The sequence below is a fragment of the Pelecanus crispus genome, chromosome 4 (assembly GCF_030463565.1).
Source record: "Pelecanus crispus isolate bPelCri1 chromosome 4, bPelCri1.pri, whole genome shotgun sequence".
In the NCBI taxonomy this organism is placed as follows: domain Eukaryota; kingdom Metazoa; phylum Chordata; class Aves; order Pelecaniformes; family Pelecanidae; genus Pelecanus; species Pelecanus crispus.
In genome coordinates, this window is record NC_134646.1 from 6,832,046 (window position 1) to 6,976,224 (window position 144,179).

The following is a 144,179-nucleotide window of genomic DNA, read 5'->3' on the forward strand; positions in this document are numbered from 1 at the left end:
ACAGAAAAATGCAAGAAGAGAACTGAATGTCTGTGTGTGGTCCTCAGGAAAACCCATGGGAGAGCTTGCCTCAAGACATTAAGAAATTTGTGCAGATGAGCTTACTACCGAAGCTGTAAGGGCCAAGGAGGAATTGACGGGATACAGTTATTTAATCTTTCCTCTCATTTTTACAACACCAGCTGGAGGAACACAGGGAGTCAACTAAATCAGAGAGTCAGAGTGGAAAGAGCACCCCTGAACTAAGTGGCTGGAAATATTTTTGGGGTATTAGTATTCCAAATGGAATTGTTTGCTTAAAGATAATTATTTTTCTCAGCACCAGCTTTAAGGTTTTTCGTACAAGCCAGTGAAATATTTTCCAAACCCAGTTTCTTCTCCCACTCCTCCACAGAGAACTGGCATTTATTGTCTGTAAACACCACAACTTGCTGTGCTGGAAGGCTCTGAGGAATGTTACTAAGATCACTGCTTTAAAAACTCTTACACTGAATACAAGAAACATGCAGGCAAAAATTTCACAAGCCCCACATTTCTTATTGGAATCTACTTTCTCCTGGGGTCCACAAGTAGCTGCTCTTTTTTTCCTTCCTCTTTTGCTTATGTTTCTGGGGATAATCAGAATCCAAGCTTGGAAAAGGAGGTCCCTGTGGCAAACATGTAACCCCTGGGAGAGGAAAGCGCTCCATCGCACTGTATACAGAGTATTTGCACAGCACTAACCAGCTAACACAGGCAAAGAGGGCAAAGTCATGCAATGCCTTCGTGTACAACCAACAGTTGATGCTACCTGTTGTCCCAAGGATAAGTCCCAAAAAATAAGGACATCCCCTGCCTGGCAATATTCCCAGCATTGCTGAGAGAACAGGTCTTTCAAGGGCGCATGGTTACTTTCTAAGATTTGTGAGTGTTGGCTCAGCAAGGAGAAGGACTTTAAAACCAAGCAAAAGCCAAATAGAAAACCTACAGCTTAGAAGGCGCTCATTTTCCCCATCACCATCATATCTTTGAAAGTGGGATAAGATGCAGCACATTTGTTTTCAAATGATGTTTTACTCCTGTTAAGAAAGAAATGCGGTGATGGAGAACTAAAGAGGGAGACAGCATTAGCACCAGCTACAGCTTAGCCACAGCAATGCGATGCCGCTTCGGTAAAGGTCTGGCACTACGCAGAAAAGGCAGCATCCTCAGGTGCTGCTTATTACGTCCCACCTTTCCAGAGAAGACAGTGTGGTTTCTCTGTGAAACCATCAAGATGATGATGACCATGTCCGCAAGAATCCCATTGCCGAATCAAGGGAAGACCAGCATCAAAGCACTTCAGCTGCGCTAACTTCAGTCTGGCATCAATAATGACATTTCAATTTATTGTCTAGATTAGCTGCCAGCCCATCAACTCATTTATCATGCACTAATTTATAACGTTCTCCTGCTTTATTGATAACATTACAGATTTCCTCTGAATTGGCCTGGATGTGGATTACAAATGTTCTACATTTTACATACTCATTCCCTCTAGAATCAGTAAAGCTACTTCCCAGCATAAAGTCATATATGCATTTGTTCAAAGAATTTTATGATCTCCAAAGCAGAGATCATGAGTCTGTACGGCAGTAACTATATTTTGATACCCTTATTCAGATGAAGTTGCCACTGATGAAAATGGATAGGTTGGACTCCATCTTCTGAACCCGCAATGCATATGCAATTACATTTCCTGTCCTGATTTTTATGTATGCATACATGAATGTGCACATATATGGCTGACATTTTATGTTCTTAATTTACTGTTCTACTGACATATAATTTCACCAATGAATGACTACCAAAAATATAAAGTATAAAACCCTCAGTTCCCTAAATAGAGGGCTGCACCAGGCTTAATTTTATACACGAGACTACACTATTTTGGTATGCACTCTCCTTGTGATACATCTTCAGAACGCTGAATAAAGATGGAGCTTTCTTTCACTAAAACTCTAGTCAACTGAAAACACTGGAAAACCATGTATCATGTTACGTGAGTGTAACCCCACATAACCCTGTCTTGTGTTATATGACCATAATGGAAATAAAGATTGATCACTCTTACCCACCTATCTGCCTTTTATGGCTTTATCAGACAGCCTTCTGAAAGGCAGCTGTTCCTGTACAAAATGAAGAGTATGAAACAAAATACTCTTATGGAAACAATATGTATATCAGAAAAATGTGCGTATGGTCTGGAGTATAACCACTCAGGCAGAAATTGATCGTGTGCCTAACTCTACCAGAGTCAGATCGTGCAGACTGTAATATCAAGAAAAACATCACACTAACATCAGGATTATCTGAGTGTCCACAGTGCATAACATACACATCCCACATTTATTCGTTATGGCCTGCCTCTCTTCCTCAGAAAATCCTCACCAGCTCTGCAGCCTGCGGGACCAGGGATGGAGATCAAACAGGCAGCGTGGCCCTGGGTCGCTGAAGCTGGGTCTCCTAGGGACAGGTCTCACCTGGTTGAGGTCCTGCGTGGGTTCTCTGATGTCTAATAAGCCCAGAGTTCATGCTGAGATTTCCTTGAGCTAAGAGGTTCCCCTATCTTCTACCTGCCCACCTCTAGGTAGGTAACACCCTCAAGACCCTCTGGCTTTCTATCAAATTTGCCTGAAGCTGGCAAATACAACATTTCATAGATGTTACAAAGTCAGTGGGAAGGCCTGGCAGACACGTGCATGCACGCATGCAGCCAGCACAGCTTCATAAACACTGCTCTGTAGGAAACGAGGCAAAGAGCACGGGCCAGTCCTGCCTGGGCCCCTTCCCCTCCATGCAAGGGTAAGGCAGGGTTGTACCTGTGTTTGGGAACTCCTAAAAATAACCCGCTCCCTCTAATGAAGAGCTTGTGCCTTGCACAACGGAAACCAGCTCTGTGGGGTGAGGGAATGGACCGGGAAGCCTTTGGGGAAGTGTTTTTACACTGTACTTTCTCACTACAAAGGAAAGGCGTTTAAATTGCCAGGAGTGTTTTTTCAGGCTTTTCTAAAATTATGTAATTTCAGACAAATCCAGCCTTCCTCTTGGCTGCGAGCACAGCCCTGCTGTGGCACTGACCTTCTTCCTCCTGCTGAAACACCACACGCCGCTGGGCGAAGGAGGTCGAGGAGAGGAAAGGTGTCCGCTGCCCATCGCCACTCCAGCAACACTCGCAGAGGTGGACCACGAGCCTTTCCGCAGCCTGCGGGCAGAGAAGAGACAGGGGGTTAAGCTCTGGAGGTCCCTCATCCCGAAAGGAAAAACAGAAGTGGAACAACAGTAGACTTTTGTGAGCAGGACAGACCGCTTTGGAGCCCAATTAAACTGTTCTAGTAAACTCAAAGTACTCTTATAAAAAAATCAATGGAAATGCACTTTTCCCTCACCAGTGCATTAAACAGAAAGCCGGCGCTAAGAAAGCAAGCGTGGTGGCAGGGAGGGGACTCTGCCAGCCCTGAATACAATGCGTTGTTAACACAGGCAAAGCTTCTCAGCCTGGGAAGACTTAATTAGAGCCTGGTGAAGCTTGAACTCCAGGTTAAAAAGAAATCTTCATTTTCTCTTACTACAGCGCTCTCCCCTGGGGACACGGCATATTGACTCTTGTTATGTGGCCAGGTTAAAAGTTGTAGCAATCCTGCTAGGTTTCTTCCCTAGAGGAAAGAGCATGTATATTTATATATTTAGCTCTTACACTCAAACCTTCATAACTGAACACTTATTTTCTATGTGTATAATATAAATATGCAAGTGCATACATGAGCATAAACTGGGATGTGTTCACGTGCGCATGAACATCGCCACATGCACATACAGTCCTTAGACCACCTGGAAGAACCTGAGTTATGTACAAGCATTTTTCCTATAGAGCAAGGAAAACCCACACAGTTCAGCAAAGTCAGAATCAGCCTGGCTCTGCAGAGCCCCGCTGGGTTTCTGGGGACTTCAGAGGCAGAAAGTCTGCAGAATTTCAGGCACTAATCTGTAGAAGTTTAAAGTAGCCTGAAGAATTTAATGGAGATTTCAATACCTGCAGCTGAAATGTAGTATTTTTGAGAACGATTGACCAAGATGAATGACATCCGCTTAGTAGTCATGAAACGACATGTCAGTGTTACTCCCTACTAGCATACACAAATTCATGTGCAACGTCTGTATCATTTTCTTCTCAGATGAAGAAAGGCTTACAGTCTTCACAAGATTAAGCTGTTCTAAAACAAAATGAAACACTGCTCATAAACAGTAGTGGTATTTACATACAGAAACTAAATGAAACTGGGTGGAATAGACTGAATGAATCAGAACAAACAAGCAACTCCTAAGGGATATTCCTTCCTTATTAATATCCTCACCCTCCCTGGTACTGCTCAGAGGTTTTTTGTTTGCCTTTCCTACGTCTTTTGTCTGTGCTTTCAGATACAGAGCACCTCACAACATGCTATAGCTTGAATGTTTGGATTCATCAAAGTGAAAACTTCTATTAAGAAGAATTCAATTATTTGGAAAAGTTTCCTGGTGGTACAGCACCACCTTTCTAAGTTCACTTCCAATGGGAATTTTAGTTTCCATAAACCTCATTTGACTCATAAAATACAAATAGATGGTTTGCTGTGACTCCAAAGTAAAGGACTTCAGAGGAACGAGCATGAAAAGTGGAGCCTGTCACAAGCATCTGTGGAACAGTAGGAAGTTATGGTGAGCTTGTGAATAGTAGCACTGTCCAAGGCTCCCCATGGGAATACTATTAAATTAACAGCACATTCAGATTAATTGCCTTTTTTTTTTCCCCAGGGATTTTTTTTTCCAGTTGCCCAACAGGTATCTTGTAATGCAGAATTGTGGTTCACAGAGGTCACCCTGTAATGCAGTGGGTTTGATTTGGAGGTGAGGTTTTCTGCTTTTGCAGCTTTTTCTTAGCTGTGTTTCAAAGTCCTGGGTTATTAGTTTATCAGACAGAAATAGACAAGCAGCTACAGCACTCTGACCCAACCACACCCAAATCCTCAGGGAAGTCAGATGTCTCTTCAGAAGTCATGAACAGTGAGATAACAACATCACACACACGCTTTGAATTTTAATTGTCACTGTTAAGGATTAGGAACAATCCCTGTGAGCAACCAATTTTACTGGCATTACTGAGCCAGACTCAAGCCTGCTTTTGGCTAACTGTAATGCAATATTCATGCCTCAAACCTGATTTTAGCGAGTTCCGTTCCCTTCTAGAGCAAGTACATCACCAGAGGCTCCAAGTCCCCTGTTTGGTATCCCCACGCTCACTAACTCTTGACCACAGTGGAATTATGACGGGGATAAAGTAATCCCTCCCTTGCTACTGCCAGTGTAAGAGAGCATTGTTACACCAGTTCATAAGTGATCGGCTTTTCTCCTGTACGGCCATAATGTTTCTTCCTAAAAGAAAGCTGAAAATATGGGGAGATTGACTGCCCCGCCAAAGCTGTTTTGGTGTCTGAATAGGTCATTTATGCAGAAAGAATTTTATTTGAAATATCCTGCTCTTTGGTGTTGATGACTGTGCTTTTCTGGTATCATTGCTAGCCCTTCCATTCAGCACAACTAGGATTGTTTCTTCTGACACTTTACTTCTACAGATTCCATGCTGGGTCACAACTAGAAAGGACAGGCTGCAAATGTGGCATTGTGGAGAAAGAGGGAAAAAGAATAGGAATTACAAAAAGACCAGCTCTTATTTCAATCTTCAGAAAAATGCAGCTCTTTCCCAACTTTTAGCATAGGGAAATAATCTGGCTGGTGCTTTATGCCTAGCCTTAAGTAACAGATTTAAGTAACTGCTATATTTAGTCAGAGAGGTAGCTGGTTTTGTGAATAACTTGCAAAGGACCTATGCGTGTGCCAGCTCTACAGGGTAATGCCATTGCCTTAAATGGATTAACTTGGGATTTACACAACTAAGAGCCGAGATACAGGATGCCTGAACACAGGAAGGCACAAAATGTAAACCTCCTCCAAGAAAATTAAAACATCTCCTTCTCTCTTCTCAACTAAACCAAATAATTAAATGAAAGAAACCAACCTGATGATGAAAATGCCAACAAAGCTTTACCATTCGTCAAAGCTGTAACTTCTCTCTTAATCAGGTCATGCAATACAAACATTAGTGGCACACATCCTGCTTTCGCTCCACGAGATTTCCCTTCTCCAAATCCTTTCCCTTGGCCATAGGAAGAGCCCCAGACCCCCCTTGGTCTGATACCTCCCATTAGACCAACAAAGTTGCAACCTATGGTCTCAGCCTTGCAACATCTTAACTCCTACAGCGATGAACAGATTGGATCAGGAACCGTGCCCCACCACGTACCCTACCTGCCTGCCCTTGTTGCCCTCAGCCCCGCTCTCACCACCACCAGCCCATTTCATGGTCGGTGGCCAGCGTGGACCCTTTGCTCTCGCATACGCAGCCCTTGAACAGGAAGCACCTGGGTGTTCCGCATTTATAGGGCAGGTGGAAGCGAGGCTGTTGCTGCCGTAAGTGAAAACACAGCATTAGCCAGCATCCTGGCTCCTGGTGGGAAAGGGTTTTATTAATCAAAAAAATACTTTCCACCCTGTGGTGTCTTGCAGACCTTTAAACTTGCATCTGCAAAAATCAGAGAAATTCTTCTGTTATTCTCACAACAAAGTTAAAACACAGAAACCATTTTTAAAACTTGAGGGGGTTTTTTGTTTTTTGTTTTTTGTTTTTTTAAACAAGAGAGAGAACTTCAACCTGATTAGAAATACTCTCTAATCTCAGCATAGGGTGGTATGGGCAAGGCAGAATTTCCAGCTCATTAGGGTAAGGCTGCGTTCCCAGTCTATTATAGTGGGAACAATAGGGGGAGCTGGAGCAGCTGAGCTTTGCTTGACCAAAAGGTGTTGTCATAAAACACCAGCTTTTTCTCATTCTATTCTAGACTACAGAAAGGGAGAAGGGGATGAAGACTGGAAATTCTTGGCATCTCATAATCCTAATTCCCCAAAACATGCTGTCATGGAAAGTGAAATGCTGACAGAGCAATGACTAGTAGGATGCTGGGAGTATGACATGGAGCGAATGAAGTGCAAGTCTTTGGGCGTGGGGCACCAGCACCAAATGGTACAGTGCATTCTTTCATCCACAGCATTCACCATGCATTTCTAGTTCTACTATTTATATAATTTATTTCATCTCAGAAGAAAATATTTTCGTTGATGATGTGTTCTTACTATAATTCATGAGACCGTATATAACAAGGTAACACTTTGCACTGCAGTGGATAACACATTAATCCCTCTTACAGGATTGTAGAATGGCATTCCTTGCCAGAGGATCTAGAAAACAAAGCCCTGACCTTCTCCTAGATATTATTAAAAGACAATCAAGAATGGTATGCCAGCATTTGAGAGGCCATTGCAAGTAAAGAAGGTTTAGAAATCAATCATGCACAGAAGTTAGGAAGTGGGGTTACAGGAGAGATTTGAAGGAAGACAGAAGTGTTTCTGACAGGCAGAAGCTGAAGACTCTGCAATAGCAACCATCATCTTATACAGGACACAAAAGCCGTGCTCTGGAAGGCAAGCGGAAAGATAAGAAACTGGGAGAACCTGAGAGAGTGAAATGTTATGTGGGAGATGAACGAGAGAGGAAGGTTTATTATTTGGACAAGAAATCTAATACTGATGCAGTAAAAGATAAAAAACTAGTGAATGGATTCAAGGAAGAAAGTAACGTCATCCAGGATTTTGCCTGTAATCTGTCAAATCATCCTCAGTTGTGGTATCTAGCTTTCCTATTATAGGGTAGCGTAGGTGTGTATTTGGGGCACCCTCTGTGCTTTGCCTACAGCATTATCATGAGTCCACTTCCTCTTGTATCCAGAGTTTCTGAGGCAATTAAAACAGCTCCCTGCTTTTACCTGCAATTTCAAAGTAACAATTTTTCCTTCCTAAAACAAATGACAGCCTGAGACTAAGGAGGAATGCTATTTAGTGATTTATAAAGACAGACAACTTATCACCAATGAAATCTTCATATCATGCCACACATTATCTATGTATAAAAGAAAAAAGAAATATCTATAGAAATAGAATGGAATAAGCATTGGCATGACTGTCACCAATAGCATTTCAGGCCTTCGAAAGAAAAAGACAATTTTAAAAGAGCATACATTTTTGACAACGCACAAAGTTTAAAATGCCTGGGAAGTAAAATAGTGGTGAATCAAACAAAAACCATCAAGTCAGCAAATTCTGGTGTCACATCTGCTAGATCCACAAGGGGAAAAAAAAAAAAAAAAGAGAGAAAAAATAAAGGATGGGACAAAAATTCCCAAAAGAGCCCAAGCTTTTAAGTACCTTGTGTGTTAATGACTCCATGAGTTCCAACGTGCTCCTATTTTAATGTTGGATAATTACTGTTACGGTAATCAAAACATCATTTAGTGAATCCAGCATATCATGTTGAAAATAATGTAAAATAATATTGTAAGCAGATAATTTAAATTGACATATGAAGATTTGCTCTCATTCATAGAAATGAAAATTTCTCCACGTTTAGTATATAACACTGCAACCAAATGGAAAAAGTTCAGTTTAAAAGAAAAGTCTACAGAAACCCATGCCAAAACATATATAAAATATTCCCCCAGATCTGTTATTTAATAAAATTTCATGTGTCTATTAGTTGTCATAACTTGTCACTCAGAATCCATACAAACACACGTCAACATGCACGCTCCCACCAGAGATAACAAGGTTTTCCAAGGGCTGATCATGAGCAATGCCTGGACCTCCCCCATCATTTTAACACGCCAAGTAATCAGCCTCATTATGGGTCAATTCCTTATCATATACCTAAAAGTTCATCACCTTGGAAGCATTTTTAATATGGCAGTTGAGTCAGTTGCACAGGGATATGAGTCAAGCACTCCTGATACATCTCGCCTGGTGGGCAGACTGGCCAGCACCAACGCAGGACAAACGTGGCCAGGTTACATCGGTCTTTCTGCTGGACAAATGAAAACATCCCCTTCAACTGCTGAAAAGTTTTGACAGAAAATCACTTTATGCTTGTCTTGTTTCTCCAAGCCACCTTGAGAGAAGAAATTGGGGGGCACAAACCGTGGGTATAGCTCATTACTGCTGTTACAGCTTCAGGTATTCAAATAAGTCCAGTATGAAAAGAAAGCTACTCTTTGTATATGAATGTCTCCTCTTGCAATGTGCATACTAATTCCAATATTCCCAAACCCTGAGCAGTTCCTAGAAGAAAAGGAAGGAAAAAAGACAAGGCTTTCCACAAACACATTTACAGCCCTTACTGTGAAATGGGTCCACTCACCACTGATACATAAAAATATCGGAGAAAGCTAAATAGGAAAAATCAGATGGAAAAATTGGCAGGTGTTTAGAAAATAAAATACATAATGAAGATCGGGAAATGCCAAAAGGTTCTTTAAAAGGCCAGAGGAAGAACTGGGAGTGCTGATACCCAGTTTTGGCAAAGCTCGAGGAAGGAAAAATGCCTGTTATGAGCACTATGGTTGATTTTATCTAAAATAACTCACCCCCCTCAAGCTTGTCTGGGTCATTGCAGAAAGCGTATCCTTTGGGGGCGTTTGAGTCTGACAGTGTTAATTCAAATAGATGACAGCACCTGCATTTGGGAAACATACATCATTACAAGAAAATCAAGAGGAAAATAAACTGTACATGCATTTTATATGCATTTTAAAAGATACAAATACTTTATCATATAATACAAGGAGTACCCCACACTCAGCATGATTAGGATCTGTGTGAGTCAAGGTTTACAGTCTTGTGCCCAAGCCAGCCAAACATTAAAAGCCTGTGACTAAACAGAGAAAAAAAAAGATAGCCCTGCAAACTCTATTTTCTTACTGTGAATGGCTTGCGTTGAATCATCCGCTTGGGCCAGATAATGCTTGCACAAGTTGTCAGATAGTGAGTTAAGCGCCACAAATGGAAGGCGCAAACCTTCGTGGTTAGTTGAGGAAAACAGTGGAAATGAATGAAACGGGGGTTTGTTGCCTCCCACACCAACCACACAGAAGCTCGTCTGTTTTGAGGATTCACGACATCTTTGAGCATGGGGTGTTCTGCCCACAGCACTGGTCACCTGCTGAGAGCTCGCATTGAATTAGGTTACATTATAATTGGATTTTCCGAAGGCACCGCATTAGCATTTTCCATGATCTCACCCTTATTAGCCAAATCACTAATCAGGAGTAGTGCGGTTATATTGTTTGCTGGTTAAACTATCTGCTGCTATAGTGTCTGTAAGCCAGCTCCAAATTCATGCAGAGATAAAAACGCCTCTCTCTCTAACAGAGACGCGGGAGTTTCTAATGTTGCAGTCAAACCATAATTTTCAATAGTTCATGAAAAAGCAATTTCTCTCCAGAGGCCGGTTTGCTCGGTGCTTTGCCTGTGTTCTTCCTGAGTCTGTATTATAAGTTAGGAGTGTCATTTCTTTGATCAGTGTAGGCAAAAGCAGCATCGCTGTAAAATGTAACAGCAGAAAAATCCTTTCTTATGGACTGTTCCCCATTGTGTCCAAAATGAAATTCTGAATATGTTTAATCCTGTAAGGTTATTATTTTAATGCACAGGCCTTTGTATATTGATGGGAATGGAAATACCTGTTCTAAAAGCAGAAGTGACACACACAAGGTGATCTCTGATGACTGTCTTTGTACAGCTCAAAAAGCTGTTTGTGTGGGAACTTAAACTCAGATTAACTACTTTTGAGCTATAAGGAAAACACACAGGACATCTCATGCGGCCACCATAGTGCAAAAATCTCAGTTCCTTCTTTCAGGTAGGATCCCAGCAGGTTCGGGTACCTGCCTGAAGGGAAGCAACAACCTTCCAAGTAGATTATCAGGTAATGTTTGCTGAACATCCATTCACCACAATTTTCTGAAAAAATTTCACGGTCTAAATACAATTGCATTTAAAAAGCCAGGTTTTATTCTCAGGATAGAGGTTATACAACGATGTTCAGATTCATTACAAGAATCATTTGGAAATACAAAGCCATTTTCAATGAGAATTTAAACTCATTAAGTATTTCTACTAAAATTCTCCTGATACAAACAAGTACACACAGAAAAAAGCCTGTGATTACAGTTTTCATATCATTTTGGAGCCAAACCAAGGAGAGCTGGAGAAAGGATTCACAGGAGCTGGCCTTGACTCAAAAAGGGGAGTAGGCATCTTCTACCTGGCCTGGTATCAGCAGTACCCTGCTTACAATTACCCAAATGTGTTAAAACAGTGAAGCAGATTTCCTTTTTACCAAACAATCAAGAAAAAGAGTACAGAATTCAAGATGGTATATCAAGAAATCACTCCCTGGAATCAAATAAAAAAGACTATAATTCTCAAACAAAAAAATATCACAACATTATTGGGCTTATAAGCTCTTGAATTCAAACCAGATGTGACCGTCTCTGAATCCCCAGCAATAGCTGCATCTTTTCTCATAAGGCTTTTTAACAGATTCTCATAGGCAGCACAAACAGCATCTTCAGAACAAAGGGCAATAACATTTCCCAGCAGAATTTAAGTGGATCCTGAGGATCACTAGCCTGTATGATCTGCTTTTCTATTGTCCTCGCAGGGATTTCACCAGGCATAAATAACATGCACTGAAGAGATAAGGAGCTAGGGGCAAAAGAACCAGAACAAAACAGAATAATGAAGTTGCAAGACTAGCTTGCAGCCTTTGGTCTACACTTCTCCAGGTTATAGGCTGTCAGCGATGGGCTCCCTTCTCCGAGGATGAATCTGCAAAAGTATATCAATACAAATTATTTTGACATTGAGAAATACAACTCATTTATGATTAATTTCCCTCTATTTTGTAACACATACACACCCCTGGAGCCAATGCTGTACATCATTACAAGCCTGTAATCAATCCAACGCAAATGACAGTAAGTGTGAAGAAGCAAAAGAGGGTAGGGATATCATACAGTAGTCTCTCTCTCTTGACTTTCATCTAGTCCTGATTGTTGATACAGAGCAAACAGTAGGGTCTGGTAACCTAAAGCCCCCATGTAAAATCTTTCTAGACCCCTAAAAAGAACCGCTGACATTCAGCAGTGTTCATAAGCACTAGGTGCACCCAAGAGAGGAGGTAAGTACGACAGAGGGAAGAACTAGGTAGCAGTACCTACTGCTAAGTAGGTGGGTGTGGTTCAAAGATGTGTTTGATAATAACTCATTTGAGCCAGGAAAACAAAATAGAATCTAAGAAAGGAAATATACTATTGCCAGTGTAACACATACTTCCTTCCTGAAGTTTCAAAAGATTCTGGAAATGCTGTAACATACCGCTAGTAGCACACACACAAGTGTACACAGTATTTCGCTTACAAGAGAAACATTAGGAGTGAAATATTTCCAGCAGGGTTTTGAATTTGCCTAGGAGAATTGCTCTGCAGCTGCTACACACTAAACCCATCATTCACGTCCAAACCCACAGTGCTGATGATATCCAAATGTATATGAAAGAAAACTTGATCCAAAAGGTCCACATTTGTAGCAAGTGGCAGTACTGTGAATCATCAATTTTGGTGACATCTTTTCCTTGCAGGTAGTATCAGAGCTAAAATTCAGGTTATTTGTTCACAACAGCCAGAAAGAGCAACGATTAGCAGACTGGTTCTTTGTGCAAGGTAGATAAATATAGATATTTGTGTGTTCATTTCATTTCATTTAATGCAAATAGCCCCCTATAGCAACAAAGACGGTGAAACAAAACTTTTCTAACAAGAAATGTGTTTCCAAGCTTCACATCAAATGTTGGTATTCATATAACAATATAATTTGGAAAAAAAGGAGAGAGGACTTGGATATTCAAACATCTCAGGCAGCTATACAGTGGGGATGTCTTTCAATTATTTTTGTTCCTTCTCAGTCCTGAGTCCCACTGGGACACACTGAGGTCACCCTGCTTATGCCAGGATGCTTTTGGCTTCTAAAGTTCTTGCCCAGCTGGTGCAAACCAGCAGAAACCACAGCATTGCAGGCATGGTCTGCCAGAGAAAAAAGGCAAACTTGATATAACACGTAGTTCCCAAAAACGAAGAGTCTCTCTCACTTAGGATGGCATTAACAATTCAGAAAACCTTCTGGATATTTTGAAGTATGAGCAGGCTTCAGAGCCCAGCACAGAGTACTTTTACACTTAAAACACATGTAACAGGCAAAGGAAGGTGGACTCTGTGTAACAAAGGCAGGTAGCACTTGGCTGCTACTTTAACAAGTAAATGGCATGGAATGAATTTTTACATCGCTTCCTGAGATGATCAATGAGGAACTAAGGATATTTCCAGATAGCAGGTGGATGCTTCATCAAGTCACCAGGAAAGAGAATGATTTAATGAAAACAGCCACCATGTCACCTATCACCGGAAGACAACCGTTGACGTGCCTTTCAGGCAAGTTCCCATAAATGCCTTGATTCTTCCCTGTGTTCCATTCTCAAAGAAAAAAAAAAAAATGCCAGTGTGTGTGAAGCCATTTAAAATCTAACGGGTACTGAATGATAAATCCCAATTTGTTGTTTAATAGAAATAAAATTATCAAATCACACAGCTGTTTAAATTACATATCCTGTTCCTCTTCACATGAGACTTTTCTGCCTGGTACTCTGAAAAACTACAACACGTTCTGTGATCTTTAGCTCAAGCTGACTTAAAAGCAATACCTTTCTAAAAAAGGCAACTTCTCACATTCTGGAGTTCGAAATTAAAGGTGTGCTAATGGCCTTTTTGTCACATTGCAGTAGCAGAAATCAAGTAAAAATCCTGAAAATAATCACGTTTTCATTCCCAGTGGGGATGGCAAGCGGCTAATTAAATCTCACTAGTTGGGAGCACTGATAATTTCTAATGTAATGTATGCACTGAGGACAGGCTAAACACCAAAAATGTTTCGGGTTTGGGATTTTTTCCAGGAAAATTAAAATGTCAGTTAATTGACTTTTTTTCTGTCTGGTTTTCATTGAAGACCTCCACAAATCTATTTTTCAGTTTTTCGGTTCCCCTCCCCCCCGCAAGATGTCATTATTTTTAGTGGAAAACCCCACACTTCTCCCTCCTCTTCTTCCAATTAGCTGTAATTACAACAACATTAGTAGCAAAGTAGGTACCTCGAGGGCAAAAATCTGGAAAGCAGCAGAGTGTGGAAGGGAGTAAGAGATGATATTATAATGGAAGCAAGCGGACACATCATGCTTCTTCATGTGCTCATCTGGGCATCCTTAGGGCTTTGCAGGTTGATTTCTGCCTTCCCTAGGAGTGCCAAGACGAGGTGGTCACCAGCTGCTCACCCTCTCCCACAAGCCTCCGAGCTACCCCTTGAACTGAGAGGTAGGTGAAACGCTACATTTTGTCTTCTCCCTGTGCCTGGCATGACTGGATCCAAAATAAAAACGTACAATTTAGGTCAAAGAAATTCAGCAGTTATATCTGATGTTCTGAAGGGGTAACTGGGGTTCTTAAATACATGCACCGAGAATCCTTCTACCAAGAAAACAAATACAGTAAGATTAATTTTGGAAGTGAAAAAGGTAATACGTGCCAGCAGTTGTGGCATGCAAAAGGGTTCTTGCTCTGAGTACGCTTTGAGCAATAAACCTCTTTTCCAGAGAATTTTTCATTAAAAAACTGGGCTCAGGGAAAATCTCCAAAATCAATCTTTTTTTCAACTGTCTTTTCAATTTTGCACAGTTGGATACGGAAGGAAGTCAACACTGCTTGCCAAATAAAGTGACATTAAGTACACTTGCTGGAATCTTTCTGCCTTGCTCCTTAAAAAGAAGAAAAAAAAAAACCAAAAACCAAAAAACCAAAACCCACAAGAAAACCAAAAAAACCCCCATAACCAAGAACAAAAAGATCAGAAACTCATTCCAGGAACACTGAGTGACAGAACATGGAGAGACTTAGGAGCTAATGACCCTCCAAAGGCAGCATTGCTGGTCAAACAAAGCTAAGCTGGAAGAATTTAAGTACAGTTTAGGATCAGGCTTTCTGCACAGCAACGTACCTGGGCAGGGACCAGCCCAGAGGTGGGCAGGAAGAGTTACTCTCTTGGAAATACATTGCTGGTGCAGTGAGACAACGTCTCATCTCATCATCTTCTTTCTTAATCTCTACCTGTCTCCCATCGCTTACCTTTCCACACTGCCCTTCTCTGTTTTGACCTTCAAGGAAACACCTTTGCTTTTTTGGAAGCCTGATGATTTCTCCTAATCCTGCTTTGCAGACAGGTAGTTGGCCTGTGAGGACTACCTGAGCGGTCTTTCCCTGCCAGCCTGATCTCCGTTGCAGCCTACCTACGGAGCACGGCTGGACACAAAAGGTTCCTATCCATCTCTTTGCCTGGCCTGCTTTCAGCTGGAGGATTTAATGTTTGGGAGGATATGGAGAAGAAATACTTATGTTCACAGACAAGTGGAACTCTGGTATGAGTTATCTGAGTTTTTAAGCAGTTTAACAAGAGGTGCAACATGAAACTTTCTGGATACAAATGCAAAGAAAACGCTAGTAAAATAAGACCAATAAACCTGAATACAGCCCACACCCTCCTATTTGCAAATCGCCTGTTGAATATTTCTGGATTCAGTTCGGATCCCAGTGGTGGCGTGGAAAACTGAACTCTTGATGAGATTGCAGCATGAAAGAGCAGGAGGAGAGGAACCGGGTTAAACCCTCACCTTCCTGTGGCCATGCAGACATACAGATGGCAAGCAACTGCATCCTGCAGCGCAGTCTGGCATGAAAGCCACCCCAAACCATGGGCATGCCATATCAACTCACTAAACACATCATCAAGGACAGAATTTTTTTCCTACCTTTTTTGCAAAAACATATTTTACGTGGTTAGTAATTCTTCACTGTCCCATGCAACCCCTGGCAGGTCGAAGTTGTCTCCATGCTTACCAATGGAGAGGCTGTGTTTTTTAACCTATGAAGCCTACAAAAACCATTTCTAGGGTCCCAAAGCCAGAGGGACCTGAATGGTTCTTTGTTAACTTTTAAAGTAAACTCCCTAAAGCCAGAGACACACTTTTAAAAACAAGTTGAGTGGCTTTATGCAGCCAGGGGAATCATCAACTTCTGGTTAAAGAAGGCAGTTCAACAGTAACTATGGGCAACCATGGACAAATAAAAAAAAATTGATAAAATAATTTAAATCTTGATTAATGAATCAAAAATATAAAGAAAGGCCAAGTCTTATCCACGGAATCCCTTCCTGGATGCCAGAATGTCTACATACAGCCAGTAGTTTTTATTTTACTTATTTAGTCATACAGAGAAATAAAAATGTGAAGTAAATGTAATCAAACACACATACCAGGATTGCTAGCTGTGTTTGGTCACCTCCACATATTCATACACACACACTCCTACCATCACATTTCCATACCCTACATGAACAAAGGCAGGGATAAGATACTCGAGCACGCCCTTGCATCACACTCTCAACTCTGTGTTGAAGGGCATGCTGATGTGATTTCAAGTCTGAGGGCTGGTCTCTCAAGCTGCAGCAGCCAGCCTGTGGCAAGTCTGGGAATAACTATCTCTCTCGATAAAGCAGCTGCAGCCTTATGTACCGCAAGGGCTACAAGACCCTTCTCTTCATCCAGATTCTTAACTGCTCCATAGATACTTAGCTGTAAAACAGAGAGGTAGATCACTAAAACCAACTCCTTATGCTCTTTTCAGTAGGATTAAATCCTTAAACAGCTCCTAGATACTCTAGCTGCAAAATACAGACACATATTTATTTACACCAACAAGAAGTGTAGGGTGGCTCTGAGGTGTTCCAGTCAAAGAAGCATGGACTGCTCAGCACATCACTGAACCTCAATTAACTGACAAATTTCTTGGAAAAGAGGGAGCTGATATAGCCCTGATTAAGTAACAAGTGCTATTCACTACTCTAAACTCTGAACAGACATACAAGGTTTTTGCATAAAGCCGTACTTCATGGCTGTAATCTTAGCAGCTCCTTTTAGCTTCACTCTCTTCATAAAACTAAATTACAAGGATTTCATTTAGATAATTACCATTGTCTTGCTACCATGGAACATCTCTTGTTCATTCTCATTTTGGAAAGAAAAGCTTAATGGAAAAAAGAACAGAGTTTTCTGAGGTTCCTCCCCCCGCCATTCCCCCCTCCCCCCCTTTCCTCTCATCCTTCCTGTATTCCCATCAAGCTATTTCCAGGTTAATTAGAAAGGGCTCAAATCAAAAAGTGCTAGATCCAAACCATGAAAGTTCAGTGCTGGAGGCAACATTGCTCCTCAGACTTGTGCATAAGTAATCCTCTACCAACTACCAAAACATAGATCTGTGGGGAAAATAACAGACTGGAATGGAAACATTGGAAAATAGGATCAAATAGGATTGATCAAATTTCTGTAGCACTTTTTTTTTAAATTTTAAAATATTTCAGTGATTATCCTATTTCTGCAGATACAGGCAAAGAGGTATTTCTTACAGAAAATAGAAAGACAAACTAGGCTTCACAGAGCCAGCAGTCCTTTAAGATAGCCTTCTCTGAACACGGGAGCAGCTAAGAAAAGTGGTGCCAGTCAGAAGAAAAGTACAGATATAGTTACATGAGAGGCAGAAAACATGAGATCACAGCTGGTTACAGAATGACCTGGAGAACCTAAGTCAAATGCCAAAGCACCTGGGTGCAAATAACTTCCTCCCTCACAAAGGAGGAGAGACAGAGAGGCAAACACAATCTAGGTACTTCTATACAAAACTGTAGAAAAAATTAATAATTCATCCTTGGTGACAATATGCCTTTGCAGTCCAAATGACATTCTAGCAAACTAGTTAGAGTTGATGCAGAGACTCTCACAGATTTCAGATATCTTTAAAACAGGCTTTTCTTTGATGGCGTATCATAAAAAATATCAGTTTCCTGATTCATTTCACTTGTGTTCAGCTCTAAAGTAACAACCTGTGACTTGTATTTTGTAACTATTCCTTCAGAAAAAATACCCAGTGCCAAAGGAAAATTAGTTCAGTTAAGGGAAACTTAAGGGTTTTCCCTAGAAACATCAATCTACTGAAAGAGCATTCCTAAAGGAAACTGCCTCATGCCTAAAAGTTGCTGCACTGCTGTTTTGTTTTTCTGTAATGAAACCCTAACTCAGAAGAGATAAGATTTATTGGTCAGTTGATCACCTAATGAGGAAATGAAAGATGAGAAATGAGACTCGGGAATGCTGCCGCTGCACATACTAGCTCATTTAAACCCACCACTGTAATTAGCACTTGTACAAAATAGAACAAAGAAATTGGAACATCAAGAATACTTTCTTCACGTCTTCTTGGAGTTTCTATCTTTGAAACCTTTCTCAAAACACTTAAATGCAGATTTAATATAGGTGACTATATATAATACATAAACCCAGGCTAGTGCTTTTTAATTGATAGTAGAAGTTGGACTTCTCTGTGATCAATGGCTAATAAAATAATCTTTATCAGCAAAGATATGAAGAATAAGAGCCCTGAAGATGTTAAAGCAGACATCCTACAGAGTGCTATGATGAGACTCGTTGAGAATTCCTCTTTATGGGGACTGAAAAAAAAGGGAACGGAAAAGTCTCCAAGTGTCCTACTCACTGTCCCATTGAGAAGAGGTATTTGGATGCTCTGGACAAGGAACAGTAATAGAAAGACAGAACACAGATTTAAAAAAAAAGTTTTTTCAGGGAGCCAGAAGTCAAGTCATATAATAAGCAGTGTAAAAGAACTCTCTTCCTTCAGATCCCCTAACTGTACTGGACCACAGCTGCAGTTGGTGGCCGGACTTGTTTCATTCACTGTTATAAACATCCTCCCTGTATTCTCTGCTGCAGTAAATCACTTCGAGTTTAAGTGGGAGGAACTACAAAATTAATCTCCTGTCCTCTCTTGCAGTCACAGCACTACTTTCCCTACGACCACATCAGAACCCTCCAAACAGTTGCCATGTAATTATGGGAAGCTCATCCTCCATTTTAGCAAGCTACGTTCCCACCCCACCCTCTCTTCTGTGCAAATGTGGACAACAATAAATAACAGAATAGTGCCTCTGTAGCCATCTTCTTCTTCTAGATGTTACAAAACAGCTTTTGGTGATTAGTCCCTGCCACCCCATATGGTACTCGCACCGTGAAATGGCAGACACATGAAGCACGCATGCTCCTGCAGTGTACACCAGCAAACTTTGCTGGTCCCCCTGCAGCACAGGATGATGTAGCATTCATCTGATATGGTATCGCTACAAAAGGCGCCATGAGAACAGAGCAAAACACAAAACTTTCGGTGCCATAATTGTCTCAACCACTTCTGAGAGAAAAGAGCTGGTTTAGGGGAGTTTCTGAAGGAGAAGATCCGGAGGGGCGGATTCCCACCCAGAACAACGTCCCTTCTTCCTTCTGCTCGCTGGCACCCATCTTTTGAGTGGCCTGAAACAAATACTTCAAAACACCCAGGAACTTGGCATGATTTCAAATCCAGGTACAAATATTAAATACTCCTCCTGGTTTCCAAAAGACAGTTTGCACCACCACTTTGGCAACTAATTAACTTTGTCCAATTACATGGTTTTATTTTCAGACCTGGCACCTTGAACTATCAGAGCAGATCAAGAATAGCAATGGGCATTTTGCCTTTAAGGTGAAACAACATCCTAAAGCCTGTACTTTGTTACGAAGGACTTCTAAAATCTGCCCCTTCTTGGCCCCCAGGTTCAGCACTTCATTAAATCTAGTCCTAGCTGAAGCAACAGAAGCTCTAAGGATATCTTTGCTTTAGGACTATTACTAGGTGTTTAATGAGGCAAACGTGTGATCCTATAATGTGTAATAGAGACATTTTATGAATTGCAACGAAGCTGAAAGCCATAATGTAGATGGTATTACATTAGAAACCTCACCTGTGTTGCACATACACCAACCTCGTCTCTCTAAGGCAAAGCTGTCACGTAAGCACTCAACAGACGAATAGGAAAGTTTACTCTACATCCCTCAAAGGCCCCCATTTAAAAAAAGTACATTTAAAATATGCTCTGTACAGCTGTTGTCTTACCATTTGCCTTGTGCTGCACATCTGGCGGAAACTGGTCAGGAACATACCACTGATAGTCTGGCTGCACAGAACAATAAAACATTATTACAGCAATATGGAGTTCATAGACACTTCAAACAAAAGAATAGTGACATGATAAAAATATAATTGTGCTGTGAAGTTTTTTATTAGTCATACAAAAGTAGTTTACAGAAAATCTTATATTTAGCTTTATATTTCCACTGATCAAGTCTTTCAGCTTGCTTCCTTTTTTATGGCATGTGGTTTAGATGCTGCACTCATTAGAAATACTGGTGTAAACCTTTCTAGATCCCACAAATCAAAAGAAACATTAACAGAAACAAATCAGATTTTAAAAGGGCTAAGGAATAAAGTGCACCAGAAGGCACTAGCAGGCATCACATTCTCTGTAGTAAAGAACCCCAGAGAAACCTGGTACACATCGACCTGACAGGTGAAGCTGTTCCAGTCTGAATATGTGTAACATCTGTAACATGTTTCAGTGTGACAGGAATAATCCATTTAATAAAGTTCTCTCCCCTCCTCCCTTCCCCACAGGTCAGCATTAGTGTTACTATAACATTAGCTGTTATCAAATAACTTCTTGAAAACACTGTGGGATGGGAAAAATTCCCGTCTTTCTTATAAGAGGAAGTATTGGGAAGGTTATGTCCCTGCAAACATAGTTTTGTCCAGGGAAATCCTGGAAGAAAGAAATACTGCACTATAGTTTATACCACACACTGTGGTAAATGAGTAGCAAATTACCGCTAGAGAAAACAATTCTGGGACCAGACATCTCAGTTGAAGCTGTATTAAGATGTCTATCTGGTTTAAGTAGCACATGCAAGCTTGTCAAATTCCAGGTAATTACCGCTTCAAATTAGTTAAGCTGGGAAAATAATTCTTGTTTTGCAGAAATTACTCTGACAAAATCCTGAGTAGTCCCAAGGAGACTCTTACAGATTTCAGCTTGTAGGGAAGAAATTTCATAGACTTCTAAAGAAGTTTTGCCTAAATTAAGGTGGCAGGATGAAGCTGCAGATGCAGAAAACAGATTTAACTTTTATGCATACTGTCATTCGTAGTTACATAGCAGTAATCACTCTCATACACTGTCAGGAAAAAAGGAGCTATCCTATTTTCACTTAAATTACACCATCCACAGGAATTACTAACTAATTCTGTGCTTGTGGGCAAACAAAATAGGCTTTGATACAAAGCAAGACTCTGCTCTGCTTTAAGCACAGGTAGTTTTTCCACTGGTGGCTCAAAATACACTTATTTGCATTGCTTTTTTGAGTTTCTGTTGAATTTTCTGTTCTCTGATCTACTTTTTCATACATATTTACAGTATGCAAACTTGAATGAATTTCAGAAACAAGACATGTATTTCATGTCAGACTAAACAAAATGTTTCTACTAACAATGTAAAAAGGAACAAAAAGGTGCAAGATATAAAAAGAACGAAAAAGCAAAAGCACAGACTAAACACACAGGATTACGTACATTAACTCAGGACACTCGTTAAATTCTAACACCTTTCTTCATTGCTAAACAAATTGTTCAGGGAGATATCAAAAGCTCAGAGCAGCAATGCTGCACTCACACAGAAAAAGAATTTCAACGAAAACTCAGAATGAAACTGGGAGTTACAAAGCAACCAGTCAAACTGACCCCAGTGCTTCGGCAGGAATGGCAAAGTTGTAAACCCAGTGATCCCTCGTAGAATTAGAAACCCAGATGATGAAAGTTCAGGGAGAAGAGCCAAAATAATCTGGGACAGTGTCCAAATTGTAGTGAAAAACATTCTGCAATACTTCCAACTCTGATCAATAGGCAGATAAGCACACTCCTGAAGCATAGAAATTACTTGTTTGACCAAAGCTTTTCCGTTAGATTTCTGCAGTCTGAAAGCCTTATATGTGTTTTGCAAAAATTTGGCTATAATTTCTCAAGTAATGAGCATCTTTCCATATGCAACAGCTTTATAGCCAGAAACAGATACTGCATATTTAAAATGACATTCACCATGTTTAAATGCATTCTCACTAGATTTGAACAAGCACAGCCCACTTAGATAACCCAAAGCACTTAAAAAATATCACTCTTTAAAGCAGTAATTTCCTTGAAATAGGTAACTCCCCTTCACATAACCTACTACCCTAGTGCAAAGCTATTCTTCTTCGTGGTGAGGAAGACAGGACCCTGTTGTGTGCCAGAAAAAAAGGCAAATTTCCTATTATGTTAGGCACACTCAGATATAAATTCCACTTCTGCTGATACTTTTTTTTTTTTTTTCCAGTGTACAGACCTGCTTGGGAAAATTGCATTCCTAAAGCACTCACAGCCAGAGTGTCTTACCCTCAGTAGAACCTTATTCCTCATATAATCCCATTTCACAGCAGCATACCAGAGGGAAGATACTACTGGGTACAAGCCACAAAATCTGGGATTTCGCCCTTACAGTTTAATAGCAGCAATGTGAATCCTGCCAACAGCTTGTCTGCCTGCCCCAGAAGGCGTACAGGGAACCTGGGTTTGTGCAGTCTGCCTACAGCGGTATTGCCTGATGGCAGGACAGTTATATTACCTATGAATATAGGAGCCGTAAGAGAAGAAGGAGGAAAGTTATTTTCCAAAGACAGGGCCAGAGAAAGAAATACCCAGTGTAAGACATGGAAATAAGACATATTAGTCAACAAGCTTTCTTAGACTGAATAGAGGGGAAGAGATCAGAATAATGCTGACCACAGCTACATTCTCATTTTTGTTGTTATCATTTATACTGAAGGCCTAGAGCTGGGGTCCAGAGAGCAGATCCATATTTATGAATTTGGGTAACTATATAGCTAGGAAGGGCTCTGAATGTGTGTCGTGGAAGTAAATTAACCTAAGAAATCAGCAAGAGTCCAATCAAACAACCTTATTTTTTCAATTAAGGAATGACCACCAGTATCACTGAAAAAAAATGCATAATAATCCCCTTTTTCTTCTTAGTGGTATTGTAGATAAATAGTATTTGCCAAAGTATATTTAAAATAGATAAGAATATATACTTAAAGTACAACTCATCAACCATATATTTAAATTGCTGCAATTGTTCCTCTTTGTGCACAGATTTCTGTTGGTTATGCTTTGATTTGCACATAGCAGCAAGAAAAAAACACAACTATCAAGAGAAAAATCAGCATTTTGGGGCAGATAGTAAGGGAAGAGAGAATGTACAAAGATCAGGAAGGCTGTTCCAGACCTGGGGCTAATTCTAAAACCAGTACAAAATCTTGATCTGGAACCGACAACAAACTGGGAAAAACCAGATTTAGTTACTGGTGAGGATAGCGCTGTGATAGCACCATGTTATTCTCCTGTGGTCACCATGCTGTAAGAAAATCAGTGGCCTTGTGAAATGGAAGACAGCAGGAACCTTACTGAGTGCTGTTGCTGTTCATGTGCCCTGCAAGACGCTGAATGTACTCGAGGATCTTGATAGTGAAGAACCAACCCACAACTCCTATAATTAACACATGGTGAGAAGAAGACAGGAGGTGGATAGCTGGGCCTCTCAGACTGTACCGGGAGGTCTTTTGTCTGTTAAAAAAACAAGAAAAGCAAGAAGAAATGCATTAGTAGCAGGATATGATGACCAATAGAATATTCATGTACAAATTCATCATTAAAAAGCAACAGGGAAGAAACCCTCCTCTCTCAGCATGGGTGGCAATGCTGCTCGTTTAGACCCTTCAGACTGTTCCTGATTTAAAAAATTATTTAAGAAAGCTGTCTTGAGCTGTCTTGTGCCACACCAGACTCTTGACACTTTTTATGTGAGAAAATATTGGTTTCAAGACATGGCAAGCACATTTCTGGGTGTTTTCTATATTCAAGAAACATTTTCATTACATATAATAGCTTTCAATAGTTTGAAGCAGAGCTAGATGGACAGGCACTTGCATAACAAGAAAAATAAATAATTTTGGTAAAGGACCAAAGTCAATGGCCTCAAGATTTGGGTCTGCCTTTTCTTAGGCCCTCTGTGTCCCAGCAGAGTCAACGGGAATTTGCCTAAGGACAGAGTGAGGAGGAGTAAGAGATGAGTCACAACTAAGTAATTTGACTTAAGAAAACAAACTGATAAATATTCTATATGGTTCCTCTCATGTTTAAAATATTTCATGAGCTCTATTTAATCAAATCCCAAGGCAGGAAAAGACACACAAGAAGATCTCTAGTGTAAACTGTTGATACAACATAGGGACAGTCAAGTTGTACATACGCATTACACAGCACTTGTACTGCCCTTTGGGTAAGTTGTACCCGTGCAGTGCTGTTGACATTTCTCCTGGTCCAGAGCAGCTGGGGAGGAGTGGGAAAGGGCTTTTAGCCCCATTTGTAGTTCCCCTCTTCACTGACACTGCTGTGAGAGGTTCTCACAGTGTCCATTGACCAGCTGGGGTTGTACAAGAAATTTAGTCTTTTACAGTCTCTAGACAATATAAAAATATATAGGAAGAAGGTGTCTTTGAGTACTCTGTCTCCTACAAAAAGATTTCTTTACCTTATTGAACCACCCAGGAGTGGGCTGGTGGGTGGGGGAAATATATCTGAAAGTTATTGCATGCAATGATAACAGATTTGTCCAAGGAATGGACAATGCCTGGGATACCCTGAGTGGCAAATCACGGCATTCCCTCTGGCATTGCTATTTTTACACTTGCACAAAATGCTTCCAAGCACCCATAAAAGCACTGACAAGTCTGGGACCTTACTGCAGCAGCACCCAGCATCGGCCAGGATGCCCAACCTGCTCTCCACTCCCACTCAAGCTGATGGTGGTGTCAAATGCCCCTCACTCCCTTGACTCTGATACTATTGCAAGACCCTACTAGTATCGATGTATGGATTGGTGGAGAACAAGCCAATACTAAAGTTTCTGTTTCACAACAAAGTTGGGGAGGACAATAAATCATCACAGAACATTTTGGCCATTCTTTTAAAACATTGCACAATTTTGTCAAGACAGGAAACCTCAAAATTTCATCATTTTTAAAGGGGATTGAGAAAGCTCAGAGTTTTGCATGCCGTGATTTTACTATGGCTTCCTGAATGTGAACAGAATACTGACACTACTGTGAAGAGATAAAAAGGATGTTGCAACAAAAAATTATTGCAGTGGCTGCTCAGCTAATTTGGATGGAGACAATTTTTTTCCCTCAGTGATATTAACATTACTCTGTAATTCCACTGCAGAGGTCAGGATTCATTACAGAAGCTTTTATTTCAAAAGTTGGTTTGATGTTACCGCTCTTATATCCAGTGCCAGTGAAACAATCAACAGTCCTCTGGATTTGTTTTTGGTTACCCCCCCTCCATTTTAAGATACGTTTGAAGAGTTTGTGCAATAAATACTCCCTTCATCTATTTAATTTGGAAGTCATCTCTAATCATTTCTCGTCTTCTTACTGCATTACTTCAGAATGATTTCATCCCAGGTGGTGACCTAATATAAAGCCAATGTTAATTAATGGAAGCCAGAAAGCCTTGGGTTGTGTGGAAAGTAAGAAAATAAAAATATAATGTGTGTGTGCTGGCAATGGTAACTTTCTTTTGATTCATACCTGAGAGTTTAGTTTATTCAGTTGAGACTGTAATCTCTCATTAATTTTCTGCAATGCTTCTTTCTCCTCATTAAGTCTTTCTCTGTCAGATCTCTCCTTTCTGAAGTCTTCTTCATATATTTGTACCTGCAATCATTATGACCAAGTATGTGAATTTCAGCAGAGTCATGATGGAAATTTTCATCCACTTGGTTTGGTTGCTTTTTAAACATTAGCCAAGCAGCGGAATGCATTCCAAAAGAATCCCTCCTCTTTACAATCTTGCAACAAAAAGCTTCCCTCGTCTTTTTTATGACCAAAGTGACAAGCAATGGCTATTCTCCAATGGCACCCGTCAATCGAGACAGTCCACAGCTTCAGTATTCATAGATCCTTGTAATTTAAAAGGCTGACTGGTAGATATCAGTTTTAAATATTATAAATGAGATAGCAAATACTAAAGACATGGATCTTTTTAAGGGATAAACAGTAGTAGGACAAACATTTTACCAACATTTTTTCCAGTTTTCTCTTCAATTATCAGCCCTTTTAACTCCTCCCTGTACCTCCGAGGCAAGCAGTTAGCATCCTGGTGGAGACAGGAGGTGCTGGCACAGCACAAAAGACTGAATTCTAGCACATGGTCTGACAGAATGTTATCACCTTATCCAACCTAAGGATGAGCCACTGTCGTCAAATAACGTCCTGCCTTTTTATAGCCCACTGAATACCATTGGCCTTGAGCCTGCTTCATTTTATCCCCTTTCATAGCTGTCTGCAGCTTTACCTTACTCACTGTGCTAGCTGTCTAACGAAGGTGTGGCCCAAAGGACTAATCTGTGCAGAATAAGTGATAGTATTTAGAGCCATGGTCACATATTAATGACCAGAAGACTTGGACTAGTCAGCACTGTCAAGGAATTTAGACCTTGGCTGGAGCACTGTGGAAAAAAAAAAACCCAAAAACCCTGTAGGAGGTTATCATGCCCCAGATGTTAGAAACTCTATGTGGAAAAATAATTGGCGCATGTACCTTTTGTCTGCAGTATAGGACTTCTAATTCATCCTCTCAACTGCAGCCCAAAGAACCTACCCGTCCCAGTGTAGAAGCAGAAGGGAATTTTATGTACACAATTCAAAATGGAAATACAGTGGTTTGACCCTGTTCCTGGAAGGTAAGCTGCCTTTCAAATACTGAATGATGCAATGGCTTAGCTCTTCTTATGTCGTCAGGAATCATAGTGCTTCATCCCATTAAAAAGTATCTGACTACCGCAGGCACAGGCAGCAAGCACACAGATTCAGAAGCAAAACACAAATCTATAAATTAACTGGTGTTAAGCTGTATGGCTTAATTCTTCAGCTAACGGGCAGGCATCTACCTGGTAAGAAGCTGGAGGTTGGTGGCACCTGTACTGACAAATAACAACAAAAGCACGTTGGGGCGGGAACCACCACCAGAACTTTCAGAAGTCCTTTCATGTCCTCTTGGTTGGTCGCTAAAGCCTGCTAACAGTCTATTTCCAAAGAACTTGCTTGCTGTGGCTCATGCCCTGCCCGTCATACAGATCTAGTTTTCTTTTTGCTGGCAGCAGCACTATGACTTCACAGGAGGACTAAAGAAATGTTAATACCTCAGGGGAAGAAAAAAGTCAACACAGGGCTCTATAAATTATTTTCACAACTTGCCTGTTGCAGCTAATTTTGGCAAGGTTTTTTTCGGACCCAATGGTCCCCCACTAGACATAACCCCCTTCCTGAATAACACTGTGTGAAAGGAACAAAGGTTTTCTGTGTGGCCGCGTGGGGACTCAGCTCCACAGCCTGTGCCTGGAGGAGGCGTGCGCGCCCTTGACCCTCCAAAGCAGAGGCAAAGCTGTCACTTGCAGAAATCTAGGTCTCTTGTATCCCTGTCCATCTACATGCTTCTCTCCTCAGTATTTCCTCATTTCTTTTCTCCCAGTTCCCTCTCTGCTGTCCCACCTCCCTCCCGCTCCCCAGCTGTACAATCTGCTGAAGCTGCAAGGGAACCACTCTGTCACAGTTTTGCCATATATTCTGTTGCCCTGAGAAAGAGGGGGACATCTCCCAAGGAATGAATGCCTTCATCTATGATTCTATGATCTCTTCTGTCATGGCCAGGGATGGGCTGATGACAGCCAAGCTCTGGTGAGACTCTGTCACGTTGCTGTTTGTCCCAAGAGTCCCTCCTCCGTACAGTTAGAGCCTTCTGCTCCATTTCGTGCAGAAGGAATTCTGGACTCACTGTACTGATTCATACAACTAGAAAAAGACATTCATAAAATGGATACCCCATGAGAATTCTGAAAAAAAATTGGTTTACTCTATTTTATTGTGTAGAATGAAATAACTCATTACTGTACAATCAAGTGCAGAATTTTATTCTCCAGCATGTGGCAAGCATTACATTAGAGAGCAAAATCTGGCTCTGCTGTCAAACGTGACAGAAACAAGTATTTTATTCCCATTGAATAAAATTCCCATTCTGATCACATCCATTTGTGTGTCAATAACGTTAACCCTAACACTGTCCAGGATGACAGACCTAAAACATAAAATTATCTGAAAAGTATCATGTTTTTAAACAGATTCTTTCATATAGAAAAAAAAAAAAGAGTGCACAAAGCATTTGAATTCCTCAGAACAAAGATTAAAAAAAAATAAATACACTTCTCTATAGTGATTGGTATGCTGGTTACGGATGCAAATGTTTTGCCTCACACTTTGAAAAACTGCAATGCCAACACTCTAGTTTTCCAAGACTAGAATTCTTAGATAATTCACTAAACTTTCAATTTCTAAGAAAAAAGGAGCAGAAGACACAATCAGTAACTCACAAAGTTTAGCATTCCCTTTGGATGAAATTCAGCCCCTAGCAGAGAGCTGGCAGGACGTCTCCAAGAGTCAGGAGAGCCATTCTGCTGCTTGAAGTCCTACACAAGCCCTTGCTCCAGTCCTTTGTAAGGACTCAGTTTCACTTCGTGGACGCTGCTGTGATGACAGCATCTTAGGAAACACCATTTGAATGGGCTACGGCTAAACTGGTTCTTCCTGTCAAAAGCTCTACATAGCAAGTCTACCAGGCACAATTCTTGGGAGAAAGGGCAAGATCGTGCTGTACGAAATCCATCCAGGCTTACTTCCAGCTGTTCTCACCTGTTGTCTGAGAACTTCAAGTTGGGTTCTCATGTCCTCAAGGCTGTTCCTGTCACCCTTCTCTGAAGGAGTCCCAAGAACAGGTGACTGCTGCTTTTTCAACACATCCAGAAGGGCCTGCAACGTCAAACAGCAAAATTACTACACAGAGATTCACTACACACACACACACAAAAAAAATCCTTTTAAGTTATTAGAATGTCTGCCCTCCAAATAAACAGATTAGAGTGTGTCACAGACTTGTGGGGGTTTTCCCTTCATTTGCAGTTGCTTCAATTATATACACCAGATATAAACCCCATGAATAACATATATACATGATTAGGTGCAAATTTTCAAAGTGCCCACACTACATCCATGAATTTGAGACAGTGTCATTTAGGGGACTGTGCTTTTACTTATAACTATAACCAACATTTACCTATGGAAATCACAGATGCAAATCTCATTCATAAACACCATTTTCCTGTGCAAGTCAAAATTTGAAAAAAACAAAGACAGGTGTCTAAAGTCAGCTGAGGCCAAAACCAAGCAAACAAAAAAACCAAGAACATAAAAGCAATGTTCAAAGATGGCCTAAAAATGTGACTACACTAAAGTCTGACTGAAACTTTTTTTGCACTAAGAGTACACATTTCTTCAACTGGAACTGAAGTAAACCCTCTGGTTGAGAGGAAGTTATGTAGTCTCTATAGCTTGTCACTAGAGGGAGTTACGAATACACACACCACATGGATAATGCTCTTGCTCTATTTTTCAGTCAAATTCTGCCATAGTTCTTTGCAGATTCTATTTATTTTTAACAGTATTACACAGCTGTCCCTCGGACTGTGATAATTTTTAAATTGCTCTTACCCCCCTCTATCAACAACCACACACTACACTTACAGATTTCTTATTTCCCTAGCACAAATAATTCACCGTTCAGTACTTTTCAATGTCTCTCACATAAGATATGGACTCAGCTAACTCAATCCATCTTAGAAAGTTCAATTCCTGCTAATGATCCCCAGCTTCCCCTTGCTGGCCATACTCCATTCATGCCATAAGGGAAGGAGGGAAGATAATTTGGAGGGGGAAGAGGCAGAGGGGGAAGTGGCCAAGCAGGAGAACCAGTATCTAAAGTAACCCAAGGATTAGTATTATCAGAAGGCCAACAAAATTTTTTTTAAAAAATTAGTACCTTCCACAAAGAGCACAGAAGAGAATAGGGAGGCTTTTTATCTGATGAGCTACTGTCCCTAAGAATTGTGCAGAAGCGAAATTGGTATAATGGTGGCAAAGTTTGTTGTGCCATGTCAATATATAAATAAGGTTGAACATAAACATGGAAGGATGACGATTACTGATTAATCCCCCTTTTGCCCCTTTGAGCCACTGCTAACCTCTTTTAGGCTATGAAATTGCAGTGCTCTGCACAAACAGTAAAACAAATAATAAAAACAAGTTTCACATTGGCATTTAGACTGGGCATAGATTGCCAGCAGCAGCAAGCATCAGTGAAGTCTGACAATATTGCAGTACGTATGATGCGTTCCCTGGCTGACTGCAACCCAGATCCTTTCCCAGGCGTGTGGTTTGTTAAGCGTACTGCTGGGGACAAAGACAAGTGAAACGTGCTTTTCTTCTTCCCCCTGCCTACGTGGGATACATCTCAATCTTGCTGACAACCACAGAATCATGAGACTCATTTGGGTGGCAGGGGACGTCTGGAGGTCCAAGACCCTGCTCAGAGTTGGGCCAGGGAGGTCAAGTTGCTCAGGGCCTGTCAACTGAGTATTGAGCACCTCCAAGGAGGGTGATTTCACAGCCTCTCCAGGCAACCTCTTCTTCAAAAAATATTTGACCATCCTGAAAAGAAAGCACTTCAGATGCCCTAATTCAAAGATAACTGAGTGACCTTCCTTCACAACACACCATTTTCCCAGTCGTCTGCTGCACCTACTTTTTATATGGCTCTGTCTTCTGTAAAAACTGCTTCACTAAGACGTATCTTACTGATCATGGCCGTCCTGACATTGCCAAATGGTAACGTACCTTTACAACTGAAGTATGTATAGTCATGAGCTGTTGACGATTCTCCTAATTCTTGAACAAATGTCACTATATTGACTATTTTTCTTGCAGCTCACTTCCTAGAATCATATTATGATATAGACGTATTAGGTATTTGGGCAGTTCTTCAGGTTTTTTTGTTTATTTGGGTTTCTTTTGAGGAGGTTCTACATCTCAGGATAATGGTGAAAAAAAGCCAGAAAAATCCAGAAAATTCGATCTTCAAAAGGTTAACAGTAGAGAAAAATAGGGTGAGGATTTTTTTAAACCACATTTGGAAGTAATGCTGTGAGACACCATTTTCTCACTTCAAATATAATAACAAACTGTAGATGAATAAAGCTGAATTGGTTTAGGGTCATACTAACCCCAGATCAAAATCTTTGAGGAAAGATTGTAAAAGACATGCTGAGAAGTGCTAGGTATGGGGAGAAAAAAAAGTAAAATTTTGTAATGTTGCTATTAGATCAATAGCAAATTATTAAGAATTATGTCATTATAGGAGATTCGGGTTCCCAAGTATAAAATGGAGACAAAACACTAATAAAGCTAATACTCCAAGTTGTAACTGGAATATTTTCTTTCAAAATTCCCATCACTCTGAACTGACAAAAGGTGGGGCTGTTTTAGAGTCATTTACGGAATAAATTATGATATTATTGTTCCACTGGTTTTAAAAAACAACTGTGAATAAAATTATCATGAGACACTTCAAATTAAAAGTAAATAAGGTATTTTAAATATGTAACTAAGATTTGTAATTTCAAATTAGCAAACTTGAGAAATGACAGAGAACTTCTAGGCACCTTCTGTAATTGCTCCTGTATGCAATTTTTGCAGATCATTTGGTTATTCCTACTTCATTAGAAGTCAAAGTACAAAAAAACCCAACTTAACAAACCACTCCCCTACCCCCCAGAAAATCATATCTCAAGGAAGCTGAAAAAAATTGTATAGGAAAATGAAGGATTGAAGAAAGGATTTGATCCCAACAGAAGCTACCACTTTTGGTAGCTTTTAGATGAAACTGCAGGGTAAGAGAGACAGTCACACTGAGCTGTATGTTGCAAAATAAATTAAACTATAAATTATATACATATAATTGTAACGTATTTTGTTTCCACTATAAAAATGAGTACAAGGAGGAAGGCATTACACAGGAAAGCAAGACTAAAGACAGTATTTCCAATAAGGAGGATAACATAGAGCACTGTGGCAGTGGCAGGATGGCTAGCAGCAAGACATACCGATAAGAAACAACTCACAGCTCACTGCGTTAAACTGAGCTTAACTTAATGTGGTATTAAATAACATTCATTCAGAAGTACTGAGAACTGAAAACTGAAATTGCAAGACAAGCAGCACAGAGGTTTTCTGAATTTTTCCACGTCAAAAATCAAACTGTATGACTGAAAAATAACTACCTTGGTTTCCAAAGCTATGAAAAGGATAAGTGGTCCATGCACCTAGAAACCTCTTAATCTAACCTCAAGAAGTGTGCCAGGCTTGGGAGGAAATGTTGAAGAGTTGCCTTATAGACATGAGAAATGGGATGGAGTAAAGCACTCTTTAACCTGGTATCTTTCATAAAAAACAGATCTTCTTAACAGGAGAAATACATTAAAGCTTATTAGTCTATGTTTAAATAACAGTTGAGATGGTGCTGCGGAAAAGTTATGAAATAAGTTTTTTGAAATGAATTTATGAATTTTGAAATGAAATTATGAAATAAGAAATTCTGCTTGTACTTCAACTATTTGGTGAGCAAGGAAACAACCACAGGAAAGCCAACAATCTTGGGATATAGCATTGCAAACTATTATGGCATTGCAACACCACTGTCATGCCGCAGACATCAAAGTAGGATCAGAGTGGACTCTATACTTTGGGTACTCTGGATTATGGGATCAAAGTGAGATGAAGCCAAAAGAAAAAGATCAATGTACTTAAAGTAAAAAGGTTAATGTACTTAGAAACAAGTAGTAGTATCTTCCATAAACTGAGAACGAAGCAGTTTAAAATGACCAAGATGAAAAAACATGCATATTAACAGGCATAGTTGTATTTTAAAAGACCAGAAGAGCTGGGTCAGCTTAGCTAAACTGTCCTCTAGTGACAATACGATTGCTCTCTCTAGCTATAGGGAAGGAGCAAGTGCCCCTGAGAGCAATCATATTTTCAGTAGAGGACAGTTCTGCTTCATGGAGAGGACAGATCTGCTTCACGCAAGGAGTGAAGCAGATCCATTCGATACTGCTACCAGAAGAACAAATTAATATCATCTCGCTGAATTTCATTCAGCCCAATTGAAACAGATGAAAGCATCTAATGAAAGAAGGGTTGCAGTTCCAGAACAGCTTTCCAGCAGAAGCACAGCAGAAGGGGCTTAAGTAATTTCAAGAAAAAAGTTGTTTAATTTCAGAGAATTTGTAAGAACTTCAAGCCCCTGCAATAGCAGGGGACTAGGCTTAAAAGAGCACAGAGGTTCCCATCCAGTCTTGTGTGCATTCACAACATGAGATTTGAAGAATGCAAATACACAGAAAATCAGTAAAGTATTACTCATGGCAAAGTGTATTACATGAAATTGAAGTTTCATTTAAAAGTATGGTCTGTTTACCCATCTGTCTTAGTTCCAACCACATCATAAGAAAAGACAGCAAAATAAAACATTGAAATAAGCTGTTTTATAAAAAAGACCTTCAATGAAAGTTACAGTGAGGCTTTGAGCAAGTCTTCTTAATGCATTTCAAAAAGAGTTAGACATCATACATTCTGTCAGATTTTTGAATATGGCAACATTACTTTTTTGCCTTAATTTTTGCACATCATGGCCCTTTAGCTTGTGCATCACTTAAAGTTACACAGCAATGGTTAGTGCAGTGCATTTCCTCAGGAAGTGTTTGTGGTTCACCATGAAATACAAAATTGTTAGAAAACACCCACTGCTTTATGTGATCTTTTGATTAAACAAAGCTACATTTATTACTTTCCCTCAGTTAAATAAATCCCATTTAGGCATTTTATGGCAGTTTCCTCAATGAGACATATATACACATACATACTTGTATGTATGAATATATATGTATGTATATAAAAAGTAAGACAGGAGCATGTCTTGTGAAGAGAAGCCATTTTTCTCAAACACAGAAAATATGTAAACCAACAGTTTTTAAACTGTCTGAATGTTTTTTAATCACAGTGTTGCACTGGATACATATGAAAGCATCTTTGTGACATTTCCCTTTTGTTCTAAGGAGGGAGAATGTAGAAAGAGCTTAGATATGACACACAGGGAGGCTTCACAGCAGAAGCCAAAGATTATTTTAACTTTCCTCTTTACAATGCAATCCTACTACCTACCAAGAACAGCATGCACTGGTATAGCTAAAGTAAGTTCTTGCTTGTTTCCCTAGCTCCCTAACAATAATCATGAGGGTCTGGAGCACAAGTCTTATGAGGAGCGGCTGAGAGAACTGGGGTTGTTCAGCCTGGAGAAAAGGAGGCGCAGGGGAGACCTTATCACTCTCTACAACTACCTGAAAGGAGGTTGTAGTGAGGTGGGTGTCAGTCTTTTCTCCCAAGTAACAAGTGATAGGATGAGAGGAAATGGCCGCAAGTTGCACCAGGGGAGGTTTAGATTAGATATTAGAAAAAATTTCTTCACCTAAAGGGTTGTCAAGCACTGGAACAGGCTGCCCAAGGAAGTGGTTGAGTCCCCATTCCTGGAGGTATTTAAGACGTGTACATGTGGCACTTAGGGACATGGTTTAGTGGTGGACTTGGTAGTGTTAGGTTAATGGTTGGACTTGATGACCTTAAAGGTCTTTTCCAACCTAAACGATTCTATGATTCTATGTTTCTATGAGTTTGCTACCACGAACAGGTTGTTCACCCAGGATTGAAACAATGGGCATCTGGTAGTGTCACTGACAACAGAAACCCTGGAATTAAAAGAAGAGGTCCTGGTCAGTGGCTCACTCGTTCATACCTTATTGAGGCGACTTATTTCACACTCATAGTGTTCTTTCTTTCTGATCATTGAGGCATTCTTCTGCTTCAGGAGCTTGTTCTCTTCCTTCATTTCATGGAGAGCTTCACTAAGGACCCTTGTTTCTTTCTGGGACACAAAAATACAGAGATAGGCTGCTGAAATGCAGATGGAACTATTTTTCAAGAACAATTTTCAGAATATCTCCTGTCTGGCAGATGTGCTGCATTTTCGTTGTCCCAAACACAGCTGGGAAGGGAGGGAACAGGAAGGCAGATGGTTAGTAAAACCCAAATATGATAAAGTCTGTTGAAATTGTTTTGACCCCTCACCATATGACGAGACAGAGACAACGTACCAAACCAAATCCCTGCTCTCTACAGTCTGCAGTTGCACAAAGCTATGAGAAAGCTGGCAGGCCAAAGCAGATCAGTACCATAGAGATGATCATCCCAAACCTGCATTACTCTTATGTACTCATAGTGTAAGGCCAGGGCTAAACACTGGTGGAGCCCCAGCCATTCCCACTGTCATGCAACATTAAAGACAAAACCAGACCTCAGCATCGCATAGCCTGAGGGCTTTTTCCACTACATGAGAGACTGAGGCAGGTCTCAGCCTGCTCAAGAACTACTGAGCTACCAACCAAAGCTTAAAAATCCACTTTCTTTGACCCCATTGCACTTGTTGACTTGAACTTGACCCTTCCTAGTGCATGTGCCTACACTGTTGCCACCCCAGCAAACTACCAGGAAGATGTCCCTACTTGCAACAGGATGTATGCAGTAGTCTTTCAAGATGGTATTATAGGAATTATTAGGACAGATTTACCAAAAAGTTTGATTCTTTTCTCTTAGGGCTTTCAGTGTGGCTATTTTCAATTTACAATGAAGAAAGCTAAGATCCAAATCAGATCCTGAAGCAAGTGGCATTGTGTAAGCTTCTCTCCCAGGGTAATGCATTCCTCACTAACCCGCTTTTGCCAGACTGTCTTAGACCAAAGCGTTTAGACATATGAAACAGAATGGCCCATTTTACAAAAAAAGAAAGTATTTCAAAAATTCTTCAGCAGCTGCTTCATGTGATGAAAAAAAATGAGATCCAACAATCACATGCACAGGACACCATATGAATGCTTTTTTTCACGTGCAACAGGCATATCTCTGTGTAGCCAGTGACTAGGCATTTACTGTTCAGGCTTACGAGAAGTGCATCACCATGTGCTAACTGAGCCACTGAAAAACACCTTGAAGAAACTGTTGCCTACACATGAGGTAGCTTTATTTCCTTTAAGTTAGTTGGAACATTTCATTTTCTCCAAAAACTGGGCAAGATTAGCAGGGTATCTTTGCATTAAGTATAGGAACTCACCCAGGAGCTAGTTCAAGCTGGCATGTGCATGTATGTTTTAAGATACTAAAGAAAAACAAAACACTAAACTCCATATAGGCTTTTAGCTATGCTCTTCTTTTCACCTTTGCCATCCTCTTTTCCTAGCTCCTAGCACACACTGTCCTTCTCAGAGGCTGACACCTCCACAAACATGGCCATTTACAACTAAAAATTTCTGGTTTGTTCAGGTTTTTGAACCATCTGAATTCTTACATCTTATTGCTTCTTATCTTCTTATTCGACACAATCTTAGGTGTTATGGCACCTACACTTCCCAGTGACTAGGTTGGTCTTTGATTCCTGTCTTTGGGTACCTAGTCATGCCCTGAGAGAACAAAAAAAGAAAAAAAAAAAAGAAAAAAGAAACCTCCAAAACAGTCAGTTTTTCTCTGTGGGCTATGGAGGACATGGGGACAGATAAAGTTCACAACACTATCATTCTCTGAGAGCCATACCTCCAGGTGCACTGAAAAAAAAAAATAGCTCTCTAAGCCAGCAGCAGCATGTAATCTGTCTCAGGTTTGTTTGGTGCTGCTGGTTTTCCTAAATGGCTCAGCAGAGCACTCACAGAACTGCCACTCTGAGTAAAGAAATTTAAAAAGTACTGCCAGGCTGCTGGACTAGATAAGCAAGTAGAGAACAAAGATCTTATTACTTTGCTCTGGCAATTGCCCTGTACAGCCCATCCCAGCTCCATGGCTACAGGGGGGTAAGTAAAACATTTAAAAAAGAAAGTGTCCTTACCTTTCAAGAAAAGAAAAAAAAAACCCCAAACATTTACACACACACGCATATATATATAAAAAAACAAACACAGGTATGAAGAATGTTAGTTGCTGCAGAAAACAAACAAACAAACAAACAAACAAACAAAACCATAAAGCCCTAAAAATCTAGTCTTGGTAGATCTATCAGCTTGGACCTCTTCCACATCTGCTGAACTTTAAAGCAACAAGCCTGCTCACGTGCTTTCAAGCTGAACATATCTTTATGCATTTTCCTGAATCATCCCCTGGCACTGCTTTTTCTTCATCCTGCCCTGTGGGCAGCACAGGGTAACTTGAGTTGGCACAGCTGCTCACACAGGTGTTACAACCCTTGTTGCTAATTCAAAAATCTCTGCTTTTAGCAGCTACCTCTGCAAAGGTGTAGGTCCCCTGCATCCCTGCATGACATGCAAAAAGTAAAGAAATTCAGAGTAAACAGAAGCACTTAACTGGCTGAGTGTATAATTTGTAAAGAAATTGCTGATCTAAGGCTGAAGTTCCATGCAGATTAACCTGTCCCCGTAAGAATTTTTTGGATTATATATGAATAATGAACTAAATGACAATATGTAGTAAAAAAAATTGGCAGAGTGTACTGCTCATCCTTACCTTTTCAAAAAGGTAGCTAGGGCTATTTTTCACAGCTATTGTATATTAAAGGGCAGGCAGTAAAAACCTTAGTAATACGAACAGGAAGATGGATTGTCTCACATTGAATCCACGCTTGGAACAAATATAGGCAGTGATTCAGCAAGTACGTAATGACATATTTTGCTTTAAAACATGTAAACAGTCCTATTGGTTGGAAATCAAGCACGTGCTTTGCTAAGACCATACCGTAACTGATAAGCAAGATGAATGTTCTGCTTATGAAGATGAAAGCTAAGGGCTTTGAATTTCTTTTCCTGCAGCAGCTAACTTGCATCTTATCTGAGCCTGAAAATGATGTGATTGCCACTTGTTTTCAAGTTTGTTTCATGTTATCAAGCGAATAGAGAAGCTTGACTTCAGCTGTCAGAGCACCATCCAGAAGCTCTTACAAGAGGTTATGAAGTGTGTGATACCATGAAGCAGAATGAGAACAGGAAGCACCACCCTGTGGTGCTTGTAAAACAGGACACAGTTGTGTGTATACTTTGGGCACGTATATGCCGATCACTCAGGTTGGTGGTTTTATTGTGGTGGGAATTCAGCTTAGGGATCTAGCTTTAGATGCGAATGCCTACACAAGAGCCAGTGCCTAATGAGTCCCGAGAGAGGTGCCTAACCACCCTCAGGGTGAGGTGAACACTGCTCTAGTGCAGCTGATCAGCCCAGGCACTTTCAGCCCTAATAACTGCACTGACTACATCGCCTAATATTTACGGGGAGCTGAGATAGCTAGCACATGTATAAAAGCCTTTACTGTCAATGCAAAAATGTGGGTGTTGAGCTCAATTCTTTCAGTATTTATTGTCAAGCACTTTGTGTAACACCTGCAATGACATTCCTATTCCATTTGAAATCACTGTGGCATTTTCCTTCACAAATTCACCCCAAACCAAACAGCGAGGAAGGAAATCTCTGCAATATTCCGATCAATCTGCTCTTTAGTCCCCTACGCACACTAATGCCATGCTCTCTCCCAACTTCTACTGAAATGACTCTCTCTCTCTACATTGTTCTCTGATCAGACAGATCAGCCACTGCCTTAGGTACAATACTGAAGAGCACTCAACACCACAATCTCATCTCACAGCTGTGCGACAACCCACACCCTGCCACTCGCAAGAAGAGAAAGAGGAAAGGCAAGACACCGCTCGACACCGAGCACAAACGTGATAACAGAGTGCACCCTCCTACCGTTCCCTGCCATGGCCTTTCTCTGCCCACGGCTTGCAACCTCTCATCTTCTGGATGCTGTTGATGTCTCTCTTCCTCCAGCTCACTGACTCTCCTCTCTGACACGTCCAGTTTTGCTTTCATTTCTGCCAGCTGAAAAGCAAGTGACAGACCATGGTGGGCTGACTGAGGATCCTGACAGGCAGAGCACCTCGAAGGTGCCTTCAAATCCTTTCAGCTCTCAGCAGATCAGCGTAAAGGAGCGGGTCTGGTTGCATGTAAAGTCCCCAGCCACTTACTTTCCCCTCCCCACCTCCAACCTCTGCTGCTCTGTCTGCAGTGGAGACTCTTCATGATCCTGGGCAAATTCTCTGTTGGCGTTAACCCAGTTGGGTCTTGCACTGTTTTGCTGCCAAAGGACAGCTACCATGGGTCTGTCCCTCCAAATGACTTTTCCATTTTAATGTTCTTTTATTTTTTTTTTTTTCTTTTGCAATTTGGACTCCCTCTGCAGTGGTGCACATCCAAATTGATCTAGCCAGAGGCATAAAACGGTCCCAAATTAAATGGGGAAGAGCCATTTAAGTTCCTCTTCTCTTTGGGAGGGGAGGGGGGGGGGGGGGGGGGGGGGCGGAATCAAAGAAATTATCCAGATCTCAGTAAAGCTTACTGGAAAATGTTAGAGAGAAAATTTTCCTGATAAACACATGAGGTCATGCTGCAAACTTCCTTTTTCATAGAAGGAAACGGGAGATGAGAAGTGCCAGTGAATGAACCAGCTTGGTTTTTAGAATACTAGGCAAAACTGTAAGCAGCCAGCTTCACCAGGCAGCTGATTATAACGTCTGCAGCAAAGATGCCACACAGCCACAAGCAAGGAGTGAAAGCTATGCCAATGGGATCTTGACAAAAAAAGGAAATAAAAAGTATTTCTTCACATTTTTCTTTTTAATGAAGAGCTTTTGTACATAGCAGTTTCTCAAAAGCAAAAAAGTCTCTCTGCTTATAGAAGGCAGCATCCATGGAAGATTTCTGAGAGCTCCCACACTACAGGGAGCCCTTGAGAGCTTCCAGGCTTCACAAGCCAGCCACAAGAGATGGGACAAGAACCAACAGATATGTGATGATGTGGATCAGTGGCTGGGCACACCAGGCACTGCAGGCTAATTTTCAATTAATTGTGCTCTGAAGCATGAGAAATTTTTATTACCTTGTGGAGGGCAGGAAGATGTCTGCTGTCATGTCCACCCTGGCCACTACTATTTTAGAGATGCCCTGCTTCTCTGGTTATTTTGTCCTACTGAAGATTGTACACACACTAGCTTCACTTTTATGTGATGAAGCTCATTTAATTTGTGAGCTAAAGACAAAGTAAACATGATATTTTTCCCCCTTAAGATATTTACTATAGCTATGGCTGGTTGGTATTTAAGCACAGACTTAACTATCAGCAGGTGGCATACATATTCCAGTAGTAGTTGCTATAGTAGTCAACATTGTTACCTGTTTTTCATAAAGCTGTTTCATACTTCTAAATTGATGATCCCATTGCTTGTTCACCTCCAGAAGCTGTAATTATCAGGAAGTCACAGTAAATAACCCTTATTTCAACATTGTCAATAAATAAAAACCAGACTGGCATTCTAATCCTCCAGCTATGAGTGTCACAACCTCCTCATTATCTGGCAAGTTCATTTCAGAAAAAGCAAGTTTAAGGTTTGGCAACCTTTACGGCCCATCTGCCAGTGCTTTGGTATTTCAGTTAAAGTACATGAACGTTCAGGAAGTAACATTCAGGAAACATGCAAATACACATTAAGTTACAGGTGAATCATTTGCAACACTGTACAAATCCCAAGCTGCAACTCCTAAATGGCCAAAGATTTTCTTTTTAGTTGGCTTTAGGTTCCATGCACATGTTTCCAGTGAGAAGGTCTCTGACTTCAAACAAGTGAACTGAAGACTCATATTGACTGCAGTTACTACTGGGTGCAAACCCCGCTTGCCTTTCTCAGTACCACTAAACCGAGCAAGTGCACGCCTGCAAGATAGTAAGATTGGCTAACACCACGCATGTTAAGAGGTAGGAGTGGATTCAGTGTGCATGCATTTTTGTTGGAGAAAAACAAATAGGTCCCTCTGAATCATTTTGCTTTGTAGGATACAGGGTCTCTCCTTAGGACACTCAGCAAAAGAACGGCTTCCAGTTTGCTGCTACCTGTGACCAAGACACCACTGGCTACTACCTACAGTGGTTCCTTGGCCTTTACAATAGTGATCACTAAGAAAACTTGCCCTTTGTACCATATAAATCTCTGCTCTTCTAGATTCATAGCCGCGTTACAATAAGTCATCATTTGTTTTTAGGAACAGTTCTCCAAGTGTAACTCTGCCTAGCTTGGTAGAGAGAAGTAGGACTATAGGAACTAGTTTAAACATAATTTTAAGTGCTTGCACGCTTCAGGCTGTGAAGAAATGCAAAGCAGAAAGTGTCCACATAGAAATCATCTCACAAGAGCGCAGGGTGAGATTCCCACAGGAAAAACATAGGCCTTGCTGGACTGGCAGGTAAAACCAACTGCAGCATAAACACAGTGTAAATAACACTGATAACACATTCAGTGATTTTCTGCCCTGGGCATATTACTGATATTGTAATATATGTCTTAGAGGTTATATCTGTAAAGGTTAAGGGTAAACCTAAGATTACCTCTCGTCTCTGTCTTTCCAGTGAGAGGATCTGTTGTTCCAGAGAACTGGCTGATACAGTCTTCTTTTTGGACAATGATATGTGCCTTGACTGGAGAAAAGAAAAGTTCAAACATGAATGTGTTCAGCACTCTCTATTCAAGTCAAGATTATCATATAAAAGTCCCATCCTCCCTGCCATGTGCACGTAAAGAAACTGCAACAGCAACATTTTCTTACATTGCATTTGTATTTCAGTACCTTTACACCTGCTGACAGAAGATTCTGAAGGGTACATGTGATTTAACCTTGCTTAGTCTGTTTTAATTGAAGCATTATGCAAATGGACACAGAAATAAACAAAATTATGTCTATTTGTACCATGTGAGACATAGAACACAAAATAGGATTTTAATTATCTTACAGATTGTAAGACAAACAAGTAGTAAAAGCCACAAAAGTTGAGCATAAGTTGACGTGGGCGTAAGTAATTCCCTTCATTTACAGGAACTAGAATAATTAGTAGTATCGCCCCTGGTAAGTGCTTGCAGGCCCAAGGCAATAAACTTTAGCACAATGGGTTCAAAACAAGCAATACAGAAAACAAATAGGCCATTTGGAGAAATTAAGAAATTGGTCTGTAATTGTTCCATTTTTTAAAGTGTGGAGTTTTGCCCATGCAGGACAACAGCAGCTAAACCCTCATTTTTATAATGGTAATGTTGTGTATCATAATTTCCAAGAAGTTTCTGTGGATTGTCATGAACGTGTGACCTATTAGATATATATCTATATAGATGTATATAGATATGTATCAGAAGAACTGTCCTGGAAAAAAGATACATACTTAGAAAAATAAAACTTACTATGTTCAGATACCTGGTCAGGGATTTTTTTTTTCCTGTCCCTAAATTCTCAACCAACATTATGAGAAACTAGAATAAAAGCGTGAGCACTTCTGAGGTCTTAAATCTCCTGAAATAAATTAAATTATCTAGCCGAAGAAAATGAATGCCAAATAAAAATGGAGAAGATCAAAGAAAAGTTTTGTTTTGTCTTTTCACAGGCAGAAATCTGGACCACATATTTGCTCCATGGCCAGTCCTGCTGAGCTCTAATGTGGAGCACTTGACTTCCATGCCAGAAAACACTTAATCCCTCCTCCTGTAGAAGTACATTAACATGTTCAACTTAAAGTATCTGAACAATTACCTGGCAGTCAATGGAGTTATTCACATGTTGAATCGTTCTCAGAATCTGGGCCTCAGGCATGTATTTAAGTGCATATTTAAGAGTCCTATTAAATTGAATAGGACAACTCACAGATCTAACAGCTATATATACACTTGGCACCAACTGGCCTGAATACTGCTCACAGAAGTTGTTGGGTCACTAAAATGAATCACTTTCTACCCTTTGTAAAATAACAAATTAAAAGGACCAGATATTTTGGGGGGGGGGGGGGGGGTGTGTGTGTTTAAAAAAAAACACTAGGGAAGGTTTTCTTTCTAAGAATGCCATATCCAAAAATATTTCTAACACTTCCTTCTACTCTTAAAAAGCGTAAATCATTCAGACAAATCTACTGAAACACAAAAATGAGCCCATAATTGTCAATCTACAAAGTGACATGCATGATACCTGCACAAGCTCAAGCCATTCCTGTTAATCAGATAGCACTTCAGAGGACAGCCAAAACAGTCACTTACTTCTAGTGGGTCTGCTGGGGCTTCCATGCCACTCACACCTGCCCATGCGCATCCAAGACGGCCTTGAGCATTTGTTTCACTATGGGTCTTTGGAAGAAGAAGAGCAATGAAACAGATATTTTACGTTGGCTAAAGGAGCAGGAGAATTGCATTAAGACCCAGAAGATCCGCAACTGCTGCCTGTGGAAGCAGCTGAGGTTCAGAAATAAGTGGTGGAATTTTGATTTTAATGTTTTCCTCCTTCCTGGCTGGGGAATTCCCAAAAGGGTTGAAGCACACTGCCTATGACTAATATGCCGGGCAAAGCAGTACTCTGTTTAGTATGCACGTAAATTGCAATTGACTGGCCAGTTCACCCCAAGAGAGGAAGTTGCAACTGTAAGGGAAGGAAGGGTATGTTTTTTTCAGTAAATACGAGGACAGGGTTTTCTATCCCTGCTTCCAGCTGTAAAAAAGGACTTACATAAGTATGACAAGTATTAAGTGACACTAAGACAGCGTGAACTATCATGACAGAAAAATTAGTGAGTCATGCTTATAAAGGAGTAAAGTGAAGTCTGTTAACAGCTATGGGGAAGAGCACACCCATACAAACCCCAAGATGTTTAGGGGAAGACCATAATTGAAAAATTTATTTACTTTGCCTGAAGAAAAGCTGCACAAAGATGAAGAATGACTGGTGGTGTTATTCTTCTCCTAAGGACATCATATTTGCAGTTCTAGTATTTACCTTATCTAAGCATGGATCTAGCTTCAAGCTACTCAAGTCTTCACTTAAGTACTCAAGGTACCCAACACTTCAAACTTGTGTCTTAGTTTCCCATTTGGAAAAAGAGGTTAACCTTACCAAGTTAAACTCACAGGAAAGATTAACAAAGAAAAGGCTTCCACAGACTTCACATACAAAATCAGAACGAAATAGAAAAGTGCAAAGTATTGTCATCTTCAGTCTTGGAATTCTGAATAATGAAGAAGAAAGCGTGAAAGAAAAATAATTTCCCTTATTGTGGAAAGATCTTTCTGGGTCTAAGGCTTTTTCAGTGGGGGCAGAGGTTGCTTATTTCCTTTTCAAGGAACGAAATGAAATCTAGCCTGTGAAATTTGACATAAAATAATATAAATCTGCAGAAGTTCCTTCAATTTCAAAAAAAGGATTTAGACAAAGTAAAGTAATCCTGTGAAATGCTGGAATTTAACAATCACATTTCAGATCTCTGGTTCATAATGTGCGACTAAGCAACTCCCCTTTTGCAAGATACAGAACCCAATTTGGAAGAAAGCTACTATTTTATAACATTTGCATATGAAGTATATCTTCCCTACCCTGATGTTCTTTTTATTTTTTCCTGGTTTACAGAGCGGCTGGAAAACTCTTGGGGTATAAAGAGAGAAATTAAAAAACAAATGTTATTTTAAGAAAGGTACTTTAGATTCTACATAGGACTCATCCTACCCATCAAAAAATAAAATAGTTTCATCTGTACCTTTACCAAAACTAGTCTTTGAGCATATCCCTCCCAAGTACAGCACTGGTTTAAAGAAAGAAGAACTGCAGGCTGATAACACAACAGCAATTTCCACATTTGCATTTCTTGACATTTCTGTAGTGATTAATATATTGTAAGAAATATGAGCCAGTAACTGTCAGGCAATGAAACAAAGTAAACCTCTCTACCATCAAAGCAAGGTTATGTGAAACAGGAAGGCCATCCTGCAGGAAACAGACATGTGAGAAGGTCAGCTTCTAAAAATTAATAAACATACTGTGCTACCTGAGAGATGTAGTAATAGTTAAACTGTAAAATCCCCATAGTGGACAAGGAAGAGGAAGCCATAGTGGACAAGGAAGAGGAAGCACCACGCCTTTTAAAAATGAGACGGAGTATTATAATATTATTAAAAGTTTATGTCAAACCAAAGCTTATATGTAATGACTTCAAAGCACTTTGCAGAAGTAGGCAACAACCCTATTATACACATAGGCAAACAGACCAGCTGAATGCTAAAGGTCATCCAGATGTTAGTGTCAGATCAGAGAATGATGATGTCTCCTTTCACCCACAGTCTGTCACAGATGAGTCTGCAGCATCCATTAGCAGGCTGTCACTGCATAATTTTGTGTTCTGGCTGTACTAAAGTTAGGGCACATGAAGAGTCAAGAGTCAGCTGCTGAAGGAGAGGGTACTGTAACTAGACACAAATGACACGAACAGCAATTATCTATTGTCTTCTCAAAATGTCCCACTACCTTGCGCTGGCCTGCTACAGTCCTATAGATCATAAACTCATGGAAACAGAGTCTGTCTATGAAGTACCAACACTGAGCATCTGATTCATAAAAATACAATCAGAAAACTTCCACATTGCACACCGTCATGGTTTAGCCCCTGTTGGCAACCAAGCACCATGCAGCTGCTCGCTCAACCATCCCCGGTGGGATGGGGGAGAGAATCAGAAGGGCAAAAGTGAGAAAACTCGTGGGTTGAGATAAGAACAGTTCAATAATTGAAAAATAAATAAATAAATAAATAAATAATTGTAATTAAAAGGAGAAGAACAAGAGAGAGAAACACCACCCAGGGAGGGAGAAAAAAAAACTAAACAGGGGATGCAACTGCTCACCACCTGCCGACTAACATCCAGCCAGTCCCCGAGCAGCGATCGCTGTCCCCCAGCCAAGTTCACCCAGTTTCTATACTGAGCATGATGCCATATGGTATGGAATAGCCCCTTGGGCAGGCTGGGTCAGCTGGCCTGGCTGTGCCCCCTTCCAGCTTCTTGTGCACCTGGCAGAGCATGGGAAGCTGAAAAGTCCTTGACTGGTGTCAGCACTACTTAGCAACAACTAAACCATCAGTGTGTTATCAGCATTATTCTCATCCTAAACCCCAAACACAACATTATGCCAGCTACTAGGAAGAAAATTAACTCTATCCCAGCCGAAACCAGGACAATATCTACTCTATCGACTCTTGAGGGCAATGATTCTCAAGCATAGACACCTTCCCTTACCCTGGCTCCCATGCTCAGCAGTCCCATCCCCATTCCAGCAGCAGCTAAGCTTTGGGAGAAAGCTTAGGTTGAACAGCTGCATTTTATGGTCTGGCCTGCTAAGGTAAACCAGCCCCAGTTTCCTATTTCCTCACAACAGTGTGCTGCGATGTGCTACGTGAGGTGCAGAGCGGTCCCTGCAGTGGGGACACAAGAGCAAACCCAGGGCACAGCCCTACTCATGAATCACAGCTCCCACTTGAAAGATATTAGTGGTCAACTTACTTTGAAGAGAGGATGAGGCTAAGACCCTGGAGTGCATGCAGTCGTTACTGTTATTTAGTTCAAAACAGTTTCCTGGAAAGCTGAGTAGTTTCCTGGAAAGCTACGTGAACATTTGGACACCAAGTCCTTTGTTGTCGATATCTTAACGGCCATGTTAACAACTACTGAAAGTGAATTATTCTCTTTCGGACTGCAGGATTTGAAGGTGCCATTTATAGGGATTTTCACTAATTGCAACACTGTTCCTTTCTGCTCTCCCCCCACCCCCATGACGCTGTGAGAGAGCTGGGGAGACCTGGGGGAAAAGGTGAAGCTCCTGGAAGGGTAGAGGCTAGAAGAGCAACAGCATCTCCACATCTCCCCCTTTCCATGCCAAAGTGACCTGCAGATTTGTCCATTTTCATCTCCGTGAGCCTACAATAGTGACTGAGCAGCCACAGCCATTGTCTTTTCCCACGCTAGGGCTATGCATAAGAGTTTTGAGTCAAGTTTTGCTGTTTGGTGAAATAGCTGTTTGCACGCAGTTTGGCACTGTCAGTGAATGCCATTTATACTGGCCTCATTTATTGGGCAAATCTTTCACCTAATGTTACCGTCTTGTTCGAAAGACTTATTGCTCCCTGCTAACAGTCAGTAAGCTCTGAGCTAGGAATGCCTGTGTGGAAGCTCTTAGTTTGTTACTGGCCTTCCACCCTACTTACGCATGTTAAAAAGAGTGCCAAATTTTCTCACATCATCTTAGCTATTGCTCTTCACTACAAGTATTTGATAACAAAATATGACGGAATAGAAATGACATTTAGAACTCCTCAGTGCTGAGCAAGGCAGGCTTAGCGTTCATACAGATAACGCTGATGCCCCTTCGCACAGTGCCTAAAGTCAAATGCTTTTTAAGAGGCTTGATAGGAAATACACCTCAAGGGCAACAACATGCTGTTCAAAAACAACAGTGCTGTTCAGTTGTGCAAGCAGCTCGGTGGGAGATAGGTACCTTGCTCCCTCCCTCACAAGAGCTTTTGTGTACTGATTGCTATGTAAGAACAGTACGGGGTATTAGAAAGAGAAGAGTATGCCTGAAGTCTACATGAATAGAAGAAATGCCAATGAGTAGGGAACAAAAGCTCGAGCTCTTCAGAGGTGGTGGTATTCTTCCAGCAAAAAAAAATAGGAGCGGTTGAAGCAAAATTGTTGTTTCTCTCTGTGAAAACAGTTAATAACACTGAAAAGGAAGACAGGAGATGACAACATTCATTTTCTTTGGTATCGCGGAGATAAAGACACTACATTTGTTTATCGGTCTACTACTACACAATGAAGAACAACTTAGCTGTACGACAGCACTTCAGAAATCTGAGATATATAAAAATCCTTGAAAGAAGGACTTTTTGACAACTATCAGACTTCAGAATTCCAAAAAAGAAAAATATTTTTAAAGCGTTTATATTTGAATCAGGTATGCAGTTTGAAATTGCTTGGAGAATTCTAATTGAAGACCAGACTGTAAATGCAGTCGCAAACCTAAAAAACCGTTTACAGATCCAAGCAAACTTTCAAAAGGCTGTTAAAATTTTCCAGTCTGCAAAACATAACCAGACCAGTTAAAGCTTTTTGGAGAAAAATTTGTCCTAGTGCTACACAGTCACAGGAAGCTCAGGAATCTTCACAGGAAGCAAAAAATGACAGCTGGAGAGGGTGTCTGCAAAGTGTGAACAGGTCTGCACAAAACACCAGGAAAGTAAATTTTGGAGGAACACATAGGCTTAGCAGCATTGTCCAAAGGCAAGGCAGTGTATGTTTGTTTGCTAGATGTTGCACTGTTTGGCAAATGCCTACAGAAAAACAGAGCAGGTACCTGAGGAGAAACCAAGCGTGCCTGTTCTGTACAGTGGGAATGATGTCAGCCACACGCTGTGCTGAGAGGACATCCATCGGCGCTAACGAAGGCGAGTGCTCCCCAGGAGCTGCCCGAGCCACTCTTGCAGCCATGGACTGAAATGGCACCTCAGATGTGGGCAGTACCCCGACTACATGCGTGCTGGACACTGCCATGCAAATTAGCACCATCTCTAACACTGCAGTAAAGGGCTTGTGGGGAAAATCTACTCACTCTCTTGTCACAGACAACTAAAAATCAGATTTTACTGTGGTGAAATCATACCTACTTTAGCCGCTAACATGCAAAATCAAGACTTGCTAAATGTGATGTAACAGCAGTGACAAACTGGTCAGCAAGTTTTATAAATTACAATCTAATGCTTGCATGAACCTTAATTTCCCTGATTATTTAATCTCTTCCTCTTTAAATGAAGAAGTCATTCTGTGTCATGGCATTTACTGGTTATGCTAAAAAAAAAAAAAATTCACAAGAAAACAGACTGCAGGGAATAGTCTGTGAGTGGAGAAATACAAACTTGGCAACCTCTTAGAGTATAACTGCCTCTGACTTCACAAACACGTGTAAAACCACACCAGAATCTGCAGTGGACAGAGTTGTGTTACTCTTTATAGCCTCCCTAAAATACACAGAATACAGGCCTTTATCTAGCTGGGGTCCATCACACATTTTAGAGCAAGAGTGTAAATAACTTACATTCTCTTTTCATCTGTTTCTCATCCCTTACTTCTCCTTCCACTCTCCAGAAAATCACTTCCTGTGCACATTCCTTCTGTCCATCCCAAACGAGGAAACAAAACGTCATGACTCCTGCTGCTGGGCTGTGACTTGTAATTGTAGCACCAACCACCACTTAATATAAATAAACTTTTCTTTATATTTGAGCACCATTCGTGTAAACATGGAAAACAAGGGAGAGAAACAGAGCAGAGTCTGCTCTCCAGACAAGCAAGTGAAGTTTGGTAGCTTAAGAAAATGAAGTTAATATACAACAAGAGTGATCACTTTCTGTCTTTGGAGAGCTGGTCATGTCTGGCTCCTCCTAGAAGAGTGGTTAGTAATTTCTCTTCTATGTGTATTATAAAAATGCTTCCTTATTGCCCACATGAGCCCTTCTGTTCCTTGCTCTATCTCTGTTACAGTGGCTGATCAAAACATGATTAAATGTATTAAGAAAATATATTGAGCAAACCTGCACCTGCAAGTTTGACTAATAGTCAAACCTTCTGTAATGTTTGTGAATCATAATTTAAAACATTTAAATTCTCTTAATCATCACGAATTCTTAGTAAGACCTTTACCCAACTTTCTCTCACTCTTCGCACACTTTCTCCCCATTATACTCACACACTTAGCCTATGAAGCATTATCCTTAGCACTTATCATTTTTGTCCATGCTACAGGCGATGGTGACAGCAGAGAATTGGCCGTTTATTTTTCAAAACTCATCAGGCAGCTCTGATCATCATGACAGATGGTACCTGTTCCACCTTTCATTTTTGTTCACTGCTGTCTTGTATTACTTTAAAGACTGAAGGAGGGGAATATCTTCTTTTATGGCAATCAGTTTGAGCACACTCGGGGAAGAAAGTTTCAGATGCTTTGGAGTGTGGCTGCCAGGAATGCCCGGCAGGGAGCTGGGAGCCAGAAGCTCCTGTAGAGAGACTACTGTGAGGAGCAAGCATAAGCCAGCCAGCTACCAGGTATGGAAAAAGCTTTCCAGGAAGCAAATGGGACCAGGCAGGATTTCCTGTCCCTGAGAAACTCAGCAAGTTAACTCACAAGTGGCAGCATACCACCATGCCTGCAAGGGCAAAGAGGGCTGAACTGCTTAGAAGCCTTTATTAATTTCTTTTCTATTTCTATGATATTCTGTAATTTTGATTAGTAGCACCTTTGAGGTTGGGGTTTTTTTTCCCTGATTAAAAATGAGAATTATTTTAGTTTGTATTTTAGGAGGAGCTGACCTTTCTGAGTGTAAAAGCCTTTTAGCCATCTTTAGGAAGCTTGCAACAGGAGAAAAATCAAAGCCTTGGAGCTGTGGCCAACACTGAATCCTCTCACAAGCATCAGCACCACAAGAAAATAAAAATTCTCATTTTCAGAGTGCTGGATCTTTATTCTGGGAAAGGCTTCTGTTACAGTATTACAAAATAGGCACTCACAAATTAAGATAATGAAAGCCACTTGTCACTTCTGAAAATTCCGTCTGTTCAGTAACTGCAGTGAAACCAACAACCATTAAAATGCTTGATTCAAGTAAAAGTGACTCTTTCCTTGACGATGACAAAATGGTAAAACCATCTTTTTTTTTTTTTTTTTCTTCCTAGCTGATCAGGTATCTGCTGTGAGGTTTGTTGGGGTATTTTTGTTTGTTTTATTTATTATACTGTTCAGTTGCAGAGCTGTAGAAGCTACATTACTGGGGTTAAAATTTGGTAGCTTCTGGGGAGCCTTCTGTTTGCTTACATTTTGGTTGAGCTTTGCTTTTGGCTTTATTCCTGAAGCTGTTACTGTGCCAGCAGTGCTTGCTACAGTATCTATTGCAACCCCTTTTCCCATTCTGGTGCACATGGTGAAACTGTAAAAAACAAGAGATTTTAGTTGAAGAATAAAATCAGCTCTTAAACCAGAAGAAGAATCTACCTCTTCCTGTCTAAACCTGGTCCACGTGCTTCAGCCAGAGAAGTGTGATAGAAAGGGATTTTCCCTTAAATAAGTATGTCAGCCTCAACCTTTTGAGCTGTTCGGTTAGGTACTCACTCTGACAGAAAAATATGTGCAGATGCAAATGTGTGCCTTAATATGTGGGAACCCGATAAAATTAGAGCAAGATGTGGTTTTAGAGTAAGTAAAACACAGCACAGGCTTCTGTTTCAGGATATCCTTTATCCACTGTTTTCCATCATTGCCAAAGACACTAACCATAATGGCATGGCTACTCAAGTACCTAAGCATTTGCAAACTCAGGCCTGGTGATGAAAATCCCAGTTTCATGGAACAATAATCGGATGATAATTTGTAACTGTAGCAGACACGCTGTTTTGAGTTTTACAACATAGTTGTTGCAAGTACAGATAGCCCTTCAATGAAAGTTTTTTTCTCACTTACACCCAAAACAGTTCAGGGGCTTGAAAGTTTTTTTTGTTTGTTCGGTTGGTTGGGTTTTTTTAACCAACTGATCCCATAAAAATATATTATTTCTGTCAACTTTACTTTATGTTGACACACCTCTAATTATTTTAGTTGCTATTCTTCCCTTCCTATTTGATCCTTTTATCTACCCTCACCTCCCCCAGAAAACATCCTTCTTGTCTACAAAATCTTGATGAAGCCTTAAACATACTGAAAACACTCTGCATGAGTACTTTGTAGTAATATTTGTATTTTGATGCATAATATTAGTCTAGCTTATTCCAGTTGAATGTAATCAGCTTTATACTTAAATTTGAAATAAGAAGCGGCTTTTCTGTGGTAAGAAATATGTTTGATTTCTTATATTAAAATAGCAAATTGCTTGATCAATTTGGCCTTCAGCTTCCCTCTCTGTAGAAGACAGAACAAGGAGCACTTTCCTTCCTGAGGCACGTTTTGAGGACAGGCGTTTTCACAGACTAAGGCCTCTGCATGACTGGAGCCTGCAATCCTTTTCGTTCACATACTCTCCTGCTGCACATCACAGCCATAAGTGATGTTACAGAAGACAGGGGGAACAGATAAGAAAGATGTGAATTAGAAATTATCAATTGTTCTAATCAGTAAAAGACTTCATCGTATGTTTCCCTTTTTTGGTGAATGGCTCTAGCAAAAATGAACACATTTCATTAAACTGAGAAGAGCTAAAACCAGTGTAAAATAATGACGCCCCACTAACGTCTCACCTCTCATTTCAGTTAACACTTAAAAAAACCCAAGACAGTTTGCTCACCTAGACAAACTACATACAGGGACGCAGGCACTCAAATCCCTTATATTACACCAATGAACCATATGTGAGTGTTGGGGACCCGAGTACACCAACAGGCTCTAATTGCTGTGACCTGCCTGCAAGGATGTTTCTCTAATCTCCTCCCTCTTTTCCGTCTCCCGGACCGGGGAACATAGCATCATAACAAGCTGCAATTGAAGTACTACAGATAAAGGAATCATAGGCTGAAGGATGTGCTGAGAATTAGTTCATTCTGCAGACCTACATTTTCTCTCTCTCAAATATTTTCCTTTAAAACCACAATAAGATTATATATTTTTATGGTGGAAAAAAAAAATCCTGGTGAAAAAGGGAATTTGTTTACAGACATTTCCAGATAACAGTCTCGAAAGCAATTCAAGCTCAGAAGCAAATGCCATTTTGCAGTGTGCAGTTCATACTCTTCACTCCAGAAAAAAAAGTTACAGAATACAAATGACTTGCTGGCTCTGCCAAATAACTTCCTGATGAATGACCAACACTACAGGGAAGAGTACACTTTTGTTCCATTAACTTTTTCCTAATTCTTAAATATAGAATTTTCCCCTCATTTTAAGTTTAAATCAGCATTTCATTTCACAAACAGACATTTTCTAGGTCTTTTTTTTTTTAATATTATTTTATAACCTTTGTAATTGAAAGTATACTAGGTTTGTTAAAAATATTACTTCCTTTTCTAAAACACACAATCCGATACATGTACTCCTAACATCTTATACTGAGGTTGTTGGAGCTTATCATCACAACTGTCAAGCTGTCACGCACTTGAAGTCCAAGTCAATAACCAGCCAAGTGAAAAGCTGTTTGGCTTAAAAGTATAACTAAAAAATAGCCCAGTATATTTCTAGTGCGGAAATAAACCTTCCTCCTTTAACCTGTGAAAACCACACACATGCATCTTTCACAGGCAAACAAGTGCTGTAAACGCAAAAAGCATAAAAGCACTACAGATGAAATGATGCCATGGTATTCTGTGTGAAGTGCTGAAGCACTCCACAGGAACAGCTGGGGTGAGCACATCCTTTCTTTTTCCTCCCCACACGCCCCGAATCCTTTCCTACGTCTGCTTCTGTTGGAGGGAGGCTAACATGGGGGACCAGGTGTTTCCACAGACCATTTGTAGCTTGCTGTTCTGCTCTGTAATTTCATAGCTCAACGCTACTCGATTCTGCACTGACTTCTGTTTCACCGTGCTTATTCCTCCCCTGGGGCCGGGAATCCCCGTTCCTCCCTGTGGCTTCTCTCTCACTGTTTCTAATCCCACTAGTCTTGTCCCCGAGGCATCTCCTTAGGCTCAGCTCAGCTTCACGCCCCAAGGTCATGAGTCATTTTGGAGATGGCGGTTTACATGTGAAAGGAGCTATGTGTGATTTCAGATTTCATAAAAGAGAGTCATCTCTCCTTTACCTCCCCATCAATTTCCTGCATCATGCCTCGGGGCGCAGCCTTCAGAGGTTTCCTTCCCCCAGTCCCGTAGTGGAGTCACACAGGCAGGTAAGTGTGTCACCCCTTGCAGGTGGATGGCATTCATGGCTTAATCACTGCTCCCTTTCCCAATTTGCAGAAGACAGAAATTTCCTTTTGTCCTCCTACTGCATGACAAAAAGCAGCTTGCTATTTCAGGGAGGGAAACTGAGAGGGAAACCTAGAACAAGTTTCTGTCATTCTTGTTAACCGCTGCTTCACTGCAAGCAAAGACAACCATCTTAGCAGGTGGCTTACAATTTTGTTTGTAGTACCACAGAAGTGTGGGTTTGAATCATCATTTTCCTCCTCCTTTCTTCCTATTTATCTAAAAGCCTTTCTGACACTCCCAAAGATCTTTGTCCCCCACACCTCAGCTCATCCTCAGTTAAATCAGAATTACCAAATGCAACAACCTAAAGAAATGTCACTGCTCTTGGGGTATACAGATTTGTGGATCTGTGTTATCTGTGGCTACAGAGAGTGGCACTTGGGATAATCAGTGGGTTTAGTTGAACTTTTAAAGCACTGTAAACCATATCTTCCCACTCAGTCTTCCTCATAACAGAAAATAGCTGTATCAGAAAAAAAAAAAAAAGTGTAGCAAGTTCATTGCATCATTTCAGAAATCAAAAAGTTTCACGCATAATCAAGTCACCCAGGGAACATCCCCTGAGTGTTCTTTCCTGGCAGATAAACATTGCAAAAACAGACTGCATTTACCTTAAGCGAACACGAAGTTCTCTGAGGGTTCGGACTCTCTTGAGCAACAGGTTTAGGGTTCTCACAGGACTGGCAAGTGTTATTCTTCTCTATCAGGTTCCTTATTTCAGCATCAAGCTCTTCACTTTCACACCTGCTTAGAAAGAAAGCAATGTTAAACTTTATACCAAAACTTGAAGCACAGAGAAGGCAAATTTGTCAGCTGTCTTCTGAATGTGACAACACAGACAGCATAGCTAGTCCTGCACCGTGCTCCTGCTACCTTCCTCCCTGGTATGCAATCAGGGAGCATGACAGCAGCGTCACACAGGCAACCTCTGAGTGCTTTGTGGCAGAAATTAATTTAAAATATTTAAACAAGCAGTCTTAATGAATTTTACTACCTTGTGCCTACAAAATTCAAGTCAACCCTTTTGAGCATTATATGAAGACTGTCATGTGCCCTCCACCCTACCCACCCACCCACAGTTTCAAGAATTTTATATTCAACTTGAACAAAAATGCAATTAAACTGGTTAAATTTGTTTTGAACTCCAAAACTAGTTGCTCAGTTCACAAAGTTTTTTGATAGCACATTTTGTTTTCTGTAAGACTTCGTAATGCATTTTCAATTTTTTTTTTTTTTCCTGAAAGCTCCTTTTAAAAAACATTCATATCTTGAAAAAATTGCTCTGTTGTGGGCACCAAAATTAAATTTGTTTGGTGGGAAAATTCTTTTCTTTCTGTCTCTCTGCTAAGGACACACAGGACTTAGGTGCATTTAAGGGCTTGCTCCAAATTTGCAGGACTAACTAGCAATTAGGGGTGATTCACTTGATACACTGTAAGGGTGGAATGTGACTTTCAGAGAATGGACGGAGGCATAATTAAAACAAATGCCAAAAAGCCCTAGACCCAAACCAGGTTTTCAAGAAATACTCATGTCTTTTGCAAGCTCAGACCTTCATTTCCCAATCAGCTTAAACCAACTCTAAATATAAGTAATGCACAACCAGAAAGAAAACTGCAAGGCTCAAAAGGATTATCAGCCTGTAATAGCAAGATTTCTTCTTGGTTTAGGCAGAAAATACTAAATTCTTCATTTGAACTACCAGAAAAACTGAAAGCAGTAAGAATTTATCAGTTATACTTATTACAGTTTAGACAGGCAATCCACAGGGATTGCACTGCAGGTTCCGAGGAAACTCTTAAAGGGCAACTGATAAAATTATCCAGTACACAAACCCATCTATCCTAATCATAAGAGTAAGTAAGTGTGGCAAATTTCACACTGAGAGCATAAAATGCTTCATTTTATTATCAATATTTACAACACAGAGACTATAACAGAAATGTATTTTCACTAAGCTTGAATGCAAAATCAGTTGCAGAGGCACTACAATAAAATACCAACAGTAGCAAATAAGGAGAAGTAAAACTCAAGACCTTTATTATGACTTGCCGCCTAGTAGTTGGACAAGCTGGAATTTCATGGCAGTTTCAGAGCTGCCACAAAGCCTGCCTGCAGCAAAAAAAATAGTTTCATGGCAGAAACAAGGTATTTTGATGTTTCAAGAGCTAGACCTATAGCATAGGGAAGTAGGACTTTTACACAAGGAACCAAGATGAGGGTTTTTTAGTGCTAGAAGGTCTTGAAGCACTAGAACACATCACATGATTTTTCTTCTCTGCAGAAAGATATTTCTTCATACTAACCTTTTGCGTTCTTTTTTTTTTTTTTTAAACCGATACAGCAGCTAGTGTGAGTTCAAAGAAACAGCGTACCCAGCTGAAGAGAGTATTGTCTTTTGTTAGACCACTTCAAGTGGCCGTAACTCCCTCTCAAAGCCATGACGATTAAGAGAAAGACCTTCTCCATGCACATTTTCATGAACCTCGCAGCGGTGCAGCAGGCTGCAGCTGCTCTGAACGCTCATGGCAGTTTTCAAAGCCTCAGCTGCATGTGGGTGGCAGGTGAGCCCCAGCAGCACGGGTGCTGTGTGGCAGCTCACGAAGAAAACTACAGAAGGAAAACAACAAACCTTGCGAAAGAAATCCAACCCTTTTCTGTCTTGCTAAATATTGCAAAATCCTGGATAGACCAGCACAAGTGACACTTTTTGTTTTTTAAGCAATTCTGTGCTAAGGTTCTGAACAGTAAATTCTCAGGCAGCAGCATGACCAAGTAATCTGCTTATAGCCTTCATTTTTAATCAGCTACATAATACAAGGTTTGCAACATAAGTAGCAACCCCCGTTTTCTCTCAGTGCACTTCCCTGAAAAACAGCATCTTCAGCTCGTTTAGACTCTCATGCCTGACCCAGCCTGAGATTGCTTTGCATAACAGAATTGGACATACGCTGTGCAGAGCACTCAGTGCTTTTGAAGATGCTCGGAAGAATTGAAAAGCTGCAGCACGGAGGCAGTCGCTCATGGTGCAGTTTTAGGAAAAGTGCATAAAACTATATTTACGTAGATTGCTGCAGCCTCCTTAGAGCCCCTAGAAATGTGGCAAAAGGAAGGGAGAGGTTAAGTAAAGTGAGGTGAAATGTTACTGAGCAGTATTGAGGGATTTAGGAGAGAGCTGATAAAACCACAGGCCAATATTTTCAGACTGAGCTTTCAAAACGTCAGTTTTTTGTCTGTGCTCAGGCAACCAACCAAAGGCAGGCTTAGTTGCTCTCCTCTTTCCTTGCTCCACGCACCTGCTGTGTGAGATCAATAGAGCAACCAGCTTACCGCCTAGCTGAGAGAGAAAACTCTGGCCCTACAAGTGGCTTCTGGTAAAGAGTGTTTTGCTCATTGCCCAGGGTTGCAGTCACACATCCTGCTCCAGCTGCAGCAAAGTCAGCCGAAGCGTTTAACTCCTCTACAGCCCCAGACACTTTCCGCCTTCACTACCTCTCCACTGTAATTACCATCCCCAACTGCCAGCACAACCCACTCACCCACCTTGGTCAAAGTAGTCAAGGTTTCTTAAAACTCTCTGAAGTCAAATAAAGCAGCTTGGACTAAAACAACTGTTGAAAATAAAGGAGCAATGTCTAGGTGCAGTCCTGAGGACAGTGGAAGACAGGCAGCAATCTCTTGCAGGAGTGCAGCGGCAGGTATTTAAGTAGGCTACACCCATCTCTGCTGCTGGTTCAGCCACAGGGAGAGGAGATGCGTGACCACATTGTCACATTGTGACAGGACAAGGAGTAATGGTTTTAAACTAAATAAGAATAGAGATTTAGACTGGATATAAGGAAGAAATTTTTTACAGTGAGGGTGGTGAAGTACTGGCACAGGTTGCCCAGAGAGCTAGTGGAGGCCCCGTCCCTGCAAACATTCAAGGTCAGGTTGGGCAGGGCTCTGAGCAACCTGATCTGGTTCAAGATGTCCCTGCTCACTGCAGGGGGGTTCAGCTAGATGATCTCTAAAGGTTCCTTCCAACCCAAAGCATTCTGTGATTCCATGACCACAGCCTCCTGAGATCAGAGCGTGAATCAAGCTGGGAAATACCCCATAACGATAGTGGGTTGACTTGAAATATTTCTTTTCAGCCAGGAAGCATTCATTCCTCGCTCTGCTCCCCACAGTTTGCCTGACACTGTGGCTGTAAATGATATTCACCTCTGGCTGCTCCCACCCTATCTCTGCATTCTCCTTTCTGGACTTAGGAGCACCTGGGCAAGAGCAGGAACCAGGTGTGCCTGGGTAAAAGAAAGGGAACCACAAAAGACTCAAATCCCTACAAATTGATTGCTGCTCTGGAATATCCATGTGTTTTGACACCATCACAAAAGTCAGAAAATTACTTCCTTGACTGGATTTCTCAGTGCATTTGGTTTTCCCCTCAGTTTTTAGACTAAGGTCTTCTGATCAGAAACTATTACTCCATTTATCTGTATTTTAATATTAGCCACTTTGATAATTGGAAGGACATATTTATTGTGATGTAAAATGTTCATGATATCTGGCGTACAGATCCATTTTCCAGTCTGGACTTTCCGAGCATACAGATGATCTGAGTGCTTGAATGCATCTTCAAGATATTGGTGATTAGGAGGCACCCCAGAACAAGACAGTTCTTGATTATTACCTGAGCTTCCCCTGGTGAGCTCTAGAGGGCACACAGCATTTAGCTTCTGCAGAAAGCAATTTTTTCAAAACTAGTTTTGGTTTTGTGAAGTTCACAGGTACGTTTCTGCACCATTAATGCCCTTACTGTTCTACGCCGTTGCCAACATTTTCTAAAATTAGGTATTTCTGGTTTTAGTAGTTAAATTATGCAAATTGGCAATCTGTTAGAAAAAAAATCAGAAAAATGAAATCCATTCAAATTTGGGAGATATAATTTTGTGTTTTGTAAAATCAATCATCAGAGAATATTAAAAGCATTTGCATGTGGGACAAAGTATATCACTTCTATGTGCAAAAGCTTTCTAAAGTATATGAAGATACGAAAAATACAGAACTCATCCTACTTACATAGCATGCTATGATTAATGCAGAAGCCAATAAAAGACTAGAATATTAACTCCTCTTCGTAAGCTTTGAGTTAGTTGATAAATTTCCTTTTTTGGGAAAATTAGGAGATTTCACATGGAAGCAGAATCTACAGATGTAACGAAGGAAGCTGGTCTCCCAGCATATATTTTAGCAGCTTGCAGGAAAAGGAGAGACCCCAACCTTACTCATAATTTCCATGTCATATCTAAAAAGTAGTAGCCATTATCCTTCTAGCCACATCCTCCAAGAATACGAAATTAGGTCTGTTCTCTTTGGTTTGCAAGTTGCCATATCCATGCAGGATTTCCTGCTAGAGGCTAACTGCACCACATTAAAGATATTTGCATTTCTCCCATATGTATTGACCTAGCTGTCTTTAAAATGGTTTTCACTTTTTGCTCTATGGTACATCTTTGCACCATCTCAATTTCTAGGCTCTATTAGCTTTTTGTAATTAATTATTTATAAATGGCTGCATACTTTTTACAGCAATTCAGTTTTTCAGCTAGAAGCCAGAACAAAAATTGTGCCCAGCACATGCTTTGTCTGTGAATGGGACTGAAATTCCTACACAGATCTATGCCACCCAGCTAAACAAACCATCCTGGTCTGTCTGTCCTCACAGGGTTAGGCAAAGAAGTGCTGGTTGTACACACACGGGGAATTTTATTAAATTATGCATGTAACTGAGCCAGAGCAAAACATGTATTTGGCCAAAACTATCACTAAAGCCAGAATATGGCGGCACCAGACAGGTAGCGCGAGGTGTGGACACCAGTGGCTTCTAATAGCATCGAGGGCACTCCTTGCAGTCCATCTTTTCCTGGACAGGAGAAGCAGCAGGAGACAGAACAACTCCCACTAATACATGCTTTCATAATGCAGCGGCAACCAGTTCAGCTCCTGATGGCCAGCCCCATGCTCTTTTGATGAGCCACATGCTTTGGGCTTGTAGCAGCACAGTTTGATGGCCAAGAAATACATGTTTATCAAGTAGCTAGGTACAAGCCCCATGCAGAGTCCCAGCTCTGCAGCTGGTACTCTTTGTGAGCTCTTGATTCTCCCTGGTTTTCACTGGGAACCGGCATTATTACTTCGGAACAGCAGTTATGTGACAACAATGGACAAACTTACAACATGTCCCAAGGCATTTATTGCAAAATATTAATACCAAAGGCATATAACTCTATTTGAAATAATAATTTCAAGGCTGGTGTGCTGGGGTCATTCTCCTGTGATTGGTGAAAGCACAAATACACACTGTAAACAATTGTGATAAAAGGTTTTAAGCCAGGATTTACAGCCAGATGCCAACACCACAGAGTCATATTTTGACGGGAAATGAATTCCAGAGTCTAGGGGTTAAACACATGCTTTATCCCCTTGGGTGGGCATTTGGGATGTAGCATTCTTGCTTGGCTAAAGTCTAAGGAGCAGATCCACAGAAAGAAATAAATTTCTGCATTTGAATTATGGAGGATAGACTGGTTCAGATAAATTAAAAGATGTGGCAAATTTCAAACCATTTCAGCTAATATTTCCCCTATTTATGATAATGCACTTCGTTTCAGAAAAAGGCCTTTAGAATATGGGAAAGAATGAGACCTGGATTACAGATTATTTAATTTAACTTGTGCTAGAAACAGACAAAAGAGGAATAAAATTAGGCATATAATTCTTAAAAAAATTACAGTTTACCTGTAGAACTAGCCTATTCTTTTATGTTCCATATGATTTTACAGGATTTTTGCTCTCTAATTCAGTTTTGTAGAATTCTTAGATTTTTTTTCATGTAAATACACTGGGATTTTTATATTAAAATCCTGTCCAGTTAAGACTAAATGAGAAAGAATTTCCGGTCCAACAAGCAATGGGAAGAACAAAACTTTGCCAAGAAAACAAAAAGACTTTTGTTACAGAAAAAGATTTTTGCAGCCTCATGAGCTCTTACAAGTTTAGTAGATTCTGAGCTGATAGAGAATAGTTACAATGTGGTGCAGCTCCCTAAGGATCAGTGGTGCTATTCCAGTACTCAACACCCAGCAAGCAGATCTCTGCTCAGAGTTTAGGCTTGGGAATTTGAGCCAGATTTCTTGAAGTTGAGCTCCACTAGTTCTACGTTCCACCTCACATTTACCACTATAAAAAACAGTTTATTGGGCATAAAGTGTACAGCGCTGGTCAAATGCAGAAAGAACACCTGCCTCTGATGATTATGAGGATATACTTAAAAAGAAAGTTAAAAAAAAAAGGCAACACATTATGTCAAATTATTTCCAACTTAATTTTTTAACTCAAGTTTCACAAAAAAATTTCACCCGGTATTTCAAAAGTGCAGCTGGAATGCCAGCCACCAGCAGCAGCTGAGATCCACCTAGCAGAAGAACTGCTTTGTCTTCAGAGTGAGATGTCCCAGATGTTGCAAAAAAAGTGCTGGCACTGTTGCTTGGGTGGTAAGTGTGAGATTAGAAATAATCTCACTCCAGTCCCAAGAAGAGACCTCCATAAGGCAAGGTGTACGATAGGGGTTAAAACATGTACATACTGCGGCTATAGCAGAGAAACCACTTAAACTTTCGCTCAAATCTGATGTAGCCAAAACATCTGCCTATCACCCCATAAACGTCCCTACACTTCTGTTCCCTTTACGACAAAGGAATGGAGCTTTTAAGGCACATTTAATAGCCAGCAGCTGTTTGGCTGTCAAATGCCACATCTGGAGAAGCTGTGTGCTGTTAATGTGAACAGAAACAATTATTCTTTAATAGTTTTGCTTAATTTTAAGAATTACACAAATCACAACAACAAAAGAGGTGCATGTTCTTAACGGAAACACATCTGGGTTTGCTGAAAATAAGCCAAGAAAAAAAAAAGGGGGGGAGGCCCAGTGATTAATTGAAGCTGCACCTATAATCTGTCCTGTCTCAGTGAAGAGAGAAGTAAAGCTACTGATACACAGGCACTTAGCGTCTCCCAGACTTTGACTATTCCCCTCAACAAATATGCAACATGCAAGAAGACAACGACTAGCTGGTTTGCGTTAAATGGCACGTTACTTATCACACGGTGCTGCTTCCCTCCATGCCTGGAGGTTCCTGACCTTTGGGACTGGATTTCAATGCTGCCGCCTCACTTGTGTACCCTATACAGCCTGTATGTCAGGAAAACAACATCATTCCCCTTTTACTTCTTCTGCTTAATTATACTACCAAGACCATAACTGAATTTCTTCCTGATGGACAGCATTTGGGCTGACTTCAAACCTTGGGAAAGCCTGTTAAATTATTTTCATCAACTTTCTTGGGCTTTAAATAAGCTATGAGCGAGTTACAGATGACTGTCTCTCTGGAGAAGCGGCAAACGGAACACTGTCATCCAGACTCATCACCCAGGACTCACGTAGCTGCGTGTGGATCACTAGTGGAAAGGGAATTGAAGTTTTGCCATGAAAATCAATCAAATGGAAAGCTCGGTCAAGCAGAGCCACCAAGTAGCGTGTGCTTTCTGAGCAAATGAATTCCCCCGCTGAAAAGCACACATGCAGAAAGCTGGTGGGAGATGGCAGGGAAGTGTTGAAAAAACTGAAAACTAAGAGTTCAAAAACAAGAACGGAGACAAATCTAGATGTTTTCAAGTGCTTGCTCTTTTTCTATGAAGACCAACAGCTAAAAAAGTTTGCACCCCTTTTAGGATACTCTCCTAGACTCAAGTAGGTGCCTTTTTGAAATGGTCCCCCTCCCACAGCCCTTTCTGGAGTGGCTGCTTGCCCCACAGATACAGCTTGACTGGCTGCTCGCCCCACAGATATAGCTTGAGCACCACAAGTCTATTCAGATCTTACATGTACTCATTTCTGTGGAAAGCTGTGATTCTGATGCAATTACATGATTGACATTTTTAACTTGTACTTCACACCACTATTCTTTCTTTTCCCAAATTGGGCATCACCACAAACAGAACAAGACCTATGCACAGCCCATTTTGCCTCCTAGTTCAGCCTCGGCCAGGTCGTGGACGCATCACCAATGCTTTACAGACCTGGGCTCACAGCTGGGCTGCACCCTTGGAGGAAAACAAGCCCGTGATTCATTAGGGTCAGCATCTCTCACACAGACCTGAGATATTTTCAGTGATCTACTAACAGCACAAGCAGAATAAACAGATGAACACCATTTGGAAATGCAGCCAGGAAATTTAACATACAGTAGCTGATGGAGGACAACCAGCTCTGTTAAGTCAAGCCAACTTCTTGCCTGTGGTAGCTGTTAGGCAGCCAAGCTGAAAGGCAGAGGAAGCTTGTTGCATGGCTGTCTGCATCACAGGTCCAGGGCTTGAACTGCCAGTGACTGGCATATGGTTTCACCAGGGGTGCCATCACCAGACAGCAACCTGGGGCCTCACTCCCTTCACAGAGACAGGTTGGAGTCAAGCTACACTGGCAGCAGCTCACAATGTCTTGAATAAATGGGAAATCCCAGTCCACGAGGGGCTTCAAATCCAGTTATTTCACAATAAACTAACCTGGGAAAAAACGCTTCTTAGAGGAAGAAAGAAGGGTAGGGTATTATTTCTTAAGCTTCCCCAAACAATCTATAGTTACCATAAAACAACTTTTCTTTTTATCTCTTTCTCAAATCCACACACAATACTTAATACTTTTTAAAGCTAACATTTAATCATTCTCAGCTACCTCGAAACTTTTTTTTTGGCCAGAGATTATCTTGCTGAATACAGCAGTATTCACTGAACTACTCAGCACTATTGATTTTTTTAAGACTCCTTATTACTCACTGCTGACAGTCTTAGAAAGGCATTGCCATCATCACAGCCTCATTAGAGGCTGCAGCCATAATGTGACCTCTTTATCTCTATACCCTACAGTACAACCTCTTTTACTGCCATTATCAGTAGAACTAATATTAGTTCATGAAAAAGCAGGTCCCCAAAGAGGTTGTGAAATCTCCATGCTTGGAGATATTTGAAACTCACCTAGACAGGCCCTGAGTAACCTGACCTAACTAGCCCTGCTTTGAGCAGGAGATCGGTCCAGATGACCTCCAGAGGTCCCTTCCAACCTACACTATTCTCTATGATTTTGCTCTTCTCAGTACAGAAAATTTCCATGTTTCACTTATTTAAACAGAACCGATACAGATCTCCACAGGACAGATTAAAGCAGGAAAAAAAAAAAAGTATTAACCAGGGTCTCTGGAAGATAAATTGATTGACATATGCAGGAAACACTCAACTGTATTTCCAATAATGTAATGCAAATTACTTTTTAAAAAATAAAAATAAAAGAAGTTTCTCCACATAAAATTAGGATAGTACCTTTCCATCTCAACACACTGATGGGGGCACAATTCTAGACGATCCTCTGCACCTTTGTTCTTCTTTTTGAGCTGCTCACAGTGAATCTACTGGAAACAGAGAGGGGAAAAAAAGCAGACTTTAAAAGGGAAAGAAAAAGATTAACAATCTAGGAAGAAAAATTTAAGTACATTATTACAATGAGAAGAGATAACCATGTCTTGCCTGCGTTTCTGTTTTCTTCTTCATATACCATAAATGGCTGACAAGCAAGCCAGGAATCTAATTCCTCCTTCCCAGCATCATCCTCTCTGAAGTCCACCACTCTGTCAGGGACAGTTTTGCAAGGGTAAGAGCAGTAACAGTCTCTGGCTGTGGTGGCAAGAATCTACCCAAGGAGCAAAGCTGTCAGCAGTCGCAGGAACATTGAAAGTGTTGCAAAAGGGCTTTTATTATTCATCTTAAAACAATCAACTATCTTAAATACTCTAGAGTTCAAGCATGTCCTCACATTGACCAGAAAATTCATATGCTTCATGGAAGTGTCCAGTAAACTACTGCTCCAAATTTAAGAGAATTTGAGTAATGAGTCTGATCTTGCTCAAGATCACTTGGAGAGAAAAGAAAAGGAGCCGTGTGGGAGTTATTGTGCACGAGTGCGCTGTGCAAGAACTATACAAGCTCCTAACAAGCTTCCCTCTGGTCAGGGCCAGCTACAGTCCAGCACTGCATTTCCAAAGAGGAAGGAGAAAAGAAAAAAAAGCACCCCTCACAGAGAAAAGGATGCACATCAGGGTAACAGTAAGCAGTCCACATTTAGATACTCCCTTTTGGATGACAACTCCAAACAGGGAAAAAAATGAGCTTTTTTAATTTTACGAGGTACCCCCACTTCTCCATCACAAGTGGGAGAACAGATGGTTCAAAGAGTGAGCCAACACCACTGCATCCAGAGGAGTCATTCTGCTCCTGCACTGCAGGCTGGCAACAGCCCTGGGTATGTTTCTTCAGGCTATGTGGGACATCTCCACTTCATCAGAAAAGAAACCCAGTAGTCTTATTCTTCTCTTTAGATCAAAATGACAAACAATAGCATTATAATAGTTGCTGAAATTAGAAAACTGGCAGGTTTCATAACACCTATCGTAAGGACAGCAATGCGACCACTGAAATAAACTGGGGAGCCATCAAGAGCAAAACCTGCTATTTATAAGCAAATAAGTTTTCAATTATAAGTCACTCTCTTTATTGGTAACATCAACTTAATGTGAAACCACAGCTGAACATTTTATAGAAACCATGCTGCTTCATCTATGTGCAGAACAGAAATTTAAAACGAAGGGTTGCCAGGAGAAGATCTGAGGTGTTTGGCAACCTTCCCCCCTCCTAATTCCCATTCCTGCAGGCATTTCACACATTTTAAATGCATCTGGTAATCACTAATTACAAGGATCCTATTAAGAAAAAATGTCAGTTCAGTTTCATGTGAAACTTGATTCCAGCTTGTCCGAGTTTTATGAGTGTCTGTTTAATCATAACAAAAACATGTTGAAGTATGGAATGCTGCATTTGTTGGATTTCAATGGGAGCTGCAGACACTGGGTACTAATGAGAACTAAGCCTTATTTTGGAGTGCCTAAACTTGGCTTTTGGGTATCTAACTTAAAAATATAAAATCTGAAAAATGTTGACCTTGAATGAACACTCCTTATCATCACTGAAACAACAAAAAATAAAATGAAATGACTAAATGAAATCTGAGCGTACTTCTCTGAATTTAAAAAAAAAAAAAACAAAACCACAGAGTTCAGACTACTCCATCTCTAATTCATCCCACTGGGCTTAGACATTTCAGCAGTCTCAGATGCATTTGCCAAGTTACGCGCAGTATTGCAGCCCACGTGCTTTAAAGTAGGCCACGTTAAAGGGATACAGGTTAGATGTTACTGAAAAGAAGATACCCATGTTGGTAAAATTCATGCAAGAAGCAAAGAAAGTTCTGAAAAACTGAAAAGAAAAAAAAAGCAGTGAAGAACATAGAAAAAAGGTATTTATCTATTAGACATGTCACTTCCTGGTTCTACAGCGACAGGATGGCAAGCCAGATTTGGGGCCCGCAGAGAAGGGGTGCTGCACACTCCCTGCTGGGGAGCACTCTGGGATGGCATAGTGGGTGCTCCAGGTTTTCCACGGCCCTGCTCTGCCAAGCTGGGGCAACGCACAGAAAGGAGCTGCTAACGCCAACAATTCCCAAATCACTGCATGGCCCGGCTGCACAGCCAGCCAGCATGAACAAGCAGTTCTCCAGAAGTCCTGCTGCTAACATCTGCTGGGGTGGGGGAGTCCCCTCCCCTGTGGCTCAACAAGGTCTATTGTACGTATCTCCTGACTCTTAGTCATATGCAGATTTTGCAGCGTGTCCCTCAGTGCTGGGCACCTTGATTTAATGCATGTCTATACAAGCCAGCCCAGCTATCAGAAGCCATTTTGTTATCGTAGCATGGGAGTACACCCACCCTCTTCTATCCAGTCTGAGATATGAGAAGAAGTAGTAAAAAGTTATCTGCAGTGGTAGCTGGCATGATCCAGCCAGCTGAGCACGGGCAGGCTAGTGCCAGCTAAGCAGCATTGCCCCCTGCTTTGATTTACCGCCTCTGTCTCCCAAACTATTGATGCGCAAGGGACCGTTGATGCAGAGCAATGGCTTTGCCTTTCATTGCATATGGGTTTTTTGGTAAAGCGTGTCAGTTCTGAAAGGCTTTTTTTTTTTTTTTTTTAAATAATTTTTTATTCTCCACAACAAAAAATTTACTGCAATGAGTCCAACCTGTGTTGGCAGCACAAGTTGTGCTAAATCTAAACCTACAGTTATAAATCTGAATGAAAGAGATGCAACTAGGTTATTGTACCACGTGCAAGTGTTCATTATTAAAACGACCATAAGTTTTCACAACTATAATGTGCAATCTAATTCTGTAGTTTTTTATTAGATCAGACAAATTGAAGCCAAGATGAATAAAATTCAGCTACTTCAAAGAATTAAGGCTCTGTAGAAAATAGTGGGTTATAATGGTCATGTAAAGGATTGCTCAGAATTACATAAATTTTCTGCTTTCTGCCAAGGCTTTTAAGAACAGGAACACCCTGAAGTAAAACAGGATCAGTTTTGCTCACAGATTTATGGGGTTTTGCAATAATTGAAAATGTTTGGTAAAAAGCATGCAAAATTTCCTTGGTGCTTGCCCACCAAATTTATCAGAGCTCCAAGCCCTAAGTACTGCCTAGATATACGCAAATAGGCCAAAAAAGCACTTTCTTGTTGGAGTATTAATTCGTATTAAAAACAAGTACGTTTCCCACGGAAAAAAATATATCATTCAAGAATGACCACAAGACTCACTAATTCTAATAAAATCTTAATTATAAAAATGATCGCAGCCAGACAGGCACTCATCACGCTGGAGTTTCAAAACGTTATCCAAAATGCATTTCACAAACATCTCTACCGTAAATGTTAAATCGTGCACTGCTCTTGCCCCATTCTCTCTTTCTTTCTCCAAGTCTAGCTCTAGCTTAAGAGCATCCTATTTTCCCAAACCTTTGCTCATTTTCCCCAAAGCCTCTCTGTAATTCACTCGTTCTTCAGTTGTACCAAAGCAATATTTTGTGGGAATGCAACAAAAATTAATGTCAGAACTGACCCAGCCTAAAAGAGGCAGAGAAGGGAAAGGAGATTTTTGTTTCATTTTGTTTTTCCTGCCTAGATCAGCTCAGTGATTCAATTTTACAGACCATCACCATAAACAGATATATTGTCAGAGTGGAGGGAGCAGAAAACAGATAGCATGCCAAATAAGTGGAAGCACATGCTAGCAAATTACACAAAAGGAATAAAGCCATTAACAAGTTACCCTTTCAGTGATACCCATTTTAGTATTGCGAAAGATCCAGGGCCTGTCACAGCCGGGCCAAATAAACCTACCTCATTTAAGTATTACCCATATTGCAAAATAGCTCCGAAAGAAAGTGGAACATATATAATCATAAATGCTGTTGATAAACAAGCCAGCAGGTTATACATTGTCTGTGTGTGGCTGTTGTGTAGGAGGAGTGGGAGGGAGAAATAGATTATTACTGTAAATGTGATCAAAATGGAAGAACAACCAAAGAAATAAAAAAGCATTTGATGAAAGAGATCCTAAGCAACACTCACCGAAACTGATCTGAAACAGGACTAAAGCCCTCAAGATTTTTTTGCTCTAAAGAAGTCAAACATATAACATTTCTGTGATCTCCTCCTGCCTAGATATTCCCAGGTTTGGCACTCATAGCAGCACTAGTGTGCAGTGCAGCCAGCCATTGCATTACATCTCTTTCTGCTTTTGCATCCAATGCTCTTTGCTGAAAACGCAGCTTCAGTCATGTAAATGCAGCACGAGAAAAAGCCACAGACAAACACAGCAAGATCTGCCAGTTCTCTCCTCCCCCCATTATTTCCTGATAAAGTGCTGAAACATCAATATTAGGCAGTTTCTGACTAGAATTTAAAATCTGAAGCTTGATTTTTGCCAAAAATAAAGAGAAGTTCAGTTCTGTCTTGCACAATTTGGGTCGAATAAAATGAAACTGGTACCTGCCCTGTGTGATGCAGGAAGATTTAATGCCGAATATGTAAAACTGATCCCACCATTAAGTAAAATTCTTGTTTAGGGTAACAGTAGACTCAGAACAGCAATCACCCCGAAAAACTTAATTCACAGATGCCCTCCCACAAAGCTGCGACATCCACGACTTGATAAGCAGTCTATTTACATTTCTTGAGATAATCTCAAAACTACACAGCAATGAAGTAAATTAAAACCCAAAACAAAAACCCCTTGAAGTGGACCAGACCAAGGAATGAGCCAATTAAAGGCTGAACACCCTACTTCTACCCAGAACTGAATGCCAGGCTTTTGGCATAGAGCAGATGGGACTCCGGAGAGGCTCTGCACTGCAGGTTCTTTGGCTCCGGTCCAGGAAAGGAAAATGTGCAGCGTAATCTCTGCATTTGCTTTGTCGTACTGGATGTAGCAGGGTGACTTGACACAGATAGACAGTGCCTGCTGTTTAGCTCTTCGGTCCTACAAGTGCTGGTCCTCCACCACTGGCTGTGTGAAAATGCTGCCGTTGACACACACAAACTAGTTAAAGTGGCGGGTACAAAACACTCTTTTGTACATGTAACATGACCTTGTTAAAAATCAATGTATCACTTTTTTCTTAGATCAAAACACATAGAAAACCAATTTTCAGGCGTATTTCTCTCTTTGGAAATCGGTCCATTTAACAATTTCTAAACAGCTTTGGATTGAAGATCTTGAGAACTACATCTCAAAGTGAGAAAATTATTCCCCAATGATTATAAATCCCTTCTTCAAGTAGAAATCAGTGGCACAAATGTTAACAAAAAAGCAACTACAGTCATACCCAGGCCTCAGGTGACACAGACTTCTGCATTTGAGCTTACCAGGTCAGTCACTCCACACAGGCATCTCTACAGATGAGTTTAAAGCATACAAGCTAATTTGAAAGTCTACAAAACAGAAGTTCAGTGCTGAAAATATCACGACTACACTTCCAATATGTGAAAGAGTTGCATAAGTAGTGACCAGAGGAAGTTGTAAATGTCATCAAGCTATCAAAGCCACACACAGCTCCACAGAACACCCCCAGTACTTCTCTGGATTCCAGTAGTTACCCTCTGTCCCCCACCATTAGAGGCCATAAAAAAAAAAAAAAAAAAGAAAATACTAACCTCTAATTATTATAAGGTTATGAGTTCCGGAGTTGGGAGGCCTTAAGATTTTCTGTTTTGGGGAGGTTTAGAACATGTTAAGAAGTTGCTGGAAGATGTATTATGACAACCAAAGATTGTCACCTAAAGAAAATCCCAACATTTTTCTGTGTTTAGAAGCAAATTTTGAGCCCCTCCGATATTTAAATGCAGCCTGTCACTGATTTTCAGATACTGCACGTAGACTCCTCACTTTTAATACATTTAGAAGAGATCTTTTCTTCACTGGAAAATGCTAGGTTTGACTGAAGCCAATTAGCGTACACAGGTCTGTGGGCAAAGTCAATGATACTTTGAACATACCCATTGTATGCAATTTCTGTGAAAGCAAATTGTTGTTAATAGAATACATATTAGCTCCAAAAAAGTATAAAATATGTTGATAAAATAAAACCCTCAACAGTATCTTTGATTTGTTCAAAATTCATTCATCAAGCAATCGCAGATCTGTCAAATATACAGACATCTGCCAAGTATATAGATCTTCAGAAAAACACTTGCAAACTAGGCATATTTCATGAAATAACACTGCATGAGAGTTTCCAATGGTACTTTCTCATGATCTGTATCCAACTTCAATTAGTATGACAAATTATTTGGAGGTAGGCAAGATGGGAAGGAAGTACTTGGGTATTTTTTAAATGTCAGCTTTAAATTATGCAGTAAAAAAATGGTTCTTTATTATTATTCAATGCCAAAGTATGGACAGGAAACTTTCCAAGAGATAAAATACAGAAGTGAAAAGGAAAAATACTGCAGGATCAAAGATTAATAACTGTGATATTTATTGATAGTGCCCAAGATGGTTTTTCTGAACAATTTTTAATGGAGACCTCACTGCAGTAAAGCTGTGATGTTGTGATAGGAAAGAGAAATGGTGGAACTTTCCTGTGCAATCCAAGCCAAGAGAGAAAAGATTTAGGATCTATCAACTCCAATGACTTTGGAATTGAGTCTCTGCAACATAAAGAGGTAGCACAGTAACAGAAAGGAGATCGCTCCAAGTACAGGGCCCACGTGCCTGGGAAGGAAGCAAGGCTATGAGAAAAGAATGCAAGATAGAGGCAGACCTACCTACAAAAAGTTGTGCAACTACAAGAACAGAAGTTTAACAGTGAGAAGGTAAGAAGGATCTGGTTTAGATAAGGAATGCAGCTCTGTTTTATTTCAATTTTGTGCGCTCCAGCCAAGCTTCAAAACCCCAGGACAAAAAAAGAGAAAGAAGAGCCCATAGAAAGGCAGGAACAATCTAACAAGCCAGTTGCAAAAAACCCCTTGGCATCGATTGGCTGACAGGAACATCAGTCCTAAGCAACTCGGAAACGTATGTTGCTTTCCTTACATTCTAGTGCCCACACTTCTGGAAACACAGTACCGCTGCTGCTAGAAATTAGGACTCTGCTGGCAGCATATCATGGTGTGCTAAGGATCCAGAAGCAAGTCAAGGGAATCATAGAATCATTTAGGTTGGAAAAGACCTTTAAGATCATCCAGTCCAACCATTAACCTAACATTACCAAATCCACCACTAAACCAATTAAGGGTAGAGTAGCAATTTTGTGTTTCCTGGCTTGGTGGCTGGGTTATTTTTAATGAAAGGAAAAATTAGGAATCATTAAGATTGGAAAGGATCTCTAAGATCATCAGTCCAACCATCAACCCAACACCACCATGTCCACTAAACCACGTCCCAAAGTGCCACATCTACCCATTTTTTGAACACTTCCAGGAATGGTGACTCCACCATCTCTTTAAAGATGACCCTTTAAGAAGCTCTCTTTCTCCAGGCTTCTAAATGGTTTGCTGTGAGCATTTTGTAATCCTCACAGGTGTACTGACAACTTTTGTTTCATTTCGAGACAGGGGAGGTAGAGTGGTCTGGAGTTCCTAGAGCTGCCCCTAGCACAATGGGTATGCGTGCCCTCTGGCAGCAAACACCACTGGTTCTGAAAACAGAAGGGTTACTTCTCACTACGATGGATAGAAGTACTGCAGCTTTACATTTTTATCAAACTAGTAATTAAAACAAGGAGGAGAAAAAGCACGTTTATTAAACAATGCATGTTTGTTTTCTTCTCCCTCTACACAAACCTCATCTCACTAGTCCTCATAGCTCACCTTATTTATACTTATTAATCCGAAACATACCACTTGAAATTTATAATACTGTGACTCTAAGTATTCCTTACTCAGGGTTGGAATGCATCAAAACTTTTTCTGACACACAGCATTAATGCCAAATTACAGCAACAAGGCAAGCAAAATACAACCTAGCCCAGAGTACTAGCTCAACCTCAAATGCTACGTGGATTATAGAAAACAATTTGCAGCAGATGTGGATAAAGGGCCCATCTCCTAATGACAGACCCAGCTAAGGGAATCCTGTGCCTGCTCCAGTCAGAGTTGGTAGCACAGGGAACATCCCAAACTCTACACAACAGGCAAAACTTCCCAAGGTCTCAGCAGAAGCGTTATCCAAGAAAGGAATGTGGGTCAAACCCAGTACAGGTGCACTGAATCTTTGTATCACTAGATTTACCCCAAAATAACTGTTTGACATAGCCTTAATGCTCTTTATGGCAATAATCCTTCACCATTCCTGTACATTTCATTGCCCAGCTTTGTGCAAGAAAAGAAAGTAAAAGAACTCTGCTATAGCTATTCCATATAAAAAGAAAGTAAAAGAACTCTGCTATAGCTATTCCATATAAAAGTTACGAAGACATTAAGAAGTCATTTAGAAAAAAAAAAAAAACTTTGAAAATATCAGATTTTGGATTTGAGGTCTCTTTGGTAGATGACAAGGGAAAAGAGGCACATGACTTCATTCTGAGGCTAGGCAGAGACCCACTGGTACAAGCTTCAAATCATCGCACAAGTTACTCACCATATTTATTGAAGGTGTTCGTCTCTGCGCTGCTAGGTTAGGACATACTACTCTCAATAAAGGCTCTCTGAATCAAATGAGAACTAAGTGGTTTGGAGGCAAATATATATACGTATCTCTCTCTCTCAAGGTTTAACCTACACTCCAGGCTTAGGGAAACCCCTTTCTTAAAGTCATTCTAACATTGAGAGCATATTCATATCTCTCAAACACAGCCCACACAGATCTACTTCAAACCACTGCTTGTAAGAGACCACAGAGGATTCCCTCTCGTTCTTCAGATTACCATGGAACAGTGACACAATGGTACGCCCACGCACCAGCAAAATCTGCTCTGTGGGAAAAGCAGCGGTCTAGCAAGGTGGAAAAGTTGCATCAACTCCAAAGGTATAGAACACAAATATTAATCTAGAAGTAGAATAATTTACTGTAAGGGACAGATATGTCAGGGACCCATTTCTAGGAATGCATTTTAATTAGAACTTAAAGGTTTCCCTACAGAATCAGGGCTCAGTTCAAACAGCTATAGTCTCCTCATCAGAAGTGACATTCTGCTCTGCCCCCAACCAGAAACACTACATTCTCGTATCTGATTTCCTCTCTGAGGAAGAGGGTGTATAGAGGTGGAGACTGCAGAAACGTCTTCCCTCCGCTCAGACAAGAAGTGATACAGCATTTTCAAGAGTATACTATTCATTTCAGGCAATAGTCCACTGCACACAGGAGTTGATTAATCAAGTTTCACAGATGATAAAAATTAACATTGTTACCTAGAAGTGTAAGATTTATGATAGCTATGTTCAGAAAAAGGTTCATCTTTAAGCCCGATTCTTGTATTGGTTTCGGTTTTGATGACAACAAAACCTGTGCAGTTTTGCACCAAGGAGTAGAAACCATTCTGACATTTTTAGGAGAGTCCTGTTGTCTTACGGGTTGGAAATACTAATGATCTAACTGCTCTGAGAGCATTTGCATCCTCCTAGCAGAAATACCACAGCTGCTTAGTAGAGCAGGGTGGATCTTTTTCTGTCAAACCATTTACACTCTGCTCCTCACACGCACACAGACAGTAATCATTTGCAAATTCATGTTCACTTCACTGCAGTTTTGTTGAAACAAAACTATTCTGGCGGCATTTGCAATTATAGCAGAGCAAACAACAGGCCACGGTCAGGATGTGGGAGACCAAGGTTCAATTCTTTCCCCTGCCTTTCCCTGAAGGGAGTTTAACTGTGTGTGTACCTCCTGGATAAATGTTTTAACTGCTGGAGTTGCAGGGTGATTTCTCTAGTCTTTTGCAATAATAGTCTTCTACTACCTAGGAAGTATTTACTGTTATTCTGTTGGAGAAAATGTTAATTACTTTAGTTTGATGGTTCAGACATTTACCAACAGAGTTCAGATTTACTGTCTGCCTGGTTTAAAAAAAAAAAAAAACAAACCACCCAACAAAAAAAAAAAAAAAACCAAACCAACAGCACCAACATCTTCCACTTCTCAGAACAGCGTCCTATTCACTCAGTTCCACATCAGTCACTTTTTCTTACTCTGATCTTAGTTCAGTTTTATATAAGCATTTATAAAAAGCAGAACAGCCTCCACAGGGGAGGTTTGAAAGCAACCCACCAGCAAAATCTCAGTAGCAAACTGCTAGAGCACTTGTCTTGGGAGGCAAGTGGCATGCACTCAAATCTTTCCAAGCAGCAAAAGAAATCAAAGCCAAGAGATACACCTCTGAGGGGAAATGCTTTTTCCACTGAATGACTGAGTAACAAGGGAATAGCATTACTTCTTCCTCAGCAATACATTCATACAGAGTACAGTGAATTTGGCCTTCTATGTTTTTGGCTTTCACTGCACTCAAACACAGCTTTTGACTTTGGACTGACCAACACGTTTAATTTCTATGGGACTGGAAATAGTTCGGGAGGCTGTTCTTGTCATTTTGTCATCATCTGTCAGCTCAGTAACAATGATGGGGCTAAATTAAAGTTTTCCATGTGTGCTGTTCCTGGGTTTAATATCCGTCACCTATTCAACTGCACCACTGTGGTTTCTGCCAGGGAGGCCAGGAATAATCAGGTATCTCCTCATCCAGGACCAGGCAAAGCCAGGACTGTTAAGCCTTTAAGGTCAGGTGCCTTCTTATCTGAAAGGCTGCATGCCATCTCATGAGTTAAGAGACGTGACCAAAGATGCCAATTTATTCTGGGAAGCGATCCCTGAATAAAATGCAAAATGCTTACAAACATTTTACCTGGAGTCATTCTGAGCCACACACATTTACTGTCATGCTGGGTTACTTCTAGCACCTGTCAACGGCCATGGCCGAAGCACACAAGGGGAGGGACGTGCTGTTCTGTCCGCTGCAGCAACAGCTGCCTTCTGCAGATACTGGTAGGGAACTGCATCCGTGCTCTTTCCAGAGAGGAGGAGATGAAAACATGGGCTCTTCCTTTCCTGTTAACACCAGCTTAATAGCCACCGTGACTCAAATAATTGATTGTTTCATTTTTAACTCCTGTAAATGTTAGTGATGTGAAAGTAATGACATTTTCATCGCAGCAAAGCAGGCACAACAAAATGTTTTGTGGAGGCAGAGAAAAGTAGTCAATGGAAAAATTGAAGGGGGAACCCTTTCTCTTAACCTCCAGTGGAAAATTGTGGGGGTACAGCAGAAATCACATATGCATCTTTTTACCTGATGTCCCCACTCCCCCATTCAGAAGAGGAAAACCCCTTTGGCTACGCCATACATAACCGAATAATAAAAATTTCATTGCTTCTTATGCATACCCAAGCCACTTATCTAGAGAAAGTCCAGATTGGATGGCTGCCATTCAAATTACTTTATTGTCCACTGAAGAACTGCTTGTTTAGGGGCTTTCCATAGGGGAAAAATAAGGAAATGAGTTAGAGAAAATTTAATATAATGCAAAGACAGCAGCTTAAAGTACCGGATCCTAGGTGACTTGTAAAGGGCTTAATTGCCATGTAAGTATTATTCAGGAGAGAAAAGACCAGTACAAGGAAGAAAGGAGACAGGAAAAAAAGCAATTTTGAAAGTGCTCAAAACAGTTTGGGACTCCAATATTATGGAGAGGAAGGTGAAGACAGATTTGCAGTCCAGGACATTTCTGAGATTTAGTTTTAAGTTTATTCTTTGATGCCACACTTAGGGCATTAGGAATTCATTCTGCTGAAACAAGGCAGCCTGCTGTTCTCGACACGAGCGTTATTCGCTGGCTGTCTACAGCCGTCCTCCTCTCGTTTTGGTGCGTGAATGAGAACTGCTCCCACGCACTTACATTTTTGTCAAGCTAAAATACCCTCTTCTGCTTCACTCAGAAATAGGTTGGCTGCTATCCTCTTTTTTATTTATATATTTCTTAAACTGGTTCATATACCCCAGATCAAGAAGTAGCAATATGAGACAGTCAGTCCCAGCTGTCATGTTTTTGAAGTAAACGAAACAGTTAAAGGTGAGGGTATAAGTATATGAAGTGTGGATAAGATATCCACACTTCATACAGAATTGAAACAGATTTTTGTGCTCACAGAAGTAACTTTCCCAGGGAGGAAGAAATGGCTACCCAGTTCTACCCTAAATTTTAGTGGACCACTTTGATTTTAGTTTGGACTCAAACAGTTTTTGCCTGATATGCACTAAAATTCAAGGCACTTCCCACCTGTTTTTTTTCCTGCTCCCTGTGTAGCTTACTGCTTAGCCACAAATGAAAGACCACCCACAACAAATTCTCCCTTCCTTATGCAAAAATTGGAAGTGCCACAGCTCCTTTATGAGGTCTTAGATGGCAATTCAATCAATTCTTTATTATTACTCAAATACATTGTTATGCTATTTCACCTGATTTTCTTGAAGATGTTCATGAAGTTGATACAACAGCAAGTATGAAAACAGGCTCTACAGCAGGGCAGCAGCAGGTTCCAGCAGAACATCACTTCCATCACGTCTGTCAATTCCATAAACTTGAAGCACACAGCTTAGCATCAAGGAAGTTTGACTACAAACCTTTTTTCTGGCCAAGGCCACCTTGTTCTCCAGCTGGTTGCCCATCCATTAGTTTCTTCTTCTACTTTTTTAACTGAAATATTGCAGTGTTTAAATTCTGGTCCAAACTGGAATTAAATCTAATTTTAGGCAATGTCTGAATCCTCCATGAAAGGGATTTCTCTTCCTGCATAGGCTTCAGACAGATTTCTTTCCTATCCATACATAGTTTAACCTGCTTGCCAATTAACAAGAGAGAAAAGCCAACCCTAAAGTCATACTGTTTCTTGCTCTATACATCAGCAAAATTTTAAAGCAACATCTAGTGGTTTGACAGAAACATTACCTTTACCTGACGGAGACAGGGTTTTTTTTTGGATGAGGCAAAGCATTTTCACGCAGATTCAGGGACTGCTGAAAACTGCAGGTTGCAGACACTTTTCTGCCTTTGCTATTTCTTGGCTGACCTACAACAAGATCAGGCACAGAGCCTGGAGGACTTACGTACCTTATACTACTACAAAATAGTAAGAGAATTTTCCGCAACAAGATGACCTACCACAAAACTAAATTCCTGGTCTCCAATTTTCTTCTCAGCAGCAAGGGAATGCAGTGAGTTGCTACGTTCACCTGAAACAGTGGATACCTCCACAGAAAGGGCCAAGGACAGACTGCAAGATGTTCAAAGCTAAGTTCAAGATCATGGAAAGAATGAAGGATTACCACAAACCCCATCACTGCCCACCCTAAGCGTAAGGCGCACAACTCTTGATGCTAACCTGTCTTTCTAAGATAGGCTGTACAAAAACATGTGTTTCAAAACACGTCAAAAAAACTTTACAAGACCTAGCCACTCTCTTCACTACATTGGCTTGTCCCTCTGTATAGAGCTCCATGGAATTCGAGCATACCAGATTATGGTCATATTAACTAAAGCACCATTGGAAGTTGATGATCATAGCAAGGAAACACTAGAATGATACTGAATAAGTTAATACACAATAATATAAAACAGTATTGTACAGAAAAGCCGCTCCCTTGAACAGTAAGCTTAGCCTGCCTTTGTCAGTTACCACCACTATTATAGGTTGTAAATTGTTAACTGAGCTACAAGAGTCCGGATGAAAATGAAAGGAAAAAAGAAAGTAAGGCCTGATGTACCCAGTGAGAGCTAGTGTTTGCCATCAGCACAAGTGGCTGAACAGAGGAAGATGCCTTCACCTGGGTTTGCTGCTGACCAAGGGCAAACAGGGGAAGTGAAGGCATCTTGTAGGAGGTATCCTGGTTGTTGGTGGACAGGAAGAAAGGCACTTTGGAGGAGAGGAAGGTAGTGAGGAGTGACACATCTACTACATTTCAGAAGAGAATTGTACTCTTCCTCAGCTTCTCTGGAAGATCTGATGACCTTTTCACAACCACATAATTCACCATAACACTGAAGCAGAACTTCCCCCCCCCCGCCCCAAAGCATATGAATCTAATTTTCCTTTTTTGTGAAATCAAGAATACTATCTGCTTGCAACTTTGCTATATGGTTGTGCAAGACATACAAGTGTGTAGTAAAGCTAATAACCACATTAGAGAGGGAGCTCTCTCGTTGTTAGAAGCCAGATCCAAATATTTCTAATGCAGCTCTCCACCACATAAGCAGGCAGACACACACAAATCTATAAAGGCAAACATTCCTATATATCGTTCTACAAGAAAACTGCCTTAGAGCTGTTTCCTGTTACCAAAAGAAACGACTATAAAAATGAAGGAACTCCTGATCTTAGGCTGCTATTTCCACCTCATATGACCTTAATTTTATGGAAACTGTACCCTTGTGTTATTCAGATTTTACTCATAAAACATAGACGGAGGTAGTGTATAGGCACTGGGGAACAATCAAGAAAAATGTAAAAATTCTTTGAACAGTAAAGAAAAAAGTTGTTAGAATGATTAATTTTTATAAATGATGTAGGGAAAAGCCATTTGCTTTAGTGGAGATAAGGTCCTTTTTTTCTTTCTTTTTTCAGGGGTAAAAAGGGAGAAGACAGGAAGAAAGGGAAGAGACAAGTGCTTGGAGCACTAGGATGCTGTAGCAAACATACAGTTTCACTTCCCTTATGTACTTTCCTGGCAATTACAACCTAGAAAAAAGAGTAAGGACTGAAGATTACTTTATAAAGTAGGGATATATCTCTCTACCTATTAATTACAGCCTTACTCCAAACTTTTGCAGTATGTCTCTGTGTATCCAGTTTTAAGAAAGCATTAAACCACAGCAAAGAGCCAGTGAGTCTGATAAATATCCCATTACTACCTGCAAGTCTTTCAAGTGTTTGCAAACATTCAAGTTTAATTCAACCTAATTTCCTGAAAAAGCATATTCAACATTTGCAAACCAAAGACGGACGTTGAAAAGCAATTGAATACATATGAGCCAATTATTCAGACAAGACATTCAACCACAGGAGAAAACAGTAATGGTCAGAGAAGTGAAAATATTTGACTATTAGCAGTTCACAGCCTAATCAAAGTGCCAAGGTGACCTTAATTGTCTATGTAGAGATCTCACTACATAAATGGGGTGCTATTTTCAAAATTTCTACAGGATGCATGGCATCTTTTCCCTTTTCAGAAGTGACAAAAGTACTCAGGTCCAAATTTTCCAAACCAGCCAGACTCCGTGCTATGCACCTAAACACCATACAGCACTGTCAAGAGCACACTCAACTAGTCAGCTCCCAGTAGCCACATTTAATCCAGACTCGAGTCTGAACCAGACCACAGACCCAGACTGACAGCCTGACTCCTGTGAACAGCCAGCTTGGGCCACCACGCTGCCAGTTCACACAAACGTCTCAGTTCCGCAGGCAGGCCTCTGGACCCCAGAGACACGGCCAAATCACTCCACTCAAACCGGGCTTTGGCCCCGCAGACCCATGTGGGTGTTGCACTGTCATGGGGCTTAACAGTCGCTGCTCAGCATAACATGAAACAAGTCTGCACTGCTAGACCCTGAGACACCCTCAACTGCATGGGGTAACAGGGAAGCCCGGCTTTACCAGCGACCTTCACTGGAGAAGCCTGACCTGCACCAGCCAAACCAGTCAGCTTCCAGACCCAGAGCATCTCCACAGGGACCCATGTGAGTGCCTCTGAACCACACTGCCCCGGTTGGCAGTATATGCTGTCCTGTGGGGCAGCCCAGCTCCTTTGGTCCTATTATCCTAACAGAATGGCAGCTAAGCAAATTAAGCAGTTAGGGGCATTGGTAAAAGATTCTGAGTCTTTAGCACTTAAATACCTTTGAAGAGAGGTAAACCCAAAAGCATTTTGGGGGTTGAGGGATGAAGCTGTCTGCATCCTCCCATTCATCAGTCCAGACACTCCTCGTGCTGTTAGGAAACGACTGCCTCCTGAGGTCACTGGTTCAGAGCAAGGCCTCTTAAAAGCATTCTTCCTAAGGAAATCCCCTCACCTTCAGTTAAGAGTATTTTTTTAAAATGTTCTTTCTCTTAAAGTATTAGTCAAAGGCTATGGGAAATTGTACATCTTTGTGGCTTTTATTAACTTATTTCCTTTACAGCAATATGCTGTAAAACCAGTAGTGAGACTCTTCTTAAACTCAAGTGTTACTGTGGGGCCTTCAGCCACCTCGTAGTCCTTTTCAATGCTCAAGTAACCACCATATCTCAATATATAACCACCACCTTCCAGATCTTTAATATTAAGATGTTAATACAATGGTGCCTTTTGTGGTTTGGTGGGGTTTTGGGTTTGGTTTTTTTTTCTTTTTTGCATTCCTAGACAGCCTAGAGTAAAATTGGAATTGCTGAGTCCTGTTTAAATGACAGATAAGACTAGAAAGGGACAAGGGGAAAAAAAAAATTGCCAGGATGACTTTTAGAGTCCAAAAGCAGCAAAGAACAAGTTGTCTCACCTAGTGCTGAGTACAGAGGTAAGCTCTTACTGGCAGAATGGCAGAGTCTGGATTACAGCCTGTAGAAGTTCTCAGGTGAACCCTGAAAATAAGGAAGGAAATCCAGAGCTGAAAGGGGGAGCAAAGTAAGTGTTCAGAGAACACACCTGGATTGTCTGTATATCTCTGCGGACATGAGAAGGCAGCACCAAAGGCTACTGCAAATTGAAATTTCCATCTCGTTTGAGCACACACAGAGATTTGAAATGCGATCAAAATCCAGCATGACAGAGAGTTGCAGTAGTTACTCCAGATAAAAGAAAGTGATAGACGATGGTTTCAGAAGACTGCAGCTTAAAGCAACAGGGGCTAAACCAACAGTAATGTAGATACAAGGATAGTAGATTTATAATGTAAGAAGGAAATTCAAAGCAATCTTCCATGCCCAAAATGAACATTTTTAAAGGAATTCCATTTTGAATCAATAATGAACATACACACACAAAAAAAGGCCAAAACAAACTGTGCTTCTTGCTGAACATATCTTAATATTCATTACTCGGAACACACAAACTATTATGGTTTGTGGTTGGTTTTTTTTTTTTTGTCCAGAACTTGAGAGATACATAACTGCTGAATAATATTTTCAGTCTGAGAATGGTTGTGATCTATTAAACTTCTAAGCTGCTTGCTTCTTACTGGAATTGCCATTAATCCCCAATTTAATAAACAAAACTAGCAACAACTTTGCTTGCTTACCCTACAACTCCCCCAAACCTTTCTCTGTTTTAAACTACAACCTACGCAATGGAACAGGATTGTATTTTAGCAATAATACAATTTTATAGTTGGAATCCCCTCCAGTTTGAAGCAAACAGCAGCAGTGACTCATTACAAGGCATTTAAAAAAGGGGATTTCCTACTCAAGTAAAACAACAATGAACATGACAGAAAACAAAAATCAGCTAAGATGACAGCAAAGAGGGAGCACAAGGATCCACTAGGGAGGCAATACAAATACAAAATAAACTTAATGGCTTTTATTTCAGCTAGAGATGCATGATCCAAACTGGATTAGTTTTAAAATCGAAACTAGAAGACATGCTGAAATGTGAGCCGTCGCTCTGAAACCCAGCTGAGCCAATGCAAGGCTGCTTTCATCAGTCAGCAGCGGTTTTGTAGTTTTCGCTTAATCCTAGATTCTGGCAGAGACAGAACCATCATACTCATCGCCTACAGTATTCTATCTGACACAGAAGTAGGCTTCGGTTTAACTATCGCACAAGGCAATAGAGAAACATGTTATCAAGCAGCAAGCCATTACCCAATACCTGGGCTCATTCCATGAGTCAGAGCGGAGCAGTCTGCTGCTTTCAGTAAGTATGAAGGTCACTTTTGCAATTACTGTTTCTAGTAAAGATAAACTCCCACGCGCAGTGAAAGCAGGAGGATGGTTATGAACTACGTGGGACGTTTCATACGTAGGCCGTACAAACAGGGGACGCCTTCTGCCTTGAATACAAATGCCAGCAATTAGGATTTTTAGTAACTGGGTGACTGCCTGGTGAATGAGATTCTTGCAGAGCACTGGTGCACCGGTACATTCGCAGTGGCGTCATGTTATTGGCCGGGGGGAAGATCAGCAGGTGGAGAATAAAATCAGGGGGTGTTCTGCCACCGAACCACAGTGCTACCTCACCAAGTCACACCACCTGTCTACTTCCGTCCAGGAGGCGCAAGAAAATTGCACAGCTACATGTTCCAACTGCACTTGGTCCTCCAACAAAAGCTATTATTGCTGACTGAGTATAGTCGTATTTAGGCATCATCTTTGTACTGAGTTTAGCCACATAAGTCCTACTTCCTCACCACAGAGAGATGGCAACAGGAGGCAATACCAGAAAGTCAATCTGTCTTCTGCCTCTGCCATCTACCTGTGCTGTTAACACAAAAGCAAAACACCATGAAACTGATCAACAATTCAAATATCTCACTTTCAAATGCCAGGCACAGAAAGCAAGAGGTAAGCAGGCAGTGCAAATATACATTAATTAAAAGGAAAGCAATGAGGGTAACAAACAGCTTCATTTCTCCACAGCAGCTGCTATAGAAGAACTGGCCAACACTTCCACCAACTTGTTTGTGAAATCTTAATGACTAAATAAACTAGAAGAGGTCAAACTCACCCCTTATGTAAAACTGTTATTCTTTCATAGCAGAGTTTTGTGGATGGCTTTTTAATAGAACAGGTCCTCTGGATTGGCTTCTAGATTCAGGTATTAGAGACCCCTTTTTACTTTTCTCAGGCTCAGATGGCCCAATGCAAGCAAATTTTCTGCATCTAGAGAAAAGACATGGAAACAAAGAAAACTATCAGTGGAATCAAGGGCATCAATTAAAAGGACTAATCACACAACCCCACAGAAGCAAAGAGGCCTGGGTGGCTAAGGAAGGGAGGGGGAGAATGCCAAAGGCACAAGGCATGCAAGGGAAGGAAAGGCTGTGTGTTTAGACAAAGCCAAAAGGGAAAAAAAAAAGAAAAAGTCAGTACAGCTGTGCTATGCTGGAAGAGAATCCACAGCATTTTCTTGAAGTCTCCGATTCTTCCTTCTCAGTCAGTAAAGGACCAAGCTAAATTTACATTCATTATATTTATACACAGGCAGATAAAATATTCTGCTGGGCAAAAAACAAACAGTAAATCTTTTTCAAATCTCTTTTCAGTCATCTTTTCCAATCTCTCTTCTTCAAGCAATTTATCTTGCTACATCTCCCCCATGATAGTCTCCTCACCTGTAGGCCCAGCAATAAAGCTGGTTGAAAATTTTTTAGAAACTGGTCTGTTTGAAAATGATAATTCATTAAAACCACAACTCTACTGCTGAAACATCCTTATTACAACAGAAGTTTTATTGGGTGCAGAATTAATTTTCTGGTGAAAATGAAAAGGGGACAAATACTGGGCCAAAGGGAAGGAGTAGGACATATAATCACTGGCTCAGATCAGTCGATAGGCATATGCTTTGGGCCCTCTAGCTCAGACAACAGCTAGCCTTTCCTTTGCCACTCTTCACACACACTGGACAAGTACTTCAGCCCTCCCCACTGCCTTGCAGAGAAGTACACCGAGGCCAGCGCTTCTGCTTTCAGGCGAGGTGAGGCACAGGAAAACTGGAACCTGCTGCCCACCCATTTGCCCCTTTCCAGCCCCGCTACGCAGCCAGGCGCTCTGCCCTCTTTACCCCAAGCAGGAGAAAAGGCAAGTGTTGGGGAGTAACAGCCACAGTCTGAATTCGTTGCTGCCCTTGCTACATTTGTGTGTCAACCAGCTGCTGAACCCCTGCAGAGCACCACCTAGGGACAGCACCCTTCTCACCTCCATCCCTCCTGCAACCCTTGCAGTGGCAGCCCAGTCCTCCCTCGTTCCTCATTAGACCTGAGTAAAGAACTTTCTTCATGGCAAGAGACAGTGGGACTGGCTTCTATTTCACCAAGTCAGCATTTTTCTGCAAAAATATTCCCTTAAAAAGTCCCAATTCTTACTACAATTGTGTTAAGTCATGCAATCCAGATAAAGCCAACTACTCTTCCCCCCGGGCCTCAAGCAAAACAGACTTTCTTATGCTGGGCTCTGATCACATCCACAGCTTGAATGCCTGCCTGCCAGGCAGCATCTCATTTTGCATTCCCAGTTGTCTACCTGCTTCTGAGTGCTCATGCAGCACAGCCTCTGCTTGGTCATTCTCCTCCAGTCTAGTATTGCTGCTTCACTCCTGGAAAACCATTGCAACTGGCTTTAAAATTCAGCTGAAATCAACTAGTCATACATCCCAAACACACTTGATTGCAAGAGCTCCTGAGGTCTGTTCCCCAGCAGTCCTCTCCTGTGGTGCCCAACCAAATGACAGAGCTCATGCCAAGCGTGGGCTTTCTGCCAGCAAAAAGCTCCAGCGTGAGAATTCACATCAAGAACCATTTGCAAAGAGGCGAGCTGCTGGAGATCAGGCTCTTGCTAGTGTAAGAACTTATTTCAGCCTCTTCTAGCCTGCTCAGTCTCGCCTGCTCTGTTCCCCCAGGGTTAGCTGGTATTCATATTCTTCTGACCAGGGCAAGGCAGCAGGCTGAGATGCCAGATGGATGAAGCCACAACCAGTTATAACTCTGAGGACAAAGAAGAGATCCATTTCGTAAGTGGTGCTGTACAGAGGACTTCGGTTATCCCCAGACTTCACACTTTTCACAAAATGAGAGCAAGTGACAGGAAACAGATCTTCCACACATCTAGCCAAAATAGTTACTCCAGCACTACCAAATAGGGAACAAGGTCCCTAAAATCAGTAGGTAAAAATCACCAGAAGGTTCTCAAAAATGAACTCTTGGACAGTGAGCTGTTGATTAAAGTGTTCTAAATACTCGGTTTTGAACAGAAAAATTTTTTTAGTTGTTTGGGTTTTTTTCCCTGCTAGTTTTTCCTCAGAACAGCAAACCTTTACTAGACAGGACAATGAGTTATGCACTGAGTCCATCTAAATTGTGTCAGCTGCAACTGATTCTCATAATTTCTATTTCTGAATGTTTCACTCTAAAGTGAATCTAAATGTATTTATTTTAAAAAGTTAAAATTTATTTCTAAATAATGATGTATGTATACATACACACAGAGTAAGATGTGTAACGCCTTAGTAGACTAAGGAAGAGCAAATTCGACATGAGCAAGTATATCTCTATAGCTTAATTTTAATACGTTTCTGCCATTCATCAGGCTGTCTCTCGGCAAAAGCTTATAGTTAAACCAGCAAACTGAATTGACTGAATACCAGGTATACATTCACTAGGAGGAGCATGTGTGTGTGTGTGTTTGCTTAACATTTAGATATAAAACATAGTATTCACTACAGAAATCAATACAATTTTGCCTCTTGCATTTTTAGTTCAGTTACACTAATTTCCCCAGTGATGTCATATATTGATTCAAGTGTTAAAAAGGAATTCTGCTATTCTTCAATTCCCCTATTGTCCTATTTAGTCTAGTCTAGTCTACCCTTGATTGGCTTGGAGTAGACTTGGTAGTGTAGGTTAATGGTTGGACTGGATGATCTTAAAGGTCTTTTCCAACCTAAACGATTCTATGATTCTATGATTCTATTCTTCTCATGCCCACATTTATCATCACCAGCAGGCATTTAAAAGATGTTTTTAGTGTACTTAGCATGTAAAACAAATAACTGCAAGGATGAACCCTTTAACAGGTTGACGTCCATGTTGTCAGGGTTTGCGGCAGCTTTCAGAGCTGTACTGAAGGCAACATCTAAGCTATCCTCAAAGCACCACAAGAAAAGAAAATTCATTACGAAATGTATTTCCTTCACAGATAATGTTAGCATTTATTAAGGAGATAATACATAAAAATAACGTCACTGAGACCATTTCGTGTAGGCCTTGAATAAATTACATGACTATGTTTTTTCCTGGTATTAACTATGAGCCAGATACTGAGTTTTACGTCAGCCAACTCAAATGCGTTTTACGTAATGAAGCCAAGTCTTCTTGTACCAAAGGAGAGGCCAACACATTGTGAAGAAAAAAATACCACAAAACTTAGTACTAAATTACCCAGAAATAACAGCAGAGAGCAGAAAAATGTTCTCCATACAAAAGAAAAGGAAATGAAGCAGAAATTTGGAAGGAATGTTCAGCGAAACCACATTATTTCTCTTATTATATTATTACCGCAATTAATCTTATTCTTTACTAACAGTTATTTTTATTTTAAAGAAGGGCTTATAATAGGTATTTTCTTGTTGTATGCAGGTATGCCACATACATGCAGGACGCTGCTATTTCTGGGGTGCAACAGATTTGGCTCAGCAAAACATTCATTTTCTCAAATATTAGCCTGCAAAAGAAAAAACAACTGGTTTTACCACTCACCTTGTTTTCTCCACTGCCCAGGTTTGCCTCATCAGCTGTGCACACCTGGATTTTCAGCACCTTTGGGAATGGTCTTCTCCAGCCCTCTTCTCCTACCTTGCATCTGTCCTCCATCTACAGCATGGTCCTGAACCCACTGAACCGAGAGGTAAGTTCACTATTACCCTCACTGGAGCAGAAACAAGCATCTAACTGTTAGTTTTCATATCACTCACATGCCCTGCAGAGGAAGAGGGCAACTTTCAACCTACGGCCTTCTTATGGATTTACTTATGGACTACTGCTAGCCCTCGAAATATAAGAAAAACTTCAGTGGCACATAGCCAGTGAAGATGAAACTGTGATAGTTGTTATTTTTAAAGCTGCTGAGTTACTAGATTTCATAGCTGAAGAAATGAAGTTAGTCTTCCTTGGTGCAGTAGAAAACAAGGAAACAAAGTTAAGAAGCATGCCAAAGTGGTTTGAACAATCAAATATGTCTTCATCGACTCTTTCTTTTTTTTTTTGGTGCTGGCCTGTATTGTGTTTAATGTTTCAAGGAAAAAATATGCTTCAGTGTCAGTTATAAGTCCGCAGGACCCGCTTATTTCAGATGCGTTACCTCTATTGCTCTTCGCGGAGAATACGTCATCAGAAGACCAGTCTAATGTGAAGTCTTGTTGACTTAGTAGCTGGGTCTACTTTGCGAAGTTGCTTCAAATGACTTTATCCTTTCACCTTGGGGGTGGGAGGGAAGGTCTGTCAAAAATCAGAAGCAAGGAGACTGTTTATAAAATTTCCACTTTAACTGCTGTTTGTGAAAGTTCACTTAAATGTTTTGGTACTTTTTTGTTCCAGGGAGCAGGACTGGGGGGTCTGACTGTATAACCAAATAATTCAGTAAGAACAGTAATTATTTTCAGCTGTTCTATAAGAAGTACTATGTATGCTATCAGTCTAAAGTCCAGGGAAACAGTTAATCTAATGAAAATCTTAGCAGTCTAACTAAAACACAAGTTATTATTATTAGTCCACTTACATTTATGGTTAATAGTACAGTTCAGATTTACATACACAAACTTCCTAGCATCTACTCTTTTTTTCATCTGCCATTATACTCACTCACTCAGCATTCCTCTGAGTCCTGAAGGCAACAGCACCAGTCGTCTTCATGCCGAAACACACCAGGGGGTATGGCAGCTTATCAGCAGCATCCCAAGTTCTTCACTGGCAGCAGTTCATCACTGGCGGTGGAGGTCCCTCTGGGTTATGTTTATGTTTTCTCAACACAGACAGCTTTCTCCTACTCAGCTACCAGTTTAAGTTTCAAATTACAACACAGTACACCCCAGCCCCAGCTAACATAGAGGATTACTGTTTGCTAAATGATTACATCTAGGTTCTCAGATATTTGTACAAGTAGTCTTTACAGAGCAAAGTTCAGACACATCAGAAAGAAGAAATTGCCTAGCTATTAAGCAACATCCACAGCAAAAGCTAGCCAAAGGCCAGACAAGCCCTGAGACACTCCTTTGTCAGGCTGGTACGACACCTATAGCCTTTTACTACTAACAGCAAACGTCCTATTTACCAGGCTACAGAGTCTCCATCCAAACTGCCTCTGTAGCAACAGCAAAGTGTTTCTTACAAGGCAATGTACCCAGCACACTCATGGAGTATGCCAACCTGATCAGTCTGCTGGAAGGCCCAAGTACAAAATCAGACAATTCAAGAGAGGAGCAAGTTGCTAGATGCCTGTACAGACATCGTCAGTGCATAATGAATTGCAGTCCTGACTAGTACCTGAGAAAACTCAAATCCATTTCTGGACTGTAGGAGTAAACATGAACTTGATCTACGTAATATTGTATGTTGAGGATAATGGAGAAATCACTTTGATGATGTTTAAGGATGTCTTGAGAAGGTAGCATCAGACTTTAAACTGAACTGGTTAAAAAAATAAAAAAGCAACATACAAATATTTCAGCTTTGTTTTCATCCAAAGGCAAGTTTGCATGGCTGTCTCCTTCCAGCATTCTAATTATAAAGGTACAAAATGAGACTTTATGCTGGAGTTAGAGCATAAATTATTCCAAGAAACAACAGTAGAGAATATCAACAACAATTAAATCAGTTACGATTAGGACAAATAGTTTAATACTTTTTGCTTGTAATGTATAAAGAAATAGAATTTGTATCGCAATGGAAATCCTAAAATTTGCTAGATTTCTGCTTAGCTGATTTGATTAAAATTGAGATTTCAGAACTGATAAAGCAAATTAAGTAGTTAAACCTGAAGATTTGGCTCATAAAGTAGTAATTCCAGAAACTGCAGTGAAGGAAAATCCAACAGTCACTGTAAAAATCTGACAACAAAAGTGTCATCTTTCAGTTCCCTGCTGTCCTTAGCTGCCAAATAGCATCTTTGATGTTGTGTGTTTCATCCTGTCTACTAATGACAAGTTACAAAGACAATCCTGAAAAACTATAGATGGGTGCAGAAGTTTAACCATATCCTACGTGGAGTATTTGGGCAACTTTTTGCCCAACAAGTCTTTCAGATTATTTCTTCCTCAAAAATGAGTTATAGACAATTCTGTGAAACATCCCACAAGGTGTCACTAGAGATGCATCAGCCAAAAGCCTCCTCAAACACCCTCCTGTCTTTGCTTCCCCTTCCTATGAGCATGTTACAGCTTTGAAAACATGAAAAAAAAAGTTAACGTCTGAGCAGAAGCATGTTTGTACAGTGCTATCCTTTAAGTTGTAGCCTATTAAGCAGCTAGGCAATAATTTGAACAGTGTATGAACCAAGTAGTACATACAAGATCAATGGGAAATGCAAGTCAACTTCAGGCACCAACTTTGAATGAACTAGCTCAAAAAACGTGCGATGGGTTTTATGCTTTACATAGTGGGAGTCAGCACAAGATGCTCTGCTCCCCTTTTCAGACTCCTAACGTAGTTACGAGGAACAAAATCAATCATCAGCTCTGCCTCAGTTCCATGCTAATACCAGGAAAGATGTTTTTGTCTCATTTAATTTATTTTCATCATTCACAGTTTCATACCCATCTTTTACCAATCACACCTATCCCTGAAAGCTACACAGATATTTTGCAAGTATCTGTTATCATCAGATGTGTCATCACAAAACCGCACTAAATTCCACACCTAAAATAAGAATTAGGGCTCTGGATTCATGCTTCAGGCTTAAGTCTACTAAAAAGTTGTATTCTGTCCTTACAAATCCTGCAATAAAAGATTGTGCCAGGAAAACATCTCTAAAAGGTCATATCTGAACAGCCAATTTTGCCCTCTAAAGGGGACTCATACAGCTTATGGCAATGGTTCACCAAGTCTTTTGTGCAAGGAAGAGCTTGAAAAAAACAGCAGAAGGTAAGGTCCTCATGGCACGTCTAACTAGGTATTTCTGGGTAGAAAACTTACCAAAGCTTCCCAAAAACATCATGCTCAGCAATAAAGACTGGGGGGAATGTGCTGGGGGGAAGCAATCAAGTGGCTGTGTGGGTGCTTAACTGCTGGCCACCCACAAAAGGCTTACAACCATATGATAGAGCTGGAAGGTTTATGTGCTGCCTTTATGCTTAGGACAACTGAATAAAAGATTGGGAGGAAAGCTAGAAAGAGGACACTCCCAGAGCTTCCCATGAAGAGACTTTCCAGATAGCAACAAAAAGTTCAGACCAGCTGAGAAAAGACTTCTGAGCACTCCTGCAGGGAGACTGCTCGCTCTCTGTGGGCGGTTCCACTCCAAGAAACAGCCATGCTGGCTGACACCAAGTCCCATGCATATGATCAAAGGAAAAAAATAAGTTCTATACTTATGCATACCCTTTAAAATCAAATAATTTGAAATGCTGCTGGAAATTTTACATAGAAAAGACTTCTGCTGCTAACTAAAATAGAAAAAAAAAATCAAATTTCAAATGTCTCCACTTAAGTCAGGAATATAGCTGTAACTACCTTACATATGGGAAATATGAGGGCTTTGTGTGCCATCTTTCTTACGGGCCAAATACTGGCTTTATGGCACAAAAAGTTTAGGATATATAATATATATACACACACGTCAGTATAATATAGAGACTATTTAATAAAAAGTATAGCATATATATCATGTTGGGTCTATTTACCCAGTCTACAATTAATACAAAATGTGACTATAGTCTCAGGTGGAGTGTTTTATCTGATTGTTTTAAAGTGTTTTATCTGATTGATTTGTACATTATAACCATGACAGCAGTAGTAACAGCCTATTACATGACCAAATACAATCCCTAAAAGGCACTCATTTTACATTTTCTAGAATAAACAACTAAGTTATTCTGCATGTTATTTAGCATAAGGCTTCATGTATTTTATGCAGAAGTAGTTTCTCAATAGCTCAGGGTCATCTGCACATAAATGAACCAGATACCAACAACTGCAGCACAGCTTCTAGGAACAAAAGCTCCAGGAGCATTTGTGATCTCTAAAATGTATTAAGAAACAGGAAGTAATAAGATGGCTGCTGCAAAAGCAGTGGAAGCAAAATGGCATTGCCCATAGCCATTGACTGGAACAAGCAACTGTGACAAACTGAAATGTCATTGCCTTCCAAGAACATCTGACACAAATTTGTGCCAAGAAAAATTAGTAGGACTAAAGCTTCCTTTACTGCTGGCTGTGGTTTGGATCCTCTTTATAGCTGATGAATGAATTAATGGCTTTCTTGGTATTTGTCTCTTTAATCTCAAAACTGTATAAGATTACTTTGGAGAGGAAAATACCACATGCTAAGAAAAGTAACATTTTCTTAATATATTCCTTAAAAAAAAAAAAGTGTTTGCCTTGTTTTTCATGTGATTATCAACTAATTCCCTTCAAAATAGCTGATTACTGTAAACTCAGCAAGTTCTTTTGCCTCTTCAGGTTACTCTGCAAACAAACAAAACAAACTGCTTTTGGGGCTATGTCCTTCTGTGCTCCTCAGTAAAGTGGTTTTATTCCACTTCAGACTTTGCAAACATACGTCAACAACTCTTTGAAGAACTTCAACATTTCACGAGCACGGTGCAAATTATGACGAAGACTTCCCACTTTTTCCTCATGGTTTGCATTACCTTGGATAGCCAGGATTCTTATCCTCCATTTACACTCTTAACAGGTTCAAATAATAATTTGTTCATTTGCCCTAGCATTTGTGGAGCTTTAAGTTAAATCACTAAGGCAAGACTTGTATTTCACAATTTGTTTCCCTACACAAGGATATTATTTGCTTTTTTAACTTTAATAGCAATGTTGCCCAACTCCCTTTGAGATTTTAGAGGCTTTTTTGGTACGTAACGTGTTTTAATGAATATCTGTGGAGACTGTAATAAAAACAGATCACTTTTTGAGACCCTTTATATTTGTAAGTTCACCATTTCAGAACCAAGATTTCTCCTGATTGCTAATAAATAACTCTTTACTCTCCCCCCCACCATTTCCCCTTTGGCTTCCCCCCCCCATATCAGCAGATTTGGGAAGCAGGATGTCTACAGCTATGGGGCTTTTAGTACACTCCACGGAGTCTGGAAACGAATTGTCTGAATGATGTCAGAGAGCCTTGATCTCTATTTTTTTTTGTAGATCCATTCACTAATTTATGTTTCAAGTGGTCAATTTCAAAAACAAGACAGACAAAGGGTGGTATTTGTTTCTTTTTGGAAAACAGGTTTTCCAAAGCAAAGGGGATGACTTTCAGATGTTCCTCTCAGAAAGAAAAACTTAAAACATCTCAGGTAAGACTTGAAAAACAATAAAACCAATTTCTATTGGATTGTTTATACTGTTGATCCTCAGTCACTCACCAGCTCTAACTCCTTAGCTCAGGTTTTTATCCTCCCACTCTTTCAGGCCATGGCTAAGTGCAAAGGACCTCATACTGCACCCTCCCTCATATCAGAGCAGACCTATTCCCTTTCCTGCCAGTGACATCTTCTTTCTGCAGGGAAAAAACATCATTTTAAAGTTCCAAGAGTAGATTTATATGTTTAACCTGACAAAATTGGAAAAGTGTAGGCTTTCAACTTCAGTATCGTCCAAAATACGTCATTGATATAGTAGCCTTGTTAGCAGTATCACAGAAAATATCACAGAAACCCCAAAGATGAAAATAAGGAAATCCTTTAAGAAATTCCTTGACACATGCAGCTCTCGCTGGGAACCAAAATAGGAGACCCAGTCTTTATTAGCACTATCAGAGAAAGAGAGCTGTGTAACCAACACATTTCAAAGCACCATCGCACAAAGGGAAAAAAATAAAAAAATCCAACATCTCTCTCCATGTTTCTTCCTAATACTTAGGGAGAGGGGAGCTCTATCAACCCCTTACCAAAGCCTATCATCAAACATGTGCTTTCAGAAGCTTGCAGGATAACAATTCTCCTAGGAGTAAGGTGATTGAAATAGCCAGACCAAAATGGCTTTTCATGCGCAGCAATGGTGCCATCTACAGCCCGAGCGAGGCCACAACACAAAGAGAGGCAAAGAGATTTTTCAGACGTTTCACCACAAATCTGCTCTTCAGAATTCAAGTCTGACTGAGGACGCAGCTTTAATACGATATTTAGTAGGATATATTTTTATACTTTACCCATGGAGATGCTATATATTTTCTAGGTATTTGTTCTCAGATTGCATGGTCTTTAAGACCCTTCAGCTATGGACCAAACTTAATAATAGCTAAGTTGGGTGCTTAACAGATGTGCCTGTGGAAACCATATGGCAGAGGCAAGAGGTGAGAAGCAGAAGAACATTACATTTCTGCTGTCACACACAGAGGACACTACACAGAGTGTATTTTACAGACTCCCAGAAGAAAGTTACTGGACCTTTTCATAAGCCGTAAGTCCAGCTGTCATCTGTACAATCAAGACGGACATCCACAGTTGTTATTTGAAGCATCAACTCTCCCAGTGCAGCTGACACGTCATGGAGAAGCCTTACTTCCTAGGAATTAGAAATATGTAGAGTCAGAGAAATAGAATATGTAAATAGAAATATGTCAATAAGTAGCATAAGAAATAGAATGTCAATAGAAATATATAATATCAAATTCAGAAATAACAATATATACTACACGCAAGCTACCAGGAAGAGAGCATTAATAAGCACCTGGAAGCTTGCGCTGATGCAAGTTATATTTTCTTCATGTACTCAAGTGGGCCAGATGGAAAAGCAGAAAACATCTCTTGTTTATGCCAATGAAGTCAAGTGGAGCTGATCTGTTTTACCACAGGGGCCTTAACAACTCTGCCAGTGCTGCCTGGCTCGGCCCACATCATACATCCCTGCACATCCCTCCATGCTGCCCCATCTCACCACCTTCACTGTCATTACAGCTGCACCCAGGCCTGATGCCAACTGTCTGCCTGACAGCTGCATGCACTCCTCTTAGTGGATCTCCAGCTCCCCTAATACATGCAAACCTTTTGTTAGGTAAGTGCAGGTGTCTCAGTAATTACAAGTTTTCTTACCATATGCAAGCCAAATGTAAAACCAGTAGAGTGGGCAAGGTCTTCCCAAGGGTGCAGACAGCCTGAAACAAGGACTGGAAATGCAGTTCATATATCTGATAGTCAGCCTTGACGGAATACAAATTCTAAAACACAGGACTGTTTCACTTCATCATCAAAATTCATTGCCTGGTTATTCTAATCTGTATAAAAGAGATAAGAGGGTCACAGGGAAGTCAAGGAATTGCTTCAGGGAAAGCAACAGGGGGGGAAAAATAAAGGTCAGAGACTAAGCGACAAAATAAAACAAACTGACGAGGCAAGAAAAAGGAGCAAGGCAAAAGGCAGAAGTCAAATCTCAACTTCCCACTAAACAAAGCTGATTGTTAGGAAAGAGTGATCTTAAGCAATAGATAACTGCAGAGTTCAGTGACTCTGAAAGCACAAGGTTCCCAGGGATGTCACTGGCATATCAAAAAGCAGAGTACAGAAAGCAGCCCTCATACAAATTGAGAACTATAATTCAGCCTCTTCACTGTGTGAATCCAGCACGCTCCAGTTAGCAGCTTTCTCACCCTTCACAGCAGAATCTGGACACTAGGGAAAGACATCTAAAATGAAGCATAGGCAATTCATAAGCTTGTTAAAGCTGATTTGTAGAGCAGATCTTTCACAGCACAGCAAAGTTTATTTTGTTCTTGTTTTGTTTTTTCACTTATTACCCAATTCTATGTTATCTACTCAGACATTTCATTATGGGCACACATTTCTATGCAAAGAGACTACCACCATCTAGACCCAAACTCAGTATATATTCATTAGGACACTTACCTTACCACAGTTACACCCCCTCCTCCACCTATCTTGAAATCAAATCTGCTCCACAGCAGAAAGCGTATGAGCTCCAACCTGACCAACAACCCTCCCAGTATTCATACTGCTAGCCTTTCATCGCACCTCTGTTGAATGCTTTACTTCAGACTGTGCTGCAAATAGTAGTCATTCAGGTTTGTTTTATCCTGAAGTTTCTGTTATTCATATTCTACTTCTTGCTCTGAAATCAGCAGGAATTTTGGTCCTGACTTTGTTCTCCAGCAGGGGCTTAGTTGTCTGGGTACTGGTAAGCAGAGGCGTAAGTTTGCAAATTGTCTTTTTGTAAAAATTTAAGAAACCTTCAGGCCCCTTGCACACTCTCTCAAACTTGACCTCTGAAGCAAGCACTTCCTATTTATGATAATCACTGCAATGAGGATTTAAGTCAGTAAGTTCTTGGAGGTATGAACAAAGTAAAAAATACCTTCAATATTCATAATATAAAGAGCTTCACTGCAGTACAACCAAGAACAAACCTGCTAGATGGACTCACAGCTTCAGGGAGTCCCTCAGGAAGAGTCCCAAATAAGTGCAGCCTAAAAAGGTAATTAAGAAACAAAGTTATGTTAAAAAAAAAAATAATTAAAAAATCTATTGACCTTTTTCTTTTACAGAGAGATATATTTTTCCTAAAATAGTTGTAACTATTCATACTTTGTAAAAACTATTCACAAATTATTACTACTGTAACTTCATCAGCGAATATCTGCCTGCAAAAAGGTTGGCTTGCACAACCTTAAAAAAAGCCGTTCAAACTCTTTTCCCCCTCCAGTGTGATGGATGCATAAGTCAATGCGCTTCTGCTTTATTTATTGTCATGGTTTAACCCCAGACAGCAACCAAGCCCCACCCAGCTGCTCGCTCACTCACCCCCGGGTGGGATGGGGGAGAGAATGGGAAAAGTGAGAAAACTCATGAGTTGAAATAAAGAGAGTTTAATAGGTAAAGCAAAAGCCGCACACGCAAGCAAAGCAAAACAAGGAATTCATTCACTACTTCCCCGGCAGGCAGGTGCTCAGCCATCTCCAGGAAAGCAGGGCTCCATCACACGTAATGGTTACTTGGGAAGACAAACGCCATCACTCTGAACGTCCCCAACTTCCTTATTCCTTCTTCCCCCAGCTTTATATGCTGAGCATGACATCATATACATCACATGGTATGGAATATTATCCCTTTGGTCAGTTGGGGTCAGCTGTCCCAGCCGTGTTCCCTCCCAATGTCTTGTGCACCCCTGGCCTGCTCACTGGTGGGGTAAGGGGCAGAAAAGGCCTTGAGTCTGTGTAAGCCCTGCTCAGCAGTAATAAAAACATCCTGTGTTATCAACACCGTTTTCAGCTGAAATCCAAAATACAGTCCTATACTAGCTCCTATGAAGAAAATTAACTCCGTCCCAGCCAATACCAGCACATTTATTCAGTCACTGGAAAATACAGTTCAATCTTGTAGAATTTTTGCTTGAACAAACTGTTGAAGCAGAAAGTTAAATTAAAACAGCGCACCTGTGATACTACTGGAAAACTCTGTCTGATCCTGTTACAGTTATATGTACATACATTAGAATATTTATCAAGGTGGCATAAATACAAGTAGCAAGGACACCTATTTCAGATGGGTAAATGAAATGGATTTACAAATCAGCTACAAGTGCACTGAAAAAGCCTGAAATCCTTCTCGTTTATTTCCAAGACATAACAGGAGAATTATGGACACCTTGCCTTAAATTTTAAATGATTTAATTAAGGCTTTGCTCAGTGGCAGGGGGGAAAGATGGTCTAAGTAAGAAATTGAATGTGATTAAAGCTGGAAGTTTAAGACATAGGAAAAAGCATCTCAAGTCTGAAAAACAGAATTTTCAGTTTATGAAGAGACATGAAAGTACACATTTATACTCACACATTGTGAATTCTGTACAAGGAGAAAGTTAAACATCCAAAGGCACTTGTATTCTGGCAAACAGAGCAAAGAAAGATATAAGCTGTCAGGAAAGACTTTTATTCCATGAGGCACTGTTAAAGCCTCGGCTGAAATGTTGCATACAATTTAATCATGCATGTTTGGAAAATATTAGAGATAGAGGACCATAAGCAAGGGAACAGTAAACTTACCTGATGAGACAGACTCCCAAGAAACCTTGGTGTGATCAATTTAGAAAAAAATGAGCGCTGCCATTGGAAAGAGCAAACAAAAACTAGAAAGCTATAAAGGGATATCAACCAGAAACTTAAAAAAAATAAATTTTCCTAAAAGAAAGGAGTGCTGATCTAAAAAAGTCTTTCAACATAAGCAAAATATTATGTCATTTGAGGATAGAGTCCCTTTCGTAAACTGGCCATATTCCTCAAACGACAGCTGAACCCAGTGAGCTACACTGCTTACATATACTCCCAAGCAAACTTCTTAGAGCACCATATAATATTGTATCAGAAAATGGTGATACAGTATTTTAAATATGATTGCTTCGTGCTAACTTTGTATTTAAAGTTAATTTTCACTGTTACCTTCATACAAAGAGAAATATACATAAATTCACCACAGTAAAAAATTCCAAAATATGCCCTTTTCAAAGTCACATAGTAATATCCTAGTAACAACTGGGAAAAAAACATCACACCCACAAGAACCACTTGAACAGTGATAGTACAAACAGCTAGAATTATAGATGTAAAAGAAATAAAAATCATGAACAGAACTAGGTATCAAAGTAAATTTATAGGAGGCTACCTTGGATTATATACCAAGCAAACAACCAACAACAATAAAAGAAAAATATCTAAGAAAACATGGTAAGGTCACTGTGCAATGGGACCAGAAAGGTTACAGGCCAGTGTGATATGTAGCTACAGGGATTTATTTTGGATGAGAAGGGAAAAGTTGTGAACAAGATTTTTGAAATAAAGAAAGCTTAGTCTTCAGCAGTTGATCTTAATTACATGTTTCTATCCAGGTGCTTAATAAAAGGATGTGTAAAAAAATCTGGCTATGCTCTGTGAGACCAGGTATCTTCCGTTAGCAATAGAAGAAATAGATGGACTGACAGTGTGCTGACAAGGAATTTAAGCCTGAAAGCAATAACTCTATAGATCAGCACTTATATAGGAATGAATACATAAGGATTGAAAAAAATGCAGAGAGGCAGATGAATGATTTCTTCCTTTTGAAGGAAGGAAAGGACTTATACTGGCATCTGCAGTTTTTACATTCTTATCTGAATCTGGGCACCTTTGCAAATGAGAGCAGACTAGAGAAAAAACAAAGAATTGAAGTTCCGCTGCGTATCTTGGAGTCTCCCCCTCACTCCTAACACACACAGAGTGCTTCTGCTGTCCAGCTACATAGGGCTGCTTCAAAAAAACACACAAATGCTCATACACATTACCGAAGCTCTGAAGTTGTTTCTTTTGATAGAGCTTGATATATTTTTTTTTTTTTAGTGGGAATATTTCAAGTTGAGGTTTTCCCATTTTTCACCAGCAAGTGACATAAACAGATGATGTCTAGGGCAAAGGTTTTAAGCTTATTTTTCCGAAGAATGAGAAATAAGCAGAAGTTTCTGCTTTGAGAAAAAAAATTGAAAGTATAAGGAAATAAGAGCTTTTCATAGAAAGCTTTGTATTCCACAGGAGGCTGATCTGTCAACAAAATTCAAACAACATTTTCCAGGCAGCAGACATCTTTCAAGTCTTGGTTGGAGCTTTAAGCACCCTACAGGGCACAGATACAATTTCTAGAAGTTTGTTTGTATCTCTACTAAATTTCTAGAAGCCTTTTATGAATGCATATGTTATGTGCAAATATCCTTAAACCTTCTCAAAAACCATCCTGGCTTGGAGGACAGCACTTCTGCAGCAAAACAGATGGTATCTCAGCTTGACTTGCAGGACTGTAAGTCTTTATTTCTAGGAATGAAAGGAACCAGGTTATACTGCTTTTGATTGACCATGTTTTGTTGTACTGATGTGGCTGAAAAGTTGGGGGCAGGTGTTAAACGCTCATAATATAACAGTATGTGACTCTGGAAGAGAACAGACTACTACACTCTTAATTTATTCCTCCAGATGTTCCTATTACAGAGTTACAGATCAGTTGCTGAATCCAAGGTAAGCACCTATTTCCCCATTAGTTCTGCTCAATCTGAGGAAATGCGCCAAGCTTCACCTACAGTTGCGTCAGGTCAAGGAGTGCCTTAAACACTAGTTTACTCCCGTGTGATTTTTCTTAAAATGCAGGCATCATAAATATTTAAGCATCATTTTTGAAAACAGACATATTCATGCCTCTATAAAATGAACTCTGGATGAAGCAGCTCTACTCACTGCAGCTGCTTACAGACAAGTCAGTAAGACAAAAATTGCCACATTTGGCAAGACAGAGCAAAACCCAGAAATCCCAGAACAGGAAACAATACCTATGGCAAGCAGCAGTAATCAGACACTGGTAGAGATAGTATCACATCCGAACAGCAGCATTGGGGATAGTAATTGAAATCAGAATCTATTACAAGATCAGAGAAAATCTGCACATTTGAGCAGGGCTTCACATCTAGATAGTTTTGAGAAACTATAGCCACTTGCAATAAATTATTAACTAAATATTAATAGCATGGATTCTTTCTCATCTCAAATCACCACAGATTTTTAAAATAACTTCATAATCCACCAGCTTCACTGGAGCTTCAACAGAAGAAGCTACCGATGGTTTGAATTTCCAGCAAGACTCCCGGAAGCCAGTTCTGAGGTGTCAAAGCAGGACGTTCAGAATAAACAGAAATAAAAAAAATTTGTTATGTCAATGTTTCTGCAGGAATATATACAATTTAACCCCCTGTTGTGTTTCTGCATTAAATTCCTATGTGTCAGAAAGATACAAGCTTTAGAATGCTGCTGTTAATAAGAATTCATCCACAACATAAAGGAGAACCCACTTTGAAAACCTGTAGCTTTGAAAACCTTAAGATAAATATGAGATGTAATCTGCTAACCAGGATGCAGAGAGAAATTATTCTAACCCTCCTCTTTCTGCTGCTTCAGGAAAACCTCCTCCTGTTCTCACCAGGTAAGTTTGACACAACTGGACTGTGCTCCCAGTGCTCCGTCTCCTCCTCGCCCTGGCAGAGCTCCTGCTCCATTCCACGGCTTCCACATGGAGGAGCACCAAAAGGGCAGCCTTCACGCTTCCCAGCCTTCTGCCCTGTGCATTTCGATGCTGCCCCATTCCCAAAACTGCTCTCTAAATAGTTTCTAAACTTTCCCAACTTCTGTAACACTGATATCATCCCTAATCTATATAAAAACACAGCTTGCTATGATTATCTTCCTATCCCATCTCTCTAAGTCACCATCTCTACTAAATCCTTTCATCTCCTTACTCCTTTTTTTTTTTCTTTTCTTCTGGGCACTAATTAATAGTCTAGTCCTCATCTTCAACACTCTTTGAGTATTTCTCTCATCTCTCAGGTGTCCCTTCCCCTCTACCGGATCACTTGTTTTAATAGCTTCTATCATACTCAGAGTCTCCGAGCAGCATATACAAGCATTACATATTAGCTAATCATGTAATCAGCCTGTAGGCAGGACTAACACATTGACAGGCTGAGAATTTATATGCTTACCCCCTTGATGCATGCACATCACATGTCTCCGCTGGCTTGGCAATCATGAGACACATGGAGCAAGGCTACCCCCCATTATTCCTTGGAACAGGCTGATATTCAATATTTTTTAATTGCTATCTTCTAACTCTCCAAAAATCTTTCCCCTCATGCTGCAATTTGAACTCTTCTCATCTCCATGAGTTGCCATTGCTATCTTAGAAAAAAACAAAAAAATTGTAATTGTTTTATTACATGGCTTTACAACACGTACTCTCGCTCAACAACTTTTTCAGCAAAGCTAAGCAAAGGACTTGCATCTGTGCTTCATAACCAAGCCTTGGACAGCTGAACCCTGGACAAGGGTTTACACCAACTTACACGTGCTTTCAACAGCCCATCTCTGCTTTGCTCATGTCATCAGCCTTCAAGCATTTGCCCACCTTTCCCTCCAACATCTCTGTTACATTTAGGGCATGCTCCCTTCTAAATCCTTACCACCACTACCATTCCCTCCAAACAGATCATTTCTTGTGGGTATTCTACCAGAGCAAACTAGCTTCAGCCAGAGACAGGCGTTTTTTTTCATGACTGAGAGCCAGGAACTTGCAGATTTATAGTTGATCTACAAACATTTTTACATAAACTCCTTTTGCAAAGACTAGGCAGTACTCTTCAAAATGCTAACCATAACCCAAGGTCTTAAACAGCTAACTGATCGTCTTTGGAGCTTGGTTTTTATTGAGAATTTGGCTGAGGATGTTCTAAGCACACACTGCCAGATTGAGACATGCCATCTTCTCTCCTGCTATTTGTTATCCTTGTTTAGGGAACAATCAAAGCCTACTTGAAAACAGAATGAAACGCTGAAACTTCAAATGGACACCTCCTGGTCTGCACCTAAATGCACCCCTCACTTATATACCACAGAAGTCTTATGAAAGCATTGTCAGCGCTACAGGGGAACTGCAAGTTCTCTGTTGAGTTGTTCATCATCTTCAGATCATTTAATGCCCGCATAGCATTGTGCTAGTCCATAAAAGCATCAAGTCTTCTCAATAAAAGCATAGTTTCCTGTCTATTCATCACAAAGTATTACAGCCCAGTACCTATTTCTAAAGCGTAAGACCATACCCACAAATGAATCCATCTGATGTCCTCTGAAACTAATCCGTCCCTCAAACAATATAAAAGAAATCTGCCAGGAAGAAATCTCAATATTTATCCTCCCCACCCCCGCCCCCCCCCCCCCCCCCCCCCACGAAGAATGGGAACTCTGTGGCAGATGCACTGCTACAGGCAGTTACTGAGAGGGTTCACTCCTTTCTACTCACTGTTTTCCTTTATACTCTCTGATTTCAGTTGAGCAAGACTACACATCTGACACTTTTTCCTGGTCCATTCAAATTTCCAGAGTCTCTGTTCAGTTGTATGTGTCCTTTCAGGCTCCTGTCTTCATCCACATGCCAGTTCCTGGCATCATCTCATCGTAACTTTAAGGCTTAGCCCCTTACAGCTGAGAATAAAATAAGTTTCTCTTTAACTTCGTTGAAGTCAAAGAAATTATAAGCGATTTGTAACTAAGATATTAGAAAGAAATTTTTTTGAGGAAGCATTTTTCCTCAAAGAACACAACACTTTTGATAAATATTCTCAGTTCAGGGAAATAAGCATAGTTATCTTTTCTGTTTGCTGGTAAAATCATTAGCCAGAAATTTTTCCCATCAGATTCACCATGCAATTGTTAATATAAGATGGGAATAAGCAGGGCAAGCTGGGAGGACAGCAGGGCTGCTCTTTCCACAGCAGTGCTAGCTTTCACTGGTTTGAAGTACTCAGTTACAGCCACATACTCAGAAACACATGATATGAGCCATTGCAACAGACAGGCTACTAGCCTGGACTGACAACTGACCCAATTTAATACAACAATTTATTTTGCGAGTTAAATCAAAGCTGAAGCTCTGACATATTTAAAAAAAAAAAAAAAAAGAGCAAAATCTTGGTTCTGCTTAAGTCAATAAAGGTTTTTCTATTCCCTGCAGCTAGGACTTCTCACAAGATTATCTGGCTCTGAGAAAACTATTGTGTCAAAAATGCACAAATAATACAGTTACTATTACGGACAGTACAAGAACTGTCTTTAGTAGTTTGGTTTATATTTAATCTAACTGTAGCCACATATATCTGTGCCGAAACATTTACCACTTCTCTCCTACCAAGAGACTGGAAGTTTTTTCCCCCTCTCTCACCTTATTCTGTAAAGTCTTTTAAATCACATCTCTCAGGATTACAGTAACAGCTGGCACCTGTAACAGGACTGGAATTTAATCACTAAAAAAGCACATGTAAGCTCATACGAATCTTTAAACAAAGAAAGGCTCAAACAGTGAAGTTTATAGCAGATGCTCCCAGTGCAAAACAGCACCAGCAATGCCTAAAAGGAATTTTAATGAAAAAATTAATACAATACTACAACAATTACTTATTGACATAACATTTTATGAGACAATAGAAGAAACAGGTAAGACAAAACAAAGACATAAAATACTTGTAAGTTTTTGTTAAATACTTGTTAAAAATCTGTCATTGAAATTAGCAGTGCAAATAAATAAGAAGCTTAAAATAAATTGTTTTTCAGTTACAGAATTTGTCAAAACACAGTTAGCAGCAGCCAGATAAACTTTACACCAACTGAGGAAAACTATAATAATAACCCACTGTTAGCCCCTATTCTCCAGGGCAGAAAACTTTTACTAAAGACCCCTGTCTACAAAGATGAAAGACAAGCTAAGACAGAAATGGTCTTCAAAGGAAGTCACAGTTATAATTACAGGCAAAAATTGTTGCTGTTGCTTACAGCATTATTCAAAGGTAATGCACAGGGCCATGTCTGCATGACTGTCTAAAGCAGAACCTGACCTCACTCATGTTGTTCTACCCAGACACAGCTCCTGCAAACTGCTATTTTATCTAATACGTATGCTTACGTAAATAGGAACGCTCTTAATTCCTGGCCGTTAAAACAAGTCAGGAATCTTCCCCATCATTGCATGGGAGTATATCATATACAATATAAATAATATATATGTAAATAAAGAGTATGTCACAAACCAGCATCAGAATGCCTTATCCAATGGAAATCTGTAAACTTTACAGAAGGATCAGGTTACTTCCAATTTATACAAGAATAACTTAGTCTAAGTTTTCATTTACAATTAAGTGTAAAGGAGCAATGTAAAAGAATCTTGACATTTACTGTCAAGGGAGCACCAAGGTCCCTTCGGTGAGGCAAGGGATGACAGGAGAGAGCACCAACATTCCCCAGGCTTTAGAAGGATCCAACCTAACCTCAGCTAGAGTTGCAAATTATGTATTTCAGAGCCTCATTTATGGGATCCGATCACAGTGTACCATTCTAGATCATTTATGGGATCCGATCACAGTGTACCATTCTAGATCACACTTTTCCCCCAGTCCCACACTTGTAAGCATCTTTTACAATTTTTCAGTTTGACTCACTGAGAGCAAAAGTGTTTAGAATTTATATGGATTTCAACCCCATAATTTACTGTGAAGCCTAAAAATACACACTGGCCTTGTTCTTAGACAGTGATTAATCCACTTTGAAGATGATGAGGAGACAGAAACATTTGTGCATGTCTTCAGAGAAATGTCTGGTCAAAAGACTGTGACATTCAATTCAAAGTCTTCTGTAGAGTCCCAACAAACTCTGGATCTGGCCCTTATATCACTCCAGAAAATGGCAACCCCACACTTTCAACCCATAAGTCACATACCCAAGCATGACTAAGTTAAACTCAGTGTTTACTCTATAGACCACACCTCCAGCTTCTGCACACTCTCATACAGCACTTTTTCAACTTCTACATTTTTCAGCAGAACAATGCAGTTTACAGGGCACTACACTGGCATTTAAATTTGTAAACCTGTAAAAACAGCACATTAATTACACATGCATTGTTAATTTTGAATATGCTTCCTGTTAACAAAATCTGAACAAGCATGCAATGTTTAAATCTTAATCTCTTCAGAGCCAAATTCTGGCTGGCTCTTTCATATACTTTTTTCCCAAAATAGAATTGCATCTCAGTCTGCATTTTTCCTGAACTCAGATCTGAAGCTTCTCTGTCCTCAGAGCTGCAGAGAGCAGATTTTACAGTGTTAGACCCACGTCAGATTTCCAAGTTGTCCAAAAAAAGTGTGCACTCTCCATAGTTCCTGTCTTCTGGCATTCAGCTGTGTATGGTCTAGCAGTGTGCCAGTGTCCAGACACAGAATAACCAGAGCAAGCAATAGTTGTTTGGTTTACCTAAAGCAGAGGGCAAACAAACCCTAAATTATCTGAGGAAGAATTCCCCCCCCCGCTCCCCCCCGGAAATCATACGGTAATATTGTTTTCCAAAGTTTTACTCCTCATCTTTATAAAATATATTACATTTTCTCAACCAGCATCCCAGCATTATTATAATCCACAAATTTTTTCCCCTCATTTCAGCATGCAAAGTAGAAAATTATTTTAAATGGCTTATTCAAAGTTATCACACAAAGAGAATGCTTTTTCCACGCTCAAAACTTTTGTGATGCTACTGTCCGTTTCCTAATGCAGAATGCACAGTAAGCTCAGAGCTGAACAAGGCAAGATGCCTTTTCAAATTCTTCTTCGAAGCTGGCTGATCGCAGAACTTGACTTCAATGTTGCCATCGCTGAATGCCTCCCTCCTGGCTTCGTCTGAGTCAATGGGATCTCTCAGAGAAACACTTGCCTTTTGCTGCCTCATAGTAATCCCCGAGTTCCCACGTTGCCTGGCTGGTGATGCATTTTCTTTGACAATGCAGAAGCAGATGGCAGACAAAAAATTTTTCTTGAAGTTTTCATTCATGAAAGCATACACAATAGGGTTGCAAATAGAATTGAAGAATCCTATAATCTGCACGATTGCAAAGATCATTTTGACTGTCACATCATCATACTCCTTTTCAAAATTACCTGGAAAGGAAAAAGGAAATATGCTGTAAGCACAGAATGGCATAAATGCCTACTACTTAGCCTACTTATATCCAGTCTGGCATTAGAAGCTTTTGTTTAAAATCAACAAAGACCTTGCTGGAGGTTCTTAATATTATCAACAGGGTTTCATCAGCAAGGAAAGACCAAGATCTACCACATAGTCCTGCTTTGTGTATATGTAAATAAGGACAGAGTCTTTCAAAAGAGGCAATTTATGAACCAAAAAACCTGCCCAATGGCCAAGTGACAGAAAGCTTCCAGTCTGCTAAGTACAGGCCTTGTTTGTTCAAGTTATTCTGGTTCTGCGTTTCATGTCCATATCTAATGTGTAAGTACTTTAACACCAAGCCCTGTCTTCTCACTGACCTTACACGGCTTCGTTCTCTCTGCTGACACAGATCAGCTCATGGAGGTAAAAATGCATCATCTTGGTCACAATTCTCACTCTTTAATCATTGAGATTACAGAGGACTGAATTCCTTGAATTCAAATTCAGCAGCAACCAAACTTTGGATAGGCACTACAAACGTTTACATGGCAAGTAAAATAAAGGCCTTGTAGCACCTGAAATTAGCAATGAAGAGAGCCAACAGTTCATGGAGTGTTATGGGCAACCTTAACATGGGACAACCCAGACAATTTTAAGTTACAGCTTCTGCACTTCTGATTCTGCCCAGGCATAAACACCATGTGGTTCAGCTGACTGGCTGCAGGACTACCGATTTATCAGCTACAACCTTATACGTGATGGAAAGCAAAGAAACAGCTGCTGCCTTTGGCAAGCAGAGCACAACTACTGAAAACTTCCTCTTGTTCCTACACATAGCCTGCTGCATAGTCCCCCATACTATCCCAGTACCCATGCAGGAGATGGGTAGTGCAAGACCCCAGAGAATAGGGCAAATAGCAAAAAGCGAAGATAACAAGCATTGAGGACATTTCCAAGCTAGCATCCAGTCCAGAACACTGAAAAAGTTCAACTGGATTCACTGGGTATTATCACTATGATGTCTGGTATTTATATTTCCAATATGTCTACCTCATTAAACCCAGGGCAAGTGAAGGTATGATAAGTATTTCACAGCAGTTTAACTCAAAGCAGTATGACAGCTTAAGTGGATGCAAATAGAAGTCTTCATGCATTAAATTAAAATTAAATTTGAATTTAAAAGTTACTTGTTCAAGAGGTTTTATACTTGGAAATAACTTTTACCTTCCAGCTGGGTACTTTTGACCTTTCAGCAAATGAGGGTAGTATGACAGACATAGAAAGCAAAAGAATCTACAGAGATATGCTCACCATCCTAATAGTCAAGTCTTGCTTTTTCTTGAGTCTAGTAAGGCCTAGCAAACCTCCTTTTTGGGACTGGATTATGTGCTGTACAAATTGAGAAGCAATGACAATCTCCTTTCTGAAGAGCTTATGTTCTAAAAGAGCTGGTAGGGAGTTTGGGTTCCCTCCTACCCACCCTGCAACAAAGTTCAGTAGGGTTTACAGCAAGACACAAAGATTTTCTCTTTCTTTTTTTTTTTCCTCTTTTTTTTTTCTTTTTTTTTTTTTTTAAATTCACAAAGCAGGGAAGAAGAGATCTGGCTGACACACAAGTGTATCTCAGATACAAGGTATCTCCCAAACACTACATCTGATATGAGTTTTTTTTTTTTAATGTACTCATTTTCCATGTAGATCTATCATTCATAGACTTCAGAGTAATTCATCTATTGTTGGCTATGTATCTCTTACAAGACAGTGATCCAGGATTTATAAGCACAACATTAACCTTTGCTATTCTATAGCCAAATGCTGCAGCAGCACTGGCTTTTCACAACCTGCAGTTCTTTTATCAAAAAAAAACTAAGAAAGGCTTTATTGTATAACACACGGCAGATACTCACTGTATTCTATCATCATGTGAATCACATGAAAAGGGGCCCAACAGACTGCAAAGAGAAACACCACTGTCACCATCATAACAATTGCTCGCTTCTTCTTCCTGAAATTGCATCAAGACATTCCATACTGAATCACTAAGAATTGACTGGTAGTTAGATGTGTCTCTTCAAGTTAGATCTGTAAATGTATTCTGATGGTTGCAGATGCAAATAAAACCCCGGAAGAATGCTCAGAAGTACACAATTGCCTTTGAAACAAAAAGGCAGCATCATATAAATGTAGTACATCAATTAACACCTTTTATTTCTTTCTTTTGGGAAAGCAATGCACTTTGCAGCTGCAGCAAGCAGACATTAGCATATCTTGCAAGGCATTTTCACTCTATTCAAGCAGATGCAATTCCAATAGTAAGAGATGGGAGGGGAAAAAGCACACATGGAATTCCATTAATAGTTCAAAAAACAAGAGTCCTGTCCTAGATCTGGGAGCACTGACCACACCTGCAGCACCTGATTACAGAGAGAATTTGAGAGAATAAGTGAAACTACACCTGCAAACATTCAACCTTTGCTGGTAGGTGAAGTGCTGGCCTAAGAGCAAGAAACACACTCCCTGCCTCCACTGTAATCTCTCACAAACTCAAGGTATACATTAATTTATCATCATCCCCAAGCTGATAGATAATTCATGTAACTACATTTATAGATCCCAAGATGGATTTCTCACTTGAGCTAAAGCAGCAGCACTTCACTGGTAGCAGTTACAGGATCTTCCTTCTCCCCATTGCATGAAAATAAGCTGAGGAGTAGCCCAAAGATTACATGTCACCTTAACTCCTGTGAGATTGTACCCTCTTTCACTTTTGACTTACAAGGGTCTGCTTCTTTAGTCACTCTGTTAGACAAATATCTAAGGAATCGTTTTTCTTTAAGCTGCTTGTCAGTATTCTTACAGTCAATACTTAAGGTGACACTCTCCTCAATGAGCAGAGCTGTTAGAGGTCTCTAGCACATCAGGTAACACATCAATTTGCCAAATGAAAGGAAAAAACATGAGGCAATATTAAGGGTAGCCCATATTTAGTGCTAAATAGCAAAGTTGATAATTATTGATTTTCATAACTTCTCAGATAAAGTATTACCATCTGGATAGTCTCATACAAACACATCTGAGAACACCCAAAACTCTTTGGAAGCTATATCAAGTTACGCTGTACCAAAGTGGTTTTTAAATGAATTCTGATTTTTTCCCATATGCCAATTTAACTTATAATAGGATCATAAAGCACTGTTCACAGTCTCAGAATTATATAAAGAACTTTCCACAGAACATATGGAAATAATGCAGCAGCATTTTCCAAGTCATCTTGTAACTCATGGCCTACATCTTTTCAAAACAAGCATTTCACAATGTATAATATGACATTTATTGAACGGGCTTGACTTCCAAGGTGTGGCTACACTATACTTAGAAGAAAACAATATGTTTAAGTTGCTTTAAATTGGGTATCTAAGTGTTAAATAACTAGCTAGCTTTAAAAATCTGGTCTATGCTTGTAGACTTCCTAACAGATAAGGAAAGACAGATTTTTTTTCAGTTGTTTTCAAGAACTGCCAGCAACAAAAAAAATCTTTCTAGAAGTCACAGTTCCAGCTGTATTTTACTTTACCAACCTTGATATTTTAGACATTTCACTCCCATGAATGGTTTGAAGAACTGAGGCATCTCCCACTCGTTTCTTAATCCAGAGTTCGTAGCCAATTTTAGTGTACAAAAAAAGCATCAACATCAGTGGAAGAAGGAAGAGTATAACAAGAATAAAGGTCGTATATATCTTCTGATAAATCGGGCTGGCCCATTGTTCCAAGCAACAAACATACACTTTTTCATATAGAAAGTCGTATTTAACCTGTAACAAGTGTAAAGGAGATGAGTCACTACAGTGTTTACCCCAAGTGTAACAACCAAGCACATTCAAATATTCCTTGTTCTTAATACAACAACCAAAATTAAACAGAGAGACTTTTCAAAGTGACAAAATTCTTCCAAGCACTTTTCCACATCAAGTATTGGGTTGATCCAAGTTGACTAAGAGAGGTCAAGAGATGCTCTGATTTGCACTCCTCCTCAAAACTTGTTTTTAATGAGGATTTTCAAAGGAGACCTTGGCTACACATTTTGCAAGTAAAGATGGGTGTATAGAAACCTCACATATTAGTCACTTTAAAAAAAAAAAAAAGTGATTTGTTAATATTCAGACTCAGAAGCAGAGCAGCAGATTCTGACAAGCCTTTTTTTTTCCCTCCAAAAGTGTATGGTAACTCCTTAAACTATAATGGGCAGCTAATTACATTTTAAACTAGGCACAGTTCTTCCAAATCTCAGAGAACACTATGTCATCCTGAAACAGTAATCTAAGCCCTACACTGCTGTGTGCCAGCGCACCTATAAACCAAAAGGAAGCCACAGTGGAAGTCAGAGATGTAATTACTGCTCTTTGACATAACTGGGGAGGGTAGACGTGACCAGTCCCTGCTAGCAGCCCTTCTTCCACTGCATGCAAATCCTAATCCTTAGCCTTTCTCATGCTGGCACACAGAACAAAAGCTCCACTTCTCTTATCACACTCTCATTTCTTAGGAGTTTATTCAATTTCATTGCTAAAGGTACAACAAGGTCCAGCAAGGACTAAATTTAAGTGTAAATTCCCGTTTCACCTAACATACCTCAAGGCGTTGCACATGCCACATAGGTGACCCAACAATAACTGCCAGCAACCAGACTATGCCTGTAAACAAATACATTTTTCAACATTTTGTACAACAAGCAGTATAAGTTTGGTACGAACAGTTTAACAGCTTCATCTTTAACGAGTCAGGCAAAGTAGGCAATTTAAATAAAGAACAAAAGTTTTCTACATGAGGCATACATCAGTCAACATTCACATCAATAACAGCATGCTCTTTTGTTACCAGTTTTCTTTCTACCTACCTTCATTTATTGGTATTCAAGTGTAAAGGCAACTTAATTTGCACAGGCAGCATTATGCATGTTCTCTTTGAGTTACAATGGAAGGACCATTTACAGCTGTGACATTGCCTTAGCACTGCTTGTACATTTTAACACTTCCTTAAAAAAAAATCATCAGGGTTTTGGCTAGTAATTACTATACATATAGGCACTATCCTTGAGCTATTTTATAAACGTTGCCAGACTTATTAACTCCACCTCTGAATCACTGGTCATCTCAGTGCCTTCTGTTCTGTCATGCCATCTACACCAGCTACACTGAAGATTATTCCTCCATACACATGATTACTGGAGATGCCTAAAGTCTTACCAAGCATCGTGAAAGCTCTTTTATTGGTGTATTGCCATTTCATTTTTAGTGGATGCACAATTCCCTGGTGTCTTTCCACAGCAATGCAGGTCATTGTAAGAATCTCAGTTACAATAGCAGTGGATTGAACAAATGGTACCATCTTGCAAGCGAAGGCACCTGCAATAGTCAGAAAATAAGGTATGCAACTGTTGCAGCTCATGAAAAACCTATTAATACTGAACTTCATTACTAAAGTGCCATTGTGCAAAAAGAACAGACTAATATTCTTAGATTTATTTTAACAGCTCAACTGATAAGTCACCCATTTAAGCTACTCATCAAATGCAGCTTTCAATAGTCATTCTTCCGTTGTACACAATACATCTGCAAAATCAAGACTTCTAAGGACATATTTGCTTGCTCTGTATCAGTCTGAGACTTACTCCTATGTCACTTTTGACCAAGTCTTCCATCATTTGTTTTCAAATGTGCCAATTACAGGGATATTTATTACCTTTTTATCTTGGCAGATTACTCTCCAGTTTTATGAAGGTCTTAGTGTTACCTGTTTAAAAGTTTACCTTTTCTGCTGTTGCAAATACATTCCTTCTGCTCATTTAAATACCACTCTATTTGTATACTTTGGCACTTACAATTCTGCCAAGCGATATATATAGGAGTCCTCTAAGAGGCATAACATAAGAGGAGAAATTCAACCTCTTCATCATCTTTCCATTCTCCAAGTCTCCCTCTTTCCTGATTAGCACATTATGTTAATGACACCATCCAAATCAAATACAATTTCCTGCCTGCATTTTCACAGTTGTATAGGTTCCCACTGTGAGTATTTATGCACAGCTAGCACAGATCTTCAGATTTCATTGCTGCTACAGTTTCCCAAAAGTACCTATTCATTTCTTAACATATTAGTCATTCTCCATTACTCAAGTCCCAACCATCTTAGAAACTGTGGTGTAAATTACTCTCAAAAACCTTAACGCCCTTCCCATCCTACTTCTCATTTACTCATTTTCTGACCATATTTCTGACCCTGAGATAATCTTGTATGCCCACATTCTCACAGTTCCCTCCCATTCTTACAGTTCAGTATCAGCTATTCTTTTCAGTAACAGCTGGGGTTATTTCCCTTAGTTGATCATTAATTACCAAGATATAATCCATAAACTCAAAATAGCCAAAGGAATATCTGATCCAATTGTAAGTCAAGCTTTAAGGTACTACAGACACCTTAAGCAATAAAAGCATAGAAAACAGAAAGAAAACAAACAAGAAACTATCAAAACTTAATCCTGCCTTCCATGAAGGGAACAAGGAACAGGGAAACTTCTGTCTGCTGGGTCAGGCTAAAAGTCACTACAGCTTACAAGAAGGAACTGGTTTGCTACTGGTCTTATCAGTTCTAGCTGCCCCAAAAAATCACTTTTTCCATGGCTCCAAACAGGGAGGGGAAGGGCAATGGGGCAAAGGATGGAAGTCAAGTACCTTTCAAGTACATCTTCAACACCAGCAACACTGTGAACGTGCACATAGATCTGGCTTAATACAGAGTAAGAATATACCATGCAGCCCAATCTCAAGCTACTTGAATGAAATCCTAGCATGGTCAGTAGGAACTGCATAGAAGAAGATGCACTGGGCTGCATATCTGTTCTCATCTAGTATGTATTTTGCCAGGGTGTCAGAAAGAGCAAGAAAAGACATCTTGACACCTGGCATCAACTGCAATTTATACGATAAAATTCCCCACTTCTTCCTTGGCTTCAGTAAGCACAAAGTAAACCCCTCATGAAACACAGCCAGTATCTTACTAACTGCGCATCTCATCAGTTTCTCACTACCCCCAGTACAGTATGTGCTACACATATAAGCACCAGACCCACTCAGTCAAATTTAAAGTTCTTCAACCAAGCGTGCTGAAACTTCTGTAGCAAGATGACAAAAAGCAAGCTCAAATCATACCTTCTTTGCACATGGCAAATGGTGAATACAACCAAAGAGGCAATGGCACACAATCTCTGGCTTACTGCCATGAGTAAAGCAGAGATAAAATGATCTTCAGCCAAATCCAAATCCTAATCCTTTGAATCAAAAGGAGAGTTTCCATTATTGGTTTCAAGTATTTTCTTCACCGAGTAAGGTAGAAGTGACTCCTGATACAAATAACATGAACAGAAAAGCAAAATTTGTGCATGAAAGAAATGTTTAAGTTCCTGTTTCACTAAAGAAACAAGTTCAAATTTGAGTGCTGGAGCTGGGGGGGGGGGGGGGAACACAATCAAAAAACAACCAACCTTTCACCGTATGCTATTTTGCTATTTCTTATAGTTTGAAAAAAGTCAGAGTTAAATAAAGTGAAGTCCACTTGAACTATACTCCATTATAGGGGTTTTCCTGTAATGCACTACTCCTTCACTGAAGTCCCAGCATTCCAGGGTACTCTTAGGAAGCAATGAAGTACCACTCTATTACTCTACTTAGGTAACAATATGAGGCAGCAATTTGCACTCAAGTTATATGAGTCTGGTGGAATTTCCCACTTGTGCCCAACTATTAATTTGCACTCAAGTTATATGAGTCTGGTGGAATTTCCCACTTGTGCCCAACTATTCAAAGAGCAACAGAATGCATGAGTTCATCATGGGTAGTAACTCCCAAAATCCCAGATTTCTGTTGCATTTATCTTCTCATTTTCTTCCCAATAACTACACTGTCAAAAAGCACAGACTACTACTATGCCTTTAGCTGAACCCCCAGGAGAAAAGGCTGCAGAAACTCCTTATTTAATCTCTTTGAAGACAAATGTACAGTAAGCAATCACCTAAGCTATATATAAAGTGACTGTTAAAAACGTCATAAAAGGAAGAATCTACATGTCTACAGATTGATCCTACTGAGCTGAATGAGGAGTGACTGTAGCACTTCCAGAAATGAGAAACAGGGTGTTTTTCATCAGACACAGTTGGCTGAAATAGAAACACTGCTCCGAGTCACATGGCACACATTTTGGTTCCCTGGTGGACTGAACCTCTGTGGCCAAAGCAAAACAGCCACATACATTCTTATAACCAAGAAATAACATGAAATTTTCAAAAAGGACAGTAACTAAAAGCTACTCAGAAAGCCTCTATATATCAATAGTAAAAGCAGAACAGTATTTCAACCTCCCTGAAGCTTCTCATGCCACGAAGCCCAGGGGCTCTGACTATCAACTTGTATTAACATTACCATATCGCTTTAGGGCTCTTCTGCTTGCCCTGAATTGTCATTCACTATGCAAATGCTTCCTGTCTTCTGAAATCATGAGGCACTTTGGTGTTTCAAATGCAAAACTTCACCGAGGTTAATTGACTGTTTAGCAAGGAAATCAACTCTTTGTTTGCATGAGTGTTTGAAACGGATATGTTGGGGGAAGGGGGGGGGGGGGCGGTAGGGAAGAAAGGAATACAGTGTTAAGAATGTCATGGCCAAATGAAAAGTTATCAACTTCAATGGAAATGTGACTTCAACAGATTTGAGACCCAGCTCCACCATCCTTAATGTGTTTGAATGGGCTTCAATCCTGAGATACCAATGGTCACTGTACTTGACAGAATAGGGAACGTTTTTCCACACAAAGCCTATTCTTAGCTTTCAAAACTTTCATGATTTTATTTATAAATATATACCAGCCATTCCAAACTGCTTGGAGAAAGTCTTTAGTAATTATCTAAGTCTTTTAATACTATAAATTATATAGCCTACATTTTCAAACTACAGACACTATCAGCTTTTATACACATGGGAAATGAGAATCATTTATTGTTAAATAAGATAACTATTTCAAAATGGTGGTAGTTGGGCTGTGGTAGTGTAGAGAAAAAGGAAGAAGACAATCTGAAACTATTATTTCAGAATACTAAAAATCTTAGAGTAACCACACTGTTTTTTCCAGGGATATTCCTAAACAGAACATCTATATGGAGATTAACGCTTCAATAGATCTTTTCAAAACACTGTCTCCAAGTCCACAGGCCCTAAAACACATTCTTTCCCAACAGAAAGCTTGTTGTTGAGTTGGAATTAGACCAACAGGACTTCAGAAGTCCTTTATGGAGGTCCAACCATTATTTTTATTCTTTGAGATTTAGCTGCCTAATGTCCAAAGCGTTGATTCTATTCTATTGCCCTGTTCCTTCAGATACTTCCAGGCTACAGGTTCCCAGCATGGCCTCTTAGAGTTGTCTCAGTCAGTCTTGACAAGCACAGAAGAGAACTGGAGAACCACAGAATAATGCTGGTTGGAAACAAATTCAGAAGGTCTCTACCCTGACCTCGTGCCTCACAGCAGGATCAGCAATCAAGCCAGACCAAGCCCAGAGGATTTAGATCTCAAAAGTCTCCAATGCTGAAGACAGCACAGCCTTCCCTGGGTCAGCCTCTTCCTCTGCTTGACTGTCCTCAGATGGAAAAAGATTTTCCTTACATCCTGTCTGACCTTGTTTCAGTTGAAGCCTTTTTGCCTCATGCTCCTGCCACACACTGCTGTGAAGAGCTTGGGCCATCTTCTCAGTACACTCATATACACTAAAAAATGCTGCTAGGTTGCCCCAAAACTGTCCCTTCTCCAAGCTGAACAAGCTCCATTCCCTCAGCTTTTCCACCCATACAGGGCAGCTGCTCCCACCCCTGATGTCCGGGTGGCCCTCTGCCAAACTCATACCAGTTTATCAATATCTTTCTTGTACTGTGGGTCCAAAACCGGACACAGTATTCTGGACACTAAACAAAACCTTGCTTGTGAGACTCAATTTAACAGGCAAGGTAGGTTTTACTAAATCTAAGCCTTCCCAAAACACAGATGATGCATCTCTTCTTCCTTCCCTTAAATTGATCAAATGCTGCAATCACTGAACAAGGGAAGTGTGGAAAGGGGGGCCTGGAATCCTGGCTCTCCAACCTCCAGGAGAAAGCCTTACCATTAGGACCCCACCTTCAGGACCTCCCTCTGAAATGGACCATCTCACAAGAATACTCATGGATTTTCACAGTCGGGGGCAGGGGGAACAACAACAAAAACTACCACACAATACCTGCAAACTTGCATAGTCAGTATTAGGGAAAAGGGTACTAAGGTGTAGTCCCTGATCGAATAATGCATGCACATTTCACTTAACATTTAACCCATTTGTGTAAAGCAAGCTTCACCTGCAGCAAGAAGAAACTGATGCCACCCCATTCTCAAATGCCTGTTAGTTGAAAGTCCCTTCTGGAAACAATGAGGAAAAAAGCTGATTTTTACTATAAGCAAGACATGGTAAGTTTTGCGAAAACAAAACCCAAAAAACAAATTATGCTACTACATCATGATTTAGACAGTGAAATTAAAATAAGACTGGGACAGGCAAAAAACAGCTGTGTGAAACACTGTGACACATTAAAAACATGTCAAGCTAGTTTTCACATGTTTGTGTTCAAACTTACCACAGAGTGAGAGAAGATTTTAAAGGAATATACCAGTTTACACCTTTTTTCTAATCAAGCTGATAAAAACGTAGCTGTTTAGAACATGGTTCGGAGAGAATATAGTTTAACAGCTAGTATTATTCAAGTCTTCTTTCCATTCACTCACACAGCTGCTAGACAGTTAATTATATCAGATATTATGTCCTAGTCATGATATACTCACCTATAACAAATCAACATTGGATTAAGAATACAATGAAGTTCCATATCTCCCAACCAATCTGAAAATAAAAATGGATTTGCTTTTTAATCTTTATAATAAAGGCATTGAACGGCTTTATTTTGTTATTCATTTCTTTTTAAACAACATATTGTTCAAAACATAATTTCAGATCCTACCTAAAGAGAACAATTAGTGAAAGAGTAACATACAAAAGTAAAGAACAAAAGCTTGCTTAAGATAAGTGAGTTTCAGTCAAGATTATTTAAATCTCACTCCTCATGGTGTTTCTGGAGTCATTAAGCTAATCAGCATCACTCCTTATAGTGTCTTCAGAGTCATTAAGCTAATCAGCATTTGGATAAAGGAAGCCTTGGCCGAAGAAGTCATTTCATTTTAATTGGAGAAAGAAGGGAATGTAAAGTGTTTCCTGGCTCTATACAAACGGAAATAATGCTGGAAAAGCAAAGAGAGTTTAGGACAGATTTTTAGAAACAATGTTTAAAAGTTGTCCTGAGAACAGACCAGTCATCATCATAAACCTACAGCAGCCATCAAGAAAAACAGCACCCCAAATTGTAATAAAAAGATTAGAAGAGGCAAGTAGCCTGTGAGATGGAAGAAAGCAATTAGAGATTATTTGCCTTTCAAAGGTGAGAAACAGAATTAAGAAGCAGGGAAGTATGCACTCTTCTTCAAACCTATTTAGAAAAATGGGGGTAAGAAAACACAACATCGACTTGCTTCAAATAAATCTGAGTGATACATCAATTTGTGCATTCACTGCCTACAGGTAACTGCTGAAAACAATGCTGTCCTCCTGCACTTCTTTTATACTGCAACTTCCACTGAAAACAAACCAAAATCATTATTTGCCTCTTCTTTTACAGAAGAGAAGCATGGGGGGAAAAAAAGCAGGCAGAATATACAGTTCCAGCAGGATTTGGCAGCTAAAGCCCACCCGACACAGCAACCTCACATCCTTGCTCTGCCTAGTGCTAGTCACCCACTCTCAGAAGATGAAGCAATCTACATGGACTACTCTGCTTCCCTATGTATTACTGTTAATCGACCCAAATTAGATTTTCTCTGACTTCACAATGATAGATCACCTGGTAAATACAATATACAGGATTAAAAAACGTGAGTGACTTCAAAACAGAAATTCCTCTTCTACTGCCTGCTTATGTGCATCCCATCCTTGAGCTAATCAGTCACTTTCAGAACAAAAGGCATTCCCCTTGCCCCTAAATCAGAATCTGGACATAATGACAAAAATCCAGGATTAATGCAATCACTGACTTACTCTTGAAAACAATGTTTAGTTTGATTCATTTGAAACGTCCAGCTAGATTCCCACTTAAACTGGGGTTTAAATTCTTGAGCCTGACTCCAAAATTTGTGTGGACACCAGCTACCTGATGCCATTAATGAACATTACATGAGCCAAACTCGAGACAGATGGAGCTTGGGGAAGAAGGGTGTTACTTTCTGCTTCCCAAAGCAAAACACACAGCTAGAGCTATTCCAGGTCTTTGAAACACCTGGGACATTTTTATACTATACTGCACAAAATACTTCACACCTATGTAATGCCTCCAAATGCATAAACAAATCGCCACTACATTAAGCATTTTGATATGATCCCAGCACTGGAGCCTTTGTGTGCTAAAGCTAGGCACTGGGAAAACTTTAGTCTATTTCTCAGATTCTGGTTCTTTTTTTCTTTTTTTTTTTCATTAATAACTTACCTAGTATCTTAAATACGTATCAAAATGTTTAACTTTCTATGAGGTAAGACTTTCAGCAAACACTTCCAATAGATTGTTAGCACTGCAGCATTTAATAGTGACCATTTCCAACTGGGAAAGAAAATCACTTGCAAAGGAATACTGGGAATGAAAATAACTAATTGCTTTTCTTTTTCAAGAAGCTAAGAGGTTCCCCAAAGTATTCCTGATGCACTGCTGCAAACTGCATAGAGTATTCAAGCAATGATTAGTTTTCCCCAAAAACATTCAGAAGGCTGCAAATATAAACAGTATTCCCTTAAACAATTCTTCATGCCTTCATTATCAGATGTTGTCCCTGTAACTATCATTTAGCCACTTCATCATCCATTTAAAAGATCAGTTTTTCTTTTACTAGGGTAACAAAGGCAAAATCCTAAAACCATTCTCAGATAAAAGTTAAATTGCTCCTTTCTCTGTTAAAATGTCACTGACCAAGCCCTTGCACGGAAATCTCTATCACAGCTTGTAAACCAGTTCTCTCCAGCTCACTTGAGGCAAGCAAGGTAACTTTTCTTCTATTTTGTAACTTCAGGGCAGAAAACAAGTCAGTCCTCATCATACAGATGGTATCCTTAATCCTTTCATACTTGGGCAATGCATTGTTTGTGTCGATTCTTGGGTATACAGGCATTTTGCATCCTTAGTAGTTTACCATCCACAATGCACAAGTCTCTCACATATCACCTATAGAGGATAAAGAACATTACACATGTCTGCCCAGAAAAAGGTATGAGCGTAGCACGTGATAGTAGACCTGTGGTAGTTAAGCCTGTTTATGGTCAACTACAGCAGCTGAGATAAAATGGTATGGCATGAGCCCATGCAATTAGACCTTGCACCTCAAATATAACTGCATAACCCTTTCTCAAACTGTCTTCAAGAATTTTATTCCTGCCTGTATTCATAAGCAAATACCCCAAAATACACAATAGCAGGGCATGCAGAATGAAGGGTAAGGCACGATTTCACCATTCCGGACAGAACTACAAAAGTCACCCTGCTCTTACAGAAGCAGAGCAATCCTGAGACGTAACTTCTCACACCACAGGAGGCAAATGAAGAATGCTCTTGTCTCCCCAACCCAATTTACAGCAAGTCTAAACAACTTAAATTGGAAGTTCAAAAAAGCTTTAGAACTGGAGATTCAAATAACTGGATCTCTCACATCCAGCTTTACGGTCTAGTATTAACCCTAACAGCATGTCAACAGAGTTCGAGAGTATTTGGAAACTCTTCAGTATCAAAGAGCATTCCAGAAGCAAGTCAGAGTGAAGAAGTTTCTAATGTCTCGCTGAAGAAGAGAGATGGGATTTTACAGAAGTGTCCAAGAATATCAGACACAAAACGCCCAGTGATTTTCATTGCTAAGATTTAATTTTAATCACTCAGTAGGGAATGTTTATGCATTCTCACACAGGAAAGTTGTAAGTAAGGTAACACACTGCTTCATGCAACATGTTTGGTAAAGAACAGAAAGCACCCTAAATACTCAGCTGGGTATAAGTTGCCACCTGGTTTTCAACCAAGCCTTTAGAGAAGAGCAAACTGCTGTGTCAAGGAGCACCAGGTATGACAACAATGTAAGAAAGACCCACCCCTCTCCTGAGTGGCAGCTGGAGGCCAGACAAGATATGCGAGGGCATCTCAAATGCTGCTGTGTGTTCAAGTAGTGCCTCAGATGACTCAGTACTCTCTAAATGACAAGAAAAACCACCCTCTGACACCTGTCTTGAGAATACATATTCTGACTGATAAGATGCAAAGTTCACGAGAAAGACGTAGCATAGTGCTAGGTCTAGCATCACCTGACGTTTTGCCCTTATTTTTTGTCAGGGCTATTATATTATACAACATTAAAAGTAATTCTCCTGTCACTCCAGGCAGTTCTGTAAAGATGTTGCTGTTACTCAGCTAACTAAGCAGTGTCAGAAAATAAAGCAACTCTTGTAATATTTAGCCCAGAGACAAAAGCCCAAATTTATCTTTAACACTGCTGCCATCCATATGAGAATGAGACCGCTACTGCTGCCTCCTACCTATGATCATATAAGAGCAAATCGTCAACTGCTTCAGTTTGCATCAAGACTACCTTTGCTGTATCCATCAATTTACCCCTTACTCAAGTTCCCATTTTATCTTCCTCTTACCAATACATATTATCTCAGTGATCATTTATGCCAATGCCACAATTTTCATTTTCTGCTGCAGTATCTTCCACATTAAAGAGAGATTAGCTTGCAGGATTTTTAATAAAAGTTCCCCTAGAAATTACAGCCATTTTAGTTGCAAAGTATAAATTCAGAAATTAAATCATATACTGTCACTATCACAGTCTCACACAGCTATACAGATTCTTAAGAGATAAGCAAATCAAAATGAGACCGATCCAGCCATTTTTGGTCAATATGGTGCTGCTCCCAGTTGCTGCCTACATAGAGCTAGCAGGTCAGTGTTAATGCTGCATAATCACCAGGCAAAGTGATGCACACGCTCAGTTCCTTGAAACCACAGTTGCTAAATGGTAGGTGAAGTTAAGATGGGGAAAAAGTCATGCCAGTGCTTTAGTTTTTCCCATCTCTGTCAGAACTTAATTAAATTCTAATAAGTGTAATGCAGTAAACATGAGAAATTTTCAGTTTCTAAAGAATTCTGACAAACACTATCTGTAAGAGGAGCCACTTTACCATCCCTAATTTGAATTACTTTACATCACCAGCTGTCAACATTCTCCCTGGAGTCCTATTGTTAACTATGCACACCTGGAACTCTTTGGGGTGAAAGCATTTCACCCTTCATTTTAGGAGGACCAAAATGATAGTTAGTCCTTTCTGACAGCATCCATAATGTCTTAAAAGGTAACAGCTACTCTGAAACTGTGGCTGTTCTTAAGTCTGCATGTTCTGCCTCTACAGTCTAGAGTGTTTGCTGCTTTCCCTTCACCTCTCCCATTCTGCTGTGGGTTTCCAAAGGGGAAAAGAAGAGAAAGAAACACACACACGTAGAAGCATGGAAATAAAGAACCAGTTCCAAATCAAAGACAAGAACAAAACATCCTCATGTCTCAGTTCACATCACCTAGTACAGATGCTTGTTTTAGTGACGCAAGTGCAGCTATACTTAAGCTATAAAGTGACTAAATGCTCAGAAACCCAAAGATTTCTAGCATCAAGTGTCTCAGGATGCACCACTTTTTCCAGCAGGGATATATTACATAGTCAGATCACCTTTTTCTTAACAGAGTTGGAGCTTGCACTACTCAGAGATGTTGCATTAAGGTGGATGGGAATAAGATTTTTCAGACTACAAGATGAAAGGCAAAAGGAAAATTAAACTAGTACAGCTAGCAGGGAAAAGAATCCTCCCAGACTGGCAGGCTCTGATTAGCAGTATAACTGCAATCACCATTCTTGCTTCACAGTGTAAGCCTCAGGAGTCAGATACCCTTGGGATACCATCAGTTTACATCTTGTTTTCCTGAATTTTACTTCACACACACACCCTCCCCAACAGTGAAGGATAACACCCATCAATTATGTTACTTATTATATCCTCCCAATACCGTGTTAGTTAAAGCTTGTAAATCTTACCAGGACCATAAAGGCTGCTATCAAAGTCAATGGGATCTGTGGATCCCCTTGTACTGAAGATGTTCTAGCACAACAAAGAGGGTAGACAAAAAATACAGTAAAATCCACAGAAGAGCATACTTTGAAGTATCCAACTACTGAGTATCTGAAGGTATTTATTGCAACCTTTTACACTCACTGCTTCTAGGCTTTTGTCAAGCATCCTCAGTAACAGAAGGTAAATGGAAACATACTTCCCCCATACTGTTCCACATGCCTGTGCTACATCTGCTAAAATTCACCTCAGGTGGAGGCTTCATCCCACCCAACTTTTAGGTGATTCTAGTCGGATGTATGGTCAAGCTGACAGACCAGGGTTTTCCTTACAAGTGAGGAGAATCACACCTCTTATCTTTAGGAAAAGCTATTCAATTCAGTCTTCTCCCCTTTATGTGAGATCTCTTGATGTCACCAGTAACTTTCTGCTGTATTTGTCTTTGAACAAGGAGAACTAGAACTACAGTAGTCAAAAGGAAGGTACAGCAATGTAACTATCAATTTATTCCATTACTTTTATTTACACATCCTTATTAGTCTTGGGGTTCAACATCAGTACTGTCTTAAAACAGTGGTTACCTCCCTGAAAGACAGCTTGTAAAAAAATAAAACGGTTGTCCTTACTATCAGTAGCCCCCAGAGTTTTGTATTCGTCACTTCTCCCAGAAAATTCCTGAGTTTCAGACAAAAGTAAAGCCCGCTTCACACTGGGTTAGGTATCCAAATGCTTTTCAAGCCCACTCTGACCTGTCAGTTCCAACCCTGCGCTCTAGTCCGCGGGATGTACTGCAATTAAATCTCCATGTCCTGAAGGTAACCTTCACTGTCCTCCAGCAATAGAAGCACAGGAAGCCTTGGAAATTGAAACATAAGCACGTCGCTTCATGAACATTCCTTCTGTTCATATTGAAATATTCTGAAAAATATTTCAATTTGCAATTGTACAAGACGTGGTCTGCTACTAACTGTAAAACCATCCCTTTTATTTTTCCACTTGTGATTGTCAAGCACTGTTTTACGACCAAGAAAAGGAAGATAAATACCATTTGCAGTGTTATTTCACCCTTGTCTTTTTGTTACTTTACTACTTTGGAACTAGGATACATAAAAAAGAAAAAAAAAAATTCTTTCGAGGCATCAGGGAGGCCTTGCCCAAACGTCCTTCATGTCAACCGGAATACAATATAATTCCCAAGATATAAGCGTATCTTGAAATGCATCATTTCAACATAAATTCTGCATGTTCTCTCACTCCCCTGTTTCTCCAAGGGCACATTCTTTTTCCTCACAACAGGTTAAGGGGGTCTGACTCCGAGTCGACTGCTGTCAGAGGAACTTAAGGTGAATACAGACTGATATTTCACTTGCCAGACAGATTTCATTACTTGAGAGAAATAAAGAGAAAGTACCGCTAGACTACCTCATCAGCACTACATATAGTTTCTCACACACGTACCGCAACTTTTAACGAAAACAAGCATGAAAGCCCGCTGGCTTTAACATAACCTGAGGGAGCGGTGTAGCCATTATTTCACCCTGAGGAAAAGCAGCTGACGGCAGGCTGAGGTTACTGAACTACACACCTGGAGATACCGCCCCGGTCCTGCGATAGAAGCCTACGAACGCCTGAAGGCAGGGAGAGCGGACACTTCCAGTTTGCGCCGAAGAGTTGAAGCCCTGTGCGAGCACGCAGGGCTCCGGGAATACCGCTGCCCTCAGGGAGGACAGCAGCCTCCTCACAGCGGGGCGGCCGCGCCCGCTCCTCCTCGGCGGAGGGCCGGCCCCCACGGCCGAGGCTGCCCAGGGCTCACCGCGGGAACGCCCCGCGCCCCTCGGGGTCCCCCACGGACGGCGGGAGGGACGGGGGGGGTCCCCCACGGACGGCGCTGGCCGCAAGCGCTGCCCCACCGCCGCCTCCCGCCAGCGGCCGCCGAGCCCGGGACCGCCCGCCCCGGCCCCGGCACCCACCGCCGAGCCAGTTGGAGGAGATGTTCTGCAGCATGGTGAAGGGGACACAGAAGAAGGCGATGAGGAGGTCGCTGAGCGCCAGGGAGCAGATGAAGATGTTGGTGACGGTCCTCATGGCTTTGCTGCGGGTCACCACGTAGAGCACCAGGCAGTTGCCGAAGAGCGCTAGGGCGAAGATGAGCACGCAGATGAGGACGAAGGCCACCTTGGTGCGCCCCGGCAGCTCCGGGATGTACACCAGCGGCTGCAGCCCGTAGAGGGCGATGAACTGCTCCCGCGTCACGTTGTTGTCCCGCAGGAGCTGCGCGAACTGCTCCGGGGTGATGTTCAGGGACGGCATGGCGCCGTCCTCCCCGCTCCCTCCTCAGCCCCCTCAGCGCCGCCACCCGCGCCCCGCCATCGCCGCTCCGCCGGGGCGGGGAAGAAGGCAGAGAAGCGGAGGCGGGGGCGCGGAGAGCCGGGAGCAGCCTGGGGGGGCCGGGGCGGCCGCAGCGGGAGCAGCTCCGCCCGGCGGCAAACTTCGAGGAGGAGGCGGCGGCGGCGGCCGCTGCCTCCGCCGGCTGCCGTGGACCGGCGGGCCCGGGGCGGGCGGGAGCGCGACAGCCAATCAGCGCGCAGCGCGGGCCCGCCGCGGTGGAGCGGGACGGCCGTTAAACGGCTGCAAACGGCCGGCGCCCCTCACAGCCCGGCGGCAGCTGAGCGTCGTGCACGGCGGGTGCCTCCCCAGCGGAGGCTCGAAACGCCTGAGGTGGGAGCTGAAACCACCGAGCCAACCTCTCGGCACGTTTGGATAAGGCTTTTATTTAGAATCATAGAACCGTTTAGGTTGGAAAAGACCTTTAAGATCATCCAGTCCAACCATTGACCTACCCTACCAAGTCCACACTAAGCCAGTCAAGGGTAGACTAGACTAAACCACGTCCCGAAGTGCCACATCTACCCGTTTTTTGAACACTTCCAGGGATGGTGACTCCACCACTTCTCTGGGCAGCCTGTTGCAGATTGCGTAGCGGGTACATGGCCTTCTGCGTGAGGGGAGGCTCATGCCACCTGCAGTGGGTCACACTGCTGCTGCTCCATGCCCAACCCAAACGAGGTAGCAGAGGGCTTTTATCTGCCTTTCCAGCCCCCTCTGCACGACACTGCTGCAGGGCCTCGCATGATGATGAGCCGAAGCTCAAACAGAAAAGTAATCTTCCAAACTTTGGGCCGTTGAGCTCAGAGATCCCAGGAGGCTCCTGAAGATTCCTCTCCCAGGCAGACCTTCAACCAGCAGCAGAACCACTCTTGCCAGAATCCCATCGCACTCAACCTACTTGCCTAGGCTACTTAGGTAAGGTTACGTAGGCTACTAAGGTGTGCTTAGCTAACTGACTGCAACAGTAGTCGAGAAAATGCCACTGCAGTTTAAATGTGGATAGTAACGGGAGTTAAGGTCTAACAGAGAGGTCAGGTTGAAAATACGCACTGGTTTGTCTTCCAGCCTGTTTTAAATTGCCCAATACAGCTTTCTCGCTAGGGCAGGTATATCCCCTTTGTACCGTATGATAATACATTTAATAGCAACAACTTGTTTTTAATCAGTCACATAATAAATTATCGAAAAGGATCCAGAGAAGGCAATAATATGGAAAACTGTTCTGGCAACACTTCCCCCTCCCCACAGTGACAGATGTTTCATAAGGAAACAAAATCACCTGGGAGAATGCTGCAAAATTAGATTTTGTACAGAAAGGGTGCTCCTTGGCCTGCGTACATGTCTTTACCTGTACCAGGGAAGTATAAAACAGAATGAAGAAAGGTCTAGCAAAAGCTGTATTTATTAGGTATTACGTTGTGGGCTTGCCAAGGAAGACTGGAGAGGGAAGAGTTCACCACCACATCATTCTCAGCAAAATGAATGTTCCCAACAAGAGCAAAGATACTTTGTGCCATTTTTGAAAGAAAATATTTGTGTTTAGTGGAAATCAATAGATAGAGGTTCCTGTGCCTGCACTGTTACGTATGTATTCCAATCTGCACAAGTCAGTCCTCCAAATACTGACAATCCTCTTTTAAGATATAGCTCCATGGCAAAGAATTAAGATTCTCTTTATTATCCCATCATGAAAGGGCCCTGTCACCCTTCCTTGGTGCAGTATGGCCCTGCGTTTTCCTCTTGAGACCAATGTAATCAGGCTCCCTCTCTGATGGGCTTTCTAAGCCTTGTTCTGAAAGGCAAATGCTCATCAGACTGACTTAGTTCCCGACATTCAGCCCCTTTCAGCTCTTAGGCCTGCCTTGTTGGCTAGAAAAGCTCACTCTTTTAGTCCTATAATGATCCTGCTGAGTTTATGCTTCATAGCGCAGACAGACTGCTTTTTAGTTCCATTTTCCCAGCACCTTCCCTTGGACTATATGCAAACTACACCAGGTGTAGCCTAAAGCCACCTTCATGTACTCTGTTCATACACCCTTTCCTATACCTCTTTTTCTTTTCCCTCTTCTTGTCCCCACCCCCCATTGTGTTAATAACAGAAACCTCATTTAGAAGCTCTTCTATTAACAAAGCAACCAGATGCATTTCAGCAGATTTCTTTCCTACTATAAATAAAGAACGGCCAAACGTGGAGAAGGCCAGTCTTTGTCATCGTGGACTGCAGTGTTGTGTTATTCATTGCAAAAACATCCAAGTGTATCAGGAACTTAACAAACAGCAACAAGCTCTCACCTAAATACTGCAGATAATCAGGGTTTATGGTTAACATGGACATTTGGTTTGCATCTATCCTTATTTTATTACTATGATTGCTCATTACAAGTAATCAAACAGCATTAAAAATGAAAAACATCTGAACGGTTAATCTACATAATACAAACAAATCTTGAAGCTGTAGGCTATGGAAGTGTGCCATTACATCTGCTGCCAATTTATCTGGGTTTTGTGTGCAAAAAAAGGTACGATGCAGGTAATTTTACAGACAACATTTGTCTTGAATATTTACCCACATGGAGAAAATAAATGTAGGATTTACAGAAACTTTCATTCTCTATGAGCATTATCGATCCTCTTGGCTGAAGCAACAACAGCATGGACATCACACAAGTGATACGGCAAATCACTAGTAATCATATTACCCAGCTCTTTGACCTGAATAAAATTATATTTGGAGTAAAAAGGGTTGAGTTACAAAAGATGACCTCATCTAAAACCTGCTGAAATTACTGAAATGGCTTATCTGCTTCCCTGGGCTACAAATGATTGGTAGGTAGGGAAAAGTGTGGCTTACTTTTCAGGACAGGCACCCACTGTTCTGCCTTATCGTGCACCCTGTGGCCGCTGCCGACTCCTGCTGCTTCCTGCAGGCCACAAAGCAAAGCAATATGGGGCTGCACTGACGCTCCCTACTGTCATTCAGCTCTTCAGTAAAATGACCCGTCATGTAAACGTGTTTTCTCTAAAACTGGAAAGAGAGGGTGTGCATGTGTAAGAAGGCAGTCCTGCCTTGGTTCTTAACAGAAGAGGTATAAACCAGCCTTTTGAAACAAACGGGATTTTTTTCCTTAGTTGATTTACTTTCTTTGTAGATTTGAGCAACTTCACTGCTGCCTCACTTGCCAAAATATATATATATACACACACACAGTTCTTGTATTCTCCTGCATGACTTTTTCCAGTTTTTAATGATGATTTTCCATACCTTCTATTATCTACCTCCAAATCCACTCCTGTTTCCATTGAAGTCTATGGAGTTTTGATATTTATGTCAATGGGACATAGGTCATGCCATTACATAATCTTTGTAATACTCAACAAATTAATCTCTGTTCTAAATTTGAGAAGCTGTGACGTGCTGTAAAATAAAGACTATTATTAGCCTGTACACACCTTTATAGGTAATAATAAACTACAAGGCACTTTTCTGTTCCTCCAATGATTATTTGTGAAACTGATGTGTTTACAAATATAAAGCAGGGTTTGAAAAAACCAAAATATTCTAACAAATACCTGGCTATACAGAAACAGTGCATTTTTCATTATTAACTGAAAAAATTAAGCCTCCTACTAATAAAATGGCAAGAAATATTTTACTTCTGTATCTAGAATCCCAGTGAAACAACCTTGCAACTTGAACACAGATCAAGTCTTGGGTTTGCCAGTAATTTTACTTTGACTTCAAAGAAATTATATATTCTTTTGGTCACAAACCTCCAGACTGATAAGCATGAAAGGTGGTGAAATGATTTGTACCAGATTGCACTCTGTCAAAAACACTCGTTTCTTCATGCTACCATATGCTAATTTTTTTTTGCCTAGATGATTCATCAGTATGACACTTTCTTCTCATTCAAAAAGGACAGTGAATTTTCTGCAGACTGAAAAATACTGCCAGTCAGTTTGTGCACAGGTGGTAACCTTTTCTCTTACAAAGCTAAAAGAAGCAATGATTGCACTCCATTTGTTTCCCTCTTAATAGCAAGCAATAAGATCTGTGTATGGCTGCTGTGAAAAAAAAGGCAACAACAAAGAATGTGCATACGTAGTTTTGCCTAAGTTTTGTAAACTGAGCGTGAAGGTTGCAAAAACTGTGAACAGCACACATTTTGAACATTAAGAAAGGAAATACTTATTGTGTAATCCTAAACCACGAATTTTAAACCAAACTTTTTTCCTTCCAAATCTCTACTTACATTGTTTAGTTCATGCAAAAGAAATAGATGACAAAACTACTAACAGAAAGAATCCCTTTCCTCCTCCTCTTTCACGGCCTTGACATTTTGAAAGACTTTGGAAGAGATAATTCCTTCTAGATCCATGTTACAAACTTTTAAACAGCCACTGCAACTAATGACTAGTAAACCTTATTAGCCTTGGATCCTTTGGTAGATGCGTTGGGGATGCAGTCGCCTCTAATCCACGTTAGTACCACAGCTTTTAGGATCATTCTTCAAAGGAATGGAACAGCTTACTGTCATCACTAGGTAATTTTAGGTTAAGTCAAAAATAAAGTAGCTATTAAAATTGCCAAAGCAGCCTCTGAAACATGAATTTAGTTAGAGCATTTGCTTTTTATTGAGAACGTATGTCTGGGGAGAGGCTAAATCCTCATCTTTAGGTTTACATGCTTTTATACATTTAGGCAAACAAACCATAAATTCTCTTAGATAAAAGTCGACACTAATTGGACTAGAATCTTAGTTAGTTGGTAACTAAGGACAGCTCAAGGTTGGTCTTACCAGTGTATACCTATTTCTGGCTATTGTCTCATCTTCTTTGTGCATGCTTTACTTTCCATCACTTGTGGTGACAGGCAGCTTCCACAAAACAATATTCATTAAGAAAAACATCAATATCTAAAATAGAATTGCATACAGTGGCGAAGTACGTTGGAGCAGTTGAACAGAAAATGTGTTAACCTAATGCGTGGGCTAACTCTAAAATGTTTTGTCTCATACTGTGTGACTCTGCTGATAAACACTGCTAGCTGAAAAATCTTTATTCTTGTGGAGCCTTACGTCTCCATGGTTGGGTTCATACACACCTCTAGATTTAGTGATCCCCGCTTAGTTTTATAACCCAGCCCCATTGGTCAGTGATACTAATGTACAGTGCGTACACAGGTGTGTGAGAGAGACAAACCTTACAGCCCCATAGAGCTTGCTACTCATATTTGATAAGCGATTAAGTGAGAACTACTACATGCATGAGTCTGTTTAAGCTAGGGAAGCCTGACCTCACTAGTCCTGTCTTTGAAGAGGAACCATAGATCCCACCAGTGTCTATCACAGTGGCGTGCTGCACGGCCCGTGTCTCCAGAATGCAGGGTGCTCGGTCAGGCAGCTGCTGCACGCCTGGCACAACTCCCCTGCGTACCCTGCTAAGGACTGCAGACACACCAACGTCACCATGGAACCATGCCACTGTAACAGCTATGCATCTTAAAGAATTAACATGGAGACTAACTTCATGTCTTATGGAAAAAGTAGCAACCCACCCCAGTGCAGGTTCTTATTCACCAAACCAAGACTTTGTTGCTAAGGCTGTTTTGACATTACTTGATTTACATTTTCTATCCTCTGCACTGTATCCCAGCCCCTCAAACTGTACAGCTGGCACAGAAATTGGTGCATTGAGCAAGAGCCTGTTAAAATCACGTTGAGAAATTGATCCCTTCCCTCAAAAGAACACATTTCTAATAGGTCCCGATGTATATGACGTGACACTTACCTCCATTTACCTTTTACCCTGCTTTCTGACAACCTTCCCTTGGGCTTCTTCCTGGGTTTTCTTCCTATTGCAAATGAAGACTTTTCTAACAAAGTCTGTGCTGGACTAGGACTTACTCTTTTAGGCACTTTGACTTCTCCTGCTGTTTGTCATCCAGAAATGTTCAGTGAGGAACTTGTGGAATCAAAAATAAACTGCAGCAAGCAGAATGCTCAAAGGAAAGAATTTAAATGTATTGGCTTTCTTCTACTCTCTTCCTTTCCTCCCCTATTCTCTCTTGTCATGCAAATGAAGCAAAAAAAAAAAAAAAAAAGAGACAGTCAACAGCTCCACAACTTAAAAAAAATAGATATACTATTTAACTTGTTGGGGGCTTTTTTGAAGAGTGGGTTTAATCTAAAAAATTAAGTAGCGATTATGTACATATGTGCAAGTATCATTCATATACATGTCAAAATGCTAAGCTGTATATTGATTAGGTTTTTAAGTTCCTTCCGCTTGCTTGTGCTGAGAAGCAGCTCATCCATCCTCATATCTCTATATCTTTTCTCTTTCCAGTGACAAGTCCAATTGGTATTCTCTTTTATTCACATACACAGAAAACCAGCTACTTTTTGCCACCAGTTATCAACTGCCACAGTTTTCCCCAAAGCAGAATTGAATTTCCTCATCTTCTGATCCAATATTAAATCTAAACCCTGCCCCAGTCCCATTCATTAGAAACAGTCACAAATTCCTCAACACACAGTTTTCACCATGGCAGCCACAGACCTATTTCTGTTGTCCTCAGATCAGTTGTAATGAATGTCGGGAGACAATGGGGACCGCACCATGATGCAGATATCCTTGCTCCTTGTAGCCCTCATGTCCTTTTCATGTGTTTCAATGGTTTCCAGATGACTTGTATCCAAAAATCAGTTCTAAACCTCATGTAAACCTCATTTACAATTACAGTGAAAGGATTCCAATAGTAAATATCTTCTTTCATCTAAAATCTTTCAGCTAGCTGTCTGGTAAGCCACAAATATATCAGAAATCCTGAATACCTCTTCCTTGTTCTTTCACTAAGTCATCATTTTTGTACTATTTTTTAAGACTTTGGTTGACTGCCACACAAAGCCTTATCTAACTGTAAAAGACCTGTTACCTTGCATGACTTTTAGCTGTTAGCCCTCTATTCAGCTTGTACCGGAATCTAAGAGCACACAGGGTAATTTCACACTTCCATTCAAGAAATAAAATATAAAAGTAATTTCATTTCCTGATAGTCCAATTCTCATTTTCTTTCTTTCTTTCTTTCTTTTTTCCTTTCTATTGATAATAGTATTCAGCCTTGTCATTTGCAAAACACTGTATTAAATGTCTGTGCCGCAGTATCTTCTCTCTTTTCCTTCTCAAGTAAAGAGCCATTTATCACAAAACAACCAGTTCAGTCCTAGATGCCAAGTAAAAACTGAGGGAATCTTTGGATCTAAGCCTCTCCAGGGAAATGCAGAATATGGTGTTACAGGGATTGACAAGGGAAGCTGCACCATCTTGGAAGAAAGCTCTTATAAAAACTGTCATTAACTTTTTAAATTTAAGTTATAGTCATGATTTGGTGTATTGAATATTATTAAAATACTGTGATATGAGGATTATCATACTGTAATGCTCTCAATAATTCTAAACTTTTCTATTTATAATCATTAATTTGACGTTGTCAAGTAGAGATGTAAGCTGATTGACCTATAATGACTGTCAAAATTTCAGTCATTCATTTTCAAGTATGAAATACACCTCAGGGAAAGTTCTTTCCTAAAAAATATAATGCTACAGTTCTGTATGTCAAGTATTCAGTTATACAAATGACCCTAAATTATTTCTGAAAGAGAAATTTATATTAGAAAATGTACTTTAAAAAGTGAAATGAGCTCATTAAACTTCTGTAAGCAAGATACTAGGATCCTACCTTCTTGCCAAGTGAAAATTTACTGATTCACCAATCAGCTTTTGAAAAGCTTATTGAAAACTAGGTGCATTTTCTTGTGCTTTGCATCTGTATCAGGTATCACTAGATAATTACTAAAAGCTATAAAACAAAAGGTAATAAATACTGTTTGATAATAGGCATGAAGGAGAAAGAGTTCATGAAAACTCTAAACCATGCCTGGAGTCAGAGTCCCAAACACAAGCTCCACAGCTCTGTCTGTAAGAAACAAACTCAGTCCCGAAATCGCAAGTTCTAAAACGCCATTAATAGACAAATTAGTGTGGGCTAATGACCCATTGATCATACAGGGAATTGCTGTGCTGAGAAGATTCAGTGTTAATATAAGCATCGGTATCAGTCATGATATGGCAACCTTAGCAGCACTGACCTCAGCCTTACATCAAAGCCAACACTCAATCAGTTAAGTGAAGCATCAAAAAGGCTGATATTTCATCATCACGTTTTCTTGTTCTCCTCATTATTACCAAACACAGCTGTAGTTTTGGTACCGACCCTGGCATCAAACAGCATTCAGCTTTTAAGCGCTCAATTGTGTCTCAATTGCTAATGTTCTGGGGAACAGTGGAAAACAAGTCAGATTGTGATCTAGCCAAGATTAACCTCACCACTAATGAAAGTCCATTAGACCCATAGGAATACTCTGTGGAAGTTGCAGGCCGCTCCAAATTAACTCCAACTGCATTAAAAAGAGGTATCAGCCACCTTGTTTCAAGTTCAAATACTTACATTTTCATGCCAGTCCTGTCTCCCTGCTGTTTGAGCTATGCAAGAAATTCAAGTCCATCAAAAGTCTTCCACAGGTCTAAGTCCTCAAAAATACACATACACCACCTTGAGAGGAAACCTTACTTGGGTTGCTCCAGATACATGTGGCCAAGTGTCAGCCTCTGAAATTGAAAAATACAGCGCAATTGTCTTTCTTGTTGGGTCACCTCAGGTTATCAAAGAGGAGCGCAGGGGCATAATTCTAAAAAGCCGAACAAATGTCAAGGTGGCACTCTAGCCTGCCTTACACACTTTGATTATTTCTCTTGGTACTGCAGCAACCATGAACTCCAGGCACGGGATGGTTCAGAAGAGGCACAGGATGAAAACTGAAGACCTGTCCTCTATCAGCTCCAGTGAGAGTGCTGACTTAAGACTCAAAATCTACCTTCTCTTCCATGTCCAGTCCTCCTTTGCAGCAGAAACCCCACCACCAGCAATGGGCAAGGAAAAAATATTAACGCATGCATTTTCTCTCCCTCAGTGCTTCACCCTGCTCCTGTTAAGTGTTGGCAGAGCTGATGGAAGCAATGCTAAACACAGTTCATAGAGCTCAGCCTACAGAAATCACCTCATACTGGACACCAGAAAACAAATACTGGAAATTGCCATCCCTAAGTAGTCCCTCCATGAACCTGCCCTCTCTGGGGGAATCATTTGGCAACAGCCAACTGCAAACGGAAATGTTTCCATTGTTGGCAGAGAGTGAAACAAGACTCTACTCCCCATAATTCAACAATTTCCAGAGAGAGGAGAGAGTCCGTCCCATTCTGGATATGGGAGGACTCAATGCACCCATTGAAGATAAGGCACCTCAGATGCCAGATCACATTTCCATTACTTCTCACTTAAAAGCTCAAGCCAACAGCTTCTGTCTTCCAGGAAGCCATGCTGCAGTACATACACCCAGCTCACCAAAAGAGCTTGAGATCTGCAGCAGGGTTCAATAATTGGCAGATTATTCTGCCTTTTGTACTCTGATACCGGGAATAGTTACCAAATGCCATGCGACACTGACAGTGGACTGTAGGGAACATGCCACCCATGCCCATCCACAGGTTGGCTACAATTTTGTTACTCCTAGGAGTTCAGCACAGTTCACTTGTCACAGGTCATTACAGTGATCCATATTTTGCTTTAGGACGGTGGATTTCATGCGTTATAGCTGCTACATCTTGTACAATGGCTTTTGCGTTCTGAAAAGATACTGGAAAAAATAGTTAATATGTATTCTGATATTTTACAAGATTTAAAGGCTGGATATTCCATAGTCTGGAGCAAAGCAATTGCATGATTCCCTTTTTACCCTCCTTTTTACCTTGCAAAAACACTTAAAGTCATAACTTCTGTTGGACCAAATGCCAACAGTAACAGTTAAACAGAAGATGCCATATTCAATTCTATTTGATGAATTTTTCTATATAAGATTAGTATTTGCAACCCTTTAAATATCCTTTTACAAGTTACAAAGGATTTACAAAGGAAAAAATAACCACTTCAAATGCAAGACAGTGTTGCTCAGAAATTACTTGGGAAAAAAGCCCATGAATAGAATAAGAAACCTTGGAAAGATAGACTGCAACAGAAATAACTAGAGGAGATCAACATAAAAGTATTAAAACAATTTGGTAGTATTGCTTGGCCCCATAGTTCCCTTCCACAAAAGAGCTTTCAGAGCAAATCCACAGATAGAGTGAGATGAAGGCTGCCCACCTGGAGATAAAATATTTCTTATCCTTTTTGATGAAATTAGAATTAGACTCTCAGGCTTTTTTTTTTTTTTTTTTTTTTGCATATAAGAGTCTTCCTACTGTGATTAATCTGCACTTTCTCTGAGAAGGTAATTAAAACAATCACACTTCTATGAAAGCCATGGACTAGATTTTCAAAAAACATCTGATGACTTAACAAGTACTTGTCTCGGTGAAAGGCAGTGTATGCTACCACTTAGAAAAATCTCAGGAAATGGCTAATCCTACTGTTTTTGTTCTGGGTGTTTGCTGCTTTGCCATGATTTGAATAGGAGCTGGATCAGTCCCTCTAAACTCCGGAAGGTTTTATTACATCAAAACACATTCTATCCCCTAGATGTTTGGTCTGATTGGCAACAGTTTTCTAATTTAAAGATGATCACAATATTTCAGAAAGGAGAAAAAAAATCAGTTTATGAAATCCCCTGTACACCACTCTAAGCAATCCACACAGTATTCAAGTAGGGGTAAATCACAGGCCCATTAATATGGCCAGGCACAGGCAATGTGGGGCTCATGTGAATGATAATCAGGCTCTTTGGCTATAACCTGTGTATCTCTTAAGTGTTCTTTAATACCGTTGTGACTGGCAACCCTGCTAAGATGCTACTGCACCGTGATTTAGTTAGGTGTGCTTAATTTCACATAACCCGTATTATTCTAAATTAGATCAGCTTGCTCTGAATGAGTCATTTCATTCTTTCAATTAGAATATTAAATCATTATTCTTCCTTTTTAATGTTTTGCATAATTCCAGCTAGAAAGGGTAGCACAATGTGCTAAGCAGCAAGTGGCTCATGCTAGCACACTTCTGCTGCTTTTATGTTACCACCTGCTGTCCCCAAAAATAAAATTTACAGAAGGAGATATATCTGAAAAACACGGATTTCAAGGTACAGGCAGACTCCAGGGTATAATCCTTATGAATAAATTGGTTTAGGGCATTTAACTAAATGCATATTGAAAATGCCAGGTTCCACAGTATAAAGAAGCAATTGAATTTTGTGCTTTTAAGGGTTTGGGAGTTGTTTTCAACCTGGCTAAAGATGATGATGATCACTTCTGTGACAGGATGGCTAATTTACTTCCAGTTAATGTATCTCCATGAATCAAGTGTTGCAGCACATAATGTCAGCACATACATGTCATTGCTAGACAATGAAATAGGAACCAAAATTTGTCTGAACGCCTTCTGTAAGCCTACACATTAATCTGTAGAATACAGGTTAATCTCCAAACAAGGTTTTGGTAACATCCTAAGGGTTATGAATCAAGGGGGCAGAAAAAGAAAGGCTGTCCAGAAATGAAAAAGAGAGGGCTACCAGTTATTGCACAGGCAGCAGGTATGGAAGAGGAATAAGTGCAATTTGTCACATGGAGTCACATCAGACTAATGAGGTGGTCAGTGGGCTGGCAAAAGCAGTGGCAAGAATGAGACTGAGGGGAAAGAACAAGAGTGGGAAGAGATGGAGTCTCACTCTCACAGTCCATGTGGGAAAAAAATGAGTCTACTTCCCCCTTCAAGCATCACCGCTAGGTTATACCTTGCTTTTGAATAATAGGTTAAAAGTGGACCCAGTTCCAAAAGAATTAAAAATATTATTAAAACATTAAATAACCAAATGCCATAACCAACTAGAAAAAGATAGGTAGGATTTTCACTGTCAGTTACAGAATTTCAGCCTAAGGCTGAAACAACAAAAAGCTATCATAGGTATCATAGACAATCACCAAGGACCAGATTTTTGGACAATTTTATGCACTCGGGTGGTGTTATGCTATGGGAAGCTTTTATAGGTACCTAAGCTATCCATAAGAGAAGTGAGATTTGCAGAAGCAGCTAGGTGCTCAGCTGCCATCACTTTCAACTCTTTGGAGAGCCTGAAGAGACTTGAATCTTCGTATGTTGGTACAACATACACTTCTGACAAACCTGGCCTCAAGAGCCTTCAGACACAAAAGTGACTTCCTCAGTGTAATCCAAGGATAAAAAAAAGGCCAAGAAAGTGGGGAAAAGCAAGTTCATTTAAAAAAAAAAAAAAAAAAAAAGCAGGAGTTTTCTAGAACAAATCTGGGCATTAAAGATTGAATTGTATAAGAAATCCTGGGAATCTGAAATTAACTGAAGTGCAACGGAACAATCTGATTTTTGAACAGCGTCAGTATCAATAAGCATTTTGGGCACAATTCATTTTTCACATTACAGAAATGTATTCAGGGCCACTGTGGTCTTTGTTTTGTACAAGTGTGAGTGGTTTACAAAGTAAACACTGTGAAGTGAATCTATGTAATTTTCTCCTGAATGTAATGGAGACAGGAAAAATAGAGCTATGAATCAAATCTTTGCCATTTCATATTTCCAGCTGTCATTATATTGTACATTGCCCACCATGAACTTTTTATATTATTTAGATCATTTTATATGAAAAAAAAAGGTACAGAAAATACTCAGCCTATTAAGGAATCAATGGCAGAGAACTTTGCATTTTTTTCAAGGAGTGTTTTGACCATGGCTCCATGCACGATTCCAGTCCTTTATTTGGTAAATGAGGTATTTAGCTGAACTAGGCAAAGACATTTTGCCAAAAAATCCAGTAAATCAGAAAGTGTCATGCCTGAACACAAGTTAGAGGTTTCCCAAATCCTCAAAAGTTAGATCACTTGTGTATTAAGCACGTCATCCATCTCTCCTTGATAGTGCAAAGAGTTTTCTAGAAAAGCTGTATTTGTTTAACAGCCTTGGACAAGCTTGTGTTTGATCCTGCATGTTCCCCAGGACAGAGGAGAAAGAAGATAAACAGAAAGATAGTTCTGCATGCACATGAACTGGACCCCGGGAAAACACATTACGTTAATTTTTCTCTCGAAATGTTTCTGCATTTTCATACACACAGTCAAGCAAATAAAATCTCTAATCGGTATTTACAAGCATGCAACAAAAACAAGAGCCTGTTTGACCACTCATCAATCCATTTTAATCAAGATAAATACACTGGACCATAGGTGGGGAACCACATCCTTTCTTGTGGCTGAAAAGAAATTCTAATTGTCTTTTGGGGGCTACTTAAGGTCCATGTACACAAATCCAGCTTTATGACTTCCAGATTGGACTAATTTACCCCGCAGTGGCTTGGAGCATGGACAGAAGGCACATGGAGCATACCTCTTAGTCCCACTGGGGGATTTCAGACACTCTCCTGGACTTCAGAAGAGGGTGGAGGGGAAAATTTGAACAGTTTGGTCAAACTGTCTGCCCATTGTGGGGAGACACAAGCAAGCTCTGTGCATCCTGGGAGCCAGCCACAAGCAAGCCAGCTACCACTGAAAAGATACATAGCCATGTTAATGTAGCGCCAGGTCTAAGCTAATATGATCTCTTGCTATTTAGCTCGAACGCAGCTCCACCGCTTCCCCGGTAGAGCTGGTTTTCAGCCTGAGTTTGTGCAAAGCTGCCTAAGAAGATCCTGTAGGGCGATGCTGGGAGATGAGTGTGGCAGAGCTCCCTTGAAATCTTCCCCCAGGTTCTGAAGGTATTGGGGCCACAGATGAGCCAAGTGTATAACTTCTCCTCAGTAAATCCCTAGAAAAGTTTTCCTAAGGTTTGAGGTTTCCCATTTCTCCCATATCCTGAACAAACTACTGTCTGCAGTCCCAGATGTAACAGTAGTGAACAAAGATTGGTTTTAATAAGGAACCTTTCTTTATGTTAGAAAGGGCAGAATAACAACCGCGGTTAATAGCACGCACGTCCCCCATGCAAGTGCTTGTGATGCCTCTGGAACGCCATATGGCACGGCCCACAAACTCTGTCATCAATTGACATTCAAATGCTTGACAACGGAGAGCAGTGAAATGTTATTGAGGGGGAAGCTGAGGTACAAAGAGATATGCTTCGATACAGGTTATTCTGTAAACAAAACCAGGCATGGGACTCGGGCATTAGGCCACTAGACTACAACTCCCCGCCACTATGGCAAATCCATTGCACAGGTTTTCTTTTCTTCCCATCAGCTCTTGCCTAAGATAAAGTGTGTGCCACTAGATGACACGTGTACCCTGACTTGGGGCCATGGGGGAAGACAGTTTGCATCTAAACTGCTCCTCGTTCTCCCAACACCACGCAGTGAAGTGTCTTGCCCCATATAGTTGTGCTGAGGATACCAGGCCAGGCTGGATTATGCTGGGAAGAAGGACAAGATGGAGAGGAGGGGAGGAAAAAGCCAGGGAAAGAGGGCTGCGTGCCAACTCCTGGACAAGGAGGAGCACTGCTCTGCCTGTTGTGAGCTCCTGGGTCATAGCAGATGGGGAATACTGCCAGGCCCACACCCAAATACCTCATCCCTCGGATACGAGGGTTTGGCAGAGGACAGGCAAGCCCACACATTCCTTATATCAACCTGTGCAGTACAGTGACAGGACTGTGTGTCTCTACCAAGCTGATAGCAAAGCACGCACTAGAAGAGCCTTTCCAAAGGAGCCTTGTGCCGGCGACTTTGGTGTCTCCAAGCAACCACACTGCGCAGATGCACTGGGCAGCCCTCCAGCCCCACTGTGGATGTTTTGCATAGGACAACTCATGGGAACAGTCTTCTGTAGCTCAGCAGAAACCCAGTGTAACCTCAGCCCAGAAAGGGCTTGAAATAACTGCAGAGAGAGAAATTGATTGCTCTTTTCAAACACCTAAAGAACATAAACAGTGGAGAACAAGAAAAGCTATTTAAGCCGGAAAACTCAGCTGGGCCAAAAACAAATGGCAGGAATAATTTTAGATTAAGAATCAGGAAAAGTCAACATTTTTACAAAATCTTGCCACTGCATCAGCCTGTGCTATGCCAATATGTTGAACAGAGGATGCAGTTCTGATTTCTCTCAGTTTAAAAACAATCAAGTCAAACTGGAAAAGGTGCAGAGAAGGATGGCTAATGGGACCAACTTTTCTCATGTTCAAAACTCTTCAGCTTGGAAAGGCATGATTAAAGGGGAGAGAGAACAGAAGTCTAATAGAAGAATGCTGAGTGACAGAAGCTGGGGAAGGGAGCATGGTTGTTTCTTAAAAAAACAAATGAAGCAAACACTAAACAAAATTAAAAGCAGGCCACAAAGTGAAACTAGCAGTTATCAGGTTCAAAAAAGCAAAGAGATCTTCCTCCACGTAACATAGTAACGTGGGTTCCAAAAGTGCCCAGAGCAATAAGGAAAGAAAAATTTGACAATGCATAAATTTACTACTGGATGTGTTTATTGCTGCAGTGGAAAATCAGCTGAGGAAGTGCCAGTGTATACTTGCCCCACGTTAACATGCTTGCCTAAGCCACTCTCAGATACACCTAATAAACTGGATGGATTTTCAATCTCATGCACTATGGCCATCCTCTACTTCTTACAAAATTTCTCAGCCTGAGGTTCCTGAACAACTTCCCGACAAGAGCAGAGGATGCAAAGCCTTCAAAAGTAGAGACAGATTGGTTTCTGTAAGGGATTGCGGGGTGTAGCAGATACAATATCGCAGACGCACTGCAATATCAAGATCATTAAAATCCCATTTGCTTCCAGTCCTGCAATCCTGTATCTTCAGATTTGCTCTGTCATCTGAATCAACATGTATATTGCTCATTTGCCTGTGTTTGTGAGTACTGCAACACCCAACTGCAGTTACATTATTTATATAGCTTGCCCTTTTGCTGAAGAATTTGCCCGGTTATATTTTCTATTTTCAAGCTGACAGTAGCATAAAATATTAAAACCACAATTCTGAGAAGACAAACAGTGTTTAGTTTTCGAGGTTATCGTTAAGTCTGTTGTGTTGAAATATTAAATGCCTCAACAAAAAAAATTAATAACTTGTCCCAGATCAGAAAATAGAGATGGTTGTTAGTAAACATCATGCCTTGTCATTCACAACTCCGGCAAGCTGCCAAATTTTGCTCATTCAGGTTTTCATTCATTGCTAACTCCAGGTTCCAGGCTGACAAGATTTGACAAGCTTTGGAAATTGCTCTCCCATAACTATTACCCACAGAAAAGTAAACATCAACCCAAACCAGGAATTATAAAAAGTTTTCCACTTCCTATGAGAGTCAAAAATGCAAACAAAAAAAAGCCTTAAGACACAACTACATTCAACTGCGCGGTGTCCCTCCCGTGTCGCTGCCCAGCCTACCTGACATCGGCTGCTGCTTCAGTCTGCGACCCTGGCACACCAAACAGGGAAACAGCTGTATGATGAACGATGTCTGCGGTGATGCCATTGCTGTGAAAATGGCTTCTGATTTGCTAGTGAAAAACAGACCAGTAAGATATATTAACTAGACAAACTGAGGCCTGAGGAAGACTGAAGGAAAAGCAGGGTGCCTGCAGTAATCTTTTCCCTAGTGCAGGCTCCAGCTGACTTGCTGTCTGGTGCACAGCCGAAGGCCCGGGCAGAGCACAAACCCTCTGCCAGAGGACCTATTTATGAGCTATCTTCACAGATGGCAGAAACCTGCCTCACCTTGTGCTGGTGGGACAGGGAGGGATGGAGGAACATGGGATAGAGGAGACAGGGAGCAGAAAGTGGTTACCGGACATGGAAGTACCATTTTCAATTATCACTGATTTTGTATGATACAGCTGAACTTTGCCTGCGTTCAGAATGAAAATGTCATTTTCTAATTACTCCATCTTCGATATCCTTGAGTTAATGACAACCAAGCTATTTCAGTGCACAACTGAAAAAGAAAATGGTTTTTTAACCTGCATTGCTTTCTGCTTATCATGAAGAATATAAGTCATTGCTTTTGAAAAAAAAAAAATCTGCAACTTTATATAGTTTTTCCTTAATATATTTTCTACCTAAAATTACATTTTAAATAATTACATTTTTTAAACATAACTTAGAATTTTTAGAATTGTATATTTAGCACCAACATTGTAAAGAAGGAAAACCACTGAATGAGGAAAGTCGCTGACTGAAGAATTGGTAATGGAGTTTTCTGATAGCTGTCAAAATGAACTGTACTGAATTGATCCTAAAGACTAAACTTCACTGCAAATCACCTTACCATAATAGTTATCACTCAGTGCAGGTTAGCCTTTCTTTGCAAAACAATTAAGTATGAATGCAAAAGGAAAGTAAATTCAGTTATTAAAACATGATTCCTTGCCTGTTGCTTTAAATCACACTAGTTTATATCAGTCCTCATTATTTATTCTTATCTTTTTGCCTTTGGCAAAGTATCATTGAAGTCCCTTTCTTATCATTTCCATGCAAAACCAACAAATGTATTTTCCAGAAGACTTTATTATGTTTTAATTCAGAGGCAAAATATGTACCCTGACAATCAAACACTCAGCATTTAATACTTGATAACATTGGAGACGTTCAGAGAACAAACTGTTGGATTTTGAGATTTCATTTGAGAAGGGCATATCCATCTTCTCTTAGATTTACCAAACTCTGCTAACTCCAGAGATTACCCTTCCTTGTCAGGTGTACTGCTACAGAAGAATACGGCAGAAAAGTTTTAACTAACACGTATTTTTTTCTTGCCATCTCTCAAGGTCTCACAGAGCCCTTGACTGGCACTCTTTTCCATTTTAATATGATTCACTGGAAACATTATTACAGGCACAAGCTGAAAGCCTGAAACACTCAGGGCGACGGGATACTTAAGAAATGTTCCAGCAGAAACTGGTCCCTGTTTTGCCTGCTCCTGGTCCACATTAGTTTCCCAGCTTAAACTAGCTGCTCGCCTTCTCAAGTGTTCTTAGGGTGTTTGGAAAAAGCTATCAGCTTCTCTCTCAGCCATTGTTTTGTTGGCTGTTTGCAGCAAAGATAACTCTGGAGAGAACCTCACATCTGTTGTCAGTTCTGTTCTTTTCTTATTTAAAGCCATGACTCATTTAGCTGAGGTATAAAACATAAATAAACAGCATGTCAGACAGCAAATGGCAGGCTGGCTGGGTATCCCTTTTTGTCCTTTTTTTCCTGTCACTTAAATCACAAAAGTTTTGCTTTCTTCTGACTACAGTGCAGCTTTCAACCCTCTGGGAACAAGAAAGCCCTAAAGATTTTCCAGAAGAACTGTGGTCCTTTGGGAATCTGGCATACCTAAGTAGCTGAAGGGCAATTATTTTTCCATTGCCCTTCTCCAGACCTCTCACAGGTAGTCCACAGAGCGCAAGCTGAGCCTTCCTGGTCGCATGGGCCGTTCTGTGTGAGTGCTGCTGTAATGCATGGGCAGTTAGTGCTGGCAGTGCCACCAGAAGAAAGGATACCTGAAACTTGAATGAGCTCCTAAGAAACACTACAAGGTAATTAAAACTGGAATATTGTGAGGATAGACTAAGCAAATACCTCTGAAAAAGCAGACTCCTTGATGTTGTCACAAGCTGAGCATACTAGTATCAAAAACCTGCTCTAGTTAGCTGACGTGGGAATTACTTTATACCAACATCCCTTAAGTTTTTTTTTTTTTTTTAGATAGATCCATTCCACACATGCCTTTTCCATGTGTTGAATTTACTATATCATAGAATCATAGAATGCTTTGGGTTGGAAGGGACCTTTAGAGGCCATCCAGCCCAACCCCCTGCAGTGAGCAGGGACAGCTTTAACCAGATCAGGTTGCTCACAGCCCCGTCCACCCTGACCTGGAATGTCTCCAGGGATGGGGCCTCCCACTACCTCTCTGGGCAACCTGTGCCAGTGCTTCACCACCCTCATTGTAAAAAATTTCTTCCTTATATCCAGTCTAAATCTATTCTTCTTTAGCTTAAATCCATTATTCCTTGTCCTGTCACAACAGGCCTTGCTAAAAAGATTGCACCCTTCCCTCCTATAGGCCCCCTTTAAGCACTGAAAGGCCGCAATAAGGTCTCCCCGTACCCTTCTCTTCTCCAGGCTGAACAACCCCAGCTCCCTCAGCCTGTCCTTGTAGGAGAGGAGCTCCAGCCCTCGGATCATTTATCATCATATAGGCTTCAAAAAAATTGTAACACTTTATGTTTAAAACATTTTCAATGAATGCTTCTTTTGGCTGAGCCTGAATTCAAAGTTGCAACAAGAACCACTGGGTTCTTTGTTGTGAAACAAGGTAATTTGCCATTGAAAACAGGTCCAGGTTGTACAGCTAGGTAAAGGAAATTCCTTGACACCATTCATCTGTTGGCCCTTATTAAACTATTTACATTGGGA

General features: G+C 40.5%; 2 protein-coding genes across 2 annotated transcripts; both read right to left on the minus strand.

Moving 5' to 3' along the window:
* Positions 1 to 11,770: 11,770 nt before the first annotated feature.
* TNIP3 (TNFAIP3 interacting protein 3) lies at positions 11,771 to 87,142 on the minus strand. Its single transcript, XM_075709406.1, has 13 exons — positions 87,029 to 87,142; positions 64,477 to 64,562; positions 54,672 to 54,804; positions 43,348 to 43,434; positions 41,661 to 41,750; positions 40,454 to 40,519; positions 38,972 to 39,103; positions 34,971 to 35,099; positions 28,925 to 29,041; positions 25,769 to 25,894; positions 23,583 to 23,741; positions 20,151 to 20,211; positions 11,771 to 11,829 (listed from the first exon to the last, which is right to left on the minus strand). The coding sequence occupies exons 1-13, from the start codon at positions 87,140 to 87,142 to the stop codon at positions 11,798 to 11,800; spliced, it is 1,332 nt and encodes a 443-aa protein (XP_075565521.1). The 3' UTR covers positions 11,771 to 11,797.
* An 18,437-nt stretch (positions 87,143 to 105,579) lies between these two features.
* Positions 105,580 to 124,627, minus strand: QRFPR (pyroglutamylated RFamide peptide receptor). The gene is made up of 6 exons (XM_075709622.1): positions 124,288 to 124,627; positions 111,239 to 111,397; positions 110,625 to 110,686; positions 109,572 to 109,807; positions 107,901 to 107,998; positions 105,580 to 105,983 (listed from the first exon to the last, which is right to left on the minus strand). The coding sequence occupies exons 1-6, from the start codon at positions 124,625 to 124,627 to the stop codon at positions 105,580 to 105,582; spliced, it is 1,299 nt and encodes a 432-aa protein (XP_075565737.1).
* Positions 124,628 to 144,179: the final 19,552 nt, after the last annotated feature.

Bases quoted from the DNA above. Each gene is read 5' to 3' on its own strand.
- TNIP3 (XM_075709406.1), bottom strand. From the start codon at position 87,142: ATGGAGGACAGATGCAAGGTAGGAGAAGAGGGCTGGAGAAGACCATTC. The intron at 43,435-54,671 runs GTAAATGCAGTC...CTTCTTCCAAAG, and splicing joins GAACTTCGTGTTCGCTTAAG to ACCCATAGTGAAACAAATGC. The intron at 11,830-20,150 runs GTAAGACAACAG...ATACTTTTGCAG, and splicing joins TGTGCAGCACAAGGCAAATG to ATTCATCCTCGGAGAAGGGA.
- QRFPR (XM_075709622.1), bottom strand. From the start codon at position 124,627: ATGCCGTCCCTGAACATCACCCCGGAGCAGTTCGCGCAGCTCCTGCGG. The intron at 110,687-111,238 runs GTAAGACTTTAG...ATTTGTTTACAG, and splicing joins AAGAGCTTTCACGATGCTTG to GCATAGTCTGGTTGCTGGCA. The intron at 109,808-110,624 runs GTATGTTAGGTG...CACTTGTTACAG, and splicing joins GGCATGTGCAACGCCTTGAG to GTTAAATACGACTTTCTATA.